This window comes from Urocampus carinirostris, chromosome 20 (genome assembly GCF_059441175.1).
Source record: "Urocampus carinirostris isolate Australia breed hairy pipefish chromosome 20, RoL_Ucar_1.0, whole genome shotgun sequence".
Taxonomy (NCBI): Eukaryota; Metazoa; Chordata; class Actinopteri; order Syngnathiformes; family Syngnathidae; genus Urocampus; species Urocampus carinirostris.
Window position 1 is genome coordinate 22,772,946 of NC_142368.1, and position 144,179 is coordinate 22,917,124.

Genomic DNA, 144,179 nt, shown 5'->3' on the forward strand with positions numbered 1-144,179 from the left:
TCTGGCTCCCGTTTTGATGACGACCTGTTTCTGTATCCTGCCTGATTCCGTCCCCTGTTTCCTGTATAAATCCCCTGTCCCTGGCTTCCCAATCATCTCCGGTTACCTGGCTTACTTCTAATCCCCGACCACGCTTCGTTCTCCTGTCCGGGCTTCCCGACCACGCTTTGTTCTCCTGTCCCAGCCACCCGACTTGCCACCTGTCACTGACCGCGAGGGCTTCCTGTTCTTACTGCCCAGCGAGCACCGGATCGCTGTCTTTTTTCCTCTTGTCCTGACTTCCCCGATCCTTTAATAAAGCATTGTTTGAAATGTTACACATTTGGGTCCACTGCCTGTTCCGGTCGTTACAGGCACGTTACAAACAAATGTTGACATTTAGTCTGCATTCGATGCGGGAGGTTTAGACCTTTAAAAAGGATTTTTGCTGGGGCATAAATGTCTCTGATGGCATTAATTTTAACGTGTATTTAGGTGAGAGAGGTTCTTTCACCACCATACATGAAAACATTATTTTTTTTCCCTCTCCCTCACAATTGGGAGATTATGATTGCTAAGGGAATCTGAAAATGATTCAACCTTAACCGAAGTTGATACAGATACTGCAGTTAAGCTCCAAACCACTGGTGAAAGCAGTGAGTAAAACGTGACAGCCTCAGCAATATCAACTTTAACCTAAATTAAAGGGTACCTAACTCACTAGCATACAATATTAACTCGCTTAATCTTATATTGTTTAAACCTATTTACTTGTACTACAAAAGTAATAATTAACAAACGAGAGCTACGTAATTCATCAAAATCAGTGCTTCTCAATTATTGTCAGTCACGCCCCCACCTCGGAAGAAGAAATCCTTTCGCGCCACCCTATCTTTTTTATTTTAACTGATTGCATAAGATTGGTGGGGACAAAAAGCAAATCCTCGATATTGATAGTAACACGTCACCTCCGTACATACCAAATTTCCACCTTTCGGCACATTTGCACTGAGAAATAACCCGAGTGTCTTATCAGCATTTTTCAGTTGTAATGCAATCGCAAAGTGATAGCTTAATTTATTTGCCGTTGTGCTGTCTGCTGCCAACATATTTAACACAGCAAGAAGATCGGTCTTCTATTGTCTTCCCCCGTGGTCCAGTGAAGTGCTACACATGCTTCATCAAACGTCTTTGTGTTATCTTTCAGAAGGAGACTTTTGTTTGGCTCTTTACCCTGTCTCTCTTCACCTGTCTCCGCATCCGTGTTAAATATTTTTTTCATTGGGTCACTTGAGAATCTGCTAAACTTAGTGTCTAAAGTTCATACTCAATGCTTACTGTATACTCTGTGCCTAAAGCACTGCGTGGAGGCTAAATGTAAAAACAAAACACACCAATGAGAACACCACTGCACTCTAGTGTAGTGGAGTTACAATTGCACTTTATTTTGGGAAAGTTAAAAAAAAGTTTCCCAATGTCAAACGCGCCCATTCCCCCACATGAGGGCCCATTCCACTATTTGATTGAAAACAATTAACAGCATAGTCACACATCACACTTACAAATTTTATTCATTGTATTACCGGTACAAACATAACGCTATAAACAACATCTATAAATGACTCTACCATTGTTATAACTAACACTCAAAACACTTCCATTTTCCTTAACTTAACGAACATTAATTATTGACATTATGAAAGTAACATAATTTCCAATGTAAGTGACTTAGCACAATGTAGAAATTAAGTTAAAATAGCTCGCAAATTATTATAAACCCACTTAATAAAATTTGAACATAACTAATCTTTATTTTGGACTGCTGTCTAACTCAGGCCTGACGAGAAAAAAAGTATTGCACAATATAGTTAATACTGTCACGAACCAGGACAGGAAACATGTATGAGAACCCAATCGCGTTTACAGTTCACAGTTTATTGGGGAGAGGAGGAATGAGCGCACACTCGATCCGGAGATCGATGGCCGCGGAAGTAGATTGAAATCAGAACTTAGGAGTGGTCAAAATCAAACAGATCGGGCCGAAAATAAAACAGGATCAAAACAGGCAAAAACGGAGATTCACAGGACTTGGCATATCACAAAAGAGTCTAGCAGGAGTTTCGCAGACGCTCTGACACCAGGTGACTCACAAGGCAGCGTTTAAGTAGTCCGGCAGATATCTGTCAACGCTTTTCAGCTGGTGTCAATGGGCGGGGCCAATTGGGCGCCGTGGCAACCGTGACAGAATCTGGCGCCACTCGGCGGGGACCAATTGGGCGCCATGGCAACCATGACAAATACAACATTCTAACAAACATGATATACATCCATAACCATATGTTCCCATTGTAATTTGATTTGAGGGCCTTTGAGACACAACAGTTATTACATTTTATAACCCTGAAACAGGTCACTGAAGACCCTAACATATTATAAGGGTTAAATGTTTAAGTATTAAAACAGCTTTAAAGCTTTAACTCAAAGGTAAAACTCCAAGTTATAATAAAATATATCTAATCTAGATCTTTAACTCTCAGCTGTCAATGTTTATTTCCGAGTAACAGCTTTTAACCTGTTTTAATTCAGTATCCACAGCATCTATAAGAATGTAACTCTTGAGTCAAATATAAAGTTAAAGCTTTACAGGTACTTGAGTCAAAATGGCTTAATATGCTATGAGTTGGATTAAAGCTCCTAAACTAGGGGTCTCCAACGTGGTGCCCATGAGCATCAGGGTGCCCCCTGAGGACAGCTAATGTGCCTGCAGATAATTGGATTTTGAAAATAGCGTACCAGTTCTGGGTTTAAAAGAATTTAGGTAAAGTGTTTGTATATGCTTGAGATTGTTGCTGTGTTTCTTAAATTAGGTGTTGGGCTAGGGTTAGGAGCTAGGGTTTGGGCTTCAAATAAGGGTATTAAAATTGTGTTTGGTTACAAAATAGGATTGGGCTAGGGTTAGAAACTAAGGTTTAGGCTCGTAATTAATAATAATAATAATTTCCTTTGTATTGTCATTCTTTGTAACAATGTACACAGAACGAAATGTCGATACACCTGACCCGTTGTAGCGAGCCGATGCAGCCGCAGCCAACAGAGGGCGCCGCCATTTTACCAATGTTATAAGTCTTAGGTATGACTCGGCCGAGGCGCGAACCAGCGACCTCCCAGTCTCAAAGCGGGCGCCCTACCATCTAATTAGGGCACATTTAGGGTTATGAACTAAGGTTTAAGCTCCAAATTCTAAACTAAATGTATGGTTCTAAAATAGGTTTAAAGCTAGGTTTAGATTTGAAATAGGGTCAGCATAACAGCTTCAGTTAGGTATAGGTCTAGGGTTAGTAGCCAGGGTTTGAGCCGCAAGTTAGGGTTTGATACTGATTTTAGGTTTCCGAAATAAGGTTGGAGCTAGACATAGGGATTGAAACCAATGTTTAAGCTTTAGGATTTTATTTTGTGGTTTACAGAGTCTATTTAATCCTACTTCCAATATTAACCCGGTGATAATATTGTAAAAACATAGAGATAAGTATTTATTTTGTAGAAATACATATCAAACTGGGTAATAAATAACTCCCAAAAAGTAGGCCCTGTTTTAAACATTCTATAATGCATGACTTGCAGCAGTTTTAAAGCTTTAACTTTGAGTCCTAGCTTTAAAACTGCTTGAATCCAAGATCCATAGCATATTTAACGCGTTAACTCTTGATATAAAGCTTTAAAAGTGCTTGAGTTTTGGAAGCTTTAACTATGAGTTTAATTAAAGGTTCTAAATGTGCTCTAATACAATTGAAGCCATTTTAAAGCTATACTTTACAGTGAAAGCTTGGATGTTTATCTTTCACAGCACAAGTTCTTGCTTTTACAAATAACTAACTGAATACAATTAACTAAGAAGAAGAAGAGGAATCCCTGGGGAAAAAAAATTGAGGGACCTTGTATAGTTTACTGATTAACAGTACTCACTGATACACCCAACATAGAAATATACATACTGTACTGTTTTTCATTGGTTTAGTGCGTCGTGAAAATGCCCCCAGGTCAGAAAAAGACATTCTCCTCCCAGGATACACATGCAAAGTCGATTAGCCCCCTCCTTTTCTTTCCTTTTCGAAGTGACTGCAAATCAAGAAATCCTTCACTCCCACCGGCCTCCTCCATCCCACAATCTTGCAATCGCTTATCCGACGGCAAACGGCAGCTTGCTCTCAAGTCGCCAGCTTAATTGTGAAAACGTGAGGCCGCATCACTTTTCCCCCAAAACAGGGGAAACGCTTCTGGTTCGCCTCCTTTGGAGTTTGCCTCGACTGGGATTTTGAACCATAAAAACAAGAAAGGAGAAAGAAAGGGGTGGGTAAGTTTTTCCGTATAGTTTTTCATTATTATAGACTTCAACTGTAGATTTTTTAGCATCCAGAGGTAGAGAAGATCCCCAGCAGAGCTCCAGTATATTTTACCGAGTGTTGGGCAGGTTATTCTAAAAAAGTAATTAGTTATAGTTACTCACTACTTCTTCCAAAAATTAACTGAGTTAGTAAATTAATTACTCTACCGTAAAAGTAACTTCTTATCAGGGAAAGTAACTATTTCCGTTACTTTGTAAAGAAGTTGTATGTCAAATAATTTGAAACTTTCTCAGCAGTATTCGAGTCAGTTGAATAGAGATGAAGAGGTAGTTGTATTATATGCCTTGTATTCTTTTGTGCATCTCAACAGAAACAGATTTATCCTACACTTGAGGTGCAACCAAAATAAATCACAAACAATATCATTAATAATAATCAGCAGTAAACAATATATAGTGAGTTTAATATATTTAATCAAACTCTCACAACCTCTGATATTTGGTCAAGTAGACATATGCTACTGTCCTTCAAGTATTTTGTTAACAAAAAAAGTCAAATGTAAAACAATAAAAAGTGAGTTCCACTCTATAGAATAAATCACAAATTCTAGTCAGAAAACATCAAATAAACATAAGCTACCGTACTTGAAGTATTTTCACGCAACAAAAGTAAACAGTTCAACAATATGAAGTGTGTTTAAGACTGCAGTTTGAAATAATAAATCAAACTCTCACATCCTGAAACACTGGTCAAGTATAAATAGGCAACTGCACTTCGAACATTTTGTTCACAACAAATGTCAACAGTAAAACAATATAGTGACAATCATTCTACAATACTGCCGAGAATGATGCATTTGCCTGGTATTGCTTGACCGATGCTAAGTCCTTAGCTTGGCCTTTCCTTAGCTTGGCCTTTTGGCCTTTGATTTTTGCATTCCGGAGATGGAATAAGAGCTTGCTCTGTCCACTTCACGCATCGGCCCGGTATTGCAGTACCTCCGGGAACGGTGCATTTGCAATGATCGCAGCAAGGCTATAGGGCTAGGACCTTAGCTTAGCCTTTTGGCTGAGAGTAAGTGTCCCGGCTCCTAGGCTTTGTAGCGTATTAAGAACTGACCGATAACGGATAATGGATAATGAATAACGAAGATAGATCAATAACCCTTAAAAACCCCAAAAACCCCCGACAATCATTCTCTCTATGTGATGCGATATATGTACTTAATAACATAAAAAGTCCATTACCCATAATGCAACATTGTTATTGAGCATTTGGGGTGTGTCCACCAATGTTTATGGTTTGTATGTTATGGTTTACTTGCAAGTGACTCGAAACTAATTACCCGTCCCCCACCGACACGCCTCGTCTCAATCTATTCAAAGTAACGCACAACTTTTAACCGTCAGTAATAGTAACGGCGTTAAAACGGCAGGAAAAATAATTTGTTAGAATACCCTACTACTGATAAAAAATAACACTGTTACTTAACAGCGTAATAAACAACGGCGTTAATCCCGTACACTGATTTTGAGAAGAATTATTATGAACTAAAATGATTGTGTTCCATTACAACATCGACCCGAAACCAGTTTCGGTTGGCATTTCTCTTTTTAGTTGGGTCATTCAACTGTAGAATGCGAGTCCTGGCCAAGCTTGTTCTGGCCTCAGAGAGTGGACTGTCTTTCTGGAAAGCGGCTGAGTAAGAAAAACCAAAAATGCAGAGTCAGCGTATTTTATTTCACTAGTATGACGTTAGATGATTAGATAACATTTATGGGGGCATATTTTTACATAAAGCTCAACCCTTCTAACTGTCTGCAAGACATAATAAACCTATCATTGGGTCTTACAGGGTTAAGAGTAGTAGTAGTAGTTTGTGTTTTAGTATAAATATTACCCATTTTAATCATGCTAATGAAATGTATTCAGTATCTTTCAGGGCAACACCCTGGTGTTCCTGTTCAAAAACAATGACTGAGACAGTTGAAGTCTGTTTTAAATAACATTGGCATACAGTATAGTGGAAAAAAAGATCTCCAGCACCATTGACTCGGCTCAGGGGCCCGTTTCCTGTCTTTGCACTCTTCCAGATGTCCAACGTGAACACACAGAGGCAGCGCTGGCGACCCACGATTGGTTATCTTGTCAAGAAAATAAAAACCCTGCCGTAGAGCTTTACGAGTCTTGCACGAAGGCGCCCGGCAGCTGCTCGGTGCCGACCCAAACCGCCGGCTTTAATGGTTCTGTCAGAACACAGTGGCAAAAAAAGACATAAAAAACAGGCGCTTTGTCCATTAAAAGGCTTAGGGGACAGTTTGTGTCCCTCGGTCCATCCCATCAGGGTTTTAAAACTCTAAGTCAGTGGTCTGTTCCTTTTGAGCTGTCACTCACTTTAATTACTGTATTTTACAGACTATTAGGTGCACCCAAAAACTCCAAATTGGCCAGAAATTTAAACATGCGCCTAATAATCTGTTGCACCTTATATGCGGACAAAATTGGAAATGCGTTACATCATTAACTCTATAACTAACCATGATTGCAGAACAATGGTGGCTATGGGGATCTAACCGGATAGCAATGGTAAGAGTACAGTAACCTAACAACCACCAGGTCGCGAGGGATATGGATTGCATAGAATTAGATGCAATGGGAATTAAAACCGGATTGCACCATCCTATCCACTATACCACTAGGAATACAGACGACACATGACAAGGAATTAGGTGTTATTTTATTATCACATTATATTTAGTCACAGTAGCAGATATGTTACAGAATTTTGTTTCACTTTTCTCAGCTAAAATTAAGTATTGTAAGTGACATTTTTTTGTTTGTCTGATCATTTTTGGGGTCGATTTTTTTGTCTTTTTGGTAGTGTTTTGGTCCAGATTTTGGTTGTAGTGTTAGCCTTTTATTGGACGTTTACCTTAGAGGAGAATTTTCGAAAGTCTTTTGATCATCTTTTATTTTTTTCGGTCATTTTTTATTGTAATTCGTTTTTTTTTGTTGTTGTTTTTTTTGCTTATCTTGGTCGTTTTTTGAGGTGTTAATTTAAGGTCTTTTTGATCATCTTTTGAATTTTTTTTAGTTTGTCTTTTGAATATATTTTTTTATGAGACGTTTTTGGTCATTTTTCAGGGTCGAGATTTTAGTCGTGTTTTTTTTTTTTTTGTCTTTTATTGGTCGTTTTTTGTGGAGTCTCTTTATCATCTTTTGATGATCTTTTCGGCCATTTTTGTTTGAACCTTTGGTCACTCTTAGCCTTTTATTGATTGTTTTTCTGAGCAATTTTTGAGGGGTCCGTCTTCTGCACTTTATCTACATTGTCTTTTGAGCGTTTTTTTTTTTTTCTTAATATTTTTGTTTGCTTCACAATCCAAGTTATTTACCTTCTCGTAAAACATCATCATAATTACAGGGTATCATGCCGCCTTGGTGGGCATCCTTTCTGGTGGCCTTGATTTCTACGGCAACCTGCCAAAGTGGGGAAGGCGAATCCAGCTTACGGTTTGACATGGATACCTCAAAAATAGCTACCAAACCACCCTTGCACCCTCTCGACGACGAACCATCCAAAGCAAGAAACCACCCTATCAATGCTCAGCCCTCGTCCTCCTCGGATGATACGTGTTCAATCCGTTTCAGCACCCGGGCGGTTTCGGACCGGGTTCTTAAGGCTCAAAAAGAGGAAGTGGTCTATCTCCAGACTATCCAGCATGCCAACAGGGTGGTGATGGAAAATTTGGTGCAGTATGTTGGGGCCGAGCTAGGGGAGGAGAGCTACGAGGACGTGATCCAGGCTAATCTTGCCGGCATCCTGGAGGAGCACAAGGGATGCTTGGAGATGGTGGAGAAGTCTGAAGAAAACCTGGAAAACCAGCTTCAAGGGGGGGTCCTGGACACACTCGCAGGGATGCAGAGGTAAGGATGGGAAATACGTTAGTTTTAATTATTTTTTTTAAATTTATTTATTAAAAAAAAAAAACATTAGAAAATTTAAATGTTAAAAAAAGGTAAAAACTCCAAAATATAAAAGTTCCAAAATGTAAAAATGTAAACACTCCAAAATTTAAAAAAGTTAATTTAAAAAATGTAAAAATGTAAAAATGTAAAAATGTAAAAATGTAAAAATGTAAAAATGTAAAAATGTAAAAATGTAAAAATGTAAAAATGTAAAAATGTAAAAATGTAAAAATGTAAAAATGTAAAATATATACATGTTATTGTCAGGACCAGAACGGACACAGCACCTAATTGCGTTTCTCACAAGTTTTATTAAAGTAAAGCTATACGCGGGAAGCAAGTCGCTCTTGTATTCGGATTGTGACACGGAAGTGGATCTTCCGTAGCGAGCGATGGAAAGACAGGTTGATAGCCTGGGCAGGAGAGCAAAAACTTGGTCAGGGTCAGAACGGGTCGTAAGCCGGGACAGGATAGCGGACGTGGTCGGGATCAAAAACAGGTCGTAAGCCGGGACAGGATAGCGGACATGGTCGGGATCAAAAACGGGTCGTAACCGGAGACATATGGGAGCAAATACGGGACAGGTGGGAGTCAGGGTCAAAAAAGGCTTGCCTAGTATCCACTGAGGTTCGCAGACGGACTGACGAAAGGGGACAGATAGGAGTGGGTTTAAATAGCGACAGGGAGCCAATCAGAGTCTGAAGCGGTTGGCGCCAAAGGAGCGGGCACAGGTGCTTCACATCGGTAATCATGACAGTTGTTACAACAAGGTACTCTAAATTAGTGATTCCAGTCTGATGCTCAGGTCCATATAACAATTGTACATGCAGATTCCTAGAAAATAAAATCCCTCCTTTTCACATATTTAACTTGACCTGCACACACTTATGGCCAATGACGTGGGACTCTACAATGCAAAATTAAAGTCTTACCCTGTTCATAAAGAATGTGACTTGTTTTCATGATCATTTTTCTTACTTTGAGATTTATCTAATTTTTTCAGATAAAATAAGGAAAACCCTGTGTCAAATGAGCAAAATTATCGTTGTTTAGCACACGATAAATGTTTTTGCTCTTTTTCCGTAACACATTTGAAGAAAATCAGCAGAACGATCCTCCTTGTACCAGATAAGACAGGTTTTTTTATTTTGACTCCAATTTTTCCTATTGTACTAGAAAAAGGAAAATACATACAGTACATACATATTAAAAATTGAGAAAATAGACTCAAAATGAACAAAATGTACTGCCAATGAGGTATTTTTTGGTATTTTTTTGCAGTGTAACGTGGCCTTGCCGACATATGTTCAATAGATTTTTAGGTAAAGATAGCGCTAACTGGCTAACTTCTTGCAGTAGTTGTGCTGGATATTGACACGGTTGTATCATTCGGAAGAGCTTCCGATAGCCCACATTGTGCAACCTTGACTCAAATTTAAGTCTTTAAATGCAATTTCTTTTGTTATTGGTTGTGGACCAGACCTTTCCTAATATCTTCTCTCCATTTGTCTTCTGAATAGAATTAGAGATGAATCCGAGTCTTTCAAGAACCTTCTACAAACAGCATCAGACATTGCAGACCGGCTGGAGAGCTCGTCGAAAACCCTTTATGCCGCTTTTAGCCGGCAACTGAGAGACACAAACCGAGAGTTTAAGACCTGATAGTCTTCTGGACCTGACAACAGATCCCAACTCAAGATCTGGCTTTCTTTATGCGAAGGATGCGTCTCGAGTCTGAACAAGTGGGAACTACGCCGGCAGGCCTGTGCAATATTCTCCATCCATACACTATTCCAGCAATTAGGAGAAGACACATATGGGAGAGTGGGAGTGGTTCAGGTCTTTAGGAGTCTTCCTTCATACGTAATGATGCGCTTTGTTTCTTCCTCTAGAGGAAGGTGAAGATTGGCCATCTGCTTGAGGCGTGCAATGGACACATTTTGTCTCATTAAAGAGTCCATTAGGAACCAAACTACCTCTCACTCAGCTGAAGTTTTATTTTCTGTGACAAATCATTGTGGTTAGACAATCATGAACCTTTTGCACACCTTTTAAAGTGAATACAGAAATCCATGCCCAAATAGTTTTCCTTCACTGAATTGTGGTTCAAATGCATCGCAGATTTTTTTCTACGAATTTGTTTCTGCAAATGTCTGCGTGTATCACAAGATTTCAGCTTTACTTTAAGAATGCTTCTACACTCAAATCAATGGAAAACTGACTTTTGATTCCTGGGCACTGATTCAAAAAAGCCAAATGAGCCTTTTTTATGTGTAGTGGAAAAAAAACAATCCCATATACATGCCATTTGCGAGAAATCAAGCACGAAAAACATGCATCCATCCATTTTCTGCTGCGCTTATCCTCAATAGGGTCACGTGGGGGCCAGAACCCATCCCAGCTGTCTTCTGGCAGTGAGCAGGGGACTCCCTGACCTGGTTGCCAACCAGTCGCAGGGCACACAGAGACAGACAACTCACATGCGTATTCACACCTAGGGACACCTAGGCACGGGGAGAAAATGCAAACTCCACACAGGGAGGCTACGGTAGCTGGACTTGAACTCTGAAACTCTGCACCCTGGAGCTGCGCGCTAACCACCCTTCCGCCGTGTCGCCCAGTAGAGTCATCATTATGCAAATAGAAGTCGTTTCCGCATTTAACTTTTGATTGATTGAATGATTGATTGATTGATTGATTGATTGATTGATTGATTGATTGACATTTCACTTTTTTCCCACTGGTCATCATATACAAGGTTACAATAAATTGAAAATCAACATATTTGATGGACAATTGTTGCCAACTACAGAGACCACCGTGCCATCAAAAGAAAACTCATTTGGTCTATAAGATGATTAGATTACCGGAGCAGACTGACAACGTTTTCCATTGTAATAAAAATCCATGTCTGTGCTCTAATGTTATGATAAGCCAATGTTAGGTGATCCCTGATCATAAAATGTTTAGTTTGAGAAATTGACCGCCAAAGCGTACCCAGCATAAAGTTTAGGAATGGCAACCGAATTGTGTTTTTTTTTCTGTTATTTGCATCAGATTTCTGCGTGCATTCATCAAGCGGGGCCGCAAGGGAGAGGCACATGGGCAAGATCGGCTTTCCCCACCCCTCTCCACCCAAGTGGGTGGATTCAAGTCAAGCCAAGCCAAGTCATGTGTATTTTTATAGCCCTTAATCACAAAGAGTCTCAAAGGGCTGCACAGATCAAAGACTATTGCAAACTATTATTACAGACTATTATGACACCATCCCCTCATCTAAAACCTACATGAGGGCAAATAATACACATAGTATGCACATAAAATATAGATTATTTATATGCTATAGAGTAGAAGTGTGTTTTAAGCTTTGATTTGAACATTTCCACTGAGGTGGCAGATCGAATCTCAGGGGGAAGAGCATTCCAGTGCACCAGGGCCCGGATGGAGAATGCTCTCGAATCTGCGGATCTCTTCCTGTCGCTTGGGATCACTAGTACACCAGCGTTTTCAGGGCGAAGTCACGCGTTAAAGGTAGATACACCTACACCTCACTCTCAATATTAAAGGGGGAAAAAAGCATCTTGAAGGGAACCTGGTCTTGATTAGTGTGTAGCCGGTTCCTGCCGTTTACCTTCAAGAGTTGACTGATAGAGCCAGTTGCCGTCACTCACCTCAAAGACCTAGCTCATTGAACCAGTCTCTTTTCGAAGGACACATATGGCTTAAGTGTAAAATGCATCGCCCGTCACTATCAAAAGATCATCCGATTTTCTGCTGGTGGGGTCACTTTGGAGTGCACCGTTGTAAGCTGCGAGTGCGTTACAGAGAAAAAGACAGGAGAGCGCCAATAGAGGGAATGAATTAAAACCTCCTATCCGACAGTCTTTTGAGAGGATGAGAGCGCAGAATCTGTGATGAGAAATAGTCAGAGTGAGAGTATGTTTGAGTGAGTGTGAGAGAGAGAAAGAGAGAGAGAAAGAAAGAGAAAGAGAAAGAGAGAGAGAGAGAGAGAGAGAGAGAGAGAGAGAGAGAGAGAGAGAGAGAGAGAGAGAGAGAGAGAGAGAGAGGGAGAGAGAGAAAGAGAGAGAGAGTTAGACAGAGAGAAAGGAGGCGTGTCCATGAGCGCAGCAGGCTTTCAAACTGAGTTGAAAGCCTCATCTGATCCTCCAAAAGTGCACCAGTCCTTCCAACTCCTGCAGAGTCCAATTGATTTTCCAGGAGGTTTGAAAAACATTGGCAGCAGATTAAGCAAGTGAGAACGGCGACGTGTTGTGTTTAAGGCAGCTACTGAAAGTGGGGACAGGTTTTATTGTGCGCGTCAAAGTTGCGCAAAAATGTCTTGCAGCAGTAAAGATGACGCACGGTGCGATCCTAGATAACATTTTATCAGCATCATCGCATGTCTCAGTTTCCACATGGAGAGAATTAAGCTTCTGTGCGCAGCGCGAACCGCCAATTGGATTTGGTCGTTGCTCATTTGCCAGGCAGGTAAGTGAACGCACCGTCAATAGATACATACAGTGTAAAATATTTTCAGATTATTTTATTTTTATTAAGATTTCCACCTCAATTTTTCAATCAAAATGTGATTTTATTTAGAGAGGAACTAAAGGTTGTGTGTGTACTAGTGTAAGTTAAATGGTAATTGACACTACTTTACAATGTACACGTTTTATACGAAATACGAATGCAGTAATCCCTCACTATTACGCGTTTTACTTTTCACAGTTTTTATTGGATTTTTTTATGGGTTTGCTTTGTATTTTATTACAGTAGTTCTTTGTAAAAAAATGAAAATATATTTATACAGTACTTTTATTTCTTAAATAAATGCTTGAGCTGTAAAAAATACTTTACTCTTTGGTGTCAGTAAACAGCAGGGTTGGGCAGGGTTACTTTAACTAGATTACTTTTAATTAATTTTGGATTACTCCAAAACCAAATATGCTAATAAAAGACAAAACAAACTAAATATGAATAAAATTTCTAAATTTTGTGCAGGCTTGGGGAGTAACGGAATACATGGAACGGCAAAAATGATGTTGGCAAGCTGTTTGGATTTATTTTCATTTTGTTTCTGTCGCATTTTATGTTAGTTTTGCCGGAGATCAAAGAGATCAAAGCCAGTAGAGAAAGCTTACCACGTGTTGTGAGTCCTAATTGTATTCATATTTAGTTTCTTTTGACTTTTATTAGCATATTTGGAATTGGAGTAATCCAAAAGTAATTGAAAGTAATCAAGTTAAAGTAACCCTACCCAACCCTGGTGAACATTAATCCCTCCTTTTTCGTGGGGATTGCGTTCCAAAAAGAGAACATTTGTCCACCAGTTTCTGAATAAGGCTAAACCATTTTGAGTTTGTGTATTATCTAGTGCCTCCTAATGGCTAAAAATACATGAACTATCATACAAAAATGTTTATTCAAGTACACATAAGTGGAGAAACCTTCCTCGGGCATTAAGTAATTTATATACAGTAATCCCTCGTTTTTAATGGGGGGTTGTGTTCCAAAAACCTTTTGCTATAGTCAAAACCCATGAAGTAGAAACCTTTGTTGATTTAGTTAGTTAACTATTTATATATTACTCAAGAACCCCCCTGGCTTACAGGCTTAACTATTTGTTTGACAAACAAAAGTACTGTATTTCAGATTAATTACTGTCAAATTATTCATCTTAAAAATAATCTTGCCGTTTTTTTGCACAACTGTGTGGATTAAAAGCATGCTCCAGTTTACATTACATGATACTTTACTGCCATTTTGTGGACGTTATAGAAAACTGTATTTAGTTTTTGGTTCTCACCTACAGAAACCATATATTTTTCCATTCTAAAACATTTTTGAAAAGCATCAAGTAGTCACTAGGCAGTGCCAAAGACCAGCATGTGGCTCCAGAGCAAGTTTAGCAGGTCAAGAAGTTCAACTTTGTAGGCGATAGAAAGCATTTTCCTCTGTTTCACCAAAGAGAAAGGAGAACACAATGCGCAAAGTAGGGAAACCGCAATAAGTAAACTGCGATACAGCAAAGGATTACATACTGTATTTGAGAGTATTTAATTGTATTATAATAATAATAATAGTTATAATAATACATTGTATTTCGAAGCGCCTTTCAGGACTCAATAAACGAAGAGTAAAACAAGTAATAAATAGCCAATAAAACACATTGGAGTTAAAAGGGGCAGTATGTGAGGCAGACGGTCAAGGAAAGGCAAGTCTGATGAGGTGAGTTATGTGTCCGGATTTGAAGGTGGACAGGGTCACAGAATTTCGGAGGTCAGGCGGCAATGAGTTCCAGAGCTGGGGGGCTGAGCAGCTGAAAGCGCTGCTCCCCATGGAGCTGAGCTATTAGTCAATAATAAATAAAGGTTTCTACTTCACAAATTTCTCCAATCACATTTTCTTTTTTTGATATAACCCCCACGATAAACGTGGAATAACAGGATAGCAATTTACCACTACTGATTTAACTTTGTGCAAATGTTTTATCGGTTTTCAAGTTGCAATTTTCCAAAATTCAACTTTGTGAAATAACGTAATGCCTAACTTGACCTGGTGGATAGCGGTGTAGCCTCACTTTTCAACAGATATTTTGAGCCTAAGTCATGATTAGGTGTCAACTTGTCGAGTTGATTATGAGTGAAAGACATATTTGTGCATCAAAAAAAAAACTATACCAATACAAAATAATGCAATACAGAAGTTTAATTAGTAGCTGTGTCACCATGCAAAGAGAAAACCCACTGATGTTTAATTTTAGCCATGCCAAAACGAGAAGTACTCATGTCATTTTTTAGTTTTCTACCTGTTTTTTCAGTCATTATTTATATTTTGAGCACAGAACACATTCAATTTCTTTTGCCATTGCTCAAAAACGTTTTGTTTTTTATAATCAGTCCCTGTTACCATGCAAAGACTTATGTTTATCTTGAGCCATGCAAAATAAGAATCACCCGTTATTCCTTAGTTTTATACCTGTAAAAAACTGTTACAAATAGCGTCTTTGTTGCTTTTTTCTAATTAAATTTCTGTTTCTGAGTTGAATTTCTTTTTTACTGATTTTTTTGGGGGCGTTTATGAATATTTTGAGCTTAGTGAACATGTTTAAAAAATCTGCCATTGCAAGTTAACACTGTTGTGGACAGTGAAAATATATGGTAACTTGTTGTCTGAGCCTCCTTACATTCAGGTTTAACCCAACATTGTTTTTCTAGCAATTTCAAAGTGTTTATTGTCATATGCACAGTAAAGAACCACAATTCCCTGCACAATGAAATTCTTTGCTGTCCATACAGTTGCCAGCGTGATAAAACTAAGAAACTATATACATTCATCCATCCATTATCTGCACGGCTTATCCTCAGTAGGGTTGCGGGGGTACTGGAGCCCATCCCACCTATCTTCGGGCGGTGGGCAGGGGAACACCCTGAACTGGTTTCCAGCCAGTCGCAGGGCACAGGGACAGACAATTCGCTCGCTCATTCACACCTAGGGACAATTCGGACCGGCCAATTAACCTGACATGCATGTTTTTGGAATGTGGGAGGAAACCGGAGTGCCAGGAGGAAACCCACGCAAGCACGGGGAGAATATGCAAACTCCACACAGGAAGGTTCGATCTCATGACCTCAGAACTGTGCCGCACATGCGCTAATCACTGTGCCGCCATGCTGCCCAACTATATAAATGTATAATTGAAATAATATAAATATACCAGCTCAGTAGCCCAGATGGTAGTGTGCCCGCTTTGAGACTGGGAGGTCGCTGGTTCGTGCCTCGGCCGAGTCATACCTAATTGGTAAAATTGCGGCGCCCTCTGTTGGCTGCGGCTGCATCGACTTGCTACAACGGGTCAGGTGTATCGACATTTCGTTCTGTGTACACTGTTACAAAGAATGACAATACAAAGGAAATTATTATTATTATTACTATTAAAGACTGGTCCGCAGATTGACTTATAGGTCTGAAATTGTTGGTGTACCAGTGACTTTTGAACCAGGATGGCCGAGTGGTTAAGGCGTTGGACTTAAGATCCAATGGACAATTGTCCTCGTGGGTTCAAACCCCACTCCTGGTAGTCTAACGCTCAGTGTTTACCTTAGCCAAGTCACACAATGCGCACTGACATAAACAGAGCATAATCTGCCAGTTTTATATTCCCAAATTTAACTGTGAATTAATAGTGACTCATTTGACCCTATGATTGGCAATTTTGTCACTAAATTTTGCAGTGCAGACTTCGAAAATAAGTAAAGATTAGGTTTCATTTTATCAAATCAACTATGAGTAAAAGACACGTTTACGCTTTGCACACTGCAAAAAAATAAATATATCCATCTCTACGGTAATTTAATCAGTAACTTTGTCCCCACACAAAAACAAACCCACTAATATTAACTCGAGCCATGCAAAAACGAGCAGCACTCATGTCATTCCTTCGTTTTATACTTGTAACAAATGCTATAAATGGTGACTTTTTTGCTTTTTTCTATTGTACATCTTTTAATCGAACTTCTTTTTCTGAGTTTATTTTTTTTTAGTCTTTATCTATATTTTAGGCTTAGTACTGAACACAAAAAGTGTGCCATTTTTCAAATAAAGATCTTTAAAATATTGTCGAGAACAGAGAAAATTCTTGGTATCATGTTGTTTGAGCATCCTCATATTCAGGTTTAACCCAGCACAGCATCGTTTTGCTGTAGGCCCTCTGGTTGACAGATATGCTTAAAATTGTACCTGGATGGGTGACTGGTTAAGGCGTTGGACGTAAAATTTAATGAAAAGGAGTCCTTTTGGATTCGAATCCTACTCCTAGTAAGTTCTTCTACTGTCATGGTTGCCATGGCGCCCAATTGGCCACGCCCGTGCGTGTCACGGTTGCGGTGGTGCCCCATGGCCCCTTCCGCGTGTGTGTGTGTGTGTGTGTGTCACGGTTGCCATGGTGCCCAATTGGTCCCGCCCGTGTGGTGCCAGCTGCGGCTCGTTGAGGGATTGACTTTCTGTTTATATAAAGCTCAGCGCTCTCTTGCTTCAGTGTCATCAAACGAACTTCTGCCCCACAAGACGTTGGTTCTGACTCCGTCCTGTTTTCCTGTGATATCTCCGGTCCGGTATTGTTCCTGTTTATTGTTGTCCTGTTTAATTTCGGGTTCCAGTTTGGTTTCCATCTGTTTTTGTCCTGTTTATTATTTTCTCCAGTTTTCGTACCCCTCTTGTTTCTCCTGTTAATTTTCGATATCCTGATCCGTCATCTATGCTGTCTGTCACTTCCTGTCCGGTATCGACCCCATCCGTCCGATATCAACTCGAGCAATTGGAATCGGTCTCATCGGTCTCTGCCTTCCTGTCCTTCCACGCCGGACCTGTTTTTCCGTCCCTGACGCCGCCATCACCTGCTACACCCTTCCTCTTTCTTCCAATAAAACTTGGTAAACGTTACGCAATTGGGTCCTGATTCAGTTCTGGTCGTGACAGAATAGAATAGAATAGAATAGAATAGAAACCAGTTCAGGGTGTCTCTTGCCCACTGCCCAAAGATAGCTGGGATGGACTCCAGCACCCTCGCGACCCTACTGAGGATAAGCAGTGGAAATAATGGATGGATGGAAATATAATAGAATAGAATAGAATAGAATAGAATAGGGGCAGCACGGCGGCGCAGTCGTTAGCGCGTGTGCGGCACAGTTCTAAGGTCTCGGGAACCTCCTGCGTGGGTTCAAATCCAGCTACAGGACTTCCTGTGCGGAGTTTCTATGTTCTCCCCATGCTTGCATGGGTTTCCTCCGGGCACTCCGGTTTCCTCCCACATTCCAAAGACATGCATTTCAGGTGGATTGGCCGGTCCAAGTTTTCCCTAGGTGTGATTGAGCGAGCGAGTTGTCTGTTCCTGTGTGCCCTGCGATTGGCTGGCAACCAGTTCAGGGTGTCCCCTGCCCACTGCACGATGATTGCTGGGATGGGCTCCAGCACCCCCGCGACCCTACTGAGGATAAGCGGTGCAGTTAATGAGATGAGATGAGATGAGAATAGAATAGAACAGAATCTTTATTGTCATTGATATCAACATTGTGCTCTCTTTTTTTGGGATTTATATTCTTGTTTTCTAATTTCCATTTATCAAATATTTTACATTTTTTTTTACTTTTTTTTTCCTTCAGTTATATTTTAATGGTAGTTTTGTAATATTTTGAATTTTTTTTATTATATCTGTAGTATTCCTGTAGTTGTATTTTTGTAGTTAGTTGTGATTGCTTCAGCAAGGCACAACTACATTGCCAAGTGCTGTAAGTATTAAAATTATTATATCTATCTTCTTCCGCCGAATTTTGACGGGCCTCTCCTCCCAGATCATTTGGAGTAGCCCAACGATTCATATACCAAAATTCCGGCCGAATCAGGACTCTCCTGCGACAATACAGATTCTCGATTCGAGTCTCCGGGGCCGCAAGGGGCCCCGGAGACCAAAAAGAGACCATCCGGAATAATGGGTTTGGAAAATCTCCCATCCGGAATACATGGGCCCATTCGTTTCTATTGGTAGTCATGGTAATAAAGGCTTTTCCAGAGGGTAGTCATAGTAAGCAGGGACTGTCCAGGGTGGCTTGAGGGGGCCCGACCCACATTACCTTTAACCATGGGTAAATGGTGAATTCCAAATAGTGGATGTTAGCGCGAGGATGCTAACAGCTATGTGCGCAGCTAGCAAGGTGTTGGGCTGGCTGTGCCAGCCCAAGTATTAGCGCAAGCTAGCTGTGAACACTGTCCGCAATGGGTTGGGCTGGCGCAGCCATCCCAAGTATAAGCGCAAGCTAGCTGTGAACACTGTCCGCAATGGGTTGGGCTGGCTGTGCCAGCCCAAGTATTAGCGCAAGCTAGCTATAAACACTGTGGGCAATGCTAACTTCTTCATGCCAAAAAAATTTGGGAATGGCTATATTGTAACAACTTCATATTTACAAATTATGCTAATGGATTCATGTTAATGAGTTATACTAATGGGTACATACTAAAAAGTGACGCTAACGGCTAAATACTAACTTCTTTATGCTAAAAAATTTTGGTAATGGAAATATTTTAACGACTTCATATTTACAAATTATGCTAATGGACTCGTGTTGATGAGTTATGCTAACGGATACATGCTAAAAAGTTATGCTATCAGCTAAATGCTAACTGCTTCATGTTAAAAAAAATTCGTAATGGCTTTATTTTAACGACTTCATATTTACAAATTATGCTAATGGCTTCATGTTGATGAGTTATGCTAATGGATACATGCTAAAAAGTGATGCTAACCGCAAAATGCTAACTCCTTCATGTTAAAAAAAATTGGTAATGGCAATATTTTAAAGACTTCATATTTACAAATTATGCTAATGGACTCATGTTGAGGAGTTATGCTAATGGGTACAAGCTAAAAAGTAATGCTAACGGCTAGATGCTTACTTCTTCATGCTAAAATTTTTTGGTAAAGGCAATATTGTAAAGACTTCATGACTACAAATTATGCTAATGGCCTCATGTTGAGGAGTTATGCTAACAGATACATGCTAAAAGGTTATGCTAACGGCTAAATGCTAACTTCTTCATGCTGAAAAATTATTCTAATGTTAACATGCTAACGACTCAGCAAATTGAATGGGCTCAATGCATTCCTGATGGGCCAATTCAGACAGAATGGCTCATTCCTTTCGAACATGTACATTTTAATTTTTTTAATGTGTAACAGTGTTATTACTATGTTATTACCATGAATGTGATTTTTAGACCTCTACCAGGCATATCCTTGTTGTTAACGGTTATGGGCCCATCTCAAGTGAACTTTCCAGTACCGGGGGGGGTGTGGGGGGGCGGAGTCCCCCCACAGAACCAGGTAAAAAAATTACAAATACATCTCTCTGAGTTAAAAACTTTATGCTAACTCCAAATTTAACAACTCAGCGCTACCGGTTCTTTACCAACATCTGCCAGATCAATCACAACTCTTACAATTGCCGCGGGAATTGTCTAGTATTTTTGTTATATTTCTGTGGTCATAATGTTGTAGTGTTGCTGTAGTATTACTGTAGTTTTGTATTTTTAGTATTTTTTTGTGGTATTTGTGCAGTTTCATTTTTAAATTATTTCCTTATTTTAGTTTTTGTAGTTTGTCTGTAGTATTTTTGTAGTATAACTGTAGTTGTATTTTATAGTATTTCTTTCATAATATTTCTGTAAAAGATTTTTTTTTAGTATTTCTGTCGTGATAGAGTATTTATGTAACAGCATTTTTTTTTATTCCACTGTTACTGTCGTGGTAATTTTGTAGTATTTCTGTAGAAGTATGTTTTAGTATTTCTATATAATATTTTTGAATATTCTTGTAGCATTACTGTTAAAAAAATTCTGAAATAACATTTTTGTTTCATAGCATTACTGTAGTAGTATTTTTGTAGTATTTCCATAGTATTTCTTTCTCATCAGAATGAAGACGAAATGATACTTTAGACCTTTTTTTAAGCACTACATTTTATATTTAGTTTTGTAGTAATTTTGTAGGTTTCCTGTAGTATTTTTTAGTATTTTTCTTTGGTAGGCCGTAGTTTGCTCACCCCTGATCTGGGGGCTCAGCAACCCTAAAGATCTGAACCTAAAATGGTCCCTGGATTTATATGATGTTGACTCTGACTTAGCGCAATCCAATATTCAAGAAGCGAAGGTTCTGGCTCGAGAAGATGCTGAGTTGGCCTCGCAAACTGCTCGATTATTGTGCACAATTGGCTGGGAGCCAGGTGCTTAATACTGAAATAATGATAAATTAAAAGAAAAAAAAACACTTGATGAGGTTTTAATCAATAAGGAAAACATGTCCTCATACAAATAAAATGAGGGGTAACCATTGAGGTATACCGGTTTTTCTTAACATTTTCTGAGCCAAAGCCCACTTTTTATTGAAAAATATTAAGGCAAGATGTCCGTCGAAAATGTTTAAAAAGTAATTCACGACGCCAGTTTATCATTTTTTTTTAGATAATATTATAATGTTGCCTTAATTGACAGTGCTGTATAAAGTTACTCTCAGCTCCATGGGTAGCAGAGCTTTCAGACGCTCTGCCCCCAAGCTCTGGAACTCAATACTACTTGACCTCCGGATTTCCGCCACCGTGTCCACCTTAAAATCAAGACTCAAAACCCACTTCTTCAGACATGCCTATTCAAAGTTATCTGCTTCACATACAGACCCTTTTTTAACTTTGTTTTTTTTTGGTATGTATTACTTGCATGTTTTATTTTTGCGTTATTGTTGTTTGATATTTTGTGTACAGCGACCTTTGGTGTCCTGAAAGGTTCTTTGAAGTAAAATGTACTGTAATTATTTCTCACATCATTTGTGACCACCACGACTAAGGAGCCTGGTAATAGAGGTTATTCATTTTGTTTGATGCTTTTGCTGGCATTTTTTATGTTACTACATTTTTAACCTATCACTATATTTTGACCTCATTTTAATGATCATTAAAATCAGCAAAACAAATCTGCTTTTTTGCTACGATCTTACAGTTTTCATGCTTAAACAAAATAATAAAACAATTCAAATGAGCAAATTGATGTGCAAAATTATTAACTTATTAAATTATACTGATTTAAATAATAAGAAAAACACATGAACTATCATATAAATGTGTATTTTCTTTCATATACTTAGGTCAATAAAATGCTATTTATTTTATATAACATGATATTAGGGTTAGGGTTAGGGTTAAAAAACATTACAAGACAAATGGTCAGTCTTGTTCACTTTGAGTCTCGGTATTTTGTAAAATTTTCTTGTGCTTTTTAGCATTCATTTCCGGTCACACGACACAATATAGTGCTCAAATATTACACAGTGTCCCCTTTAATAATTGGTATATAAAAAAATACATTTATAATCTGGTCCCACCTACTGGTAAGGATCATACAGTTATTTGGATCACAGGAGAATGGTATGGTTTTTTTGCAATGATAAAATTGGACAAGGAAGGGTCTCATGACACACTTGTTGACAAATACTGCAGTAACAGTCATAGTCCTGCAAGACAACACTGAGATAAGCACAAGAGAAAAATGAGCTGCAGTTTTATATATGTCTACTTGATGTCACCCAAGCCAGGCACCGCTCACAGAGCTACTGTAGTAATTCTCTCGCTCACTATCACACTCTCTCTCTCTCTTTCTTTCTCCCAATTTATTTCTCTCTTATTCTTGCTCTCTTTTGTCTCTCTTTTCGCTCTCTCTCTAACTCCCTTTCTTTCACTCTTTTTTCTCTTTGTTTTTCACCCTCTCTCTCTTTCTTTCTCTGTGTTTTTGTATATTCTCCTTTTCTTGATATTTCTCTCTCTTTCTCACTTTATTTCTCTCTTTATTCCTTTCTCTTACTTTTTCCATGTCTTTCATTCCCACCTTTTTCTCTCTTCCTTTCTTTATCTCTCTTTGCCTTTATTCCTTTCTCTTTCTTTTTTCATTTCTTTTTTCTTTCTCTTTTTCTCTAACACCTGCTAATCTGGCCCCCGTGAGATTTTTTTCTTGCATGCGGCCTCCAGCTAAAATGAGTTTGACACCCCTTAGCTTGGCACTAATAGCCACTTCCACTTGAGTTGTACCAAAATGCCCACAATTATTTTTTGGCTCGCTAATGACATGTTTTTCCTTTTTTGTGATCTGATCGCAACCATTGAAGTTTGCCTCATCAGGTCAATGAAATCAAGTGTGAGAGAAAGTGAGCGCATACCATTTGTAAATTCCCGTCATCCTCCCTTGTTTGGTAGTGCACCTGCGCGCCAACACCACCAAAAGCCCTCCAGCCAGGCGATTAGCATGGGCGATAAATCACTCATTGACATGCAAGTGGCAGCTCGACTCGGAAATCTCCGATTGGCCTGCAGCCTCACCCTTTCCCATCTGGTCACTCTTGCATAGCCAGGTGACAACATAGCTTTGAAGGCTTAACTCTTTTGTTGGCGGTTCCCATGGGTTTTAACCCAGTCCTGCATTAGCATTCAAGTGAGCGCCGCTAGTGGGTTAGCATGAATTTTCCTCATGTCATTTGTGTTTATCAAAAGAAGGTAACATTTCCTACCAGGAGTGGGGTTCGAACCCACGAGGACAATTGTCCATTGGATCTTAAGTCCAACGCCTTAACCACTCGGCCATCCTGGTAGCTGCCTTTGTGCTCGGCTAGGATCTTCCCTTCGGCAAACGTTCTTTGTGATAGCTTATCAACTCAGCTGATGGAAGATTGGATTGGGCTGGTCGGTGGTTAGGAGCTGCAGTACCCAATTTGGCTGCAGAGGGGTATTAGAGACCCCACAAAATCAGACCACACAAAGACAGATGATTTAGTTGGTATTTATTGGGGGTTGACTGACACAAAACCAAGTTAAAAGCGCCAAAAGTACAACTGTAAAAATCAGTTCAGTCGTTTCTGAGCCTTTAGGTCACATACAAATGCACACACAAACACACACAAACACAAAAGCTGGGGGTAAGATCTATGCCCGAGCACAACCAGAGTCAGCCCAAAAGTGTTAATAATTACCTTCATGTCCAGGCCTGGCTGCGCTTCTCCTTCGATGACCCTTTTAAAAAAAATTATCCACCCATCAATGTTCTTTGTTTCTTTTTCTTTGTGTCTCACAGTGGAGAACAGATTAAGCCCCCTGTGCGCAACGCAGCCGGCGTTCCTGCGCTCAGAAAGGCGCTCAGCGGCATGCTCGGCGCTACGCAAGAGGGGTACTGAATCGATCGCACGGATCCTCCACCGTGCGACACACAAAAAAGAAACAAAGAATAATGAAGGGTAGATCATTTTAAAAAATGTCAGCAGGAAAAAAACCCAGCCTGGCCCTCGCAAATGCTGGGTAGGGCTTTAATACCCACGGGCCTGGTTTGGGCTGCATTTTTTAGGCTTAATCTTACCTCTAACACAAACACACACGAATAGAAATTTACAGAGTAGTTTGGATTAGATATATTTATATTTGGATATTATATTTCTTATTTTCCTCAGAAAAACAGCCATACAACGGGTCAGGTGCAATCGACATTTCGTTCTGTGTACATTGTTACACAGAATGACAATACAAGGAAATTATTATTATTATTATTATTATTATTATTATATTGATTTTCAAAAAAAACGGATTTCATTGCCTTTCTTGACTATTTAAACATTAAAACCTAATGGAAGTCCTTGTATATAATATCATTTTTCTTATTTTACCCTCAAAATCAGTCAAAAAAGGAGTTTAGAAACATATTATTCTTGCAGGTAACTATGTTTTCCAATCCTAACCATTGATTACATTAAAAAATTGACATACACTCAAAAGAAAACGAAACTAGGGCGTTTAATTAAAAAACAAAGGCACATATTTTTTCATTGAAAAACATTTTGTTTTCAGAAAATTCCTCATATGTCATGATTACAGATGTGATACACCTGTGCCCCCTCCTTTGGCGCCAACTGCCTCGGACTCTGATTGGCTCCCTGTCCCTATTTAAACCCACTCCTATCTGTCCCCTTTTGTCAGTCCGTCTGCGAACCTCAGTTAACACGAGGCAAGCCTTTTTCGACCCTGACTCCCAGCTGTTTTTGCTTTGTTCCCCGGCTTCGACCCGTTTTTGTTCCCGACCACGTCTGCTCTCCTTTCCTGGCTTACGACTCGCTTACGACCCCGACCACATTTTTGCTCTCCTGTCAAAATGTTTTCGTCCCTGACACCGCCATCGTTCGCCACGGAAGATCTGCTTCCGCGTTCAGAGCGACCTGCTTCCCGCGCCTAGCGAACACCGCATCGTGGGCACAGCCCTTCCTCTTTCCTTTAATAAAACTTGTGATAAAGGTAATGCAATTGGGTCCTGTTTCCGTTCTGGTCCTGACACTCATATTGTCACGAACCAGAACAGGAAACAGGAATGGAGAACCAAATCGCGTAACGTACTCACAGTTTATTAGGGAGATGAGGAATGCGCGCACACTCGATCCGGGGATCGATGGTCGCGGAAGTGGATTGAAATCCGAACAAAAGAGTGGTCAAAATCAAACAGATCCGGCCGAAAATAAAGAAGAATCAAACACAGGCAAATTCACAGAAATAGGCATTTCACACAGAGTTTAACAGGAGTCTTGCAGACGCTCTGACAACTAACGGCTCAAAGGACAGCGTTTAAGTACTCCCAGGGAGCAATCTGTCAACGCTTTTCAGCCGGTGTCCATGGGCGGGCCCAATTGGGCGCTGTGGCAACCGTGACAGAACCTGGTGCCACACGGCTGGGGCCAGTTGGGCGCAATGGCAACTGTAACACATATACATACATGTTTTTCTTATTTTACTCTAAATACAGTTTTAAAAGATGATTTGAAAACAGATTCTACTAGGAGATACTTTTGTTATTTATTCTACAAAAACAATTTGGATTAAAAATGAACTGAATTGAAAAGTAACACCCCGAAATTATTTAACAGTAGTGCTGCCTCAGTTATTCAGCTTTTAGAAATATATATGCATTTTATAAAACACAGGGATGTTCACATGTACAGTGGCTTGCGAAACTATTCGGGCCCCTTGAACTTTGTGACCAGACTTCAAACAACAAGATATAAAACTGTAATTTCTTGTGAAGCATCAACAATAAGTGGGACAAAATCAATAAGTGGAACACACTTTATTGGATATTTTAAACTTTTTTTAACAAATAAAAAACAAAAAAGTGTGTGTGCAAAATGATTCAGCTCCTTTACTTTCAGTGCAGCAAACTCTGTCCATAAGTTCAGTGAGCATCTCTGAATGATTCAATGTTGATCTAAATGAGTAACAATGATAAATGGAATCCACCTGTGTATCATCAAGTCTCTGTATAAATGCACCTGCACTGTGATAGTCTTAGAGGTCTGTTTAAAGCGCAGAGAGCATCATTAAGAACGAGGAACACACCAGGCAGGTCTGAGATACTGTTGTGGAGATGTTTAAAGCTGGATTTGGATACAAAAAGATTTCCCAAGCTTTAAACATCCCAAGGAGCACTGTGTAAGCTATAATATTGAAATGGAAGGAGTATCAGACCACTACAAATCTACCAAGATGGGCCCGTCCCCCTAAACTTTCAGCTCATACAAGGAGAAAACTAATCAGAGATGCAGCCAAGAGGCCCATGATCACTCTGGATGAACTGCAGAGGTCTACAGCTGAGGTGGGAGAAGCTGTCCATAGGACAACAATTGGTCGTATACTGCACAAATCTGGCCTTTATGGAAGAGTGGCAAGAAGGAAGCCATTTCTTAAAGATATCCATAAAAAGTGTCAATTGCCAAAAGCCACCTACGAGACACACCAAATATGTTGAAGACAGTGCTCTGTTCAGATGAGACCAAAATTGAACTTTTTGGCAACAATGCAAGACGTTCTGTTTGGCGTAAAAGCAGCACAGCTCACCCTCAACACACCATCCCCACATTCAAACATGGTGGTGGCAGCATCATGGTTTGGGCTTTCTTTTCTTCAGCCGGGATAGGGAAGATGGTTAAAATTGATGGGAAGATGGATGGAGCCAAATACAGGAGAATTCTGGAAGAAAACCTGATGGAGTCTGCAAAAGACCTGAGACTAGGAAGGACAATAGTCTTCCAACAAGACAGAGATCCAAAACATAAAGCTAAAGCTACAATGGAATGGTTCACCAAAAAACATCAAGGTGTGGCAAAGTCCAGAACTCAATTCAATTGAGAATCTGTGGAAAGAACTGAAAACTGCTGTTCACAAATGCTTTCCATCCGACCTCACTGAGCTCAAGCTGTTTTGCAAGGAGGAATGGGCAAAAATGTCAGTTTCTCGATGTGTAAAACTGATAGAGACATACCCCAAGTGACTTGCAGCTGTAATCGCAGCAAAAGGTGGCGCTACAAAGTATTAACTCAATGGGGCTAAATAATTTTGCACTTTTTCGTTTTTTATATGCTAATACATTTTAAAATATCCAATAAAGTGTGTTCCACTTCATGATTGTGTCCCACTTTTTGTTGATTCATCACAAGAAATTACAGTTTTATATATTTATGTCTGAAGTCTGAAATGTGGCAAAAGGTCACAAAGTTCAAGGGGGCCGAATAGTTTCGCAAGCCACTGTATATGCGAGCTCTACGCATTCGATTTGAAATAGATAGACAATATGTCCAAACTATAGGATCTATTACCATATTTTTACAACTATATATTATATACTTGGACTACATGGCCTGTCTTGAATAAATCAATGAAACTGGAGCAGAAGATCAACTTTTTTAAATTATTTTTTAATAAAAAAGTGTACCATGGCCCAAAAAAAGGTGAGAAACACTGTCGTAAATGGTGAAAATGCACTAGCGTTTTGAGCCTCCTTCACAGTCATATTAAGGCTAGTCAATCGGGAAAAACTAATAATCGTCCGATTCATCGATTATGAAAGCAATCGTTTGTTGGAGCCCTAGACAATAGTCCTCGTGGGCTCAAACTCCACTCTTGGTATTTAATTAACTTAAATTTACGAATGGTTTCTAAAAGTACTGTCACAGACCAGAACAGACACAAGACTCAATTGCATGCGTTTCTCAGATTTTATTGAAAGAGAGTGAGATTTTAGACTTGCTTGATTGCGTCATCCGAGGACTGGCGGAGAGCGGAATCGAGCAAGGCGAGGGTGACACTTCCGTGTCGGAAGAAGGCAGGCGGGAATGGCACGTCGTTTGACCAGGGCTGGAGATCAGAGACGATGTCGAGTTCGTAATAGTGGTCGTAGGCAGGAGGCAGGCAGAACAGGGGTAGTCAGGTTCAGAAATGGGTCGAAAACGGGGATCAGGCAGAAAACAGGTTTAACAGGGATGGAGTCGGACGGAAACGCTCAGAGTGAAAACACAACAGCTCGCAAACGGTCTGACAAAGTTTGAACAGAAGACAGGTGTTTAAGAAGGGTGTGGCCAACCAATCAGCTTGTCCGGGCTGTTGGCGCCAATCAAGCTGCCACAGGTGTTCCAAATAGGGCAATCACGACAAGTACAGTACTTGATAATAGACCAAGTTAGCCCATTGTGTGTCAGGAATTGTCATAATATAAGGCTACTGTTTCTGTAGCTTATGCCACCTTCCATCAGCTACTTCTTGACATGGGAGAAATGCTATTTTGAATCGAAAGGTAAAAAGGGAAATGCTTTGAAACTCATATTTTGGTATAGGAATCACATACTGTAAGCCCATGTCTAATTATTATCATTTGATGTTGGTCCGTTTTCAGAATGATTCAATTGTAGATCATTTGAGTAGCTATGACACTGACCAAAAAAATACAGCTAAATCCAGTGCATGAAATTCTTAATCCAAAAATGAAGGATAATATTCAAGAAAGCCATACACGGAGCCTTGTCAAGGTTAAAACCTGAGATTGTAGTAGGAAGAAGGTAAGAACACACACAGACAATGTTCCCTCTAATTTTCCGCGGGTCTGAGCGTTCACACAAAGTTGGTGAGCAACGCTTGAAACAACCGTAAGCCACCATAATCCCAAGTGTGGCAAGATAATTAACGCTACAGTGGGAATTTGCACGTCACATTGGGTATTTGTATATTGTATTCTGTTTGCTTTATTATTGTATTGTTCTCAGCTCAGGGATGCTGCTGGAAATGTGAATTTCCCTTCGGGGATGAATAAAGTATCTATCCATCTATCTATCTATCTATCTATCTATCTATCTATCTATCTATCTATCTATCTATCTATCTATCTATCTATCTATCTATCTATCTATCTATCTATCTATCTATCTATCTATCTATCTATCTATCTATCTATCTATCTATCTATCTATCTATCTATCTATCTATCTATCTATCTATAATTAATTATCAAACATGTCCAAAACTTGACATCAAGTTACATTTTGCTGAGTTTCCGGCAATGCAAAATTATTTTTCTCTTTTGAATGAATTGACTCATGTACTATTGCAAAGGTTGTACGGCCTACAAACGTTGTTTGTTCTTACAATTCTTTCACAAGATATCCATTTCTTTTTATTTCCTGATATGTTTTGTCGCATAATATTAACATTTTTGGGGGCTTATTTAGTCGGTTGTAAGATATAGAACTGTACTTAATCACATTTTTAGTGGAAATACAATGTTGTCAACATTCACTTGATATACAGTAATGGGAAACTATTTGAATGCAACACAAACTTTTTATTCTTTTTTTTGTGTTTTTTTTTTCCTTTTTTTTTTTAAATTCCTTAAAAAAAATCTCATTGTGTTTATTTATCCCGAGCTGTTACTTTTTCTTTTTGTTCTCTTTTTACTTTTTTCCTACATTTCTTTCTTTTCTTTTTTTCTGGCTTATTTCTAAATTTTTCCTTCTTTTTTTTCTCTTCCTTTTGTTTCTTTTTTTCTCAGCTTTTCACTACTTTTTAATTTTGGTATTTTTTTCTTTTTTGTTCTACTCCCCCCTTCCTTTAAGTCAATTTGTGCATAATTTTACTTAATATTTGGTCATGTTGGGATTAAAGAAGCAAAAACAACCTGAAGAGCCGTTTAGGACCCGAAAGAGCCGGTTCCTTTTTAGTGAGCCGAGCCGAAGAAGCCGGTTCTCAACACACTCTACTAACTTTACTCAACTTCGTTCGACTTCATCATACAGCATTTAGGACACAACGTCAGAGGAACCCGTGTATTTTTACCTTCATGCACTGTAACTTTGACTTAAGTTGCTTCTTAATAAGTAATTTTTAGCCCTCATTTTTGTGCGCTGGCTAGATTTTCTTGTGCGCTGAGAATGTGTAAGCAGTGCGCAATTGCGCGCAGCGCGCAGCTTAGAGGGAACACTGCACACAGAGTTGGAAATTTTTTATAACCCCTTCCATCGGAGGTACGTACTTCCAGAATCGGCTCAAGGAAGAACATGCTCCTCCTTTTTCAGGATGCTTATCTATTGTAAAACACAATAAGGAAAGCACACATATGATTGGTTTATATGAACACAGGAAATGAATCTGATTGGTTTAGACAGGAATCACATATTTAAATGAAGTGTCTAATGTTGGTCGCTAGATGGCGTGCGAGTATAATAAATGAGCAATAGGGATAGTGAAACTTTGTAAACACAATGCGTCTCTGTGAGAAGAAATGCCAGCTTTCAAAATATGGGAGTCAAAGCCATCTCTGATTAACCAGCTAACAGGCCACATAGTGGCCTTCAAGTTGTAGCTTTTCAATTAGAGATCTTATTCTCCTGACCTTGAAGTTGTTTGCGAAATCGCAAAGCCGCACACTTGTTGAGCACTGTTTAGAGATATAAGAGTATAAAAGTATATATATTGGACATAAGAGTATAGAATATAGTATAAAAGGCACATTTAGACCATAATTTTTGTTACAGACTACCTTTAATTACGGAAATATGAAAATTCATACTCATTATTGCTGGTTATCTTGCTGCAAAGGGTACCCCAAAGCCTTAAAAAGGTTGAGCAGAAATATGAGCCATCAAATGGTGCGTATTGGTCACTTTTGGTATTAGTGATTGTCTTTGTTTGTATTCTTCCTTGTGCTTTTAGATTAAGGACAATATTTGCACTGAAAACAGGAATAGTGTGGCCTGCTAAACTAGTGAATCTAAAGTATAGCTCTCCAGCTTGCAAAAAACACAAAAAAGTGAATATTATTTATTACCAGGAGTGGGGTTTGAATCCACGTAGACTATTGTCCATTAGATCTTTAGTCCAACACCTTAACCACTCGGCCATCCTGATACAATCTCCTCATATATCTGTCCCAATCAAAATATACTGGAAACCATTGATGGTAGAGCAATGCAAGCTTGGATGTAGGGAGACTAAAACACAATGTGGTACAAAAATTGGCTGTTACCTAGGTCTTTTGTTTGTGTGGTTCCAAAAACGGTGAGAGCTAGCTTTTTAGCAAGTAAAGCTTATTTAGTCTTCAAGTAGCTATTAAATTGCTACAGCATCAAAAAAGCAATCGGTCTCAACTTAGCCTCAGTAATCTCATCATTAATAGAGAGTGTTCTGGTTCTGGGATCCCTTCACCGCCGGGGTCCCATCCCTTTCCAGGTTGTATTTTCGGGTAAGAGTTTAATACTGAACCAGATGCTGCTTCACCACATGGCAGTCGTCTGACTCTGAGTCTTTTCTTTTCTCGGCCCCCTAGTGGCATGTCACGACAGGACACACTCGCACGCCGAGGACGAACTCTTCAAAAGGTTGTTTGCAGGCTACAACAAGTGGTCCCGACCCGTTCCCAACATCTCTGATGTGGTCATTGTGAAATTTGGGCTATCCATCGCTCAGCTCATAGACGTGGTGAGTCGTCGCATTTCCTTCGAATCCAAGATTTTAATCACCATTGTCTGTGGAATAATCAAATAATCACGGGTCATAGACTCCTTGACCACCTGGGTCGTAGGAGCATCACTTCTTGTAGTGTGTCGTGGGCAAGAAGAGCCTGATGGTGCCCATCAGTAGCAGGAGAAGTCTCTTGAATTGACTCAGATACAGCACCTCCATCATCTGGTCGCCATTTTTCTTTCAGTGTAAAGCGTCATCTCGCTCTTCTGATAGGAGCTGGACTTTGGCATTGATGGACAGCAGCATGTGACAATAATGATACTAGATCCTAAATCTTTGTGAAAAAACTTCTGTTACATAATTTAGAGTAGGTAGAAGTGTTTAGTTCACATTCACATCGGAAAATACGCTATTATATTATAAATTCCGGACTATAGAGCGCACCCACCACATTTCGGGAGGAAAACCGATTTTGTACATACACAAGCCGCACCTGTATATTAGCCGCATGCGTCCACATTGAAAAAACGCAATACAAGCACGAAATTAACCCATACCCGATACAGTCCAAAAATCACAGCCGGCAAAATGAACGGAAATTGATACCGGTACTTAAAATTGAATGCAGACCTGCAGAGTCCGGGTGCCTGTTGAAAGTAATCCAAGGAAAAAAGTGTATATTTCCAAAGGTAAGGGTGGGAAAAATATATATCCACTATTGTCGGCCACGTCCACAAACACGTCTCACCTTTACTCCACTTCCTGTTAGCCCGCGTTTGCCCCGCCCCTCCTTTGTCATTTGCTGGTACAAAACATATCAGAATAAGTTTCTAAAATAAATACATTACAAAAATATACAGTTGCAAATACATATTATACATGGTTACACATATTCACAAAGAAAGACGGTACACCGAGAAAGTTTTCAAAGCTTTAATAATAATATAACTTTCATCCCAAACCGTGCCTGTGAAGGGTAGCAAAATGCTACTAGCAACACGCTCGTCATCAAAGTTGTCTTCGTTCAGTATGGGAAAGAAACTTTGTCGTATAAACGTTGTCCCACGGTCCCTTATTCAAAACACGCTAGCATCACGCTCACTAAGTAAAGTTTACATGCGGTAGCTCTTTTTCTTTCTATATCGGACTGCTCGATTGCGTTTAGCTTGAAAGTTGCATCATGTGCCTTTGTTTTTGCAATTTACATGTTGAGGATATGTCTACGCTAAATTAATCTGTGCACAAACTAAGAAGTTGCAGTCTAAATCTTATCTTTTGTACTCGAGCGCCGCTGGCCGCCGTTACAAAAATTACATAAATTGGCCGCATCACTGAATAAGCTGCAGCGTTGAAAGTTGAAAAGTAGCGGCTTATAGTCCGAAATTTACGGTACTTTGAGGCGATGATGTAAAGTTGCTTGCTTTTTTGACATATTAAAGGTTTAAAAGCTCTTTGTCTAACAGAGAACTTTGCATTTGATATATTTTGTATCCATATTTAAATATTATTTGTATTTAAATGAATAAAGAAATAGACGTATGAAAAATTAAATGGTTCCTTAAAGCAACCAAATACTAGGAATATTTTGTAATTTAATTTACAGCAAGTTACAAAATATGCATTTTCCATGAAAACTATTAAAATGAAAACAAAAAATCAAGCGAATGTCACGGTTGCCCATTGCCCTGCGGCACATTGCCTGATTGGCTTCCCTCCTATTTAAACTCAGTGCTCTAATTCACTCCGGATCAGTCCGTATTGTCAGAATCCACTCAGACAGAGGACCCAGACGCGTAATGTTTCCAAACAAGCTTTATTTTACGGGAATGGGGCTGTCATGTGCGTGAAGACAAACGCCAGGGATGCGGCGATCGCTGGGAGGAAGAAGTGAGACAGAGAAGTCAGAGGCAGACAATATCAGGGCCGGACAGAACAGATGGGATTGATACAAGACACACGGGTAGATACTGGACCGTACAAAAGGGATTGATACCGGATACCGGGGCAAGATACCGGGCAGAATGAGACAAACGGCGTCGATACCGGATACCGAAGACTGGAACAAGGTACCGGACAGGACGAGACCGACGGGATCAATACCGGAGACTGGAGCAAGGTACCGGACAGGACGAGACAGGCGGGATTGATGTCGGATACTGGAGACCTGAGCAAGATACCGGACAGGAGGAGACAGACAGGATTGATACCAGATACTGGAGGCTGGAGCAAGATACCGGACAGAATGAGACAGGCCGGATCGATATCGGATACTGGAGACTGGAGCAAGATACCGGGCAGGAGGAGACAGACGAGATCGATACGGACACTGGAGCAAGATACTGGACAGGACGAGACAGCCGGGATCAATACCGGATAGTGGATACACGAGCAGGTTACCGGACAGAGTCAAAACACAAGTGCAAAGGTTTGTTTAAATAGGAGGGAAGCCAATCAGGCAACAGGCCGCAGCTGGCGCTAAATGGGCGGGGCCAAGTGAGGACAATGGGCAACAGTGACAGCTATGTACAATATTTTGTAGTATTTCGCAATACTGTAATTTCCTTGTTCGACCTAATCACTGCTTTCCGCTTTTCCTTCCTTTTAAGCTAACTTTCATAGGACTCATAAATTTGGGCAGAAAAATTAAATAAAACCAACAAAATCACAATAAAATGAGATGTGGTCCTTTTCAAACGCGCTGATTGATTGAGCAGGTAGAAATGAACGAGCAGGGCATTATCGCCATCTACTGTTAAGGATTGTAATCGATCCTTCATTTTTCCTTTCCATTATTTTGCCAAGGAAAAGACCCATGACCTACTGAAAACATGGCTGAGACACACTTTTGGGTTCTGACCCACCTGTTGAGGAACACTATTCAACAGGAATCAATCAATATCACAAGTGCTCTATGAAATTTCAGTTGTTCATCAGTATTTACATTTTAATCACTAAATCAATTGATTGTTACAAATATTAAACACTATATTTATGCCAAATTTGTGCAATAAACTTATTCATGTTTGCTCCTTTTTGTTTTGCAATTTCTTTAAGTGACAAAATTAAATGACAACCACTTTCAACCTACATATGGTGCCTTTAAATGCTCTTGAATTTCATTCAGAAATTTTCAATATTTGGCAGCTCTGAAATCAAAAGCGCAATGACTAGGGCAGCGGTCGAGAATCTATGGCTCTTTTCAGGAGTTTGTGTGGCTCGATGGTAAAATGCTATCTATGCTAATTTATTTTTTACTGTTCTACACTTGATGAATTTAATGTCGGGTTTGGTGCATCAATAGCCGAAGCTACTCCATTATAAAAAGGGCACAGTCTTACCTACAGTTTACAGTAAGATGTTTCACTAACAGACTCTGTTTTGGCAAACATCGCTAACGAATCTTTTTTATGGAAGCTCATTAAATAATGTATGTTCACTGTTGTGAAACTTTATGATGATAAACCCACAGAAAAAAAAATTACCCAAAAAACGCTAATCAAGCACCCAGCCCAATTTTGTTGGGTAAGCAGTGGGGATGGGCAGAGCTGTTAACAAACAGCACGCCCTACCCCTCTTATGGAAATACATCCATAATATTTTTGTTTGCAGTTTTCTGTGACATATTTACAAAAGAACTCTGCTTGCACCTTGTTTTGAAACCATTATTTCCGAGGAAAAAAAAAGTTAGTCAAAATGAGCCTCTTATTAACTGTGGGAGGGAGACAAGTTGAAATTAATCTATTTGTTGAGATAGGATGCAGGCTCTGGCATTATGAGTATTGCATAAATGTTATAATCTGACGTCACACGGAGAAATAAAATGCGCTGAAATATTAGCTTTATATAAAAAGCAAGTTTGGCAGTCTTGCTGAATTCTGTCAAAACCCCCTAATTCCAACCCCTAATGCTGGACGCCAAACAGGGGGGGGAACGGATACCAATGTTTAAGTCTGAGGTGTATATATATATATAGGGCAGCACGGCGGCACAGTGGTTAGCGCTTGTGCGGCACAGTTCATGTCATGGGAACCTGTCGTGGGTTCAAATCCAGCTCCAGACTTCCTGTGCGGAGTTTGTATGTTCTCCCCGTGCTTGCGTGGGTTTCCTCCGGGCACTCCGGTTTCCTCCCACGTTCCAAAAACATGCATTTCAGGTGAATTGGCCGGTCCAAATTGTCCCTAGGTGTGAATGAGCGAATGAGTTGTCTGTCCCTGTGTGCCCTGCGATTGGCTGGCAACCAATTCAGGGTGTCCCCTGCCCACTGCCCGGAGATGGCTGGGATGGGCTCCAGCCACCCCGCGACTCTAATGAGGATAAGCGGTACGGCTAATGAGATGAGATGAGATGAGATATATATATATATATATATATAAATATATATATATATATATATATATATAAAGCCCTAACCCTAGCCCTAGCCCTAGGGGACCTTGGGAAAGAAAGATTGCTTCCTAGCCCTAGCCCTAGCCCTAACCTTAACCCTAACCCTAACCCTACATTCCATCTTATCTACAGTGCATCCAGAAAGTATTCACAGCGCTTCACTTTTTCCACATTTTGTTATGTTACAGCCTTATTCCAAATTGTATTAATTTAATCTCTTATCTCAAAATTCTACACAAAATACTCCATTATGACACTGTGAAAAAGGTTTTTTTTTTTATACTTTTTTTGAATTTATATATATATATATATATATATATATATATATATATATATATATATATATATATATTTCTTTTTTGCTATTATGGTTCTTTGGGTCACAAAGGTTCCTGACCCCTGGACTAAGGAATGCCTGAAGATGGCACCATAGCAATTATTACCTGCGCACTATTAAAAAAAAAAAAAAAAAAGATATAGATGAGGTCGTCGAATGCAAATCTCTGTCTTTTATAAGGGATAAAAATGTCAAGATTTCTATAAGTTTGCATCCTGAACTAAATTATGTAATTTCCTGTCTCTTAGGACGAGAAGAACCAAATGATGACAACTAATGTGTGGCTCAAACAGGTGGGAGGAAAACATTTCAGTTCTTAACATTAACAAACAATATAATAATATAATAATATATATAATATATATAATAATAATATATAATATTCTTTTACTGTTGTTTTCGTGTTTAGGAATGGAACGATTACAAACTCCGCTGGCGGCCCTCCGACTATGACAATGTGACGTCTATTAGAGTCCCGTCACAACTCATTTGGGTCCCCGATATTGTCCTTTATAATAAGTGAGTACACACAATTCTAAGTCAAAGAAACATTACAGGAAAGAAAATCTATTATTGTGAGAATTGTTTCAACCAGGATCTCTCGAACCCATAGTCTGCGGGCCAAATGTGGCCCCTGGGGTGATAGTTTTTATGATCTGAATGGGTAGCACCACCTTAATAACTTTGCTGTTACGTATGAGCCAATACTGTGTCCAACAGGTATTTGGGGTATTGAAATAGATGTTTAAATTGTTGGTCTGTGCAGCTCTTTGAGACTTTTTGTGGTTCGGGGCTATAGAACTGAACATAAATTGACTTAGCGGAAAAAAGCTGAGTCTGGAACGGTAGAAGTGTCAATAAATGAATAGTAGGTCAATAAATTTACCAAAATGACTTAAAATCTGATTTTTTTTCCCTTTTTTTGTCAGACAAACCTAAATAGCTTCAAAAATAGGAGAAAAAAAAACATTATTTTGTAAATTAAGTGCAAGTATTAGTGAGATGTTCAAATGGAGTTAGAACAAGTACAAGAGTTTATCAGTCCTAAACCTAATTTGTATGCAATTTGAACGTAACATTTGTTAATGTCAAGAGCTTGGAATAGTCAAGTCAAGTCAAGTCATGTTTATTTGTATAGCCCTTAATCACAAGGGGTCTCAAAGGGCTGCACAGACCACAGATTATTGCAAACCACATAATATTATTACACCATCCCCTGATCTAAAACATAGTGACATTAAACTGAATGCCTTTTTGCATGTCATCTGTATCACAAGTGGTCTAGTAATTGGGTATCAGCGCTCTCCTTGTCATGACTTAGGTTTGATTCCCGTTGCATACAATGTTTTGAAATTTTAGTCAGCACTGCACCGGTATACACGAATAAATACAGGAGTTCTTACTTTAATTAAATTCCATGCGCTTTATAGTCAATGTGCTTAGATATAAAATATGTACGGTAAAATTATGTGCGTGTTTTATTTATTTATTTATTTTCAATTAAAATTGTACATTTACAAAAAAATAAAGGTTACAAGTAATCTTAAATTAGTTACCGTATATTCCGGACTCTAGAGCGCACCTGATTATAAGTCAAGTCAAGTCAAGTCATTTTTATTTGTAGAGCCCTTAATCACAAATAGTCTCAAAGGGCTTCATTATAAGCCACACCCACCACATTTTAAGAGGAAAACCAATTTTGTACTTACACAAGCCGCACCTGTATATAAGCCGCATGTGCCCACATTAAAAAAATGTGACACAAACACAACCCAGACCAGACTTTAAGTCCCGCGATTGTAACTGAATATCCTTCATTAAAGTACACAGTCCACAAATCACAGCCGGCAAAATGAACGGAAAATGATACCGGTTTGATGCAGACCGGCAGAGTCCGGGTCCCGTTGAAAGTAATCCAAAGAAAAAGGTGTATATTTCAAAAGGTAAGGGTGGGAAAAATATATATCCACTATTTTCCGTGTCCACAAACACTCACCTTTACCGGTCCCCACTTTCCGTCAGCCCGCGTTTGTTACGCCCCTTGCCCTAGCCCTAACCCTAACCCTAACCCTAACCCTAACCCTAACCCTAACCCTAGCCCTAGCCCTAGCCCTAGCCCTTGCCCTTGCCCTAGCCCTAGCCCTAACTCTAACCCTAACCCTAACATATCAGAATAAGTGTCCAAAATAAATACAAATAAATACATTACAAAAATATACAGTTGCAAATACATATTATACATGGTTACACATATTTACAAAGAAAGACGGTACACCGAGGGAATTTTCAAAGCTTTAATAATAATAATATAATATTTCACCCGGGCAGTTAATGGTAGCAACACGCTAGAAACACGCTCGCAACACAGTAAACGGGTCTGTTAAAAAAACATACCGTAATTGTAAAAATCACAGTAAACCGTCCTCATCTTCCTCCTTAGAACTGAAGCCATCAAAGTCGTCTTCCTCAGTGTCGGAAAGAAAATTTGTCATATAAACGTCGTCCCACGCTCCCGCAGCCGGACTTGCGCCGTTACTGTCGCTTGAACTTTCATCCACTCCTGATTCTGTGCCCTCCTCTCCGTCATGCAGCAGACCGGCTTTTCGTAACCCGTTGGTGATGGTGGATTTTTTGATGCTGCCCCACGCTGTCAGGATCCACTGGCAGACTTGCGAAAAAGTTGCCTTTCGCATGCGGCCAGTTTTAGTGAAAGATTTCTCGCCGCTAGTCAAGCCAACAAGTTGCAGTCTTCCTCGGCGCATATATTCCACCTGTCTAAATCTTACCTTTTGTACTCGAGCGCCGCTGGCGGCCGTAAGAAAAATTACGTAGATTGGCCGCATCACTGCATAAGCCGCAGGGTTGAAAGTTTGGAGAAAAAGTAGCGGCTTATAGTCCGGATTTTACGGTAAGTGTTTTTTTGGACACATTATAACACATTTTATTTAAGAAAAAAATATTATTTTTGGAGTATCATCGTTATAGTGCGTGGGTCTCTAAACCTCTTAGCCCGAGAGCAACACCAAGGGCATGGAGTAATACAAAGGGCACTGCGGTAACGCACTTTGAAAACAAGAATTATTAACTAACTATCTATCTATCTATCTATCTATCTATCTATCTATCTATCTATCTATCTATCTATCTATCTATCTATCTATCTATCTATCTATCTATCTATCTATCTATCTATCTATCTATCTATCTATCTATCTATCTATCTATCTATCTATCTATCTATCTATCTATCTATCTATCTATCTATCTATCTATCTATCTATCTATCTATCTACCATGGTCATATCCCTCATGAGGGGTGACCGACAGCAAGACAAATACACACAATAACAAAGAAAATAAAAAAGGGAAAAATTAGCAAAAAATAATAACCAATAACAAATAGATTTTTGGACCATGGCCAACCCAAATGCCCAAACACCCAACCTCGGCACTTAAGTTGGTCATGCTTTTGTCCCTCCAGATGAAACGGGACACAAAAAAGCGGCTGTGTCACTCGGGTCAAAGTTAAACGACACACTCTTCTCTTCAAAAGCAGGGCCTGACAGCTTTCACTGGTTTACCCTTGCCGCATCATACAGGTGCCCTCCTCATCCCTTAGAACGCGTCCAAAAATCCCACTATCCTATTACAACACGTCTCCACTCACTCCTATCACTAACAAGAGCTCTAGCTTCCACTAGATTTAGACCTCTAGACAGCAAGAATTTTAAAGAATTAATCAAATCTTCTATTTTACTGACATTTTACGTGAGAACTGATTTTTCAATGAAGTATACGGAATGATTCAACAAGGTGAGAAGCAGATAAACTTCAACATAGAATAATTTATTTCTCCTTCACCTTTCCAAATGACAACTTTTACAACCTTTTGCAGGAAATGGCGTTCATTTTTTCAAGACGTTATCAGTTTCAGTTTCATGAACTCTGCATCATGTTCGTACAAATAAATGATGTAAAAGTTTTACATAAATAAATACATTTTTAAATAAATCTTATCACATTTCTACTAATGACTACTTTTGTAAAGGTACAATTACCAGTTTTACCTGACCAACATCCAAGTTGAAAGTTGCAGTTAGTTGCTCAGAAATACATGTTGCATCCAGTTGCATAAAAGGATTAGAAATGAATGACTCAAACTGATTAAAGTCACAAATCATTTCTCAAACTCTTGTCCAAGTCTATTTATGACCAGACAGTACTTGTCTGCAGTTTTATGAAAAGTCTAAGATGCTGAAGAATTCACTTCTGGCCCTGACACTTTTTTAAATGCATGGAAAAATGTCCATACATCCATTATGATCCATCTTCTGCACCGCTTATCCTCAGTAGGGTCGCGGGGGTGCTGGAGCCCATCCCAGCTATCTTCGTGCAATGGGCAGGGGACACCCTGAACTGGTTGCTGGCCAGTCGCAGGGCACACAGAGACAGACAACTCACTTGCTCATTTACACCAAGGGACAATTTGGACCCGCCAATTAACCTGACATTCATATTTTTAGAATGTGGAACGAAACCGGAGTGTCTGGAGGAAACCCACGCAAGCATGGGGAGAACATGCAAATTCCGCACAGGAACATTCGATCCCACGACCTTACATATGTGCCGTGGTCGCGCTAAAGACTCAGCCGCCGTGCCGCCCGAAAAATGTTCAGCATAGTTTTAAATGCATTGACAGAACATAACCAAGAGCAAACGTTTTACCTTTGCCCTGCAGTTTACAACTCAAAAGGTTTAGTTTCACAGTGATGTCAGTTAAAAATACAAGGTCCAGTATACACTCTCAGTCAGGGTTGGGTAGGGTTACTTCAACTTGATTACAATTACTTTTGGATTACTCCAATACTAAATATGCTAATAAAAGACAAAAGAAACTAAATATGAACAAAATTATGACTCACAAGACGTGGTAAGCTTTCTCTCCTGGATTTGATCTCTTTGATCTCCGGCAAAACTAACATAAAATGCGAAACAAACAAAATGAAAATAAATCCAAACAGCTTGCCAACATCATTTCTGCCGTTCCATGTATTCCGTTACTCCCCAAGCCTGCACAAAATTTAGTCATTTTATTCATATTTAGTTTCTTTTGTCTTTTATTAGCTTATTTGGTATTGGAGTACTCCAAAAGTAATTGAAAGTAATCAAGTTAAAGTAACCCTACCCAACCCTGCTCCCAGTCTGAAAAGGCAGTCTTATTTAACAAAAAATGCATGGCTCTAAAAGAGGCTTCGGTTGCTTTTGAGTAAATACACTGCTGTTTACCCAAACTTCACTTTAACTCGTGGGCCTTTGCTGTTCGTAGTGCACTGCTGGGCAGGTAATTACGGTAAATATGGAACAAGTGCTGAGACAGTGCTGTGACAAGTGCTGAAGTGGCGTTCCAAGCTGTGCCGCTTTAAGACACAGTTTTCTTTCACATTAATAAAAATAGTTTTTCCTCCCATTCACTACGAAAATCATGCGGTTTCTTCTTTTTACCCCTATCTTTATTTGCGTAAAAAACGATATTGACTCCTTCACGACGCTCAAAATCAAGGTTGCAATTGTAATGAGCAGTCGCCTCTGCCCTGTGATGTAAACACATTAGATTGATTTTTTTGATTTTATTAGGTTTTGATATATTTGTTATACTTTTTGTTTTTAACTTAAATCACTGTAAATGCAATTTTAAAAAGTACAATTTAATCACATTTTGGACATTGATAGTGTGTGATTAGGTCCATTTTTAGAACGGGCCCGCGGGCACGTGATATAGTCGCTGCGGGCGACCCCTGTTATAGTGGCTGTGAATGGCCCCTGCCCATGGTTTGGACACCACTGTATGTATTGATTCATTCATGTATTTTTTACTCTTTGATTTTTGTATGTATTTAAAATCAAATATGAGAAGCTCTCACAATAAAGTGAACATAACTGTGTTTTCATTTATAAACTCTATTTTTGTATTCTTTTGTCCTTTTCTTTTTTAATTGATTTTGATGGGCCGTGTACTGTATACAATATAGAGAACTGACATGAAAGCGGCGCCCTCTTGTGGCTTTGTAGGTTGCAGCGCCACAGAGCTTAACCAGTGGACAGCTCACTAGGTACACATTTATTTAGAAGTGCATTCAAAACGATAAGCATCATTTAGCATTGCATGTTCTTTATCAAATTAATGAAATATTGTTTTTTGTTTTTTTTACTTACCTAAATATTGAAGAAAAGTCCCTCAATCCATAAAAAGTTTTAGGTAAATTTTAAAGCTGAATTTTGATTAAAACGACAGTGATTACCTAATCGAGTAAAACTAAGAATGTAATATAATTTACTAAATTTATACCAAAAAAAAAAAAATTCTGCCAATTTGGTTCTTAGAATTGTAAACGGATTAGTGTTCTAGTTTCAATCCAGGTATCACTGCCATACTATCAATACAAGCTTTTCTTCTGTAAAAAAATAGGAAATAAATACCAGGAGTGGGGTTTGAACCCACGAGGACTAATGTCCATTGGATCTTAAGTCCAACGCCTTAACCACTCGGCCATCCTGGTACATGTAATGTCCCACAAGACCAGTAAACTATTGTACAAACACATCAAGGCCATTGGCCAAATGTGACAATGATGTCAACCGTGCATAATAGTCAGAGTGATTAACAGTGCGAATGAAATGTGAAGATTCATAGTTTAAGAGCCTTACAGCCTGTAGATACAGACTATTGGCCAATCTAGATGTTTTGGACTGTATGGACTGGTATCTTCTCCCTGTGGGCAGCAGGCTGAAAGGGCTGTGAGCAGGATGGTGCTGGTCCTGCAGGATGTTGTCTCCTTAGACAGCGAGTGGCATAGCTGGTGCTGATATCAGAGAGAATCGTTTTTATATTCTCTTGGCAGATTTCACAACCTACTGGAGTGCCTGATGGTCCTCGTTGGTGTCAATTGATGTTTTATTTGTACAGCGCTAATCAAAAAATTCTTAAAGCAGCTGGAAAACCACACTGAGCATCCATATGTCAGTAGAATGCTGAAAGCATAGTTGTCAAAATCAGTTGTTTAAACTTAATAAAGGTTGGTATCGATTCTTCACCATATCTGATTTCACTTTTCAAATATCTCTGCAGTGCGGACGGCGAGTTTGCAGTGACGCACATGACCAAGGCGCACCTGTTCTACACAGGGGCAGTGCGCTGGGTGCCCCCGGCCATCTACAAGAGCTCGTGCAGCATCGACGTCACCTTCTTTCCCTTCGACCAGCAGAACTGCAAAATGAAATTCGGCTCGTGGACCTACGACAAAGCCAAAATCGACCTGGAGCGGCTGGAGACCTCGGTAGACCTCAACAACTACTGGGAGAGCGGCGAGTGGGCCATCGTCAATGCAGTGGGCACCTACAACACCAAAAAATACGACTGCTGCCATGAGATCTACCCGGACATCACCTACTTCTTCATCATCCGCCGCCTGCCGCTCTTCTACACTATCAACCTCATCATCCCTTGCCTGCTCATCTCCTGCCTCACCGTTCTGGTCTTCTACCTGCCGTCCGACTGCGGCGAGAAGATCACGCTGTGTATTTCGGTTCTGCTTTCCCTCACCGTTTTCCTGCTCCTCATCACCGAAATCATCCCGTCCACATCGCTGGTTATCCCGCTCATTGGCGAGTATCTACTCTTCACTATGATCTTCGTCACGCTTTCCATTGTCATCACGGTTTTCGTGCTCAACGTGCACCACCGCTCGCCCGGCACTCATAAGATGCCACGATGGGTGCGAACTGTTTTCCTGGATTTTGTGCCCAGGTGGTTGTTCATGAGAAGGCCAGCGCCCAATGCCAGGCGCAGACGGCTTTTGATGGAAAGGCGCAGGGGCCGAATGGCCTCCAGGACAAGTATCAGCACGTCAGCCACTTGGGGGAAAGACCCTAGGTCCTGCTCAATGGAGGATTTAGAAATGGGGACCCTGACTTCATATTTCTCCTTCCGGCCGCCATCGCCGCAGCAAGAATTAGCGCCACCGCCGCAGAGGTTGATAAATCGGGGTGTCAAACAAGTCAAACAGGAAATCCCCACCCCAAAGTTCTCACTCACACCGAGTGTCATTCACGCCTTAGAAGGGGTCCACTACATTGCAGACCACCTGAGGGCCGAGGATGCTGATTTCAGCGTGAGTAATGCGGGAATGTACCCATTCCTTGATCAAAAGTGATCCTTTTTTTTTTTTTCCAAAATACAGTAATCCTGCATTTTTTGTGGGGATTCCGTTCCAAAACTGACCTGCAATAGTCAAATCCTGCTGTATTTTTTTATTTATCAAATACTCTGTTATACATTGAAACTAAAGAACAAACCTGATTTACAGGGGGATTACCTGATGTGCGGTCCCTTCCCAAGGTTTCTTCATTTTCCTCATGCTGAGAATTTTGAGTTTTTTGCCCTCATGTAGGTTTTAGATGAGCGGATGGTGTAATAATAGTCGTTAGTTTGCAATAGACCGTGCAGCCCTTTAAAACTCCTTGTGATTAAGGGCTATACAAATATGGCTCATTCAACATTTGGGTTTGCCAACCGATGCCAAAGGAAAGTAGATGTTATGGGGAAGCAAAAATGTGGCATAAAAATGCTTTTACCTTCCTTTAGCATGTCAAGAATTACAAATTTGTCAGTGATATAAAGCTTTTTCCTCTTCCTTTTGGTGCTTTTGTCCATCCAGAGCGTTTGGTGGCATGACAGTTATTAATGCTGAGGCAGACCAAGGCAGAAAAGGGGTAGGGTGACTGTTAAGCCAATCAGGATGCAGAACATAATGCATGATGAAGATCACAGAAGTGGCATAGAGTGAATAGTTATCAAATATCATAACTGTAAGATAAAATATGATACTCTATTTTGCAAAATGTTTGATATAATAATTTACTCACGGTACTTGAAGAATGAAGGGAAAATTTCTTTAAGTTTGACATGAAATGATAACTTAAGAATTTAGCATAATGTACTCAAACGGTATATCTGTATATTTCACCATTAAGTAGTTGTACCCTTTCACAGCATTTTTCTTTTGTGTAATCTGGTATTGGTGCTGATACCAGCATCTTAGATGTGAAAATGTTAGTATTCTAATCACATTACCAGAAGTGGGATTTGAACCCACGCGGACTAGAGTCCATTGGATCTTAAGTCCAACGCCTTAACCACTCGGCCATTCTGGTACAAAGTTTTACATTAAAACAAACAAAAAAAATCACACTACTACACGTGCAGTGGCCCATATCAGCGATCCTATACTAAGATAGGTTAAGCCTGAAAATACAGAGACTTAAACACAAGATGGTAGAACACCTTAAGCACTTGGACGCTTCTTGGCCCTTTTGTTTGTGTAGTTCCACAGAAAATGAAACCAGAACCTCTCATCATGCTACGAGTTAGCTTGTGCAGTATTATTCAGTAATGAATAGTAAAGATGTGGGTATCGTATTTATCAATTTTGAAAAATTGTTTGTGTGCAGGTCAAAGAGGACTGGAAGTACGTTGCCATGGTGATTGACCGCATCTTCCTCTGGATGTTTATCATCGTGTGCCTGCTGGGCACCATTGGCCTCTTTCTGCCTCCTTGGCTGGCTGGCATGATATGAACTCCCGCTTCTTCGCTCACCATTGTTGTAGCTCAAATATGCTAGCATTGCTAGCATTAGTATGTGGTTGAATGAACAGGAATCATGTACGATGAAGAATGTTAGCATGTTTGCAGGGTTTGTTTGCATTCGGTTCAGGATACCAAAAGTAAAACTGTCTTATTTATGATCGAACAAGTCATTTTTGAGTATATTTATTATTTTGGGTCACTGTAACTGAAGTGCAGGACAGTTTGGCATCTAATACCGAATTATTTTTTTTATGGGGTCCTTACCAAAAACACACACACAGGGATGTACAGCATATATGACATATGTACAGTGGAACAGATAATTTATCAGCATTGTAGTCAAGGCGCGACAGGTTTGGCTAGGTTGGCGCGTACGCGGGCCTGATCGACGGCATCCAGCATGTTTTTGCTGTCCACGGCTAGACTGTGCGCTGCTGCTAGCATTTGCTTGCGGCATTCTTCCCTCAATGAGGTGATGGCGTTCTGCTGTGCTAGCCGCATTTTGCTGATCAGCTCCGCCATGTCGTTGTTAAGCAGCTTTTGGGTGCCTTCAATCTGCCAAAGAGAAAAAAAGGCGCATTAGGTAATTGTTTTTTTTATTGAGTATTTCCTCAACATTTGACACAAAAACTTTATGGTCTGTATGGTAAAGCAGGCAACCCATGGGTCATGAACAGCCCTTTAGGCTCTTGAACCCTGCCGAATGAACGAAAATAGTAAAAATTTAATGTTAGAAAAGTATGGCTGATATGGTTTCCCTTTTGTTGCACTGCTCTCATCTCATCTCATCTCATTAGCTGCACCGCTTATCCTCAGTAGGGTCGCGGGGGTGTTGGAGCTCATCCCAGCAATCATCGGGCAGTGGGCAGGGGACACCCTGAACTGGTTGCCAGCCAATCACAGGGCACACAATGACAGAGAGACAACTCGCTCGCTCATTCACACCTAAGGACAATTTGGACCGGCCATCCACCTGAAATGCACCTGAAATGCATGTCTTTGGAATGTGGGAGGAAACCCACGTAAGCACGGGGAGAACATACTAACTCCGCACAGGAAGTCTGGTCGTTGGATTAGAACCCACACCGGAGGTTCCCAAGACCTTAGAATTGTGCCGCACACACGCTAACCACTGCGCCGCCGTGATGCCCTGCAGTGGTCTCATTTCCCTGAAATATGGCACACTAAAACAACGTTGAAGTTTGTTGGAAATGCATGATCCATTCCCAGCGGCACAATTATTGACCAGAATTGCAGTAAGGTTTCTTAGCATGTATTTTGCAGTACCATCAAAGCATCTCTTTCTCATTTCGTTTTCGATAATTTTAAGTTGGCATTCAAGCCCTTCATTAAAATAAAAATGGAAAGGACATTGACAAGATTAGAGATGTGAAATAACGATCATGACGGTAATTAGGAGCAACAATGGTTGTACGATGTATGATGCTAGCTTCAAAGTCAAAACAAGTCAAACTTATTTGTATAGGCCTGAATCACAAAAATTCTCGAAGGATTTCAGAGGCAGCAATAACAACATTCTCTGATCTAAAACCTGCATGTAAGCATTGAAAAACTCAAATACGTTTTAAATGGGCGCTAATTATTTGATGATTGGTGCAATTTAATTTATTTAACTCATAAATAAGTTGTTCTTATTTCTTGATGAAAGAAAATAGATCTGGAGAGAAGCAGTTCAGTTGTGGACATTTATTACAAAGTTAAAAATAAAATTAGTAAAACAGAGGGACCAATGGATTGGAGAAGTGTTCGTCCACCAAAGGCAAGAGTGCGTTACCCCAAAAACCCATCGACAAATAGTTGACCACAGTTTTTTTAGAAAAAGGGGTGTGGATTGGCAAAATGGAACATGGAGCTCTAACAGACTCTTCTGAGAACTTACATTACAAGGCAAACAAAGAAGTCCATGTACATTCGATTAGTAATGCATACAGCTGAATCTTTAAGGCTGTCTAATAAGGCTAAAGCTGAAGCATCGGATGATATTTTCTGGGAAAATACTGATATGTAAGAACACATTTATAGGAATACAGCAAGTGAATACTTCACTAAAATGTGTGGATAAATATGATGTGCTGCTGACTAAATAATAAAACAAATATAGCAGAAAACTCATGTGATAGTGACAACATACTCAGTGGCACATTTGAATAATACAACAGAATTTTTGCATTTTTAGCAAGCACGAGTATATTAACAACCTCAATTTCACTGTGTTCCAAGGTCCTCTTGATAAAAGATTAAAAAAAAAGGGATATGATTTATCGATCCATTATCTGCACAGCTTATCCTCAGTAGGGTCGCGGGGGTGCTGGAGCCCATCCCAGCAGTCTTTGGGCAGTGGGCAGGGGACACCCTGAACGTACTCGCTCATTCACACCTAGGGACGATTTGAACTGGTCAATTAACCTGACATGCATGTTTTTTGGAACGTGGGAGGAAAGTGGAGTGCCCGGAGGAAACCCACGTAAGTACAGGGAGAACATGCAAACCCCACACAGGAAGACTGGTAGCTAGATTTGAGCCTATAACCTCAAAACTGTGTTGCGGACGCAGTAACCACTCAACCGGCATGCTGCAATATAGATCAATTTGCTTTAATAATTACTCTTTTAATACATATTTAATGACAAGTATCGGATCCAGAAACTGTATCAGTAGACACTTAAGATAAATCAATGAATCAATCAATCTTATTTGTTCACCTGGTTTTACAGAAGAAAATATAGAATTTAATTGTGCAATGAGTTAATTAAGGCATTTTCCTCACGCATGTCTAATTTATTCACTTTAATATTTTGAGGTGTTTTACCAAACCAACAAGTGTTACTTTGATAGCTGCTAGCATGATAGCTTTTAGTGCGCTGACCCCACTGTTGCCATCCAAGGCAAATGAACTCATTGTTTGTTTACCCTACATGAAATTGTCCCATTTTAATGATTTTCATGACTTTCTAAAATCTACTCGAAAAGGGACAACATGAAATCAGCGTAGCGAGTACCTCAGTGAGCACGGACTCGTGCAGAGTGGGCAGGATGTCGTCCACGCTGCTGATGAGCTCTCTTAAGGCCATTCCCACTGACTGGCAACGACACAGAGGTACACATATACAGTATAACAAGATTGTTTAATTTATCCAAGTTTTGCTTGTGCTAACCGATGACAGCTCAGAAGAACGAAGATGATTAGCTTTGACAACTGACTCTGACAGCCCGGGGCAGATTACAATGTTTCTTCATCTATGACGCATCACATATGAAAAAGCAGTACATTTTCATCGCATTATAACACTATTTTAGTCACGGTACCAGAGAAGAATGTTAAGTCAACCATTGCCAGACGTTTTTCTCAAATTGGAAGAGCAAGTGCGAACCATTTTTGGCCATTTGGACTCATTTTTGAAGGCCTACAGAACATTTTTAGAAGAAAGCTTAAACCCTCATCTTTAATTAGAAAAAAAGTTTGTTTCTAGCTTTTATCATTGCTCAGTAAACAACAGTTGTACATTGAGAAGCCTTTTGAAAATTCTAATTTCCAAGAAAACTTCTGAGAAAATTTTATTTTGCCAAAGGTTACATTTCAAGCAGAACTTTCACTTTGGTGCTTTTTTTGCATATGAGATACTTCCGATATCTAAACAACCCTTTCCATAACCAAAAGGGCATCTTGCTTTCAAAATAACATTTTTTTTGCAAGAACAATGTAAATATGCATGATCGATGCCTGAACTTAGCTAGCCCTTTTCAATGCCTGATGTTTCCGGTTATGTGACCACACAATTTCGGTCACAATGGAGATCGTTTTACTGCGGAAGTGCATGAAACGTCATCCTTCTCTGCCCCGACAAAGTGACTTTGTCATCAATTTAGAAAAAAAAAAGCTTGAGCAGTTCACTGTTTCTACTAATCGACATTTTAGCTACTTTGACCACATTGCTTTACTACGCCTATACTTTCCATACACACTAGGAAGTGGGGACTTCCTCGATGTGTGGAAAAAGGTGTAACAAAGGCAATCCTGCCATCTGATGGTGATTTATTATACTAAATTTAGTTTATTATACTAAAATCATTTCCAGAGGCTTGAAACCTGCTGCACCAAACACTTCTTTAAATGAAACAAAAAGAAATAATGTACTGAATGAGTTTTTTCTATTTCATTCTTCTATTCTGAGCTTAAGTGACGCATTTATTGTCATTGTAACAAGTAAAACACACGACAAAATTAACATTTGTCTCTGGTACCGTGACCAAAAATAGTGTGATAAAAAGATCAAATATACTGTAATCTCATATGTTTCATTTTGGTGCTCTCACAGCCGGAACCTGGGTTTTATTCCCATTGCATTTACATGCAGGATTTTAGCTACGGAAAAGTTAAATGTTGATGTTGAAATCTCACTGGACAAAAAAAAGCAGAAATAAATGAAGTGAAATAGGCTTTCTTTGTTGGCGTCACCTGCACGACTGTAATGTACTGCTCGGGTTGCATGTCCACGATGTCGTTCTTGAGCTGCACCACCACCTTGACAACGTTCATCACTCCCTTGTAAACCTTATCGTCGGAACGATCCAGCTCAGCCGTGGGTGCCGGCTAATACGAATAGAAATAAATAAAAAAGAGTAGAAAAATAAAAATTAAGCTAGCAAGAGTCAGAATCACACAAGATTTGTCATAACCTGTGCTGTGAGCCGAGGAGGCTTCACTGGTGGGCCTGGAAGAGACAAGACACTTTATTAGGTACATCAGCTCATTTGGTTTGATCATGCTAGCTTGTATTTAGTGTTTTTGTCATTACAATGTAATAAAATTGGGTCTTTACTATTGTAACTTTAAATTACAGGTCAGTCACATTTTTGTTAGCAACTGTGCATCCATTTTCTATTTGTTTATATCTTAATTTTCATACGGTTTTGTGGATTTCTGGGTTGTTTTCAGTGAATTACATTTTTAGTTCATCTACTTCATTCATCTAAATTATTCTTGATTTTTTTATATCTTAGTTCATATCAGTCATAAAAACTTCAATATTCACATGCATCAGAATATAATGTAAATGTTTCTATTTTAATTAAATATACTGTTTTTTTAAAGAAATTAATATTTATTAGCAGATTGGCATTCACCAATAATTCTTTATTTGTTTGGATTTTGATTAAATATTTTTTGTGTATTTTGTTTATTGAATTTCAATTATTGGAGTTTGTTTAGCAAATTTGCACCCATCTAATTCTCCTTTCTTCATGTTTTAATTTGATTCAAACACTGTAGCTAGCAATTTAACACCCACCGATAATAATGTTATCTGTTGATATTTTAATTCAATCTATTTTGTGAAAATTAAACGATAAAAATAAGTATTATTTAAAAATCTATTATTATTATTTTTTTTCAAATATTTGATACAATTCCTGACTTCATGGCCAGGTGTGTTTAATTAATTATTATTTTTAAATAAATAAGAGTCAATATTATCAAGGTTATCTTTTCATAACTTTCATATCTTCATATCTGCATTTTACACAGTATCAAAAAATGTGTTATGTTCATGGTTAATAGATATAATACAACTACTGAGCAACAGATTGAGACCCATCAAAATCCTCAAGATTACATTTTGTTCATCTTCTGCAAAGAGCAACTAATACTAGTATTGTACTGAAACTAGTTTCTACACTTTGTAAATGTTTTATTTACTTACCGTTTTCAGCATCTGCCTCTTCAGACTACAAAAAACAAACACAAAAATAGACCTCATGAAAACAAGATGGGTTTGGATGAAGACAGGACTTAAATCTTCAGAAAGTTGCTACATTAAAGGGACACTGTGTCATATTTGACCACGAGATGTAGCTACAAAGCACAAGGAAGAATAAAACCAGGGTGACTCAAGGTGACCATACCGAATCATTGGTCTTTTCATTTTCTACCCAGCCTTTTGCAAGGTTTTTGTTTTGGGGGGTTCCCGTAGCAGCAAGATGGCGGACAATTATGTCAACTCCCTCTAATTAAGCCCTATGTTAAATTTTTAGACTTACGAGTGTTATAAAAAATGCCATTTTACATGATAGTTTAAGTATTTTTTTGCTTATTATTCAAATCAATATTGTTATTCTAACGATATAAAAGTCTTTTTTGACCACCAAGAGGCATTACAAAATAATACACGCTGTCCCTTTAAAAGACAAAACCTACCTTTGACTGTGGAGGTTCTTCTGGTCCCATTGGGTCCTGCAAAAGAACAGGCAGGTTCAATTTATAGCAAACAGACATGGAGCCTCTCTTGGGAACACTTGAGAGGGGCACATCGATTTTCAGACTAGCGGGCCGTCCCCGCCTTTGGGGCCCGCTCTCAGGCGCCCCCCGCTGACGACAGTTGGACGCAACGAGCGGGTTGACAAACGTGAGCGAGCTTGCGTTCCGCACCAGAAGTCTCTCTTCTTTCTCCAGCCACATTTTGTCGGCCTCCATCTGCGCTTTCTGGTGCTGTAAGGTGTCGCGCATTTGCTGGCGCTCCATCTGCCAAAGGCGCTGGGCGTCCTCGCGGCTGTTGGGCTCCGATCGGGGGAACTCGTTTTCCTGGGGCCAACACAAGCGTTTGGTACTTAAGTTCGATTTTAAGCTCTCAAAAAGGTGCTTCCTAGTGGTGCAGTACTACAAAAAATGTTTTTCTAACTACTGTAAATTCTAGACTACAAGCCACTACTATTTCTACATTCTAAACGATACGGGGTACTTTTTTTATTGCAAGATGGATGGTGTCGGCCACCCTCTAGCAGCTGACTGAGTACTGGTGCGGACCAACGGAATCCAACTGTAAAATTAAAACAAGGCATCGCAACCCAGTGGAGGGTGATGACCTTCGTGATCTCTGCCCAGTACTCTGAATGTCAAAGTGAAGAAATTCAGTGAAGCCTGGGTAAACGGCGTGAGTAACATCTCGGTAGCCAAATGCCTCATTATTTAATTAGTGATGCCCATTAATAGATGAATGAGATTCCCACACTCCCTGGAGTAAGACAGAAATCTTGGCAGAGTGCGACAAATCATTCCTAAAATAAAACTCAATGGACTGTACTTACTAAAATTCAGATGGTCGTACAATCATAACATCCAGTACACTTGCTGTGCCATGCAACTGATCTTAAACTCTCCCATCCATTGCCCACATAGATAAATAGATGCATAGAGATAACAAGTATGGCTATTGTCATGACTACTGATTCGGGGCACCTGCGCCTGCCCCGTTGGCGCCAACAGCCCTGGTCGCTGATTGGCTTGCAGGACAACGTGTTATTTTAATGTACTAGACTTTTCCCCGCTGATTTTTTAAAAATGTAGGGAATAGACATGAATGAGTTCATTTAAGGCCGTTTAAAATTTAGTGTGGTTTATAGAACACACAAGTTGAGTTTCTTTCTTAAATATTTCAAGTGTTTTCTGTAATCTGGAATTTACCTTACCTTTATTACGTTTACAATTTTTATCAACTGAGGATTTTAAGAGAAAATGCTGTGATTTTTCATTAGCATGTTATGGTTTAGTTTTAGTGTTAATTACTACGACTGATGAGCTTATTAAAGCTTGGTTTAGCCCGATTCTGTTTTGATGCTGTAGCAGTTCAGGAGCTGCCTGAAGAAGTTAGAAAGATATCAACAATGGCATGTCAAAATGTCCTAGGTTCGAATAATTTGAACCGCACAAACAAAAGCAAAGCAAAAAAAAACCCACAACTGCTTAGGGCGACCTACTATAGATTTATGCATAACCTAGCATAGCATAGCCACTGATCTGCCGATAAATGCAATCTGCAACATGGACATGCAATAAGTAACCAGGATGGCCGAGTGGTTAAGGCGTTGGACTTAAGATCCAATGGACAATAGTCTTCGTGGGTTCAAACCCCACTCCTGGTAGTTTATTTATACTTAATCTAGCTGACTATAGCTTACTAAAAATTAAATTGTATAAATATAAGATATAGAGGGCAAGCATCTAGAGAAAACCTGGGCACTCTGATTCTGCAGGGCTTCATGTCCTGAATTAAGTTGGTGGTTTCTCTTTTTCATCAATAAAAGTCAACATGTTAACGTATTACCAGTTTAGTTTTCAAAATTTCTTTTCAATATTTTTACCCCCATGCTGCGACGTCGAGGCGACCTGAGGGGCAGTGGCAGAGTGTTCATGGAGTCCACAGGTGACTGATATTCACACGGATTGGCCAAGTCCGGCGAGCTGGCGCACAGAGCCTCGTTCAGCTGCGTAAACACAAAAATATGTAATGCTTTCATTTATTCTCTAAAGCAGGGGTCACCAGAGCTAAATTTGTAAGTTTTGTTAATGAGTATTGCAAAGGGCTACCAGTTTAAAAAACTTATAAGGTATTACTTTGTTGTTACTACATTATTACTTTGTTAATACCACTTTGTAATTGTGAGAAATAGGAATTTAATAGTCACAACCACTCAAAATCATGCTGGATCAGAACAAGTCAGCAAGCTACTCGGGTGTTCTTAGGGGGCTACCTGGTGCTCGTCATGATCACGTTGGTGATCCCTGCTCCATACCGAGTTAAAATACTCACTACTTAGTACCTGAATGTGCAAACCAATGCTGAGTGTGTTCCCAAAGCGTCCCGGTTTCTTTCTTGAAGGCTGTGATGATCAAAAGAATCATAGGTGGTGCTGCTGATCGCTTAGCATGTCATATGTAGCTTCTACCTTGGGAGGCGGCTCGGAGAAGCTGAATTTGGTGTCGAAGTATTTTGTTGAGCGTGCTCGGTCCCGCTTACGTTCCGCTTCTTGCTCCTTCTCCATCTTGTGAACATCACTAGCAAAGGCATTTTGGATTTAAGTGACCGGTAACAGAAAAATCCACTATATATTTTTTAGTCTAATGGGGAATATTAGCTGTAAAGTAACACTTAATGGAAAATGCGATAGGCCTGACGTGCAGTCAGGGGAGGAGGCAACTTAAATGTGCTAAAAAAATCATAAATAAGAAAACTATATTTTATATATATATATATATATATATATATATATATATATATATATATATATATATATATATATATATATATATATATATATATATATATATATATATATACACAGTCACGGTTGCCATGGCGCCCAATTGGCCCCGCCGTGTGGCAGTTTGTTGACAGATTGGCTTCCCTCCTATTTAAGCTCAGTGCTCTCACTCACCCTTGGTCAGTCGGTCAACGAACCTCTGCACCCACAAGACGTGGGTTTTTGACTCTCACCGATTTCCTGTTGGTGTTTCCTGACAGGACAAAATAGACGGGAACAACACCGGACAGGACTGACCAAGAGTGAGTCCTGCACTGAGCTTAAATAGAAGGGAAGCCAATCTGTCAACGAGCCGCAGATGCCGCCACACGGGCGGGGACAATTGGGCACCATGGCAACCGTGACATATACCTGTAATAAAAAAATATATGGATAAAATAATGTCTCTCACTTTGTTCTTTACATTACATTGTAAACATTCCATAATCGCAAAAAAAAAAAACAGACACAAAAAATTGAGATGTATGTTTTTCACATGACTGCATCATTATACCTTTGTCTTGTGACTAACCTGTCATCATGAAAATATAAAATTACAACATATTAAATTATTTTATTTATTCAGTGTTAAAGTTCTTTCTCATTCAACTTTATTTTTTGGGGCATTTTCCCTCTGAAAATCACTGAATAATCACATAGTATTATTAACACGTAGTATGAAATGGTTTACTGTACAGAGTATCTGCAGATCCAGTGAGGCACACCATGGTCATGCCTCAAGGCAGAGGGCGATCGCGAGACCAAGGGTTCTGATTTGGTGCACACCTTGTCTTCAAACAATAGTAATACAGTGGGACCTCGCTACTTCGCGGTTCCACGTTTGCGGGTTCAGAGCTTCGCGGCTCTAAAAAATAATAATAAGAAAATAAAATAATTTAAAAAAGAAAAAAATCTTTTTTTTTTTTTAAGCATTTTTGAAGGGGCGTCGCTACTTCGCGGTTCCACGTTCGCAGGTTCAGAGCTTCGCAGGTCTAAAAAAAAATAATAATAAAATAAAATAATTACAAAAAAAAAAAGATTTTTTTTAAAGCATTTTTGAAGGGGCGTCGCTACTTCGCGGATTTTCACTTTTTGCGGGTGGTTTTGGTCCCCATTAACCGCGATAACCGAGGGATTACTGTAGTGATATTATTAGAAAGCTAGCAGTAGGTCAAGCCCTCCAATAAATATTTTTTCGTTGCATGGACTTTTTTTTCATATTGGAGGATTACTTATCTATTGATGCCTTGTTTCAAAAGGAGAAGTGCATTAGCTTAATTCACAAGTTAAGACAATAAATTGTTTGTTTTTCTATGCTTCGGTTCATATATTGCTTTCTTGCTTCGCCAATCAAATTATAATTACAATGTTGGTTCATTTGTTTGTAAATTTGACTGTGCCTCCCCAGACTGGAACTTCACTGCATGTTACTGAGTTAGAGCCGTATAACCTTCGAACTATCCGATACATAAAGCCAAAAAACACACGTTTCACCTGATTTTGACCACCAGTTCAGTAAAGTTGGGCCTCTCTCTGGGGTCATAAGACCAGCAGCGCGTCATGAGGGAATAGAGCGCTGGCGGGCAGTTGTCAGGTTTGGGCAGCCTAATGCCTTGCTCTAGCTGGTTGATTACGTCACGGTTCTCCAGCCAGAAGAACGGTTGCTGGCCTCGGCTCAAGATTTCCCACATGCATACGGCTGAGGAGGGGCATAATCAAATTCATATTCATCAATTGCACTTTTTAGACTATTTGGGGGGTTAATTTAAAAAAATAACATGAAAAATCAGCAGATAAAATGATAAAATACAGACCAAACATCCAGACGTCGCTGGCCGAGGTGAATCGTCGGAAGTTGATGGATTCTGGCGCCATCCACTTGATGGGCAATCGTGTGACAGATGCTGCGATTTCAAATTAACAATTGAATTATTTTTACGTATTAATCTGAAGCAAGGACCCATCATTAGTTTTGCTCCGGGGCCTAATCCAAACTTTCTGTTCTGAGGCGGGCCGGATAGGTAAAAGAATGTCAACTCAGATTTTTAACTTTGCAATTTTGGTATTAAGCTTTATCATTCAGCCCACATTACCCTACATTTTATAATCAAAGATGACCATGGAACACATTTATTTACTAACAATGGGGAAAAAAAAGATTTTTATTCCTGGTATTGAGTGTGATAACAGTTGAGTGAATGCAGTTTTACATCTGAACTAACTCACCACGCTATACAAAATCAACACTGCCCTCCAGCAGACGTATAAAGCATTTGTCATGATTACTGATGTGAATCACCTGTGCCCGCTTATTTGGCGGCAATCGCTGCGGGCTCTGATTGGCTCCCTGTCCCTATTTAAAACCAGTCCTGTCAATCCCTTGTTGTCAGTCCGTCTGCGAACATCTGTGTATACAAGGCAAGCCTTTTTCGACCCTGACTCCCGCCCGTCCTGTTTTTGCTCCCGTTTGTCTCCGGCTACAACCTGTTTTGATCCCGACCACGTCTGCTCTCCCGTCCCGGCTTGCGACCCATTTTTGATTCTGCCTACGTCTACTCTTACGTCCTGGCTTACGACTCGTTTACGAACCCGACCACGCTTTGCTCTCACAGTTTTTAACGTCCCTGACACCGCCATCGCTCGCTACGGAAGATCCACTTCCGTGTTCGGATCACAGTCCGAGAGCGAGTCGCTCGACTTGCTTCCCGTGTCCAGCGAACACTGGATTGTGGGCACAGCCCTTCCTCTTTCTTTCAATGAAACTTGTGGTAAACGTTATACAATTGGTTCCTGTTTCCGTTCTGGTCCTGACATTTATTTACAAACAATGAGGAAAAAAGATTTTCATTTCTGGCATTGAGTGTGATAACTGGTTTATTTTAACACTTGAGTAAATACAAAATTTACACCTGAACTAACTCACCACGCTATACAAAATCAACACTGCCCTCTAGCGGAAGGAGAAAACATTTGGGTGGTATTTATTTAAAAAAAATCATAACTTTTGATAGAAATGACCTACAGACTCACTTATTTTTTAGAACCCATTTATTAATTACCGGTAAACAATCCAACAGGCTGGATCGGGCCCACTGGCCGTATGTTTGGCATGAGCTAAAGCATTATTTAGGGTAATATCATTTGAGGCGTTGAAACAAATTGATTAATCAGTTATGATATGAAAACAGTATTTTTATAATTGATAAAATTGTGAAATGAATCAGGTATTAAAAGAATCAACTACTTTTATAATTGATTAAATGCCCTTTGAATATGAATGTATCTAAAGCTTCAGAAAAATAGCTTATTTTCCTATATATTCCATCATTTTTTTTCAAGTTGTTTTTCATAACAGAATTGTCACGACCAGAACGGAATTAGAAGCCAGATGCGTAACGTTAACCACAAGTTTATTGAGATAAAGAGGAGAGGCTCGCTGGTCGCGGGAAGCAAGCCACTCACAGAATCGGAACGTGTTCCAAATTCCGAAGTGGATCTTCCGGAGTGGGAGATCGTAGGGTCGTAGACGGAAAATTAGGTCGATAGCCGGGACAGGAGAGCAAAATGTGGTCGGGGTCAAATAACAGGTTGTAGCCAGAGACAAACGGGGAAATCAGGAACGGACGGGTAGAAAACAGGTGAACAAAATGGGTGAACAAAAGGGGGACTGACGGGAGTCAGAGTCAAAACGCTTGCCTTGTAGGAACAGAAGTTCGCTGATGGACTGACAACAGGCAAGTGAAAGGACTGAGCTTAAGTAGGAGGGGGAACCAATCAGAAAGCCAGCAGCAGGTGAAATTAATCAGTCATCATGACAAGAATATCAAATAAATTCGAGTAAAACTAAAATAAACCATTTGATGATGTAAGTACCAAAATGTACAGGTCATAAATAGGTAATTTAATTTAACATTTAATGGGTTTTGTTGGAAAAGTCCTTAATTTCGGTCTGCCCACACATTTGAGTGTGATTTTTTTGTGAATTATTGACTTTTTTGGCTATATGTGAAATACATTATTTTAAAGGAATCTGAGTTTGGTGAGACCAAGAATTTGCTTTTTAGTTGGAAAATAATTGTGAACATTTTTCTTCTATTTTAAGAGTCTGTTTAACTCAAACCAGTAACTAGTTTTGCTAAGAATGTAGATTTGTATAATGGCCTGTTGCACAAAAATATTTTAGTTTAGACAACTAGTCAAATATTTAATTAATTAATTTTAACGATTTATTTACGGAAAGTAAATCAAAAGTCACACCAGGAAGTCACTGGTTTTATTTTTGCACTTTTTAAAAATCTGATTTATGTTTTTTTTATTTTTGGCATATTTGTTGTATTTTTGTTTCTTTGGAAATGATGCGGGGTGGATAAGTGGTTAGGCACAGTTATGAGGTAATGGGATTGAATCCAACAGTGCGGAGTTTGCTTGTTCTCCCCATGCTTATGTGGGTTTCCCCCGGGCACTCCGGTTTCCTCCCATATTCCAAAAACATACACATCAGGTTGATTGGCCGATCCAAATTGTTCCTAAGTATGAATGAGCGAGAGAGTTGTCTGTCTCTGTGTGCCCTGCGACTCGCTGGCAACCAGTTCAGGGTGTCCCCTGCCCACTGCCCGAAGACAGCTGGGATGGGCTCCAGCATCCCCGCGACCCTATTGAGGATAAGCGGTGCAGATAATGGATGGAAATGATGTAGTAATGTCCCCTTTTTTAAACAGGCTCACTTATAGGATCAGTGTGTATTATTTGAAGACTAGATGTTGCTGTATTGTGTGGTGCAACCGAAAATAAGTGCCTAAAGCACAAGGAACAATACAAACTACGGAGCCTCAAAGTAACCAAACTACACCATTTTTCTACTTATTTTTTGCCCAGCCTTTCATAAGGTTTTTGTTTTTTTGGGGTATTCATAACAGCAAGATGACGGACAAAAATGTCACCTCCCTGAAGGTAAGCCTCATGTTATGTAAAATAAATAATGATTTCCTGACCTTTCCGTGTTTAAAGAAAGAAAAATGCACGTTTATATGCTGTTTTTTGCTTCTTATACAAATCTACAGTATATTGTTTTTTAAAAATAATATTTTAATTAAAACTTTAATTTGCCACAAGGAGGTGCTATATGATATACAATGTCCCTTTATATAATCTAAGATACTAATTTTTACTCTTTGACGCACAAAAAAAGCATTCTTTCCATCTTATGATTAATTAAATCAAGACCGCAAACCTTTGTAGTACTCCTCGTCTTCGATGTACCGCGACAGTCCAAAGTCTCCTAGTTTAACGCAATCGGGACTGGCGACCAGAACGTTCCGAACGGCGATGTCCCTGCATTGAAACCCCACAAGAAGAAGTCAAATAAATTTTAAAAAAGACATATCGTATACACTTGCCAAATTTAGAGCTATAAAATACTAGACTTAAAACAAGTGGTTCGGCTTATTTGTGCATAAAACAAAATAAACACAAGGGCATAACTAAACATGCCACTCAATTTCCCACAGGCGTGTGGTGTCTTCATGCTCCACCCACGCACCATCTCTTCTTCCTGTTTAGGCAATCACCGCTGTCCTGACTATGGTTGAGAGGGACAACATCTAAACTTATTGTAAATTAATGTGTTTTATTGGCTTTTTCGCAACTAATAAAGGGTTCCAAATAGGTTAGTGAAAGGGGGATTGAAAAGGGGAAAACAGTGACAACAACGATTGATATGAAGAAGAAAATGACTACGAAATACAAAAATGGTGTTCGAGTGTCTGCCTTTGAAATGCTGCTTAAAGTTATAGTATATGGTTTAAAATAGTTGTTGTTTGAACCTTTATTACTAGTTTATTGTTCTTTATTTTTGTACACATTTAAATCATTATCAAGGCTATTTTAAAGCAATTACATGGGGTCAACTTTTATGCAAGTATAAACGGTACACATGCAGTAAAAGAATACAATATTGTAGCTGACCTGTGCACCATGTTAACTCCTTCTAAATAGACAAGAGCTTTGCAGATTTGCAGGCTGAAGAGAACCAGGGTCATGTTGGTCAATTTGTTCTGGTTCTGGATTAGGTAGTTGCCGAGCTAGGAGCACACACGACACATACGCAGATGAGGTTAATTCATTGAATCGTCAAATAATTATTTCCACTTTTTTGTTGCACCAACCTCTCCGTACTCATAAAGCTCCATAACGATCCACACAGGGTTCTCCTCGATAATGCCAATGAGTTTGACGATGTGAGGGTGATCCAGGTTCTTCATGATGACTGGCAGGAAATGCAGAAGAAGTCATTTTAGACGTGCTTGTTTTTTTTTAGTCACGAGTTGAGGAACATACCAGCTTCACTCATGAACTTCTCCATGACGTCGGACGAGCAGTCTTTGCACGTCTTGACAGCCACTTTCACCTTGTCTCCCTTCTGATCCAGTTACAAGAACATGTTAGCTTGCAAAATCATGAAATAGTCTCTGGCACCACCTAGTGGTTGGGAGGTATCCTCATGTAGTTTTTTTTCTATTTTTATGTTTTTTAGCAAATACATTTTTGCACCTAATTCTATTGTATTTCAATTCAATTATGTTAAAAAAAATAATTGAAGAAGATGTGATTATTGTTTTATTTGGGGTGAATTTAGCCCACACATTCTATAATCAAAACTATAGGCTACTGAAGATGCCTGATTAATTGTGGCTAGCGTAATCAGACCATCAGAAAATTGAAAAAGTATACACACAATACACCACCAAAATAATCCTTACCGTCTTATTTTAAGCAGTGAGCACATAGTTAGCTGTAGCAGTAAGCTGTTAATTTTAGGGTCTGTATTGTCATCACTAGCTGCGACTAGCAAAACACAAGGAACTAGCATTAGCAGCTTCTTTCATTTAATGTTCATGTAATGGGTATTTTCATCTTAAAATAATGTGTCTTTTTGTGCTGGGTGAAAGATAAAAGATTATTGAAAGATCCATTGGAGAATATTACTTTAATTGCAATATATTTCTCAGTTTTTCAATACGTTCTATTAGCTTCATTAGTTTATATGCATAAATTGAAAAATGTTCAGCTTTCCATCAGTCTGAACCTCGGTTTGCAGTCAGATTTTTGTTTGGCCCTCCGTCCATTTAACTTTGACACCCCTGTCTTAGACCATTTAAAGAAGCGACCTCTGACTCATTCCCGGTCTATGTTGGATCAAAAAGTTCGATTCTTAACAGGCACTAATGCCAGAAACTGGCATTTTTATATTTTTCAAATCTAATAAATACTTTTAAACAGTTTAAATCTCTTCTACACTTTGCAATCACCTCCCACAGGGTGCCATTTTGAAAAAAGTTTCAAATATCTGGGTGAAATTATAACTCCAAGCTATTTATTTTAACTCCTTCCTCTTTAAAGTGTATAAGACCTAAAAAAAGTAATATGAACGTTTCTATTTCCCAAATTGCAGTTGTTATTGTTTGACTTACCACTGAGACGTAAACTCCGTCGTAGACTTCGCCGAAAAAGCCCTCCCCGAGGATTCGCCCGAGTGTGATGTCGCCGCGGTCGATACCGTACTTTACAACTTAATGCATAAATAGGGAAATTGTTCACTTTACTGACATCGTTCATTTAATAAGATATAGCCAAGATACATTTTATCCTATTATCAATAACTTTAAATTACATTTTTAATTTAATACCTTTTTTTGTACTAATGTAAACAACAAACCTGAGCGGGGCCTTTCGTCCATAATCTCACAATATATGTCCGACCCTGAAAATACAAAATAACTGATTTTATGAGCTTTTGCACTTGTTAATTCCCTAATAATTCAAAACTTCACTTTGGCAGCACATAGTTCACAAGAAAGCTTACCCATGCTATGTCGCAAAGAGCTGGTGTCGCTTTTGCTGTGAGAAAAACATTAGAATTAAGGCAAAAACCTTGTATCCCCGAGCCGCGTCAGTGGTAACATAATAGACTTACCCCGTTGGAATGTCAGGCAGAGAGCTCCGTAAGCTGAGATCTAATAAAATGTGACACAAAATGCTTGTTACTTTGTTCCTTGACAAATCTGTAATTTAGGAGTCACTAACTTTTTTGAAGCTGAGAGCTACTAATTTTGTTAGTGATAAATGTGAAAGGCTGACAGTATTGCATGCAATTCTAAAAACAACAACATGATATTACTATGTTGTTTCTATGTTATTACCAGGTTGTAATGTTTAGAAATACGCTAAAACCAGGCTCAGTGTTCTATTAAAACATCATGCCAGTTACAAATCACTTTTCCAAGAAAATCACCATCACCCATCACTGGGATATTTTCAGATCCAGTCCATGGCTACTCAGGTGTTGTTAAGGGGCCACGCCTTTAACAGCGCTCTTGTCTATTCAGTGTACCGAACCCAGTGCCTGACCTCCCATTCAACATTATGTCCTTTTGATTGTCAACTTCGCTGCTTAAACTCACTGGATCACCGGACCTTTCGCCTGTCTATTGGGTAACATTTGGTTGCCTCTAGTGTTCTGGATACTGTTGCCTCGCCGCTTGGCTTTCAGTGCCACGAACCTCGCCCTCAAAAAGGACAACTGTTTTATTGTAAAACTGCTTCTTCATTGTTCTTTCGCACCATCCCATTGCAGAGCCCCTGACAGAAATAACATAATAACTACATAGTAACAACATCATTGGTTGTTATAGAATTTTATAAAAGACTGGCAGCCCCTATGCACCAATCAGTAATTAAAACATAATAGATATCAGTTCCAAAAAGGTGGCTGACCCCCTTCTATATACTAATCATAAAAGTAAATAGCATTTAGTGAGTTGATACTATGTTTGAACTCCTACTGTGATTTTTCCGGTAGATGATGGACTCGTCCGAGTCGTTCTCCAAGCGCCAATAACCGTCAATAAGATCCATCATGTTTTCTGCCATGGGCACTGAAGCCACATTGATGGAAAGATGCTATTCAGGAGAAGAAAATATTATGGCGTGTACCTGTATAGCACCATGCTTTTAAGAAAATTGTGTACTTGTCTGGCGCCTTCCACATCCAGATTGATGAGAGCCTTGCCGTCACTTTGGGATAAACATTGCACTTTTTTGATTTGCTTGAAATCAGCCAGAAAGACAGGCTGAGGAAGAAATTGGATTAAACATTGACTATACACCTCATAATTCGAATCCGTGCCTAGCTTACTGCCGAATTCTTCTGCGTGCGTTGTCGGATTCCTCTCCCGCCGATGACCAGCTCCACAGCCAAACTCCAACCTTGCTGTTAAAACACGTTGGCTTGAAACAACAACAACAAAAAGAATCGTCGCTAGCACCGAAGTGACATTGCTCACCACTAGCTCGCACGGGAAGACTTCCTCGTCGTAACTGACAAACTCTTTGAGCGTCTCAAAGAACTTCCCCATGCAGTCGTCCTCCTTGAGCGTGGAAAACTGCTGGAATGTCTGCTGGATTAGCTTGCGCAGTTGCTTTGACTGGAAAAACACACACAAAAAAAACATTAATACAGGTTTAAGGATAACAAAATCATAGCAAATACAAAGTTAAATAAGATGACTACCTTCATGCTGTTAATCAGTTCTGATGGGAAGAAAAGATCCAAGCCTACTTCTTTCCTGCACATAGACAAAACAATGAGATTTAAAGCAACTAGCACCTATTAAAGGAAATAATAAACAGTTCATAAACTTACTCCAGTAGTTCAAAGTTAGACTTCTTCTCAAGTCCTTTTGCATTCATGTCCTTATAAAACCTCCTAAAAGCAAACATGAATCGTTTATTGAAGTGTGCACCCAATATTTAGAGGCGCCTATAAATGGAGAGGAATTCATTTCATTAGCTCATTTCATCTCATTAGCTGCACCGCTTATCCTCAGCAGGGTCGCGGGGGTGCTGGAGCCCAGCTCAGCAATCATCGGGCAGTGGGCAGGGGACAGGGGACATCCTGAACTGGTTGCCAGCCAATCGCAGGGCACACAGGGACAGACAACTCGAATGTGGGAGGAAACCGGAGTGCCCGGAGGAAACCCACGCAAGCACGAGGAGAACATACAAACTCCGCACAGGAAGTCCGGTAGCTGGATTTGAACCCACACAGGAGGTTCCCAAGACCTTGTAACTGTGCCTGCACACGCGCTAACCACTGCACCGCCGTGCTGCCTGGAGAGGAATTCATTAACTTTCATTTTTCAATCCAATCCTGAATTAAAATAATGTGTCTCGTTAATTTTAGATACTTGTCACCTATCTGTCACGGTTGCCCATGGCGCCCAATGGGCCCCGCCTGTTTGGCACCAGCTGCGGCTCGTTGACTGACTGGCTTCCCCCCTATTTAAGCTCAGTGCTCTCACTCACCCTTTGTCAGTCCGTCAACGAACCTCTGCACCCGCAAGACGTGGGTTTTGACTCTGTCCGGTTTCCTGCCTGTGTTCCCTGTCCGGCATCGTTCCCATCTATTTTTGTCCTGTTTAATATTGATCTGCAGTTTCGTTATTTTTTGTGCTGTCTGGTATCGATCTCCAGTGTCTGGTAGCGTTTCCCTCTAGTTTGTCCTGTATAATTTTGATCTCCAGTGTCTGGTATCGTTTCCGTCTATCTCGTTCTGCTTGTTATCGGACTCCTGTCTCCAGTGCTTAATATCAATCCTGTCTGTTCCGGTATCGAACCGATCTGTCCGATATCTGCTCGTGCAATTGGTATCAATCTCGTCGGCCTTTGGCCTCCTGTCATTCCACGCCAGACTGCTGCCTTATGTCTTCCGCGATCACCAAATCACTGGTGTTTTGGGTTAACGTGCATGACAGCCCCATTTCCCGTAAAATAAAGCTTGTGTGAGAAACGTCACGCATCTGGGTTCTCCTCCTTTTGCGGTTCTTGCCACTATCAGCTTAATTAACTTGTTAACGCTTTAAGCAATTCAAAAATAATATTTCATTTTGTTTCGCAGTATATTTTTCTTTAAATATATAAAAGATTGCATAGGAGGCTAGTTTTTTTTTACTATTATACCTCACATATGTGTGTTGTTTTGACTAGTATGCACTGTTTATTTCATGGTCACTGGCCGGCAATCGTGTGTTGTTGTTTTTTTAATTTCCACACCCTGCTTTTGTAACCTAGGAAATTAAATAAGAAATGGCTCAGAGGAGGGCTTTTAGAACAAGTGGGAATTTTGTATCTGAGGGTTTAGTCCTCTCATGCTGTCCCTAAAAATTCAAAATGGGTTGATGTCTTCTTTTCTTAGTTTGAGTGTCTACTAAACTTTACACTTACAATAACTCAAAGTCAAGCTACAAGTTACGATTGTATCACCTTATCTCCAAGCAACCAAGCTGTAACGCCATTTCTTCCCTGACCTTGCTGGCATGATACTGCATGTAATCACTTCGCACCTGACAAAACACAACAAAAAGAATAAGAGCTTCCCAGGAAAAACCAATATGATATAAGTCAAAATCAATTACCTGCTGGTAAAAGTACACCAGTGTCGATCGGTCATCTTTGAACTTTTCCAGGAAGTTGACAGGGATGTATCTGATGCGGAGGTCATACCTGGTAATAAAAAGGCTAGATGGTGAAGCAAGTTGCCACCCCCTGAGAATTTTGTTGTCTTCACCTCCACTCAGCCTCCACATGGTGGCTCTCATAGCGCTGCTCCACCTCCCCCACTGTCAACTGGGGATGCAGCCAGTGGAGCTCCTCCGATTTGAGGTGCTTGAGCAGGAGGCCGAAACATCCCCCGTGCTTCACGTTAGGGCCCAGTCGCCCGCTGATCAGGATGGATTGTATAATTGCCTGAGGGTGAAGAAGAACATATACAATTCTATTCAGTTCCGTCTTTGTGATTTTCTGTTCAGAGCTAAGTTGTCTGGCGCGGTGCCAGGGCGCCCAGCTGGTTCCAGCCGGGGGACGGCGGATTCTGGCGCGGTTGCCGCGATGCCCAGTTGGCCCCGCCCATTGACTCATGGCTTTCCTTTGAAGGGTGCGTTGCTGGAGCGTTTGTTTCTACTTGTTAAACCTGGTTAAACTCTGTGAGACTTCTGTTAAATCCTGTTAAATGCTTAGTTCTGTGAATCTGCCCGTATTTGATCCTGTTTTGTTTTTGGTCTGATCCGTTTGTTTTTGGACATTCTTTTCTTTTGAGTGGATTTCTAACCCACGCCGCGACCATCGATCCCCGGATCGATTGGGCACCCTCCTCCTCTTCCCCCAATTAATTGTGAGTACGTTTACCCAAATGGGTCCTCCTTTCCTGTTTCCCGCTCCGCTCCGTGACATATGTACCATATGTAGAAATAAAAAAATACTTGTAATAAAAGCAATTCATTGATTTATGTTTTAATTTTGTCATTTATTTTGTCACAACAAAACTCAAAATGAGGTGGCGGCCTGATTGCCTGAGCTTTTTACCTATTGTTTGATCAGACGTGAACAAATCGGCTAATAATGTCTTGCTTCACTAATCCTGGTAGCAATGCATTGCAGTTGATCAGCAATGTTGATGCACTTGTCAACCAATAACTGAAAAGCTGAGCCAGTTAGACTCGCCCCCTCATTTGAATAATATTTTAGACAAACACAATTATACACAAAAAAATATCTATCTACCCTGGTCATATCCCTCAAGAGGGGTGACTGACAGCAAGACAAAAATACAAAAACAAAGAAAATTTAAAAAAGGGGGAAAGTAGCAAAAAACACACACAAACGTTTTTGGATCATGGCCAACCCTAAACACCCAAACAAGTTAAGCACCTTGGCACCCAAGTTGGTCATGCTTTCGTCCCTCCAGATGAAACGGGACATGAGAAAGCAGCCATGTCACTCGGGTCAGGGTGACACAACACACTCTTCTGTTCAACAGCAGGGCCCGACAGCTTTCACTGGTTTACCCCTGCCGCCTCATACAGGTGCCCTGCCCATCCCTTAGAACGCGTCCAAACATCCCTTTAACAACACCTCTCCACTCAATCCTATCACCAACAAGAGGTCTAGCTTCCACTATATTTAGACCTCTTTCCAGCAGAGCACTCATAACACCATCCATCCACATCAATCGCGGCCTTCCTCTTGGTCTCCTTCCATTTACTTCTGCTCTGTAGATTCTCTTCAACATTCGCTCCTCATCCATCCTCTCCATGTGTCCAAACCAGTACTCTCTTACCCACTCCAGTTCTGTCTCTCACAATTTCATTTCTCAATCTATCCAATCTTGTCACTTCTGACATACTCCTCAAACACTTGATCTCAAAAATATTTAAAAAAAACATTTACATTTACATTTAAAATATTTTAACAACTAAACATTTAAAACAATTTCATTTAAAAAAACATTTACACGACAAAATACATAATCATGAACACAACAAAATACATGACAGAATACACGACAAAATACCTGACAGAATACATGACAAAATACATGAACAAAATAACCGGAAACATACATGAACAAATACAGGACAGAGTACAATACAAAATAAAAGACAAAATGCATGACAAAATATACGACACAAGACACTACACAATAATAATAACTAGACATGGCAAACTACATGAACAAATACACAACAAAATACATGAACAAACACTAAGATACATGACAAAATACACAACATACTTGAACAAATACACAACAGAATACACAACAAATTACATGACAAAGTACATGACAAAATACAGAACAAAATATATGAACAAACAAAAGAATACACGACAAAATTATTGACAAAATACCCGACATAATACATTAACAAATAGCCAACTAAATACACGACAAAATAAATGACAAAAAAGGGACAAATAACACAACACAGTACTAGGACCTAAACAAAATACATGACCAACACGCGAAAAAAATAAATGACCAAAAGGCCTAAATATGGCAAAAGGCCTAAATATATGACATAAATTGCATTTACGTCATATATTTGGGTGTGACATGATTTTTTTATGTCGTTTTCTGTTGCACTACACAACAAAGCAGCCTTTAGTGGGTAAATATTACAGACTGTCCCTTTAAGGTTGGGCATTTCATTCAAGGGTTTGCATTTATTTATGCATTTGGTCTGTTGGTTGGTTGGTTGCTTGGGTGGTTGGTTGGTTAGATCTCTTAACAAATTGGGTCGTAGGGGCACAATTTCCTTTGGGGTGTCTTGGGCAAGTACAGCCTGGTGGCGCCCATCCCTCTCCAGGCCAACATATGTTTCCACGTTCAATTGCGCTTTTTATATTGTCAGGTGGTTAAATGCCTTGCATTTCTGCTTGTCTTTTTTAGCAACAGTGCTAAGTCATGCTAACATGTTTTTTTTTTTTGTTGAGGTTCAGTTTAAAATATGCGCGGAATTTTTGAGTTTTGTCGTTTAAAAAAAAAGAAAAGAAATATATCTTAGTCCAAATCAGAAAGGCCTGGGACTGGAATCAAATTAATAATCGACACGATCCAAAAAGAAAAGTTGCACTACTCTTACTACTCACCCTGATTTGCCAGGAGCTGTCACACTTAACCAACTTGAAGTTCCTGCCTAGGGTGTTGTTGGTGCAGAAGCAAACTTTGAGGATCTTGACGGGCCCCCCTTCCCCCGCGACGGGCACGGACTTGACGCTTGGTTCGGTGGGACTGTGTCTGGGGCTGGGGACCCTCCAGGAAAGGGTCTCGCCGGACATCACCTCGTACATTTTCACGGTCGGGTGAGTTTCATATCATCCTGAATACACAAAATTGGAATTTAGGTAAGATTTAAACATGGACGTAACTAGCCTAAATGAGCACCCCCAAATTCAACCTAAACACCCCCAAAATTCAAGCATTTTTAAAAATCTTTCCCTTAAAAAAAGAACAGGATATGCTTGATTATGATGAAAAATACTGATTAAAAAAAAAAAAAGTAATACAAAACAAAGATGTGAAAAATCGCTTAAATTTGAGATACAAGTGAAGGGTACAAGGTAATAAAGCAAGGTGACAACAATTGTCAGTTCGAGCGCAGGGATCACCAAACCTTTTTTTAGCCGAGAGTAACTTTTTTGTAACTGATTAGCATTTAGAGTTACCAATTTGATATGCATCTTTAAAACAACGAGTTGTTTTAAAGATGCTTCACAGGTTATGTAGTTTTTATGTTACGACTATGCTATAACCAGGTTGTAATTATTAGAGGTTCAAATATGCTTAGTCAACCAATACAACACTATCCCAGTTAGGTCCTGGAAATAGCTCAACAGTAATTGGTCATTGTAAATTTCCAGAAAATTACATTTCGAACTATTGGGAGAAACCATTGGTCACGGGCAATACGTTAGTTGGTTGCAATAGATGTTTTTTCAAGAAAATGGTTCAAAGCTGGCCATTCCCACAAGTAGCTGAAGGTTCACTGTCAAATATAATGGGATGTTATTTAAATAGAGCAAACAAATAGGCGCTCCTAAAAGAATGCTAAAACACAAGCTAATAATTAGCGTCTATGTTTTGGTGTCGTTACCTTTACTTCAGACGACCAGAAAACTAGAGCATAGGCCTTGCAAAATCATTCCTGGACACCTATTAAAACAGTTTTGAGCATTAAGTTGTTAAAGGGACGGTTTGTATTATTTGACCACGAGATGTCGTTGTATGGTGCAGTGCAACTGAAAACGAGTGCTACAGAGGAAGACAAATGACAAAGACTAAACGTGGGCCATCTGCTCCATTTTTCTTTGCCCAAGCTTTCACTATATTTTTCGCTCTTGGGGTTACCCGTAGCAGTAAGATGGCAAACAATCAAGTCAATTGGGTTTTTACAATAGCGACGTACGAAATCATACACAATGTTTCTTTTTTGTAGGAATGAAACTTTATTTCAAAAATAAGAAAAACAAAACAAAAAAAAAACAACAAGTAAAAATACCAGAACAATGTTAACATGTTTGAAAAGGAATAGGAAGAATACTATGCTTGTTTAATCCTACCCCATCATCTTCCTCAATCATCGTTTTCCACAACTAGATCTCTTGTGTTTGTGTTGAAACCATGCTTATTTGGTCCCTAAGGGTTGTGTCGATACTTTTTTCAATACTAGTTACTACATTCGTTAAGTTTTTCTCTTTCAAGTATTCAAAAAAGAAGGCAAACACATGTCAGCCTCCCATGACGGAATAATTGACCTGTATTAATTAGCCATTGATAGACTTATCACAATAGAAAAACAATGTTTATGTAGAAATTTTTTTTTCAAGTAGCAATGAAATTAGGATAGTTTTTCATGGAAAAAAAGGATGGAAGAGACTATACAGTTCCTACATAGTACCTTCCATCATTTTTCGAAATTAGTGCCGTAGCAATGAGTTGCCACTTTTTGTCTTATATAGCAAAAGTATGACAGAAACAGTTTACCGGTGTCAAGACCAGAACAGGAGAAGGACCCAGATGCGTAACGTTACTCACAAGTTTTTTGAAATATAGAGAAAAAATCAGCGCCAGCGATCCGGTGTTCGCTGGATGAGGGAAGCAAGCCGCTCACGGGATCGGAGCTTGTTCGGAATGCGGAAGTGGATCTTCCGGAGAGGGGGATCGCAGCGTAGTCAAACGGGAAAAACAGGTCGTTAGCCGGGACGGGAGATCAGAGCGTGGTCGGGGTAAGAAAACGGGTCGTTAGCCAGGGCAGGAGATCAGAACGTGGTCGGGGTCAAAAAACGGATCGTAGCCGGAGACAAACGGGTAAATCAGGAACAGACGAGTGGTATACTGGAGACAAAACGGGACCGACGGGAGTTAGAGTCATAATGCTTGCCTTGTGTAAACAGAAGTTCCCTGACGGACTGACAAAGTGCGAGTGAAAGCACCAAGTTTAAATAGGAGGGGGAACCAATCAGGTAACCAGCAGCAGCTGGTGTCAAACGAGCGGGCACAAGTGAGTGCAATGAGTAATCATGACAACCGGTTATTATTTGATATAAAGAGACACTGTGTCACAGTTGATAACTAGATGTCGCTGTATTGTGTAGTATAGGGGTGTCCGAGATTTGGTAAACAGAAAATGTGTTCGAGCCGTCTATTCAGCATGGCATTTTTTTGAACAGGATTTAATAAATTCGCCCTATGTGAAAGGTTTGCAATGCTTGGTGATCAGCGTTGTGACCTCAATGCTCGCCTTTGTAGCATTTTCGGGTTATTGTGAAAAAGTGCTGCTGTGCAGTTTAAACAGTTTCCAGTCGCTACACCTTTACACAGAATTTCCAGTTTGTAATCAATACGTTTCGTCTATCAGGGCTTCTTGATATTGTATTTTTTTAAAACAGCCACAGTCTCGAAAATTAGGCAGACACAGTTGTTTCAGATTTCTGTGAAAAAAAATACTCCAAGTTCCACTTGTCCAGTAAGCGGCAGCCCTCACAGTCACAGTCACAGTCTTTTCTTTTCTCATTTACAGTCGCCATGTCGAAAATGGGATGGGCTTAAATTCTCAGGTCAAAGGGCTACTGCCATCATCTGGTGGAATGGAGATTTTTTTTTTTTTTTTTACAAATTTGTTTTATATCGCAGTTAACATTACTGGGGCGGCAGTAGCTCAGGAGGTAGAGCGATCATTTTAGGATTAAGGGATCCCAGTTCGAATCCCGGCTTGTCCGTGTTACATGCCGAAGGGTCCTTGGGTAAGACACTGAACCCCCAATACCCCCAATAAGCAGGTTAGCGCCTTACATGGCTGCACAGATCACAGCCGCTATTGGGAAATGTGAAGCACAATGTAAAGCGCTTTGGGAAGTCATTGACTTGAAATGCGCTATATAAATGCAGATCATTTCATTTCATTTACTGGCTACCAAGTATCAGTAATTTTATGACAGAGGCCGCGGGCCAGTAAAAATTGAATCACGGGCTATATTTGTATGGTATGGCTGGTGTAGTACAACCAAAAATGAGAGCTACTAATGACCTAACTGCACCATTTTACTTCTAATTTACTTGCCCAGCGTTGTCCGACTTTTCCAGCAGGCAGGCATACGGTTTTTGGTTCTATAAATATTACCTAATAATAATAATAATAATACCTGTAGCAGAAGATGGCGGACAAATATGTCAGCTTCCTCTAAGTGAGGCTCATGTTATGTAAAATAAATGCAAATTCCTCAAAATACAAGTATTTAAAAAAGGCATGTCTCTATCATAGTTCATGTATTTATTGCTTATTAGTTGATTCAATATTGTTTTCTTAATGAATTAAGGGTTTTAACAGTAGAAGACACTAAAACATACACAATGGTCTTCACTGCTGTCAAAAGCTAAACATGCTAATCTAGAATCGACAATGGTAATATGTACACAATGAAGTCTACCAGCTCTGTAAATTCCAGGCAAGTTTAACTCCAACACCGCGAGAACAGGCCCTTTTACCCTAAAAACAAACAGTCGCACTCTACTTCAAATATTAAACAGCCTCGTTACACAAATTGACTTACCTCACAACATGGTGCATCCATAAAATGTTTTATGGTTTTAATCATTGAGAGGAGGCCGGCGTGGCGCGATAGCGTTGCTCTCAGGCAGGCGTGTGTTTTGTTAGCCTGGGGCCATGCATTCCCTAGCACGGACATGGGCGTGTGTCTGTGTGCGTTTGTGTGGGTTTTTGCATGAGAGGGTGCAGCGTGTTGCACCAACACCTGAGAGTAGGAGGAGGCCTAGGGGTGGATTGACCACTGTTGCAATAAAGACAAACGGATATTTGCGTAATAAATTCCAAATTTAATCTGCAGCTACCCTCAAATCTCACGTGAATTGTTCTGGTAACAAGTGATCCAAGAAGATCTGTCTATATCCCAAAAGGAGAATTGATATTAATAAGAAATAAAACGGTGTCTAAAACCTTCGAGCACATGGGGATTTTTAAGACATTCTTTTAACAAGAGTCAGACTGTGATGAATGGCAAGGACATTCCACAGCTGCCATTGGAGCAAAAACAGAGTTGAGAAAGCTTTTCTTACGATATCTTCAAGTTGTTATTCATATGTAAATGTCAAGAATTACACATTTAAGGAAGTAGACATTATCTAGCCATTCCCTGGCTTATTTTAGCTTCAGGGAGGCTTCTCCTTTAACTGGTAACCATGGAAGCCAGCATTATTTGTTTCATGTGGGGGACTAAAGCCTTACACCAAAAAAACTGGAGAGTGATGGGTGCCACTAGGCTGTACTTGCCCAAGACACACTACACAAAGCGGTGCCCCTCCAACCTGAGCGGGGTGTTAAGGTTTTCGTGAGCCGTGAATTATGAACTGTCTTTTACGCCTTTATAACATGTTTATTATGGAGGGCCATGTCTAATTGGTAGCAAGCCCTTTGACTAAGACAAGAAAGTTTTACCATATCACTTCAATATTAGCTAACTTGCACAAGCTCCCAGTCTGCCTAATGTGACGTTTAGGTTTCTTACTAACATGGACTTGCGTTCTCTTAGCTCTCTGATTTGATTTCCGCCTATTTTCTTGCATGGAGCCTCCGCTCGGAAAATGCTGGTCTACTTGTGACTCCCAGAGCCAAGAAGAAATCTCTTGGCTCAAAAGCGTTCTCCATCCTGGCCCCTGTGCTGTGGAATGCCCTGCCTCTAGAGATAAGATCTGCAACCTAAGTGAAAGTTTTTAGGTCTAGACTTAGACACACTTCTCTTCTATAGCTTATAATTGATGATGACCTCACACTTTTCTCACCCTGTTTTTTCCGGCTGCCTGGTTGGACCAGCACCTTGACCTAAAACATGCCCCTATCTACATCGACCAGCCTGTTGAAATGGGAAGCTTGCTGTAATGGAATTTTCGTACAATTTTACATATTACCTATGATTTTTTAATTGTTGTTGACGATGTTTTATGTAGATTCCCAATGCAAAATCTATTGTAGGCTGATCTTCTTGGAGGTTGGATAACCACTTGTGTAGCCCATTAATCAAGGTTTCTTATTTTCCTTTATGTTGAGGTTTTGAGTTTTTTCTTGCTGCATGTTGGTTTCAGATCAGGGTAAGACATTTTGGTTTATTTTAACAGTTGAGAGAATGCAAATTTACCGAGAACAACCTCGCCACAATGTACAAACTTCAAGTGGCTGGAGAGATCTCGTTATTTGCATTTTCAGACGCTGCCCTACTTATGAACGAGAAGCTTGTTCGTAAGTTGCTCTAGTGCTATATTTTGTATGTTTAAAGTTTACATAAGTATGTTAAATGCTTTTATACGTAACCTTTATTGTTTTGTACTAAAAAAATAAACATTTAATAAAATAATATGCTCTATAAAGATAAATAGCTCGGTGGCCTTGTGGGTATGGCGCCCGCCCCGAGACTGGGAGGTTGGGGTTCAAGCCTCGGCCGAGTCATACCTAAGACTTGAACATTGGTACCCATTGCCTCCCTGCATGGCGTTCAGCATTAGGGTTGGAATTGGGGGGGTTTGGTCACCTAATGACTCCCAACACCTCAGTTGGGTTGAGCGAAGGGGCTGGGAATCCCCTCCTCTGTCACGGTCGCCTTGGTGACCAGTCTGCCCCGCCCTCTGGGCAACAGCTGAAAGCAGTTCCACTAATTGTGGATCTGCTACTTAAGGCTGCATTGTGGGTTCTGCGGTTGCTGGTTCATTACTCATTATTCACAATCCCGGTCCGTTATGCCTTGTCCTGTTTTAGTCTGTTATGCCATGTCCTGTTGAGTTCGTGCCGGAGGAACTCTGTATTGTTCTGTTTTGCCCCGGAGTATTGGGCGACTTTTATTTTATTAAATGAAACTTATGGATCGTCAACGCATTTGAGTTCTCCCTTCATGCCTCCTGCCTCCGTTCTGGTCCGGTCACCTTCCACGCCACCACGCCAATCCGTGACAGAATGAACCAGCCAACAAATAGAACTCAGCGAACGATCCCAGCGCGACTTGGGGAGAGCTGGAGAGCGCAGTTCGGCAGGCGCCTACTGAGTTGGCCTTCCCTGCCCGTTCGAACCACGGCCCCGCCCGTCGTGGCCCTTGCTGTGCCTCGAATGGGGTCCCGGGAAGAATTGACGCCTGCCTGTTCGACTCTCATGCCTGCCTGCCCGACTCCCGTGCCGATTGCCTGCTATTCCGTCTCCCCTGCGTGCCAGCCCGACTCCGACTCTGCTGCCCGTCGGGCCGACTCCGACTCCGCTGCCCGTCGGGCCGACTCCGACTCCGCTGCCTGCCAGTCCGACTCCGCTCCTCCTGTTTTGCCGGTTCTGATTTTGACTCTCTCATGTCTTGTCTGTTCTGATTTTGACTCTCTCATGTCTTGCCTGTTCTGATTCCGCCTGTCCTGTCTGAATTGCCACTCTGAACCCGAACCCCCTGAGTCTGACTCTTCTGAACCTGAACCCCCAGAGTCTGACTCTTCTGAACCTGAACCCCCTGAGTGCGACTCTTCTGCATCGGCCTGACCTGAGTGCGACTCTTCTGCATCGGCCTGACCTGAGTGCGACTCTTCTGCATCGGCCTGACCTGAGTGCGACTCTTCTGCATCGGCCTGACCTGAGTGCGACTCTTCTGCATCGGCCTGTCCTGAGTGCGACTCTTCTGTAGAGGCCTGTCCTGAGTGCGACTCTTCTGTAGAGGCCTGTCCTGAGTGCGACTCTTCTGTAGAGGCCTGTCCTGTTTACCTGTTCTGATTTTGCCTGTCCTGTTTACCTGTTCTGATTTTGCCTGTCCTGTTTACCTGTTCTGATTTTGCCTGTCCTGTTCTCGTCGGTTCTGCCTGTCTGTTATCCCCTGTCCAGTTGCCCACCAGAACCCCTCCCTGCCGAGCGCCGATTCCGATCCGCCCGACGCAGATGGCGCCTGCCTCTCCCCGTTCCTGCGTGTTCGGAGGAGGGAGCGGGGTTGCCCCAATCGCGAGCGTCAACATTCCGGGGCGTGAGGTTGTAATTTTTTCTTTTTGGGACCTCGGGAGCTGTCCCTTAAGAGGGGGGCTCTGTCACGGTCGCCTTGGTGACCAGTCTGCCCCGCCCTCTGGGCAACAGCTGAAAGCAGTTCCACTAATTGTGGATCTGCTACTTAAGGCTGCATTGTGGGTTCTGCGGTTGCTGGTTCATTACTCATTATTCACAATCCCGGTCCGTTATGCCTTGTCCTGTTTTAGTCTGTTATGCCATGTCCTGTTGAGTTCGTGCCGGAGGAACTCTGTATTGTTCTGTTTTGCCCCGGAGTATTGGGCGACTTTTATTTTATTAAATGAAACTTATGGATCGTCAACGCATTTGAGTTCTCCCTTCATGCCTCCTGCCTCCGTTCTGGTCCGGTCACCTTCCACGCCACCACGCCAATCCGTGACATCCTCTGAATCAATCTCCCAAAAAGAGTCAGAAATGACTCTAGCCACCTCCCACTAGGGGGATATGGCTGTGGTATATACAGATATATGCTATATATATGTAAATAAAGTTCAGTTTAACACACTTTTGGAAGATGAGCCTCAAGAGTTAGGCGACTTCCTCCTCTGTGGTATAAAAGTGGCCAAAAAAAAGCGATCCAGCCGTTTTTTCAACCGCATCAAGCTTTCTTAGTCCACATTCATTTCAAACACAAAACATATTCAGGAACTTATGTCGGACCAGATTAAATCATCCAGGTTGCTGGATCAGGGCTGCGGGCAATAGGTTTGACATACCTGTTTTAGAGCATGCCGAAAACTACTTTTTAAATATATTTTTATAACTGATTGGCGAAAAGAGCTTGATATGCACTTCTAAAATAAAACAACAAACATATAAAATAGATTCAGTCAACAACTAAAACATCTGCCTTTTAAGATGTGGCGAGTTATTTAAATACATACTTTATAGACTAAGTTTAAAAATAACTTTGTAAGAATTTATCATGTATTCAAGGAAAGTGATCATGCAAATGATTTCTTATTTCAGTTGGAAATCTAATTCACTAGAAAATACCCAATAACCCAGCACTGGTGAGCAATGTTCGTTATAAATACCGCCTTTATGTAACGCTATTTTCATTTGTGCGGTTTTATGCTCTATTTCAAGTTCGGGATCATGTCATATAGTAAGACAGCAATCATGAATATAGTATCTATTAATGCGGAGAAAGATAAGCAAATCGGTGGATGCGACAACCGACTCATGTCGTTCGCAAACAAAACGGCTCTATGAGTCTTCTCGTGGAAGTGGGAGCCGGCTACCCACCAATCGAGCCAGTTCCCTATTTTTCCCTTGTGTTTGTTCATAATGCATGCTTTTTCAGGGATTTTTTGCTGTTGACTTTGAAATTGTTGAGTAAAAAAAAGTTAAAAATTGTTTTGTATTTTAGCGTTTCCTTTGTGGATGTGAACATATTTTAATTTATGTTTCCTGTGTTTTTCAGTGTATATGTTTAAGTGTTAATTTTGCTTTGTTTTCCCCCTTTTTAATTTATTCATAATACCACATAATCAATGATAAAAGATAAATTAAACAACAAAAACAACCTGAAGAGCCATTTGGGAGCCAAAAGAAACGTCTCTTATTAGTGAGACAAAAAGCCGAAAAAGCTAGTTCTCTAGTAAGAGTCGGAATTCCCATCTTTACAACAAACCATTCGAGTTAGAATTATTTTTTCAAGTCACTTTATATTGTTACTGCTGATTGTTATTTCGTTATATTATTTGCTGTTTCTTTTTGTTGCACTTCAGTGCGGATAAACCTGTTGTTGGTGAGGTAAAATAAATATAACAAGGGTATATAAAACTATATAAAACAACTACCTATCTGTTTTCTATTTAACTGACTAGTATACTGCTCAGAAATTCTTTGACATACAACTTATTTTTAAAGAAACGGAAATAATTACTTTAACTCATTTATTTTTGGGAAGAAGTAGTGTGTAACTATATAACTAATTACTTGTTTTAAGAAACGGGGCCATCACTGCTGGTGAACTCTTCAGAACCAATCGGCGGGTTACTCAGGTGTTTTTAGAGGGCCCGCGTGCACCATTTTGGTGACAACCTTTTAAGAGGTTTGCCTTTTTCAAGCGTCAAGCTACATTTTGTTACTAATAAGCACTGGGAACACACAGTTTGATATACATTTTTTAAAAAAGCAACTAGCTAGACTGCTTGCTATATAGGAAAAAAAGGCAGCTTGATAATTACCTAGAAAGGCAAACAGGTTTAAAAAAAATAAAGGGAGATAGATAGATAGATAGCTAATAGAGGAAAAACACAGCTAAGTAGCCAGATAGAAAGTTAAAGAAAGCTCTATAGCAAGAGAGCGAGAAAGGAGTACAATATTTAGCTTGATAACTAGCAAAAAAGGTCAAATGTTACTGAGATAGCATGCAAAAAAATGTGAAAAGCTAGCTATAGAGCTTTCTAAATAGCTAAAAAGGTGGGAAGATAGCTAGCTATAAAACTAAAAAGGTAGCCAGACTGATATCTAAAAAACTGTACATTATTTGCTAATTCACTTTATAAAACCCATGAATTGGAATTTATTTTGTTGAACAGTATTCCAAGTAAAATAAAACAATCAAAAGGCGAATAAATATGTGTTTAATATATGAATAAATTCAAATTCAATTCCCCTGATTAATTGCTTAAAAATATTTATCAATACTTGAATAGATTTTTTTTTGTCTATGAAGCCCATGAATTGGAATTTAATTATTTGAATGTCTACAATAACAATTTATCATGTTACTACTATGTTACTAATATGTTATTACTAGGTTTTTACCAGGTTAAGTATTAAAAAGAGTAGAACAGACTTAGTCAACTAATTAAAAAAATACATTTTACCAGAATATCACAATGACCCAGCACTGATGAGCTATATTCAGAACAGGTCCATGGGTACCTCAACTGTTTTTAAGGGGCACTCAGTTGCAAACAGGCAACACGTTAGAGACCCCTTCGATAAACAACAGTTTATAGTTTTTTGTGCTAAACGCTTGGAGCTTTTATTTTTCATTTTGAGGTAAATGGGAGTCAGCATCCAAATACGGTAATTTGAAACGATGTGGGTTAAATCTATATGGAGTTCAGATGTCCTGATTTAAATAAAGCGTCTGATCGGACCAAATATCGGTATCACATAGTGAAATAATCAGAAAAATAAAGTTTATTTGTTTATTTTTGGTTTGATTCTAATTTATTGTGCTGATAAATGTTGCAAAAGAGAAAAAGTGGCAATGTGAGCAGTCATGCAGTGACGCAGCGCTGGAATGTGGCAGCTTGTGTGCTCACCTGCACAGACTTGCAAAACTCCTGAGCAAAGTTCTCTATCCAAGAAAATGGAGGCCGAAACCGACTTTTTTACGTTTGAAATTAGTTGAATACATTAAAAACAAACATGACGTCAAGCGATATAATCACGAGTTCCTACGAACGTGATTTGGACAGAAACCCTAGCCCCGTTTTATTTTCTTGACTGCACTTTCAACCCCAGGTTTATAAAACAAAGGCGTGTTATTGTATCTATCCTGCATGAATTCAGTACTTATATGTAAAGAGGGAACTGTTCCATCTTACCTGTGAGTGTGAGGTAAATCCGTCAGTTATAACAAAAAGTATTCCCTTGCAGGAAATATGTTTTATGCAGGTGGCCTCTCTGACTCTTGTCTGTCTCGTATAAAGTAAGGAAGGTGGGAGCACTTCCTTATTACTCTGAAGATACACACATCAAACAGCACACAAAGGAGCAAGCCCTTTTACAGATACTTTATGTTTTTGTGAATTTGACTTGAACCATAAATTGACAAAAATGCTCTTTCTTTGTATTTTCCCCCCAAATGTTTAGTTTTGTTTTAAGCATGTTTTTACTTCAAGTTTTCCCCTGTTTTTTCCCCTTCTTGTTTAATTTTTCTTTTGCTTTTGTGTTTAAAACGATGTGTAAGACCTGTTTTTTTAAACACCACTCCCCATTTGTTTTTAACTTTTTCCTTTTTCTACTTTTACCCCATTTTTACATTGTAAACCAGGAAAATGTTGTCAATTTTTTTGCGTTATTTAGAGGGGGAATAGTCTTAAACATGTATGTTTTTGCTTTATTTTTTGTTACTCTGGTCACCAGCAAATAATAATAATAATAATAATAATAATAATAATAATAATAATAATAATAATAATAATAATAATAATAATAATAATAATAATAATAATAATAATAATAATAGTAATAATAATCCATCCAACTTCTCTATGTTTTAACCTATTTTTTTAAGAATGTATTTTTTCAAACGCTTTATAAACTTTACCATGCATTATTTTTTCTTTCTGTTTTAAGAAAACATTCCACCTGTTGCTAACATTTAATTCATAAATATTACAGTATATATTATTGTATTGCAAAAAATTGTCTTCATTTACTGTCAAAATAAATCACGGAAGGGTCAGGGATTTTTTTTTAATTTTTACAATAAAAGTGTATTTGCATTTTGTGAAATATGTGACCAGTTGCAATATTCTTGGTGTAGTTTTTATCCCTAACACTAGAGAGCACTACAATTCAGGAAATACTTCTTCGAGTGCCTCACAAATTCCCTTAATGTTCTTCGTCATTACAAAAATGATTATTTTATGCTATTTCGTGGCTGGATCGAATATTTGCAGATGGTAAGATGTTTAAATGCATTCAGAAAGTAGAATTCATGAAAAAAACATTAAAAAAAAACACATAATAAATTATATCAAAAAGAAGCACACTAAAAAAACGGGTTTTAAATAATAATTTTCTTTTTTTTCTTATCCTAGCAAAAATCATTAGTAAAACACGTTAAAGATATATATCTTCTGTATATTTAGCCAAATATAAGGATATTTTTTTTAGTTTTCCAGAACATTAAGTAAGGTTCTAATATAGAGGACACATCACAATAAAAATTGTTATTTTACTTGAAAAATATGGGAAAGATATATTAAAATGACATTTAACATTTGAACATTATTTTGTGTCACTATCGTAAACCCCAAAATGCTTTGTGCTGGTTAACTTTTAGAGATCATTTTTAAGCATTGATGTAAAAAGTTTATTAATCCCCGAGGAAGACGGATGGAGGGACGGACAGACAGCAGACGGACGGACAATAGTCTCTTTCACCTCGCCTCACTCGTCTCCGGAAAGCACACCCAATTGCACGCACTTAAATCATAACTGCACAAGCTAGAGGATAACCTGCACTCTAAAAACAGCTGGGTGAAAGTGGGCCTAACCCACTGCTTGAGTTAAGTTTTTAGACCAGGGGTGGGCACATTTTTTGAGTGGCTGGTCAAAAAGTTTGGCAAATGGTCAGGGATGTAAAAAATATTCAATTTTATGTCTTTCCATCTATTGATACAGGCTCAAATCTAATACCTTGGCAATACATAAGGGGGAAATTATAATATTTTTCATATCTTTTCACAGCTATTTTAAAAATCACCAAAATTGCCCAGAAATGTAGATTGTGATAAGGGAGAGGCATGATAGGATGGAAATTAAGACAAATGACAGCAGTCATATAGGTAAATTTAGGTAAATATGGTAAGGTCGGTAGAAATGGAGACAAAGCCGGATGGACGAACGAACAGACGTAAGATAGATAGATAGATAGATAGATAGATAGATAGATAGATAGATAGATAGATAGATAGATAGATAGATAGATAGATAGATAGATAGATAGATAGATAGCTGGATAGATAGATGGGTAGGTAGGTAGGTAGGTAGGCAGGCAGGAAGGTAGGTAGGTAGGTAGGCAGGCAGGAAGGTAGGTAGGTAGTCTCTAAATATTTTTTTCCATACTTCCACTCTTACTAGACCTTGTGTACTTCATGCACAAGGCAGACAGCTGTATGGGGGGTTCATGTCTGGGGCGCGACTACCATAAGAGCCAAGCTGACCCGTTTAGCAGCCGGCACAGGCCCGCGTCCAGGCAACACCCCATCCCCCCAAGTGCAAGAATCTGCAACAGGTGGCTGGGACTTGCCCGCATTTCAATGCCAGCAGCAAGGGAAGGGCACTTGCTTGCCCTAGTTAGATTTTCATTTGAATTCACAGGGGTCAAGTTGTTTATAGTCATTAATCATTGACATGATCACAATTAAAACATATATATGTACAGCATATTGATTTGAGAGACTGTATTGTATCATATTTCCTTTTTTGGGGGGGTTGCTTTCCATTTGACATGGGAAACTTTACTTGCAGTTCACTCTCTTTCCACAGGGAGAGCCCTTCACTCAATAACTCCAATAACGAAGGCTCCTTTGTTATTGTCACTTGAGGAGCTTTCTTCAACCAGCATGACTCCCTTTTTTTTCTTCTTTCTCCTCCCTTCGGAACAAGTGATGCTTTTGCTGACTGTGTAACTATTGTGAGGAGACATTTTGGGTTGGGCATATCCAGACTATTTTAGGGAGGACTGCCGCAGGGGAATGAAGTGTTATAAAAACCACACTCGCCTACCTTAATGACCGCTGACCCCTCCCTTGTGCTCCCAATGCAAATAGCTGACCCGGAATACTTTCATTTTATGCATTCCCATCCTTACTCGTGTCCTCAAATACATGAGTGAACCTCGGTTCATTGCGGGTAACGACAATTTCTGCGGAGGGGGAGAAGAAAATATAGGTCTGGTACCTTGTTAACTCAAAGAACTATAAAAGCAAAATATTAAAAAAGAAATGGGAGAGAGAGCCATACCATACATTTTAAAATGTATTAAAAAAATCCTGAAGCTTATTCTTCAGTGCATTTATTTCACTGTGTGATGTTTGATTATTTGATAAGATCTAATAATAATGGCAGAGCCTGTGTTCCATGTAGATATACCACTTCAAATTTGTCTCCATCCATTTATGACATTTTATGACATTCAAATGTCGTACTAAGTGGATGACTGGAAAAGAACAAGCACTTACAGGATGCTAATGCTATGCTAGCAACACCCTAGACTTGATTAATCACACTTTTGTTATTGTCAAACTTTGCACCGTTGTGCTCACAATCATGAGTAACTTAATAAATGCTTCCCATTGGTTGTTTTTCCCCCGTACACTCTGGTTATGGGTAGTGCAACTGTAACACATTGAAATAGTTGCCCCAACAACCAATGATAACAATCTTGCATTCAACGTTTCCTTGTATAGTCACAATTACGTGTAATGTTGCTAGGTTATAATCATAGAAACTGATCGGAATGAAAAATATGTTTTGACGCTGACAGCAAGACAAGAAAATCCCTTACATTTGACACTTACTTGTACGTATTACTTCCTCTAATCAGTATAATTTATCTTGTATTGTGGGGCGGCAGTAACTCAGGAGGTAGAGCGCGCGTCTTGGGATCAAGGGATCCCAGTTCGAATCTTGGCTTGTCCGTGTTACATGTCTAAGTGTCCTTGGGTAAGACATAGCTGCATGCAAGGCCGCTATTGGGAAATGTGAAGCACACTGTAAAGCGCTTTGGGAAGTCATTGACTTGAAAAGCGCTATATAAATGAAGATCATTTCACATTTCATTTATCTAACAGGAGATTGTTAGCTCACTGCTAACATTTAAAGCAGGAGTGGGCAAACATTCGGACTCGCATTGGGTTCTAAAATTTGGCAAAAGGATTTGTTAAAAGGAAGTTAGCAGGGGGACACTGGGGACAAGACACCAAGGTCATTCATGCTTGCAAAAAATGCAATATTCATGATTTGGATGTGTGAGTTCATTCAAGAACAAATAGACACAACTGATTTATTACCTTGTTAAAAGTCAATAACGTTGTCCTTGCATGGAATTAAATGATAAGCAATTGTTTCACATTTATTTGTTGGCTGGTGTGTCATGAATACTGATGTGACTCAGCTGTTCCCACTCATTTGGCGCCAACCGCCATGGGTTCTGATTGGCTCTCTGTCACTATTTGAACTCAGTCCTGTCAATCCCGTGTTGTCAGTCCGTCTGCGAATCTCCATGCATACTAGGCAAGCATTTTTTCGACCCTGACTCCAACCTGTCCCGTTTTTGTTCCCGTCTGTCTCCGGCTACGACCTGTTCTGGCTTACAACCCGTTTTTCCGATTCCAACCGCGATTTTGCTCTCTTGTCTCGGCTATCGATCCGTTTTTTTCCGTCCCTGACACCACCATCGCTCGCTACGGAAGATCCATTTCCGCGTTCGGAGCACAATCCAAGTACGAGAGCTACTTGTTTCCTGCCTCCAGCGAACACCAGATCATGGGCGCAGCCCTTCCTCTTTCCTTCAATAAAACTTGTGGTAAACGTCACGGACGTGTGTCCTGTTTCCGTTCTGGTCCTCACATGGTGCATTACAGCCGCTAATTACCGTCATGATAGTTCTGTCACTTCTCCAATTTTGTCGGTGTGTTGTCCATTCTTTATTTTCTTTGGTGTGCTCATTTTTCACGATGGAGGCGCTAAATAATAGGCACTTTCCCTTTAAAAAATGTAGTTTATTCACCACATTCTCTCATTATATTGTTTTGAAACTGCATTTGATTAAACAAATACTGTATACATTTGGTGTTTTAAAATACTTATTGGCTATCCGGATTTCTAAAATTATACCCGACCGCAGCCAATTTAAGGTAAGCCACAAGCTAATTAATTTATCTGTGATTAAAAATCAAACAACTCCAAAGTGTCCTTTTTTATTTTAGTTGGTGAAAATTATAAAAATATTTACAAAAATCTAAATAAATATTTGAAACCAAACAAATGATGTGAATTCTGGCTCTTTTTAGAAAATCGGCGCTTTCGGCTCCACTTGCTAAAATTAGCCGCCTCGTTCGGCCCCCAAACTGTCACGGTCGCCATGGCTACCAGTCTGCCGCGCCCCCGAACTCAGCTGCAGCAGATCAGCTGATTGCTGGTCTGCTATTTAAGGCTGGATTTTGGGTTCGGCGGGCGCTGGCTCATTACACAATCCCAGGTCTGTTATGCCTTGTCCTGTTTTAGGTTTAAACATTTTCCGTCTGTTATGCCTTGTCCTGTTGAGTTCGTGCCGGAGGAACTCTGTATTGTTCTGTTTTGGTCCCGGAGTATTGGGCGACTTTTATTTTGTTAAATAAAACTTATGATCGTCAACGCATATGAGTTCTCCCTTCCTGCTTCCTGCCTCCTGCCTCCGTTCTGGTCCGGCCACCAGGTCTCGTGACACAAACAGCTCTAAACATTCCCCTCTTCCAGGCTAGCAAGATTCAACTGCAGACAGAAAGGTTGACCAATATGTAAAAATATGCAGTCAGGTAGGTTACCCTAGATGGGAAAACTGGAAAAAATAAGATGACTCTGCCTTTTTTTTATTTGGCTGACTCATCAGCTTTCCCAGAAAGACATTTTCTTAAGTTTAGTGATATTCTAATGCTCGAATGAACTTCCATTTTACTTTCTTATCAACAGTGTTGGGCACGTTACGTTAAAAAAGTAATTAGTTATTGTTACTCACTACTTCTTCCAAAAAGTAACTAAGTTTGTAACTGAATTACTCCATCGTAAAAGAAATTAGTTACCGGGGAAAGTAACTATTTCCGTTGCTTTAAAAATGTGTGTTTGTGATTGAAAGAATTTGAAATTTTATGAGCAAATCAAAAAACACAGTGTTTATTTGTAGAAATGAGAATTCCGACTATTTTTAGAGAACCGTCTTTTTTGGCTTGGCTTACTAAAAAGAGCCAGCTCCTTCAGGTCCTAAACGGCTCTATCTATACAAATAAAAATGACTTGACTTGACTCTTCAGGTTTTTTGTTGCTTTTTCCCTACATTGGTTTGTTAGTTGGTTGGATCCCTTAACCACTAGTTTGGTATCACTTAAAAAGGAGGGAAAAAGACAAATATGGATAGAAAGGAACTAAAGGAAAAATACTTTAACAAAATGAAAAAACGAGCTACAAGAAGACAAAAGAATAAATATTTTTCTATCAATACATTAACACTGAAAAACACAGGAAATGAAATTAAACAATATTCATACATCTACATACATACATATTTTAACATTTTATGCTCAACAAATTTATAGTCAACAACGCTGAATCCCCCCAAAATGCATATTGACAAGAGAAAAAAAAGGAATTTTTTTTGTTCAGTAAAAAAACAAACAAAAAAAACATTGCTTTGAATACTACGAAAAGGTACCTGCACAATTGTATCAATGGTAATTTTTATATTAAAAAAACCATAGGTAAAAAAATGTGTATTTTTTAACACAGTGAAATCCCTATGTAGAGGTCACCTCCATGTTTGTCTAGCAACTTGCTGCTACGTTGCGGCACTGGTTAACATTCGCATTAGACAATACAGTGCCATCTAGTGGTCAGAAATTAAACACCATGGCTTTAAAGTGATTTAGGATCATTCAACACTGTGCAGGAGTGTCAACCCCATTTGTGAACATCACATTACACTTTGTGGTTAGCAGAAACACTATTACCGGTACTACGATTAAATTCTGCCAAATATCTGTTGATGATGACAAAGTCATGTTGTTTGGTGGTAAAATAGTTATTTAACATAACCACTGTATAACATACTCTCACCGTATTACACCGCAGTCCCCACATACTCTGCCACTATGCCGTAAGCAATGTTGGGTAAGCTACTTTAAAAATGTAATCCGTTACGGTTACAAGTTACCTTGTATAAAATGCAACTGCAGTGTAACTTTTTCAATGATTTTAAAAGTAATGTAACTCCTGTGGTAGAACTGCCTGCCAGGTCATCTTCCCCAGTATCAGATGGACTAAATGTGCTCTTATGAAGAACACTTGGATGCCTTCTCTGAAAAGAGAAACAGATAGAATACATTTACTTTGATGAATTATTATGCTGAGCTTCATATCCACTTTATTACAAAATAGTGTGTAAAGTAACACTAATGTAAAAATGTAAATGAAGAGCTCTTTTCCAAAACGCTTTGAATCCATTAAGATTGTTTTGAAAAAAATGACAATTATTTATTCAAACTAAACAGATTTTCTATTTAATTGATATAGTTCAAAATCATTTTTGGTTTAGTCTGATCACTATCAGCAATAATTGACAAATCTAACTACAACTGTGTGTCACGGTTGCCAATACGCCCAATTAGCCCCACCCATGTGGCACCAGCTGCGGCTCATTGACAGATTGGGTTTCTGTCTATTTAAGCTCAGTGCTCTCATTTTTCCTTCGTCAGTCCGTCAACGAACTTCTGCCCAGCAAGACGTGGGTTGCGACTCGGTCCTGTTCCTCTTGGTATTTCCTGTCCGGTATTGTTCCCGTTTATTTTGTACCGTTTAATCTTGGTTTCCAGTTTTGTTTCCGTCTATTGTTGTCCCGTTTATTATTTTCTCCAGTTTTCGTTCCCATCTAATTTGTCCTGTTTATTTTCGATATCCTGTTTCATCATCTATCCTGTCTGTCCCGTCCTGTCCTGTAACTGTAATCTGAATACTTAGTTTTTGCCTGTACTTTAACGAATTACAGTTACTTTAGTTTTGTATCCTTTTCAAACACACGATAGATTCTTTCTTAATTCATAAAATTCATACAGTATATGTAAATTATTTGGTGCCCTTATATGAGGCCGCTGTTTTAGTGGTTGATTGGGCCTATTTAACCCTAATTATAAAAATTACAACCTGTTAATAACATCATAGTAATAACATGAAATACAAAAAAACGTACTAAACCAGTAACCCTCCTCACTAATAAGTAACCAAAAACGTACATCCAGCTTCAAAAGGTATGTGACCCCTGGTATAAACAGTCTATGCAAGTTTTGAGTTTTTCCTTGCCCTCATGCATGTTTTAGTTTAGGGCATGGTGTAATAATAGTCTGTGGTTTGCAATAATCTGTGGTCTGTGCAGCCCTTTGTGATTAAGGGCTATACAAATAAACATGAATTTACTTGACTTTTACCGTAAAGCCGTTACATGTAATCGGTCACTCCCCTACCCTGGCCGCAATTGACACTAGCTGAGTGAAAGAGGAGTGGGGACGGGGCGAGAGCTGTGGTAGGAATCAAATGGACCGAATGTTTTTCCAGGCAGTGGAGTATTTTCGATGTTGCGTTCTTCATACTTTTTGTTTTGTTTAACTTTTTAAAAATGTACCTAGGGTTTTTCATCATGTTTAACACTACCCTGCCCTTTTTAAAGGGATAGAGTTTTAAAAATCCTATAATTTTGGGGGTACTTGGGTTGAATTTGTCTGGTTACGCCCATGCTTTTGGGGCATTAGTAAATACTATATTTGTAATTGCTATGTAACGATATGGCAGTCACTATTTTGAATGGTGATAAGAACCGAAAAGATGTGATGTAAATAACTCGGGGGAAAGCAGAAAACCAGGCCATTAGAAACAGCATAAAATTAGCGGTGGCACGCTGCCATTGGTGTTCTGCAACCAGAGTAATGCACCACTTATGACCGTCAGTAACAGTAACGGCGTTGTAACGGAAGAAAAAATGATCAGTTAAATTACCCCGTTACTGTCATGGTTGCCACGGCGCCCAATTGACTGCACCCATGTGTGTCACGGTTGCCACGGTGCCCAATTGGCCCCGCCCGTGTGGCGCCAGCTGCGGCTCGTTGAGAGATTGGCTTTCTGTCTACATTAAGCTCAGCTCTCTCTTGCTTCCTTTGTCAGCCCGTCAAACGAACTTCTTCTCCACAAGACGTGGGTTCTGATTTCCAGTCCGGTATTGTTCCCGTTTCGTTTTGTCTTGTTTAATTTCGGGTTTGAGTTTTGTTTCCGTCTGTTTTTGTCCTGTTTGTTATTTTCTCCAGTTTTTGTTCCCGTCTAGTTTCTCCTGTTTATTTTCGATATCCTGATTCGTTATCTATCTTGTCTGTCCCGTTCTGTCCGGTATAGACTCCATCTGTCCGGTATCAACTCGAGCAATTTGAATCAATCTCGTCGGTCTCTGACTTCCTGTCTTTCCACGCCAGACCGGCTGCCTAATGTGCACGACTCCCCATTTCCCATAAATAAAAGGCTTGTGTGAGATACGTCACACGTTTGGGTCCTGATCCTGTTCCGGTTCTTGACAGTTATTGAAAAAGTAGCGTCCATCACTGCTTATCAATCCTTGTTTTAAAAAAAACAGGATATTTGCAGACAGCGGGATGTTTTTTTTGGAGCTTTTTCTTTCGTAAAACCCGATGCAGTACAACCTAAACCTGATCCTAACTCTGGAGTCTGAGACACCTGGTCTAGATGAGAGCTGGCCCCTGACTGTTGAGGAGCCGGCTCCCATCCCTCACTTCAACAAGTGAACGACACATCCCTACAACAACCCCCACGTGTTGCCTTTGTTGAGTCAACAGCGTTTATTCTTACTCTTGAAAACAAGGTCACGCACCTGTTTTTCTCCCTCTTCAAACATTTGTCCAAGTCTCGAGTGACATCACCGATGCGGAGTGGCGAGGGGTCGAAGTTCATGTCGTCAACTTGAACCGGTGGGCAAGGCGTTCCCCCGAGGGGGTTGTTTGGACACATATTAAAGGGCCTTGATGACATGGCCGCCACGCTTGGCCGCTTTTTAACGAGCGTCAGCTGCTTGGTGATGGAATGTGAAGTCAGAGTGCGTAATTAAAACATAAAACATACCTCAAACTCTAAATACTATTTTTTTTTAATCACTGTGTTCTTCAATGACAGGCAAATGAGCAGTGATGGGTGCGTTCCTTTAAAAAAGTATTGTTATAATTACTCATTACTTCTTCCAAAAAGTAATCCAAGTCAGTAACTTAATTACTCGATAGTAAAAGTAACTAGTCACCAGGTAATGTAATTATTTCAGTTACTTTAAAAAAAGAAGTTGTAATATGTCAAAGAATTGGAAATTTTCCTAGCAGTATTTGAGTCAGTTGAATAGAGAATAATATACGGATAGTTGTGTCATAGAATCTTGTAATATTTATTGCACCTCACCAGTAACAGATTTATCCTACACTTGAAGTGCAACAAAAATAAACTGTAAACAATATAATAAAATAACATTCCGCAGTAAAAAAAAAATAAAGTGAGTTTAATATATTAAATCTAACTCTCACAACCTGTGACATTTGGTCAAGTAGACATATGCTACTGTACTTCAAGTAATTTGTTCACAAAAGAAATAAACTGTAAAACAATATTAAGTGACTTTGGCTTTATAGGATAAATCACAATCTTTCGTCAAGTAGACAAATGCTACTGTACTTCACTAGACAGTTCAACAATATAAACTCTCACAACCTAAAACACTGGTCAAATAGAAACAGGCATATGCACTTCAAGATATTTTGTTCACAATAAAAGTCAACAGTAAAATAATTTAAAGTGATCCCTCTCGATGTGATGTTATTTGTTTAATAACATAAGAACTACATTAACCATATTGCCACATTATTACTGAGCATGCGTGATGTGTCCCCGAATGTTGTATGTTATGGTTTACTTGCGAGCGACATGAAAGTAAAGACACGTCCACACACCAACAAGTTTGTCCTTTGACCGTCAGTAACGGTAACGGCGGCAAAAATAATGAGGTAGATAACCCTGTTACTGAAAAAAAGAAAAAAAAACGGTCTTATTCTCAACACTGCAGGTGAGGCACTATAAAAATAAATTCATTAACGTCCATTTCTTCCATTTAAAAAAAAAACAGTAGGGAAATGTCCAATACAGAAAAGTAACACACTGTTCCACGCTTAACTGTGTCTGAAGTTGTCCATCTTAATCAACTAGCGCAAAAGTAATTATTGAACAAATTGGCGTTAACAAATGCAGATTGAAGCACCCATTTTTTTGCCTCATGGTAGAGGGCAATAGTGAGGCAAGGTATTCAGATCTGGCACACATCTCAGCCCCATACATTTGAATTACGAATAGTACTAGCAAGCTAAAACAGAAACTTAAGCCATCCAGCATTTTATTTCTATTTGCATGACTTTTTTTTTCCCAATGGAGGATGACCTATGTATTGATTCTTTTATACAAAAGGGGCAGCACAAAAACTACATTTCTAAGTTAAGACAATGAAAATATGTTTTCCCATGCTACAGTTTGTATATTACTTTATTGCTCTGCTGATCAAATGATCAATAAGATATTTGTTTTTTGTAAATGTGTCACACCAGACAAAAACCTCACTGCCCGTCATTGATTTACTTGTATATGAATACGTTTTCTGAATGCCTGCAGAAATGGTCCACTGTTTTTGCTGAATGCTAATGCTACACCAGGGCTCTTTGAGATGTGTTGATTTGATATAGTGTCCTCCCATTTTCGACAATTTACACGCCCTTTTATGGTTTGACTCGACATCAGGTTTGTGGTGACAAATAGACGCCGTGCCAACGATTTACGCCACTAAATACCGTCTTCTCATTGGCTCTGCTTCTTAGGAGTGCTAGCCAAATATGGGGATTGCCATTTGTGTGGGTTGGAGCTTTAGTAGAATAGTTGCGATGGTAATCTTTACAGGTGAATACGGAGATTCCATTGTACCGTTGAACAACTCCCTTATATGGTAACAATTATGAGAGTGTCATTGTAATCCGAGCACCTGTTAAGGTGCAGTTAGCATTCCAAGCAAGCTAACCTTAACTGCTAGATTGTTAACATGGTTTATTTGAAATATCAACATTACAGTTAGTTAGCTCTTTAATGACCAAGTATCATACAAGGCCGACTTGAATTTTTCCGTTATTTTGTCTATGAAAATGTCATAAATCCAGTTGTAGGTGAATACTTTTGGCCCTCTTTTTTTTCAGAACAACCCAAACATTCAATATCTGGCAATATCTACCATATATACGTGTTAAGACAATGTAATAATAGTCTTAAGATGAAAAACAAAACAAAAAATGGCTGAGTCTTGCTTTTTTAGTTGTCCATATATTGTTAACTATTTTTCACCACAACCAGGCTTTTCATGGGCCTGTGTGGTAGATGGTGAAGCTATTCCTATCCATCTTTTTACTCACTTATTTCATCTCTAGTAGCTCGAACTGTAAAAAAGTCATTTCAAACGGCTAATGGCTAACACTCAGAGGAAGTGACCTGCTCCACCTCCGTCTATGTGTTTTTTTTGCCTGTGATTGGACCGTTGCCACACGTGGATGCCAGTGAGATATATTGCCTGTGCGATAATCCATTATAGGTAGTTGCTGCCACCCTAGGGGTATTTTGGAAAAATAATTTGATTGAATTTGGTTGAAATTAATGGGTAGCCCTTACATCGTCTTTTGTTCCTCCTAGGAACCCTTGTAATGTTCTCTTTAGCCCAACAGTCGCGGAAGTTACGGCAATTCAAATAGCGATTGTAAAACAGGGGAATGTATGCGCCACAGGAAAAGCTTGATCCCCTCTGCCATTAGTTTTCTAAACAATCGGCCCTGCTGACCCAATGAATACATCCCATATAGTCCCACTGTCATGTACGTTTGTCATTCTGCTGTTTTTTTGTGTGTATAAAGTAATGTCTTTTGTTTTTCCCGACAGTGGAAGTGAATTTCCCGAAGGCCCGCGGGACAACAGTCATAGAAGCACAAGAGAAAAATAAGCTGAAGTTTGAAATATGAGCACTAGATGTTGACAAAGCCAGGCGCCAGGCCCCACACGCAAAGTAACTGGGGCAATATTACTTTCTCTCTCTTTTTCACTCAGTTTTTTTCTCGCTCTCTCCTTCTTCTTCTCTTTCTTTTTCACGTTCTTTTTTGTTATCTTTATCTATTTCTTTCTTTGTCTTGTCGTCTATCTTTCTTTTTCTCTTTCTCGCTCCATTTTCTCCCTTTATTTTGTCTCTCTTTCTTTATATATATATATATATATATATATCTATATATATAGATATATAGATATATATAGATAGATATATATGCAGATTAAAGCACCCACTTCTCTTGCCTCTTTTTTTCTCTCTTTCTATATTTCACTCTTTGTCTCTTTGTCTCTTTCTGTCTCTCTCTCTCTCTCTCTCTCTATCTATATCTCTCTCTTTTCTCTCTCTTGTTTTCTCTCTCTCTTGTTTGTTTCCACTGACTCTTAATCTCACTTGTTCTCTTTCTTGTTCTCTCTCATTCTCTCTCGTTCTCTGTCTGTCTTGTTTTCTTTTTCTCTAGTTCTCTCTCTTGTTCACTCTACTGTTCTATTTATCTCTCTATTTGGTTCTTTCTTGTTCCCCCCTCTCTATCTCTCTCTCTCTCTCTCTCTTTCTCTCACTTTCTCTCTTTCTTTTTCTTTCTCTTTCTCTCCTTTCTTTTTTCCCTATTTTCCCTCCCCGTAGCTTTATTTCTCTCTCCCCCTCTCTCTCTTATTGTCTCTTTATTCTATCTCTCTCTCTCTCTCTCTCTCTCTCTCTCTCTCTCTCTTCCTTTTGTTGTCTCTTTTTTCTATAATTTTCTCTGTTAAAGACACCAGTCCCGCCCCATGAGATTTTTTGTCTACCATGTGGCCCCAAGCTCACATAAGTTTGACACTCCTGTCCTAAGAGAAGCAATATTCTAAATCTAATTCAGGGTTGGTAGGTATGACAATGTCATAAACAAGCGACTGTTATTTAACAACCGGCGGAGCTTGTGTGTACAGTAGAGGCAAGTAAAAAAATGAGTGAAGACAAACTGGCCCCTGCCGCTCTTCCTGGAAAGCACTCTCTCACCCGAGCTAACCGGTGCACAAACAAGCGGCCAACCAAAATTAGTAGGGGAGGGCTTTGCAGAAAGGATGATGTCATCCCTGTAGTCAGCTAAGCCAAGGCTTGAGATAATGGTGACATTTCAGGGAAGGTGATGTCATCCCTGTCCGCTGGCTCCGCCCACTTTCTTTCTCTCAGTTTTTCAATCCCTCCCTCAAACAGCACACGCCACCCTGTAACAGCAACGCGCCAGACTCTTGAACATGTGCGTGGGTGTTTTGCGGGTGTCATGTGCGCCATTGTGGGTGTTTCATCCTGTGAAAAACTGCGTTTTAGCGCAGGTGACACTGAGGGTCACAGGTCAGGGTATGCATGATGTTCCATAATGCCAAGCGTTTCGGTGTGTGTGAAAGCCCTCCCGCCTCCCGCCCCAGTTTCCCACCGAGACTAATCAAGGCTACCGAGCTCCTTTTTTGCAGCAAGTCCCTTGATGAGTTGCTCACCCTGAGGACCTCATCATGGAAGGTTACTGGAGGTACCGTGCAGCCTCCACGCCTCCTCTTTTGTAATGTGCAACCAACTCCAGTGGCATCGCATAATTGCTTGCCTTTTACTTTGTATTTGTAATGCCTTACGAGTTACCATCATTTCCAGATTATAAGGTGCACCTAAACCCCCGAACTGGCCAGAAAATTGAAAGTACACCATAATACTCGGTGTGCCTTACATAACGCCAAATACTGTGGATGAGATTGGAAATGGTCACAGTTTTTATATGTGTACGTTACAACACAAGGTTTTACAATATTCTACAGTGCAATGAATGACTAGTAAATGATCTGCATGTACATAGCAATTTCCTAAAGCACTTTACAATGTGCTTCACACTCACCCATTCACACACACACACACACTCACCGATAGCGTCGGTAACAATGCAAGGCGCCTACCTGCTTATCCGGGGCATTGTTGACCAATCAAAAATATCGCTAACATTAATCGCAAATCATCGACCACAACTAGTCCATCAGTTATACAATTACGTATGAAAAGGCATTTGATTTGTATTCTTATCGTCTTACTATTTTTCCTTGTGGTGCCAGAGTCGGATGATAGAAAAAAGACAAAACGGGAATTTTAGTCCAGAAAGATATATCATGTGTTACTCTGTCGCCATCTCCTGGCCTTAAGTTTCGAAATGCTGCAACTTTTCTTTAGTGTTTCACTTTGTGATATATCTACAATCTGCTCATCGTCTTCTCTTTTGTATAAAAGTGATCGTAAAGTCTTCGTATTTGTGATATTATACAGCAATTCTCTATACAGCAATTCTCTATAGCTCATTTATGACCAGAATATTCTGTAAACAAAACATTCGAAGATTACTTACATTTTATTTTTAAAATCTACCTCTTTGCTACCCAGAATAAAATAAACACACAAGGAAGAAAAGAGCTTTATAGTTCAGGTGGATGGCAGAAAATCTTGCTCACTTGGGTGGTACATTCTTAAGTAAATCCTTATCTCAGTAAAATTATTATTATTATTATTATTATTATTATCATTATTATTTGAAATGTTTTTACATCTACATTTATTTAATAAAATAATTTCTTAAAATAAGGACAAACTAAAATGGGATTAAACTAGATAATGTTGTTTATTTGAAGGCGCATTTTTCCTATTTTAGTTTAGTTAAATATGCATACAATATTTCTGAAAGGGGTGAAAATTAATTTTGGGATGTGCACACTGCAAAAGTTCTCTCTTATGGAATACGCTGAATTATGGTAAACCCTATCATTCTTTTGCATAAATGAATTTCTACAGACATTGTTCTGTAGCTCATTTGTGCCCAGAATATTCTGTAAATGAAAGCTTTGAATGGCCTGCTCGTCCTTTGTCAGACTTTATTGAGAAAACCTACATCAGCGCTACCAGAATGATACACAGAAGAAGAAAAAGATAACTTGAAACACTTTTGAATGAATAAATAATCTTGGTGCTTGGGTGTTTCAAGGTAACTTCCTGAAAGTGAACTTAAAAAGCTTGTAAAGGTGTGGGCCTTTTGGGAGAAATTTGCATATTATGTAGATTTGCTCTAACCTACTTTTAAGGACCGCGGGCTTATAGCGGCGGACGGCGGTGCTGAAAGCCTGCAAGGCTCGTTGAAGCCGCTCACCGGCAGTATTTTTATCCCGAGCATTGATGCACTTTGGCCCCGCCGAGTTTCGCCGCCTCTGTCTCTCTTTTGGTGTCGAGAGGGCTTCTTGCAACGTTTGCTAGCTGTAAACAAGTTGACGCCTCCCCTCTACAAACCCACCCTTCGCACAACACTCACATACACCCACATGCGTGCAAGCGTGTACTCGCACACTGTATCCGGGCAAAAAGACCTTTCGGTAACCATAAACATCTGTCTTATCATGTGATTACATTTTCAAGGTGCACACAAAAAAGATGGAAAAGGGCAATAATGAGGCGGCATGGCTGGCAAATGTCACACCACTGTTGTTTGGAATCATACAATGCTTAAAGGGTCTGAAATCATAACGTTTGTAATACTTAACAATTTGGGCTTCTAACTTCAGCTAGGACCACATCCAATAAATATAACACAATTAAGGACTATAGGATCAAATGAGTATGACTAATGGAAACCACAGCAAGTGCATAGCAACTGACAACATCATCATGAATCCCTTAATGCAGCCACAACACAAGTTGTGTTTCAGGACAAAAATTTTCGAAATAAATAAATAAAAATATATACAACAGAAAGATTTTATCGAAGGTTTTTATTTTGTATCTGGTTTCTAACAGGCAATAATATACATGATCATTTTTTGGATGATACAGTAACCTGAAAGGGACACTGTGTACTATTTAGCGCCTTCTACTGGTAAAAGAAACCTCATTCATTAACTCATTTGATTCCTGACGTTGTTTTTAAAATTGAGACAGCTGGTGCAAACCAATTTTTTTATATTTTGGCTCATTTTGGAAGGCCTACAAAAAAATTTGTATACTGTATACTGTCAGGACGAGAACAGATACAGGACCCAATCGAGTAACGTTCCCACACAAGCCTTTTATTTTATGGGAAATGGGGAGTCATGCACGTTAGGAAGCCGGTCTGCATCTTTGATGATACCAGCCCATACCAGTACCCCACCTCCACCTTGCTGGCGTCTGAGGCGGACTGGAGCTCTCTGCCCTTTACCAATCCAGCCACGGGCCCATCCATCTGGCCCATCAAGACTCACTCTCATTTCATCAGTCCATAAAACCTTAGAAAAATCCGTCTTGAGATTTTTCTTGGCCCAGTCTTGACGTTTCAGCTTGTGTGTCTTGTTCAGTGGTAGTCGTTTTTCAGCCTTTCTTACCTTGGCCATGTCTCTGAGTATTGCACACCTTGTGCTTTTGGGCACTCCAGTGATGTTGCAGCTCTGAAATATGGCAAAACTGGTGGCAAGTGGCATCTTGGCAGCTGTACGCTTGACTTTTCTCAGTTCACGGGCAGTTATTTTGCGCCTTGGTTTTTCTACACGCTTCTTGCGACCCTGTTGACTATTTTGAATGTAACGCTTGATTGTTCGATGATCACGCTTCAGAAGCTTGGCAATTTTAAGAGTGCTGCATCCCTCTGCAAGATATCTCACTATTTTTGACTTTTCAGAGCCTGTCAAGTCCCTCTTCTGACCTATTTTGCCAAAGGAAAGGAAGTTGCCTAATAATTATGCACACCTGATATAGGGTGTTGATGTCATTAGACCACACCCCTTCTCATTACAGAGATGCACATCACCTGATATGCTTAATTGGTAGTAGGCTTTCGAGCCTATACAGCTTGGAGTAAGACAACATGCATAAAGAGGATCATGTGGTCAAAATACTCATTTGCCTAATAATTCTGCACTCCCTATATATATATATATATATATATATATATATATATAAATATATATATATATATATATATAAATATATATATATATATATATATATATATATATATATATATATATATATATATATATATATATATATATATATATATCCCAAACTCACTTCTCCCGGCTATCTATTTATTTCTGGTCACGTATACTGTACATGGGATTGGCTGCAGCAGCAAAGATGTCGGGTTAGGAGGCGCAACTTGGGAACAAAGCGCTCACGTTTGACAGAGCCGTGTCAGGGATTTAAGGAGAGCGTGAGGCGTCAAAAGAGCTTAGGATTGCAAACGCTGTTCAAAGAACCACTGAATCGAACACATTTTTTTTCTCTTGCATATACAAGCGTAAGTTTGTGTCTTCTCACTTGACCTGAATTTTACACCGCAAGAAGCATTTGCACCTGCACTTGCCTAAACAAGTCAATTAAATGTGGCATGAGGGGGGGGGGGCACACTCTTCAATGTGTGTAAATGCATTCAACAAAGGAAACATTAAAGATAATTGCCCAAAGGAAACAATTTAAAATATTTAAATTTCATCTTATTTTGACTAATATACAAGCATTGTTAAGTACAAACTGTCACAAGCCAGAAACGGAGACAGAAGAAGAAGAAGAAGAAGAAGAAGAAGAAGAAGGACCAAGTAGCGTTTGTTTACTCAGTTTTATTGATAAAGAGGGAGATCAGGGCTTGCTTCCACGATCCGATGATCGACGGACACGGATAGCAGGTGGCTGGAACGCAGAAGTGGCACTTCTGTGTTGAGCGAGGATAATCTTAGACTGCAGGGACACTGGTCACTAGCCGGGACGGGAGAGCAAGGGCGGTATCGAGTTCAGAAAAGAGGTCGGCAACAGGTATCAGGCAGGAAACAGGGCAAAACAGGTCGATGGTCGGGATGGCAGATCAGGGCAGAAACGGGTCCAGAAACAGGTCGGCAACAGGTATCAGGCTGGAGAAAACAGGGCAGGAAAATGTCAGAAGTTATGAGCTTGCCGAGCTTGGAGCATAGGTTCGCAAACGGTCTGACGGCTTCCTCTTGGAAACCGGGGGTTTAAAACGAGTCTCTGAACCAATCAGCGCTCAGGGCTGTTTGCGCCAATTGGGCAGTCACAGGTGCCCTGAATCAGCAATTATGACATAAACAGTATACGCAAGCTAGCTATTTTTCTATCTAACCTCTTGGCTACATAGCCACCAGGATATTAGTTACCTACTTCATTTCCTCATGATGAGGTTTTTGAGTTTTTTCCTTGCCCTCATGTAGGAATTAGATCAGGGGATGGGGGAATAATAGTCTGTACAGCCCTTTCATGCTGCTTGTGATTAAGGGCTATACAAATAAAAGTGACTTGACTTGACTGGACCTACTGCTAGTACACTATTATATCGTTGATCAGATTAAAAAGTCTGGGAGTTTTATATTGATTTTGATCTTTTAAATGAAGGTTGTCTTTTTCCCCCAGGAGGCACTAAATAATAGGCCCTTTGACTTATGTATTGTTTTGGCAAGCCTTTGCACAAAACTGAATGTCCGTTTACAAAAATGTTATGCCAGTAATGATGAAGGTTGTATTGTGGAACAGATTGGAAAGGCATGCAGTAACTATATGTGAGGGTTACTTCACAAGATTTTGTTGCTTGCCTAAATCGCAAGACATTGTATGCAACAGGATTCGAACCCGGATCGCAGCAGTGTGGCCGCCGACACTTTAGCATACAGTGGTACACATGACATATGAAAAGGCCTTAGAGTTTGTGACATTATCACACCATTTTTGCCCGCGGTGCCAGAAACACTGATTTGCATAATGCATCCTGATAGGTTAAAGTCTCTCCACTTTTTCACCTGTGCATCAAAAACATTGTGATAGAATAAAATCTATAAAGAAATCTGAAAGTCTTTCAACAAAATACTATACAAGCTCTTTCATATTAAACTGAAAGGTTATTGATGCACAGGTGAAAAAGTGGTGAGACTCTTAAATCAGTAAGCACTATGCAAATCAATGTTTCAGACTGGAAAATAGTGCTATAATGAGATATGTGCTAATGCCTTTTTATTTTTCACCTGTACCACTGGCTGACAAGTGTTAAGTGTTGGTGCCCACCCTGCAGCAATCTGGGTTCAAACCCCGCTGTCAACGATTTTAATCATATATCCTTATCGACTGATTAATCAATGCACTATTACATGCGGCATGTGTGTGAAAAGCCCAATAAATAGAGTAGTTCTTACTGTACTCTCATCTTTCATAGCCTGGTATGTATTTTAAGAAGAATGTCAAAAGACTATTTTTGGGGGTGTGCCTTATAGTCCGAGGTGCCTTATACCGAAAGGGAAAATCCGTTCCACTGTAATGCACATTGTTCAGTTGATCTAAAAACAAATTCTCAATATGATAACTTTTTAAAATTCCACAATAACCTTGCTAAGGGCATCCTGGTGGCCTGGTTGCATGTCAAACGTCTGCAGCGATTCGTGCGTGATGGATCGGGAGTACCTGGAAAGACCACACGTGAGCCACCTCAATAATTGATGGCGCTTCCCGGCCGCCAAGCGGGGCGATTTCTGCCGTCAGTCGTGGCGAGCAAAGTGAAAATGATGTCTATCGACTGAAGCGTGGCCTCCAGGAGAATCCGGTGCTCTCCCAGGGGCTCCCGGCTCACATGAGAAGCGTGCCGTGCAATTGCACGGCACGCCGAGGGCCACTTCAGAGCATGTCAACACCGAGCGAAAGCACTCGGCTATTCTGTCAACAGCATCAAGGCTCTAACTGATGTTCAGTTTGAAGAAGGGCTGCGGCGTATTCATAATTCAAAGGCGCCATATTGCCTAGAAGTAGAGGAGTCCTTCTATTAAATGAAATGACGGGATGTCAACAATGTACTTGGAGTGAAAACTGCAGCCCTTGGTCATTTGCAGCCACTTGTTGTTGGGCAGAAAACTGCTATTGACCGTTTCTTTTTGTGTGAATTAGGGTTGCGATGATTAGCCGAGTCGACAATAAAAATCATTGTTGACTCTTGTCGCCGGACACGTTTTTCCAACACAGTGATGTCATGATTACTGATGTGATCCACGTTTGCCCGCTTATTTGGCGCCAACCACAGCGGGTTCTGATTGGCTCCCTCTCACTATTTGAACCCAGTCCTGTCAGTCCCCTGTTGTCAGTACGTCTGCAAACCTCAGTGTATACTGTACAAGCTTTTTTTGACCCTAACTCCCACCTTTCTCGCTTTTGCTCCTGTCTGTCACCGGCTACGACCTGTTTTGATCCTGACCACGTCTGCTCTCCCGTCCCGGCTTACGACCTCTTTTTGTCCCCGACTTCGTCTACTCTCCCGTTCTGGCTTAGGACTCGTTTCAGAACCCGACCACGCCTTGCTCTTCCAGTCCCGGCTACAAACCAGTTTCTCCGTTCCTGATACCGTCATCGCTCGCTACGGAAGATCCACCTCCGTGTTCGGATAACAATCCGAGTACGAGAACGACTTGCTTCCCGCGTCCAGCGAACACCGGATCGTAGGCGCAGCCCTTCCTCTTTCCTTCAATAAAACTTGTGGTAAACGCTGACAAGTGAGCCATTTCTACATGAATATAATCTCTGTTGAGAGTCGCTCATGCCCAATAGCCAATAGCGTCTCTTTCTCGAGCGGTAACATTAACATACAGGAATGGTGGCGAGTATCTCCAAGTACCTCCACCAACATTTTGAAAATTTAAGAGGATTTTAGCCTGGACATGCTGAATAAAAGGACTACTTGCAAAATTGTGAAGGTTGACCATGTGGCGGTGGATAGGGGACGCACAAACATTTCATGAGTACGTTGACAGGTGAACGAAACGGTCTGTCTCACCTTATTATGTTATTACTATGTTATTACCAGGTTATAATTAGAAATGATTAAAAAAGGCCCAGTGAACCACTTAAACATCATGTCAGTTAGGAATTACATTTTCAAGAAAATCAAATTGACCCATTATACATCATGAAAACCAGTCACGTTGGAGACCACTGGGGTAGTGCAATGAAAAACAAGTGCTGGAGTGTCAGGACCATAATGGAAACAGGACCCACTAGTGTGACGTTTACCACAAGTTTCATTAAAAGAGAGAGGAAGGACTGCGCCCACAATCCGGTGTTTGCTGGTCGCGGGAAGCAAGTCGTTCTTGTACTTGGATTGTGATCCGAACACGGAAGTGGATATTCTGTAGCGAGCGATGGCGGTGTCAGGGGCGGAAAACTGGTCGGTAGCTGGGTCTGGGAGAGCCATAGAAGGGGAGAGTAGACATAGTCGGGAACAGAAAGGGGTCGTAAGTCAGGACGGAAGAGCAGACGTGGTCAGGATCGAAACGGGCCGGAGACAAACGGGAGAAAAAAACGGCACAGGTGGGAGTCAGGGTCGAAAAAGGCTTGCCTAGTATTCACTGAGGTTCCCAGACGGACTGAAAAACGGGGGATTGACAGGACTGCGTTCAAATAGTGACAGGATGCCAATCAGAACGCGCGGAGGTTGGCGCCACATGAGCAGGCACAGCTGAGTCACATCAGTAATCATGACATGGAGAGCACAAGGGAAATATATGCATTCATCCATACAGCCATTTTCTGCACCGCTTATCCTCAGTAGGGTCGCGGGGGTGCTGGAGCCCATCCCAGCTATCTTCAGGCAGTGGGCAGAGGACACCCTGAACTGGTTGCCAGCCAGTCCCAGGGCACACAGGGACAGACAATTGGCTTGCTCATTCACACCTAGGAACAATTTGGGCTGGCCATTGAACCTGACATGCATGAAATGTGGGAGAAAACCGGTGTGCCCGGAGGAAGCCAACGCAAGCACGGGGAGAACATGCAAACTCCACACAGGAGGTTCGACCTCATGAGCTTAGAACTGTGCCGTACACGCGCTAATCACTGCGCCGCCGTGCTGCCCTAGGGAAATATAAACTGCAGAAAATCAAAGTGGTTAGTTTGTTAATTAGCCAGTTAAATACAGTAAGTTGTTATTTTGTTAGTTATTGTAATCGTAAAATAATACCGTCTTAACTGCTTGACAGGTTAAGAGCATTTTGTTGTGTCTATACCATGCTACTTCACCATTTTTTCACAATTGCCAAAAATGCACTGATCAGAATTAGAGAACACTTTCAGGTGCCTCCCACTTAATGGTGCTAATCTAGCACATGGTGCTAATTTCTTTGATTATCTGTCAACCCCTAATAGGTTGGCATTGCAACTGCCAGTTTCACTGACTTATCAAGATGGTGGGCCATTCTAAAAATACTTAAAACCGGGAGTTATTCAGATGAAAATGAAAGGGATTACATTTTCAGCCATAAGAGGTCTGTCTAGTTTATCATTTCAAATTTGTGATTTCAACAATATTGACTATTTACAAGACTAAAAACTAATTTAAGTCGCCCAAAAAGATTGGTTGTCCAAGGAAGAAAAATGCAAGAGAGGACAGGTCACTGCGAGGCCTAAAACAATCAAAAAGCTACACTGAGATTTGTTGAAGAGCATGTTGTCTGGACAGAGGAGACCTGATCCAAAGTTCACTTCAGTGATGAATTGTAAATTTAATTTATTTGGGTCTGGTGGGAAGCATTATGTTTGGCGACACATTAAAGAAAGACTAAACCCGAAGTCGGTGAAAGGTGGAGGAGGAAATGTCATGGTTTGGGGTATGTTTTCTGCAGCAGGAGTCTGGCCTCTTGTACAGCTTCATGGTCGAGTGAATGCAAATGTGTATCAGAACCTACTTTAACAGCACATGGTTCCTTACTTGCTTTTATCATCAGCCTTATGAGTTTTCATGCAGGACAATTCTCCATCTCACACAGTAAAATGGGTGAAGAATCTCCTTGAAGGTGAAAATATTGAATTAACGGTATGGCCTGGCAAGAACTCAACCAACTAAAGGACCGCTGGAAAATTCTCGGTGACAAAGTTATGGTCAAGTAAACCCACTACAATCACCGAATTCTGGGGGAGGTTGGAAGAAGAATGCACCAAAATCACACCAGAGCAGTGTGAGAGACTAGTGCTATCCTGTGGCTGCAGATGTACTGAAATAATTCACAGCAGAGACCTGTACAATTCCTACTAATTACTGACTGCCCCCCGCCTCATGCCGAAATCACTGTTGTTCTCTAATTTTGATCAGTGTGTTTTGTGAAATACTTTTAGTCATTTTGTGAAAAAAGGGTTGGAGTGCCATGATGTAGACACAATAAAATGCCATTTAACTGTGGAACAATGAAGACAGTATTATTTCAAAATGATTTAAATTTGTTTAAATTGTTCTATAATTTTGATCTCCAGTGTATATATTAAAAAACAGATTTACCTATTCAGTTAAAACTAAGTTAAACTGTTAAAGTTTTACTTTTTGACCGCTGTAACGCACAATTTAAAGTTTGATTTTTGTTTCTAGAAATCTATTATTACCTCCCCCAGGTCTCTAAAATAACAAATAAATTAATTTTAAAAGTTAAGTTAAAGTGGGCAGTAAACAAACAATTTGAAGCTGTTTTAACTCTCAAGTTAAAAGGATATATATTTAATTCAAGAGTTAGTTAGTTAAAGGTATATATTTAACCCATCAATTGAAATTTTAAAGCTTAACTTTTTGATTGAACTTGTGAGTTCAAGCTAGATTTATGCTTAAAAAAAGCCAGTATTACTAGCCCATTGTTTTAAAAAAACAAATGCATTACCTCAAGAGTTAAGTTACAGTCAGCAGTAACCGAAAGCTTAAAAGTTTGTTTGACACTCAAGTCAAAACAATACCTCATTAGTTAAAGCTGTGATAGGAATGTTGGTGATAAGAATGAGTGGAGAGGTGTTGTACAAGGATAGTGGGATGTTTAGACGCGTTCTGAGGGATGGGCAGGGCACCTGTATGAGGCGGCAGGGGTAAACCAGTGAAAGCTGCCGGGCCCTGCTGTTGAAAAGAAGAGTGTGTTGTGTCACCCTGACCCGAGTGACATGGCCGCTTTCTTGTGTACCGTTTCATCTGGAGGGATGAAAGCATGACTGACTTGTGTGCCAAGGTGCTTAACTTGTTTGGGCATTTGGGTTGGCCATGGTCCACAACATTTTAGGTGTGTTTTTTGTTACTTTTTCCCTTTTTAATTCCTTTTTTGTGTGTGTTTGTCTTGCTGTCGGTCACCCCTCTCGAGGGATATGACCAAGACAGGGGAGGAAGGGGTGAGAGTGATTTAATACTCGTGCTTGTGGTTTTCTGTTAGTGTGGCATGAAAATGGTGAAAGTAAGAAAAGGCCCGCTTCTTGTGGAGCTCAAACCCCAACCCAAACCCCCAAAGATGAAAAATGAAGAGTTTATTTGATTGCGTCGGAAATGAAAAATTCTGGACTGCGCCTTTGAAATTTCAAATATTGACAGCGCTACAACATATTATTTATTATGTCAAGTTTTTTGTCATAAGGATGTTAAAACGTATTCACAAGCTTGGTGCGAAGGATTCTTCCCAAATGTTTCCTTTTATTTGAAGACATTAAGCCACCCCCAGACAATTAACATGTAAGTTAGATGCAAATTGGGAAAAAAGTAATAATAAAAATAAACGTTAAGTACTCTTATCATTAAACAGTTTATTTCAAATAATAAAATGTTTACGGTTCACGGATCCCTTAAACACCTGGGTCATAGCGGCACGACTTTCTGTGGTGTGTCCTGGGCAAGTACAGCCTGGCATTCCTCTCAAAGACTTTTTCTTGGGTAGGGGTTTGCTCCCCCACATACAACAGATAGTAATGGTTTCCATGGTGACAAGTAACAGGAGAAGCCTCGTAATCAAAATCAGATACAGCACCTTCGTCATCTGGTCGCGTTATCCTGCAGCATTGATAGGGAGCAGCGCTTGATAATACTGATACTGGATCCTAAAACACTGGGGGAAACTATTTTGTTCTGAAATTTTGAGTATCACATCAATACAATATGCAATATCCATTCCTTTCCAGGGCCATCACCACCCGAAACAAGCACACAAAACTTTGAAAAAATAATAAATAATAATATAATAATAATAATAAAAATTACACCCCAAAAATACAATAAAACAAGGAAAAAAATGCTTGGACTAAATAGTGTTTGTTCTTATCTACCCAGCCTCGTGAGAGCTGCTACATTGTCCAACAGGTATTTGGTGTTATTTTTTTGTTACCGTGCTGTAGGTTTTAGTTTAGGGGTTGGTTTAATGGCAGTCTGTGCAGACTTTTGACATCATTTGTGATAAAGGGCTGTAGAAATAAACATGACTTGACTATTGCACTTTTTTAATTGCACTATTTCTATGATGCACTATTGTTTTTCACAAACGAACATTGCTGTCAGAACAGGACCCAGATGTGTAACGTTTTTCACACAAGCTTTATTTCACAGTAATGGGCAGTCATGCACGTTAACACAAACGCCAGTGATTCGGCGAAAGCTGGGTGGAAGAAGTAAGGCAGAAGTCTGGCGTGGAACAACAGGAAGGCCGACAAGATCGATACCAGTTACAAGAGCAGATACCGGGCAGGACAGGACAGACAGGATTGATATCAAATACAGAAGACTGGAGACAGATATCAGAGCCTTCAGTCGCACTGCTCCCAAGCTTTGGAGCAATCTACCTCCGGACCTCCAAAACTGCACACCTCTCTCCACTTTTAAGTCCATTCAATTCAATTCATTGCATCATTTGTGGCTTTAATATTTTGTTTAAAACAAACTTTGGGGTGATGAGATTACCTCCTTTGCTTTTGTGACATATTAAAGGCTCAAATGCTCTTTTTCCAATAAAATACCTTATATTTCATTTTTAATTCAAATTATTTATGTAGTTAGAATATACTTAGAAACAAATTTCTAAAGTTACTTTGCACACAGACTGACTTTGGTAAAATTTACAGTTTTTATGTCTGTAGGTCTTAATAACAGCAGCGGTTAACTTCTTGTTTGAGCACTAATAAACGTTGCATCAAACAGATCGTTTAAAATGCACAGTCAATAAATGTTTGATGTTGCCGATTAATTAATTAGATCTACATTATTTCCTAAGGGAGCGATTGCTTTAGGGTTTCAACGCTCGTCATTACCGCATGGCAGCATGGCGTTATAATCATTTTAAAAGCAGCTTTTTTTTTCACGACATGCCATTAGCGCAGGCGCAGGTGAGCGGCATGCTAATTTTTATGTTTAATTGCAATTCGTTGTATAAAAGGCACCCGGAGCGTATTAAAGTGATCATTTGGCTGTCCCGTGCGTCTGCTGAACTGGGACACCGTTAGCTAATTAGCTAAAGTAGCAAAGTCGTAATGACATCATATGTTTAGGATCGCTCACACGGGGATGACATCATTTCCTGTGTAGCTGCTTCAGTCAACTCAAATAACAATGTCTGCTGTCTACATGGCTTGTTCAAATATGACAATCATTAGAACGCTATGGAAAACCAATCTTGCCATATGCAGAAATAAATATATAAATTAATAGATACCAATAAATTGTCAATGCAGTGCAGTATTAAATACCTTTTGACATATTGCCATGGTTCAGGCTTCAAACTCATAGATAAACAACTATTTTCTGTCAGAACCAGAACAGGCAGTAGACCCAAACGCGTAACCTTTCACAAAAAGCTTTATTGGAGAATAGAGGAAGTCAAGCGCAGGGAAACAAACAACAGCAATCTGGTGCTTGCTGGGCAGGAGGAACAGGAAGCCCTCGTGAACGAAGCGTGGTCTGAGATGGGAAGTCGAGCAGCTGAGACGGGAGAACGAACGTGGTCGGAGGAGGGAAGAAAGTCGGGCGTGGTCGGGGATCGGGACAAGTCGGATAACGGGAGATGATTAAGGAAGCCGGGAACGGACGAGCAGAAAACAGGACAGGACGGGACGGACGGCCGCCAGAGTCAAAAAGTGGTTGCCTTGCATGTGCGGAGGTTCGCTGATGGACTGAACAGGAGTGAATGGGAATGATATCTTTAAATAGGGGAGAACTAGTTACTGAAAAAGCGGCAGCAGGGGCTAAACGAGTAAGCGCAGGTGAGAGCAATGGGCAAATCATGACAATAATCTAAGAATCAACTCCACGTGAGACACAATCATGAAAAGAAACCAAATATATTCAAGTTACTAAAGGTTCAACTGGGATTGTTTGTGCACATCGTTTTTCAGGTCTTTCAGCTAATACTCTTTAGGATTGAGATCTTTGGCAACACCTTTATATTTTTTTCCAACCATTGCATTGTAGATGTTGCTTATTGTTCAGGATTGTTGGCCTGGTGAAAGGGGAACCTCTGCCCCGTCTCTTGCAGACTCTAAATGCTATTCTGTTAGAATCGTCCTGTATTTGCCTCCTTCCATCTTCACATCAACTCTAACAATCTCCCGAGTGCCTGTTGAAGAAAAGCAACCCCAAAGCATGATGCTGCCAACACCATGTTAAACAGTGGGGATGATGTTTTAAGGTGATGTGCAGTGTTACGTGTTAGGGTTAGGGTTAGGGTTAGTGTTAGGGTCACATGCTTGAGACGTCATGTAAACAAGCTGTAAAAAAGTAACACTTTGCATTCAGCCGAAAAAGTTCAATTTTGGACGTTATCTGACCTGAACAGAACAGAAAAACATTGTTCCACATATTATTTGTGTCTCCCTTGTGGCTTTTTGAAAATGCCAAACGGGCTTTTATGGTATTCTTTCAGGAAGGGCTTTCTTCATGCTCTTCTTTCATAAAAGGCATTTATCCGGAGTATGATTAATCCTTGTCTAATGAACCGATTTTCCCACCTCAGCTGTGGACGCCTGCAGGGCATCCAATGTGATCATGAGTCTCTTGGTTGCTTCTCTGATTAGTATTGTCCTTGTTTGGGGCGAAGGTTTAGAGGGCCTACCAGGTACTGGTAGGTTTGCAACAGTTTTATGCTCTCTCCATTTTGACATTATCACCTGCACAGTGCTCCAGGAGATGTGTAAATCTTGCAAAATCTTCTTGTATTCTATTCCGGCTTTGAACTTTTCCAAAACTTTAGCCACAACATGCCTAGTGTTTTCTTTGGTCTTCATTATGCTTTCAGTTCATGTGCTTTCAAACTGAGACTTATTGACTCACGGATGCACTTGGTCAGTTTTGGCCAGGTTCACACTGCAGGAAAATCTGATTTTTTTTTGCACAATTGTGATCTCTATCGGATCTGTTAAAGTCCACCTAAATGGCACATTTTTTCACACCAGACCCAGGCCACTTTCATATGTATTCCTAAATCCAATACATATCTGATCTTTTGGATTGCTACTACTACGTGAATGTTCCAGACGCATCCATGCAACCTGCACGTCATCAATAGGCAACAGACGTCACTTTGCACACACACGCTTTTCTGGAGAGACATTACTGCCACTCTCCCTACAGAATCTTTTTATTCTTAATATTCTTTTTATAATGATAAAGTTGTAGATATGCTGCCTCTAATAGCACAATGACTTCAAAATTGCTCGAATTTCGATGAGTACTTCTGCAATTAATGAGTGTATTGCATGTGACGTCACGTGTTCTTTTCTGCGCATGCGGGACACTTGTGCCGTTCACACAGGAGATAGATACAGATAGAATAGATAGAATATCCCTTTATTGTCATTGTTACAAAATGGGTTAACCTATTGTGACAACGAAATTGGGCATGACACTCCAGTATCACACTTTTCACAGTGAGGTAAAAAAGCCAAGAAGATAAAGGAACAGAGAAGATAAGGTCATAAAACAAGGAGGATAATGTTATAGTTATAATTTACACAAGAAATGTCGGCATGTAGGATGTTACATACAGTTGGTATCGTAATACAGTTTGGTATCGTAAGGGTTAGTGCAATTATACATTTGGTGCAAAATTAGTCATCATAGTGCAAAAAAATAGTCAACATATGCATTTGGTGCAAAAAATAGTCATCATAGTGCAAAAAAAATAGTCGAACATTGTGCAAGGTAAGCAGTAAACATAGTGCACTCAACATGTGCAAGAAACATAGACATGTTCGAATGAGGTAGTGTTTTTGCAAGAGTTTTTCAGTTTTTTGTGCGGTGTCTGTTTAGGGTGGTAATGGCTCTGGGGAAGAAACTGTCTCTGAGTTTGTTTGTTTTTGTTTTGTGTGACCTGTAGCGCTTGCCGGAAGGCAGCAGGTCGAAGAGGTGGTGGCCGGGGTGAGAAAAGTCCTTGATGATTTCTGCTCTGCTGAGGTAGCGAGAGCAGGCAATGTCCTCCAGACTGGGCAGAGAGCAACTAATGATTTTCTAGGCTTTTCCTGTCTGCTGCTGTGCACCCAGCATACCACACCGTAATGCAGTACGTTAGAATGCCCTCCACTGTGGCTTTGTAAAAGGACACCTGCAGCTGCTGTTTTAGATGATTTTTCCAGAGCACTCTCAGGAAGTGCAGTCGCTGGGCCTTCGTTACTACCGCTCTGGTGTTTGCAGACCAGGAGAGGTCGTCGGAGATGTGCACACCCAGAAATTTGAAGGGGTGGACTCTTTCTACACAGTCTCCTTTTATGATGAGTGCTGCTGGATTCCTGCCATTCCTTCTGAAGTCCATTATCAGTTCTTTTGTTTCTGTGGTGTTCAGTATGAGGCGGTTTTCCGAACACCATGTTGACAGTGACTCCACCTCATCCCTGTACGCCGCCTCGTCCCCTTCAGAGATGAGGCCGATCAAGGTGGTGTCGTCGGCAAACTTATTGATTGTGTTTGTGGGGTGGGTCGGTGAGCAGTCGGAGGTGTAGAGGGTAAAAAGCAGGGGGCTCAGTGCACAACCTTGGGAGGAGCCAGTGTTCAGTGTTAGGGTGGGAGAGACATGGTTACCGAGTTTCACGGACTGTGGGCGGTTTGAGAGGAAGTCCATTATCCAGTGGCAGATGGAGGGAGAGAGTTCTAGGTGTGTGAGTTTCTCCACCAGGATCTGCGGGATAATGGTGTTGAAGGCTAAGCTGAAGTCCAGAAAGAGCACTCTGAAGTAGCTCCCCCGGTGGACCAGGTGTTTCAGCACAGTGGGAAGTGCTGTGTTTATGGTGTCGTCAGTGCAGTTGTTTGCCTTGTAGGCAAACTGGTGGGGGTCCAGTGTGAGTGGCAGGGAGTTTTTGATGTACTGGGACACTAACCTCTCGAAGCACTTTGTGACCACAGGCGTAAGAGCGACAGGCCTGTAGTCGTTGAAGCTTTCCACTGCTGACTTTTTGGGGATGGGAATGATGGTGGAGGTTTTGAGGATAGGTCAAGTCAAGTCAAGTCATTTTTATTTGTATAGCCCTAAATCACAAAGAGTCTCAAAGGGCTTCACAGATTATTACACTATATTACACAGACAATTTTTCTGAATATTACTATACATTCCCCTGCTCTGGAGCCGACGAGAAGAGTAGGTTATTCGTATGCTATAGAGTAGAAGTGAGTTTCAAGCTTAGATTTAAACATTTTCACTGAGGTTGCAGATCGGATCTCAGGGGGAAGAGCATTCCACAGCACCGGTGCCCGGATGGAGAACGCTCTCGAACCAGCAGAACACTTCTTTGCTCTTGGGATCAGCAGAAGACCGGCACTCTCAGAACGTAGGCTGGGACGGTCGCCTGTGACAGGGACCGGTTGAAGATGGTGGTGAAGACCCCAGCCAGCGGATCGGAACAGTCCCTGAGTACCCTCCCTGGTACTCCATCCGGGCCAGCTGCCTTCCTGGGGATTATAGTTTTCAGCACACGCCTAAATTCATGCTCCTGAAATGTGAGTGTGTTGCTGCTGGTTGTTGGTGGGTGTGATGTGGCTGTTTGTGGCCTTTCAGCATCAAAGCAAAGAACTGATCGGGGCGGCAGTGGCTCAGGAGGTAGAGCACTCGTCTTGGGATCAAGAGATCGCTGTTCGAATCCCCGCTCCTCCGTGTTACATGTCGAAGTGTTCTTGGGTCAGACACTGAACCCCTAATACCCCCAATATGCAGGTTAGCGCCTTACATGGCTGCACGGTCGCTATTGGGAAATGTGAAGCACACTTGATGTGTGGAAGACCCTGCCACATCCTCCAAGGGTCATCTCCAGCGAAGAGGTGCTCGATACTCCTCGTGTAGGCTGCCTTTGCTTTCTTAATGCCTCTCTTCAGGTCAGCTCTGGCCACACTGTAAAGAGCCTTGTCTCCAGACCTGAAGGCGGTGTTGCGGTGCTTGAGGAGGGTGCGCACCTCGCTGGACATCCAGGGTTTTTGGTTTTGGTAGACCTTGATTTTTTTATTTATTGTGACTTCATCCGTGCAGTATCGAATGTAGGATAAAACAGTGTCAGTGAATTTCTGGAGGTCGTGGTGTTCAAATACTTCCAAGCAAGTTTGATGAAAACAGTCCAGCAGCTGAGAGAGGGCTCCCTCAGGCCACGTTTGTGTTGTCCTTGTTACATATACAAGTGAGACCTGGTTAAAATCAAATGAGTTTGTAGTGCGAAATTTTCCTCCGGATGGGGGTGTATGAGGGGGTGAGGGACAGACTTAGGTGATCGGAATTGACTAGGTGGGGGAGGGGGGAAGCTTTATATGATTTTTAATGTTGCTGTATACGCGGTCCAAAGTTTTTACCCCCCTTGTTGCACAGTTCACATGTTAAAAGAATTTTGGAAGTACAGTCCTTAAACATGCCTTATTAAAGTCGCCAGCGATAATGAAAGCTCCATCGGGGTGTGCAAGCTGTTGTTTGTTGATGGCAGCGAGCAGGAGGTTTAGCGCTGTGCTAGCGTTAGCATCCGGAGGGATGTAAACAGCCATCACAATGAGCACAGTTAGCTCTCTCGGTAGATAGAATGGTCTACACGATACTGCTAAAAACTCAATATCGGGAGAGCAGTGTGTATCAATGATTCTGCTGTTATTGCACCACGCGTTATGCACGTAGACGCATAGTCCCCCACCTCTTTTTTTACCGGAGTCTTTGTTGCGGTCGTTTCGGTGTAGCGTGCGTCCTGCTAGCTGGACTGCAGCGTCGGGGATCTGTGGGTCAAGCCAAGACTCCGTGATCAAAAAAATACTGCAATTCCGTACGAAGCTGTTCGCAGCTATTCGCAGCTCAAGTTCACTGACTTTGTGAACGATGGATCTGGCATTGGTCAGGAAAATACTCTGAAGCGCTTGTCGGTGTGGTCGCCTTCTTAGCTTCTCCGCTAGGCCTCCTCGAGAGCCTCGTTTTTGCTTACGTTCCCTCCGCCGTCTCCGTCGCTTGTCGGGCGGGCAGATCACCCAGGGAGATCCCGGTGGTCTTCGTATGTCCTTTGGGATGTTGTTGTTGGTGTTGTAGTCGTGAAATGAGTCGAAGTCTAATCTTAGACCCAGGTTAATAAGTTCCTGGCGATTCAAGGTGATTGTTGCCGAGCAAGTATTTATCAAACAAAAGATGAGAGATAAAAGAACACTAAAAGTAAAAAGATTTCTGGAGAGACATGTGAAGCCGCTGCACTCGCGGGCGCCGCCATCTTGAAAGACCTGATTCAACTCATTTGTCACATACAAGTTGCATATAGTTGGAATTGTGAACAATTTCACAAAAATATCGGAATTCACCCCAAAAATTATCGCAATTGAGCATTAAGCTCTGCAGTGTGAACCTAGCCTTAGTCATTTAAGTCGACAATGGATCACTCAGAAGTCATCAGCGGACTTCTGGAGTCAGTCAAGTAAAGTCAAGTCGTGCTGTGCAGACAATACACATACATCATCATCAACATGAAATAAAGGTAACAAGAGAATGTCTGGTTGACAGCTTCCTGAGGTCGACATCATTCATAAACCATTAAATATAAGTGTGTTTTAAGCCTTCTTTTAAGTTTTTTTTCGTTGTAAATATGATATAAAATGTTGAAATATTTTGGTTTAACTTCACGATTGTGTCTCACATATTGTAATTTTCTTAGAAAATATTGTCAGTGTTTTAGCTTAAAAAATATATATCTGCAGGTATTCAATTATTCATACATTTATTTCTCCAAATCGGTCCTCAATAAGAGCGCATTGTACACAACAATGTCGGTCGCTTTGCTTGCAAAACCCCCTTTAACCTTCACGGTCCGTTTTACATATCAAGCCAATGGATGATTTTCTCGCCCCTCCCTTCCAATCATGCTCATTGTTTGTGCAGGCTGGCTCCGCCCCTTGGACTCAAACGCAAGACGTCATGTAAACAAGCCGTGAAAAAGGGTTATGTTACGCATGACACCACAACTTCATTAAAAACACAGCCGATGCTAAGTAGAGACGTTGCTAATAAAAAAAACGAAAAAAGGGGGAGTGCTGTCGCCTGTGCACAAATACACTTAGTGACACGGAGTTGCTTTATTCATGAGCGCTTTTGATCTGTCCGTTCCATGTGATGATTGCATCAATAAAACATCACAATGGATGACATCATCCCGAAAGCGCTCGTATGCTCTCAATGCTGGGGAGGGATTAAGTAGAAGGAGGTCACATGCTTGAGACCACCTTTGGCCTTGTTTGTGTGACCCTCCTGCAGTTTCATACAATGGGACATTTTTTTTTTCTTTTTACTACCTGCTATTAGTTTAAACAAAGACGCGGTTGCCATATTTGGCGCCCTATGTCATTGCTTGTGTTATTTCACACATTGCACCAGAGTTTGCCTACCGGGAGAAGCAAAATTAGCCAAGAGCCTCATGACGATACTTGTGTACTAAGGAGTTATATTTGTTACATAACATTGTTTTTGCACGCAGTTATCTCAAATAGGTTCAATGTAGTATTTTAGGGAATTTCCATTATGATATGATATGGAGGGCAGCAGGAAATGAGCCTGCCACGCTCCAAAAAACATTAATCAAAAAATTCACAAAGTTCACAATCCTGTTCTCTATCTATCCATCTATCTATCTATCTATCTATCTATCTATCTATCTATCTATCTATCTATCTATCTATCTATCTATCTATCTATCTATCTATCTATCTATCTATCTATCTATCTATCTATCTATCTATCTATCTATCTATCTATCTATCTATCTATCTATCTATCTATCTATCTATCTATCTATCTATCTATCTATCTATCTATCTATCTATCTATCTATCTATCTAGCTATCTAGCTATCTAGCTATCTAGCTATCTAGCTATCTAGCTATCTATCGTCCATCCAGCTCCATCTTCATCTCTACAGACCTCACCTTATTTACCAAAATTTACTTAAACGACTGCAGTCATTTGATTTAATTTCCCTCCTATCACACCTCTCCCTTATCACGATTTACATTTCTAGCCAATTTTGGTGATTTTTAAAAAAGCTGTGACGATATGAAAAAAATAATATCTTTTCCCCCTTGTGTATTGCCAAGGTAATGAAATGAAATGATGAAATGAAATGATTTGCATTTATATAACGCTTTTTAAGTCAAGACTTCCCAGAGCGCTTTACAGTGTACAGTAAATTTCCCAATAGCTGCCGTACAGCCATGTAAGGCGCTAAACTGCTTATTAGATAGATAGATAGATAGATAGATAGATAGATAGATAGATAGATAGATACTTTGTTCATCCCCGAAGGGAAATTCACATTTCCAGCAGCATCCCCGAGCTGAGAACAATCGAGAACAATCGAAAATAACACGGGAGCTGCTGGAGTGGCTGCCATTCGTGACGGCGCCGGAAGAAAAGATTCAATTTGAATCATGTACAAACAAACAAACAATTGAATCATGTACAAACAAACAAACAAACAAAATATTCATGTTTCAATAAGTGGAGTGTTAATAAAATGGGGGGAAAATAATTTCTGATACTGATATAACCAGGTAAAACTAATTTTAAGTTACTGGGGGCATTGGGGTTTCAGTGTCTTACCCAAGGACACTTCGACATGTAACACAGAGCAGCCGGGATTCGAACTGCGATCTCTTGATCCCAAGACGAGCGCTGTACCTCCTGAGCCACTGCCGCCCCAGGCATCGGATTCAAGCCTTTTTCTGTAGATGCAAAAAAATAGAATCAATATTTTCTTACTTCCCCGCCCTTTTGATAAACTTTTCAAACCAATGCGACCCGCCACTCAAAAAGATTGCGCATCCCCGGTCTAAAAACTTAACCCAAGCAGTGGATTAGTCCCTCTTTGACCCAACTGTTTTTAGAGTGCAGGTTACCTTCTAGCTAGTGCCGTTATGATTTAAGTGCGTGTGAATGGGTATGTGTTCCGGGGACGAGTGAGGTGAGGTGAAAGGGACTATTGATGACCATCAAAGAGTGAAAACAACATACTTTTACCCCAACTACCTACGCCCCCCTCAAGAATGAAAAGTCGAATCTATTTTTAGAGGCCAGACTGAAGGTTAACCCACTACCGCCCATCCGCCCGAGGGGTTTTTCTCTTTTTTTCCCGAAGAGGTCTGCAGGTGGCCAGAAGGGGATTTTGGGATGGATGCTTTGAAGCAGCCCCAAAAACCCCAGCCGACCTACTTGGATGCAATCAAAGAGCGACAGGGTCAATATTTGTCCAGGAGACAGACCAGAGGAATGCAGACGGGACAGAAATAGCAACAAAAGTCCCGCTTTTAAGTGGAGGATGTGCGCCCTGACCCCCCCCCCCGTACACACACTCGCACTTTCACTCACATACATAGTTGCTTACTCACACCTTTTCATACAAAAGACACAAACACTTAACTATTTTATGCATTAAAGAGTGAGAGGTGACAGAGCGCGCCTCAACATCAGTGATGTCATCTGAGACCTCGCGCAACCCCTTTGGCCACCTGCACATCCAACAGAGAGCAACTAAGACGAAGGACCGTCAAGGGTCTGTGTTTGGACCTTTATTGTTTTATTGTAAATAAAATGCTTGTATAATGTATCATTAAAATTTGTTGACACTACAATATAAGGCTTGGGTACAATTTTACAGAAATCAACGCAGAAATTATACTAGAACTTAAAGTCAAGGAATGGTTTGATTAAGTCAAGTCATGTTTATTTGTCTAGTCTTTAATCACAATGAGTCTCAACGGGCTGTAAAGACCACCATTACCATATACTCTGATCTGATACCTACACTAGGGCAAGGAAAAACTCAAAAATCTCAGGATGAAAGAAATGAAGAAACCCTGAGAAGGCTGCACTAGATGTTGCAAGGGCATCAGCAGACAATATACACAGACACCTTCAACATGAAATAAAGGTAATAGCAGAATTTTCCCTTGGCATCTCCCTGTCCTAAAATCTTGTGCGATGCAGCAGGTTCTTGATCAGGGGTCAGGAACCTTTTTGACCCAAAGAGCCATAAAAGCAAAACATGTTTTAAAAGTAAATTAAGAGAGCCACAATCATATATTTTTAGACAAAGTTGAAAAAAACTGCCAAACACACTCTCTAGACAAAAGCTAATTCTTCAGCACATTTTATTTCACTGTGTGTCATTTGATGATTTAATCAAATGTATGAAATGATAATAATGCCAAATCCTGTGTCCCAAATTAATGTAAATACAATACAATTTGTCTTCCACCTTCAGTTAAGAGTGTTGAGGCATTTTTCTTCCATTAAATTTGTCCTTCGTAACGGTTTCAAAACAATTTGCATGTCAAGTCAAGTCATTTTTATTTGTATAGCCCTTAATCATAAAGAGTCTCAAAGGGCTGCATGCAAAGTTCTTTTGTAAAAATGTCTCAAATTACTGGAAAGAAGCATATCGTCATATTCACTTTTGGTGTAGACTGCACTGAGTGAGAGAGAGAGAAGGAAGTGCCTTGCGCTGCGTGCAAGGATACGCCCACCTATACTGCTCACCCAATCAAAGTCGTTTGCCAGCTTTTTATTTATCAGTTTAAATTGTTTCTTATCGAACTTCTGCATTAAGTTGCTTCGGCTTTATATGGACCAAAATCGGGATGAAATCACTTGACTTTGGAACGCCACAGAGAGATGTGTAATAGTTACGTTTTATTTTGGAGCCATATATACCCATGAAAAGAGCCATATATGGCTTCCGAGCCATAGGTTCCCTACCCCTGTTCTCGAAGATGGCATACATGAGGTCCAAGTGCCGGTACGATGGCTTAAAATGCTTGCACCGTAATGCTTCTTCCTTAAGGACAAGGATACCATTTTAAGTTAATAAGTATTCATGGACTAACTATAATTACTATCACATCATTCAGATATTTTTAAGGCTGGTAGAGAAGGCCTTGCAGGCCCTTATAGTTCACCACTGATAAAAAGCCACAAAAAAACAAACATTGTCTGCTCGTATTTCGTGTGCCTGATGTCAAAAAGCAAATATGGGAAAATCCAAAGCAATGTAAACCTGTCGGTTGGCTTTGTCTGGAAACAGCAGTTCGTCAACATGTCACGCGCCATGACGACGCAGTAACGCCACGGTGACGAGGAAGTAAACGATTATGTTAAGAGTCTCGCTGACTCATCCAAGGTTTATGACTCGACCTCGTGACGGGCAATTTACAAGCTGCTTCTCTGCAATTATTGCCAGTTATTAAGGTTGATGGTGATGGTTATTGTTAGGTTACAGGTGCTCGCCTCCAAATCCCATTAAGAGATAAAATGGGTGGAAATGCCATCAATCTGTTCCAAGCTCCACAAAATAGCAAGGAATTGGCTCAGGAAAACAGGACTTTACATTCGGTGATGTTCAAAGGGGTCTGTGTCTCGTGAGGCACAGTCAGATTTACAAATTGTGTGTGTTTAGTTGTGTTAATTCTAAGTCAGCCTGTTCTACCTTCATCAAGTAACAAGGCCATAAACGTGCCGTTATATTCAAAAAATAAATACTTCCTTAACTTACTGAAGCAACGAGCTAACCGGTAACTAAACATTCACAGCATAAGAAATTATAAACTTGGTTAAAAAAAGAGTCCCTTTAACTAAAACACTGAATACATTTAACCGTATAATCTGTTTGAATTAGGGCTGGGGATCGATTAAAATAAACTGATTGATCTCTGTTTTGAAATAAATCAATTGCGAATAATCACAATTAATGTATTAAATCCAGATTTTACAAATGGCAGTATGTATGAAAAAAATATGCATAGAAAAATAAGATTACATTTATTATGCCAACAGCATACAGACTAATGCCAGAAATACTTTCATGCCAAAGATATTCTAGTAATTTATGTCAACAGTGTTGAAATGTAAATTTGCTGTGAAGCTGTCGTATATACATGAACAAAAATGAATACTAAGAAGAGGAAACGTGCATAAAGCTTGTTGTGTCAAAGACAAATCGACCATAAACAAAATAGTTAAGTTCCTTAGATAGATAGATAGATAGATAGATAGATAGATACTTTGTTCATCCCCGAAGGGAAATTCAAATTTCCAGCAGCATCCCTGAGCTGAGAACAATCGAGAACAATCGAAAATAACACGGGAGCTGCTGGAGTGGCTGCCATTCGTGACGGCGCCGGAAGAAAAGATTCAATTTGAAGCATGTATGTAAACATTGTAGAACACCCATCTCTTTGTACTGAACTGATCCAAAGTTGTTTGACGAGGTCCGCTGTCTGACTGTACCACCGCACCGGGGTGCTTAGCTGGAAGACGTACTCCGATGGTGATTAAGTTCAGCTTTTCTAAGCATACATATCACTTTTGCCGTGTCAATATTCCATCAGGCAATGTTTTAAAGTGAAACTGTCCGGCTAAAAGTGTTTCCTTTCTCTTTTCCATCGCTGGCATGCTACGCCGCATTGGCCCAAGGAAACGGAAATGACTCTTCTTCGTTTGTTGGAGCAGCGTGACTTGACAGCCGGGGGCGTGCCCAGGGCCGAATTTTAATTGTCACGTTAATATAATTTCACACGTCAAATTGAAAATTATAATGCTGGTCTACTAGTGATCCCAAGAGCCAAGAAGAGATCCGCAGGTTCGAGAGCGTTCTCCATCCGGGGAATGCTCTTTCCCCTGAGATTCAATCTGCAACCTCAGTGGAAATGTTTAAATCTAAGCTTAAAACACACTTCTATTCCATGAATAACCTATATTTTATGTTGACAATATCTGTCTATTATTTGCCCTCATGTAGGTTTTAGATCAGGTTATAGTCTGTGGTTTGCAGTAATCTATGGTCTGTGCAGCCCTTTGAGACTCTTTGTGATTAAGGGCTATACAAATAAACATGACTTGACTTGACTTAATGCAAATCGTTAACGCAACATTTTTCCCCCACATATATTTTTTCCATTGTGATAGGTGAGGCACAGTCTTATCTGCCTCCCCTTTTACTGATCTATTCCAAGCTCCCAAACATTGCAAGGAATGATCTGAGGAAAATATCACTTTATATTTTAATATCTAATAAAATGTGTTTCCAACATTAAATACGACATAAGAAAACCAGTAATTGGACACAATTCAATTAGTTGATGCTTGGAATGGCTATTGATTTTGTTATTTGCCCTGTACAATATTGGGATATATATATGTCATGATTACTGACGCGAAGCACCAAGTGCTGCGGGTTCTGATTGGCTCCCGATCAGTATTCATACCCAGTCCTGTCTGTCCCCTTTTGTCAGTCCGTCTGCCAACCTCAGTGTATACTGGGCAAGCCTTTTTTGACCCTGACTCCCACCTGTCCCGTTTTTGGTCCCGTCTGTCTCCGACCCGTTTTGATCCTGACCACGTCTGCTCTCCCGTCCCGACTTACGACCCGTTTTTGATCCCGACCACGTCTGCTCTCCCATCCTGGCTTACGACCCGTTTCCGACCCCGACCACGTTTTTGCTCTCCTGTCCCGGCTACAGACCTGTTTTTCCATCCTTGACACCGCCATCGCTCGCTACGGCAGATCCACTTTCGTGTTCGGATAATAATCCGAGTACGAGAGCAACTTGCTTCCCGCGTCCAGCGAACACCGGATCGTGGGCGCAGCCCTTCCTCTTTCCTTCAATAATTTTTTGATATCAATCCTGTCCGGCCCGTTGTTTGATATCGGTTTCCAGTTTCGTTCCCGTCTAGTTTGTCCTGGTTAATTTTGATATCCTGTTTTGATATCAATCCTGTCTGTCCCGTCCTGTCTGGTATCGACCCCATCCGTCCGATATCTGCTCGGGCTTTTGGAATCGATCTCGTCTGCCTCTGCCTTCCTATCATTCATAGCCAGACTGCTGCCTTATGTGCATGACTTCCCATTTCCTGTAAAATAAAAGGCATGTGTGAGAAATGTCACGCATCTGGGTCCTGATCCTGTTCCGGTTCTTGACAGTGCCTCCTAATGGTACAAAACATTGATTTGAATACTAGGCAACAGTACATGACCTATCATACCAAGAATAATTAAAAAAAATCATCAAATATCCTTTCCATAGGGCAGCACGGCGGCGCAGTGGTTAGCGCTTGTGCGGCACAGTTCATGTCATGGGAACCTCCTGCGTGGGTTCAAATCCAGCTCCAGACTTCCTGTGCGGAGTTTGTATGTTCTCCCCGTGCTTGCGTGGGTTTCCTCCGGGCACTCCGGTTTCCTCCCACATTCCAAAAACATGCATTTCAGGTGAATTGGCCGGTCCAAATTGTCCCTAGGTGTGAATGAGCGAATGAGTTGTCTGTCCCTGTGTGCCCTGCGATTGGCTGGCAACCAGTTTAGGGTGTCCCCTGCCCACTGCCCAGAGATGGCTGGGATAGGCTCCAGCCCCCCCCGCGACCCTAATGAGGATAAGCGGTACGGCTAATGAGATGAGAGATGAGATCTTTTCCATAAGTGGAAGCCCTACTTAAGTCCGTCTGCTGTTCTTTTGCTTGCTGTGAAACTGGTTTTTGTTCGCATTACACAAACAGTGCCATCTAGTGGTCAAATATTACACAATGGGTCTTTAAATTTGTTTAGCATAAAAAAGTTCTAATTGTTTTGTGTTTTGTCCATTTTTGTATATTTAGAACCATTTCAATTACATTCCCTGTGTTTTTCAGTGGTAATATGTAATATGAAATTATAAAGTTTATTCTTTTTGTTCTTTTGTATCTCTTTTCCTGTTGTTATTTTACTTTCCCTTTTTGTTTCTTGTTTTTGTTCAGTGTTGGTGGTTTTACTTGATTATAGTGAAAACAAAATTGCTGCCGTCAGGTCAACTTATGGTGGGATGTCTCGAGAGGGTAGGACGTTTTGGCAGAACACTAGCATTATTATTCTGTTGGTTGAAATGGTAAGACAGTTTAGACCCCAGGACAATAGTATTGATCTGATTCAAGTACTTGCTCATAGATAATATCGATATTTAGATCAATCCGCTCACCTTGAGTAAAAGATACCTATATGACTGAAAGTGACTACTTTTTAATTTTCTTTGCTAATAGTACGCAGCCATTTCACAAACAGCCTAGGGCAGGTCCTCATGAGGCGTGTATAACGAGGCCATCATCGTGACAGCTACCGTTTCTCGAGGGAAACTCGATGGAGGAACGTGGCCATGTGGCGAACGGACGCCCCTTGATGGGCCATCTGTCATCACGTCTTAAAGCGTGTTGGCCAAAACACGCTTTGAACGCTTCACGTGCGGGCGCACCTGTTTGTTGTCACGGGCCATTCATGTCACTTTCCACCAAAGGTGGGAAGGGACCGGTGTCCTTTCTTCTGGCGACCTCATTTATGAGTTCGAAAACAAGTACCCTGATTTAAAAGTTATTCGAGATACAAGAGCTCTTTTGTCTTGCACATGCGAGGATACATTTGAGATACGTGCCAATTGATTGATTAAACAGAACCGAAAACGGAAATGCGGGGATCAGAGTTGAGAGGGTTACTTTAAAACGTAATCCGATACAGTTAATAATTACCTTTTGAAAAATGTAATCAGTAACGTAATCCGAATAGTATCGTATTGAAGTAATGTAACATGTATGTACCAAGTATGCTAATAAAAGACAAAATAAACTAAGTAGGGCAGCACGGCGGCGCAGTGGTTAGCGCATGTGCGGCACAGTTCTGAGGTCATGAGATCGAACCTCCTGTGTGGAGTTTGCATGTTCTCCACGTGCTTGCGTGGGTTTCCCCCAGGCACTCAGGTTTCCTCCCACATTACCAAAACATGCATGTCAGGTTAATTGGCCGGTCTAAATTGTCCCAAGGTGTGACTGAGCGAATGAGTTTTCTGTCCCTGTGTGCCCTGTGACTGGCTGGCAACCAGTTTAGGGTGTCCCCTGCCCACTGCCCGAAGGTGGCTGGGATTGGCTCCAGCACCCCCGCGACCCTACAGAGGCTAAGCGGTGCAGATAATGGATGAATGGATAAACTAAGTATAAATCAAATTGCTAAATTTTGTTTTAGATAAATAAAGGATGTAACCTTGAAAAATAAATGGAGGAAACCAGGTAGTTGCTTGACGTGCCAACAAAAGAGCTCACATTTTAACCACGTAGCATATTGTATTGAGCACATGGTGGATAAGATATGCTTTGTTTTAGTTCATATCAAGAACACATCAAGAACCCAATATTGATTTGAACACACAAAGTGTTCAGTTCCTAGATTTCCAACACACTCTGAGATTTCATGTCATCTCTCTGCCTCTCCTGTCAGTAATTGAAATTATGATAGACACAATTCCTCTCTGAGCGCCTTATGTATATGTAAATGAAGTGAATTAATGGATGCTTGGAAGGATGCTGTGGAAGAGGGAGAGAGAGAGAAAGAATTCTGATTTTGATTAAATATGCCTGTAATCAAATTACGTCTTTTTTTTATCTAACTAACGGAATACGATTACATTTCTTGGTATCCTGATTATGTAACGGTGTTACATGTATTCTGATACTTTTCTGTTACTTAGATTATGTCTGCTTACTCATTGCGAACAAAAAATGACAAACATGACTCACAAGCAGTGTTGGGACCAAGAATTTACAAAGAAATGCGTTCCTGGATTGTAATTACTTTTCTCTGTATCAAGTACAGTAGTGCGTTATTACATTTTGTATATAAACTGTCGTTACAACATGGTGCGTTACTCTAAAACTTATTAAAAGCAGTTCAAAACATATAGTGTCCTCTGATTGTTAAATGTTCATGCTTCATCACATACATTCTTCAGTCTGCCAACAACATTGAGGATGCTGCCGCATTAAAAGTAAAGGGTAAACCAGTGAAAGCTGTCGGGCCCTGCTGTTGAATAGAAGAGTTTTGCGTCAACATGACCCGAGTGACATTTCTCGTGTCCCGTTTCATCTGGAGGGACGAAAGCATGACCAACTTGGGTGCCGAGGTGCTTAACTTGTTTGGCCGTGCGAGCATTTGTGTATTTTGCTACATTTTCCCTTTTTTATTTTCTTTGTTTTTGTGTATTTTATTATATTGCTGTCGGTCACCCCTCTTGAGGGATATGACCAGGGTAGATAGATAGATAGATAGATAGATAGATAGATAGATAGATAGATAGATAGATAGATAGATAGATAGATAGATAGATAGATAGATAGATAGATAGATAGATAGATAGATAGATAGATAGATAGATAGATAGATAGATAGATAGATAGATAGATAGATAGATAGATAGATAGATAGATAGATAGATAGATAGATAGATAGATAGATAAACATTTTATTCATCCCTGTAGGGAAATTCACACTTCCAGCAGTCTCCCTTGTTGTTTATTAACAGATTAACAGGATGACCTTGGGGTGCTTGTTATAGTTTAGCCACAGCGGAGTGGATGACGTCACACGGTGGTCCAAAAGTTCGACTTCCCTGCGGCAGATAGAAAACTTTGTGCCCAGGGATACACCACCTTGTGTTAGCGAGTCCACCTCCTCTCTGCTTCCCGCAGGCTTTCTTGTCTCTGTCTAACAGCGCTGAAGCCGGTTAGCTCTAGAACGCTCCGGTACAGGTAGCTCCGGGTGGCTCCACGTTAGCGTCCAGGATGCTAAACGTGAGCCACGTTTCCGTAAAACAGAGCAAACTGCACTTCCTGCACGCTATGATGTTTTTCAACAGCACAGCCAGGTCGTCGGTCTTATTTGATAGAGAGTTCACATTTACCATGATTACGGACGGTACTGAAAACTTATAACGCCTCTAGCCGCTTAGCTATCTCCGGCTCTCCATCCACGATAGGCCCCTTCATCACGCCGGCACGAGAGTTCTTCAGGGCAAGGAGTTGATTCCTCGAATAAACGCATTTTTGTGTGTTAAAACCCATGTCCATAGAATAAGAAATAATCCAAAGTGTAGTTGTCAAACGGGACAAAAAACACCGAAGAAAGAAGCAGACAATAAAAACAATAAATCACAAAAAGTGCGAGATAACAGGGAGCTGTTGGAAAGGCTGCCGCTCGCGGTGGCGCCGCTTTGAACATGACTTGACTGCAAAGGCCACAATTACACAATTCCCTGATCTGAAACCGACATACAAGCAAGGAAAACTCAAAATCCTAAGCAAGAAGAAAATAATACAATTTGAAAAGAGGCCACACAAGTTTATATGTGCATTTTTGTTCGTGTGATACCAGTAGAAATTGGTAAACCTGGTTTTAATTAGGCTGCGAGGGCTTAGAATGTGTCTGAAAATAAAATGGTCAAGAGCGATTGGACCAAAATCTATAGTTCCCACAATACTTGTCAACCATCAAAGAGACAGCTCAGTGTCACTACACGGCAGTGTTTTTACATCAATGCTAATGAGCGGAATTGTGAAATACTGCAAATTCATTGTGTGTTATGAGTTACTTGACATGAAACAGTATATACATTTATTTGACATGCCATTCAATTACTTGTAGTTATAAAGTACACCAGGCCATTTGAGGACAGCTGTTATGCTAATGTGACCTTTTTCACAAGCCAGGAACGGAGACAGGACCCAATAGCGTTCGTTTTACTCAGTTTTTATTAAGAAAGGGAGCAGTGCTTGCATCCATGATCCGATGATCGTCGGTCACGGGTAGCAGATGGCAGGAACACGGAAGTGGCACCTCTGTGTCGAGCGAGGGTAGTCGTTGTCAGCGAGAAAACAGGTCGATGTCCAGGACGGGGGAGCAAAACAGAAACGGGTCCAGAAAAGAGGTCGGCAACAGGTATCAGGCAGGGAGCAGGGCAAAACAGGTCGATGCCTGGGACGGAGGAGCAAAAGCAGAAATGGGTCCAGAAAAGGGTCAGCAACAGGTATCAGGCAGGAGAACAAGGCAGGAAAATGTCAGAGAGTACAAAAGCTTGCCTAGCTGAGAGCATAGGTTCGCAGACGGTCTGACGGGTTCCTTTTGGAAGAAGGGAGTTTAAAAAGAGTCCAACAACCAATCTTGTCCCATGGCTGTTGGCGCCAACGGGGCAGCCGCAGGTGCCCCGAATCAGTAATCATGACAACCTTTGGCGAACATGAGTTTGACACCCCCATCTTAAAGCCATAAGGCTCCTATAATAGGGAGTCCTATAATTACTTTTTAAAAAAGATAAATCCATCTAAAAAATAAAGCCAATTAATTAAAAAAATTGTGTTTTGTATAAGGTATTTTTTTTATCCAGTGTATATTATGTCACTCAACCAGCTTAAGTCACATCACATCAAAGGAATTATTAAACAGGTAAAAATATTTTCACTTGTATTTTTGAGTGTATTTTCTTAATTTATTCTATATTTTCAATTTACACTAAACTGTCTGTCTTGACAATTAAATGTAAAAAAAGAGTATGTTATAAAAAAACTATGTATATAAATTAAAATAAGTGTACAAATATACGAAACAATGAGCCTTTAATACTGTCAAGGTTGCCATGGCGCCCTAATTGGCGCCAGCTGCGGCTCATTGACAGATTGGCTTCCCTTCTATTTAGGCTCAGTAATCTCACTCACCCTTTGTCAGTCCGTCAACAAACCTTTCCACCCCCAAGACGTGGGTTTTGACTCTCTCCGGTATTCCGTTTGTGTATCCTGTCTGTTTCGTCTTGTTTTGATTTCGGTCTCCGGTCTCCAGTGTCTGGTATCGTGCCCGTCATTCTCGTCCTGTCTGATATATGTCTCCAGTCTCCTATAGCTGTTATCAATCCTTTCAATCCCATTCTATCTGGTATCAACATAATCTGTCCGTTATCGGCTTGTGTAACTGGAATCGAACTCATTGGTCTCTTGCTTTCTGTTGTTCTACGCCAGACTTCTGTCTTTTTTCTTTCGCCCAGCGATCGGAGAATCACTGGCTTTTTTTGTTAACGCGCATGACTGCCCCATTTCCCGTAAAATAAAAGCTTGTGTGAGAAACGTCACGCATTTGGGTTCTCCTCTTGTTCCGGTTCTTGACAAATATAGTATGTCACAAAAGCCAAAGAGCATAATGTCATTCCCAACTAAAATATAAAACCCACTAGTCATGCAATGTACCATGGGATACTCAAAAGTTCAAAAATTTCCTCAGCGATTTGGGATCTGGTATCAGTATTGTCACACATGTGCCCATCAATATCGGTGTCCGGCTCATCTCTGAAAAGCGGGACGATGCATTACACTGAAAATCAACGGCGACCAGATGATGAAGGTTCTACATGTGAGTCAGATCATAAGGCTTCTCCTGCTACCGGTAACCATGGCAACCAGTACTATCTGTTTAATGTAGGGGATAAAACTCCCCCCCAAAAATTGGCCGGGAGCGGGATGGGCGCTGCCAGGCAGTACTTGCCCAAAACACACCACAGGAAGTGGTGCCCCTCTGAACCAGGTGGTTAAGGGAACCTTGATATCAACCTGAACTCGGAGGAAAATTTATTTTTCACTGCAGGGAACTGCTGCGTTTTCAGTCATTGTCATGGGATAAAAACAGGAAGACTTTCAGTTAATGCACGGCGCTGTTTTCAGTGTTCAGGGATGTGTTCAGGGATTTTTTAAATGTATAGTTTATACTTGTATTTTGTAGTTTATTTGTTGTTGCACTGAAATGTTTATAATAGACATTTTGTTGTGGCGTGCAGGGATTCCAGTTTAAAATTGCTTGGTATAAAATAGTTTAATTAAGTTTAATGTTTCCCCGCGGCACTAGTGAGGATAAGCGGTGCACAAAATGGATGGATAGAGTTAAAAGTTCACGGCAGGGTGAAAAATAAAAGGTAATATAAGTTAGTAAAATAATAGATTTTGAAAAACGTAATAATTTATTTCATGCAAAATATCACATCATCATTATTAATATACTGAACAAAGTGACCCACGAAATATGTCTTTTTTCCTTTTTTTCTTTTTTTTCCTTCTTTCTTTTTTTTCTTTCCCAGCTTTTTTTTTACGTTTTTTTTAATGCTATTCTCCATTTTCATTTTTTTGTTTTTCTTTATTTCTGCCGTTTTATACGTTTTGTTTGCCTTTTCCTCTTTTTCTTATTTTTTCCTGCTTCGATTCTTCTTTTTTCTCTCATCTTCCTCTTTTTTTCCTTTTTTTGTTTCAATTTTTCCTAGCTTTTTACTTATTTTTCCTTGCTTTATTATATTGTTTCCTATTTTTCTCTCCATTTTTCCCTTTATTTTTCTTTTTTTCTTTTTATTTGTTATTTTTTTTAAGCTTTTTCTGTTTTCTTCATTTTTTTTCTTTTTATCAATTTTTTTACGGCTTTTTTCCTTTCCCCCTTTTTTTCCTTTTTTTCTTTTTTCTTTTGTTTCTTTTTTTCCCAACTTTTATTCATTTTTTCTTGCTATCTCTTGTTTTCTCTCTTTTTTTAATTGTATTTTTGTTTGTCCTTTTTCATTTTTCAGAGTGCCCTCACCACTACATCCAGGTTTCTTTGGGTGGGCAGAGCTACTACATGGCTGGGCACTGCACCCCTTGGTTATGCCCCTGCCACTGGACCATTGAGCCCTTATAGAATGATGGTGGGGATTTACAACACTCCTTGGGTTGTTTGTAGAATCCAAGACTTAAGAGTACATAGTAGTCGTATTGATTTCGCCTTGAAAGAAAACACCAATAAAAGATCGTTTTCTGCCCAACAGCAAGGATTTGTGTCTCGGCTCGTTAAAGTTTCGGTGTTCTGGTGTCATCTTCAGTCACCTTTCTCCTCCCTCGGATTGCTCCCTATGTCATTCCGACAGTTGCTCGCCTTCAGAGTCGCTTTAATGGCTCGTCTCCGCCCGTTTCCCTCGGGAAAACGGCATGCTCGGCAGGGCGGGGTTGGATCAGAACACTCGACGATGGCCGCTTCCGGCAACCGAGTAGCAGCCAGTTAGTTGTAAGCTTTACTACACATCCGCCCTCTCGGTTTATATACTCGGCGTGCCAAAATGTGCTCCGGGCGGCAGACGATGTCATCAGCTATTTACGGCTCGTGAGGCGCCTTGCTAGCATATTGGATTTTTAACTAGGTGCAAGCAGACTTCTTACAATTAAAGAAAAAAAAGATTAAAAAAACAGCAGGGGAAACCTGTTCATAAATTTTTGATGATACGTCTTCAGGATAAAAGATAGCGCCGCTCGTGAAGTCATCGCTTATTAGACTTCAGACTTGCCCTGAATGAAGGCTTTGATTAATAAGTGTCGCAATGATTCATGGCTTGAGTTAGAGAGCGAACCACAACTCGAATCCGAAGCATCGCTGAGGTTGATGGAAAAAATAGCGATCAAGACCCTTCATAACCAGAGGTGGATTTGAATGTAGTAAAAGTACTTTCTTACGTTTTATCTAACAGCGTTTTATCTGAAAAAATCAGTGAAATAATACTTTTTACTTTATTACATTTGAGAGCACGCAGTCAGCAATCTCAGTTGTTTTTTACGGCTTCCAAGCCTTTAAACGTGGACATTTTAAAAGGTATAACTGAGTCGTATGAATTTTATGTTTTACTTTTAAAAACGTCTGAAACTAAGCAGTTAGGTACTGTAATTTTACTTATTAGATTTTTTTTTTTATTAAAACTTTCATTTTTCAAATGAACTTCTTTGTGGACAACAGATGGACAACATTTTTGGCTAGGTGACCAGCCTGCTCTGCGACCTCAGTGGAACTGTTCAAATCTAGGCCTAAAACAGACTTATATTCTATAGCTTATGGACCTATATTTCATGTTGCAAATATCTGTGTATTAGATAGATAGATAGATAGATAGATAGATAGATAGATAGATAGATAGATAGATAGATAGATAGATAGATAGATCTGGATGACGTCACACGCTGGTCCAAAAGTTTGACGTCCCTGCGGCAGATGGAAATCTTTGTGCCCAGGGATACACCACCTAGTGTTAGCGAGTCCACCTCCTCTCTGCTTCCCGCAGGCTTTCATGTCTCTGTCTAACAGCGCTGAAGCCAGGTAGCTCCAGATAGCTCCGGTCCAGGTAGCTCCAGGTGGCTCCACGTTAGTGTCCGGGATGCTAGACGTGAGCCACGTTTCCGTAAAACACAGAAAACTGTGCTTTGATGTTTTTCACTCACACAGCCAGTTCGTCGGTCTTATTTGGTAGAGAGTTCACATTTACCATGATTACGGACGGTACCAAAGACTTATAAAGCCGCTAACCGCTTAGCTAGCTCCGGCTCTCCATCCACGATAGGGCCCCCTCGTCACGCCGGCACAAGAATTCTTCAGGGCAAGGAGTTGATTCCTTGAATAAACGCATTTTTATGTGTTAAAACCCATAACGATAGAATAGAAAGTAATCCAAAGTGTAGTTGTCAAACGGGACGAAAAACACCGAAGATAGAAGCAGACAATAAAAACATTGAATCACAAAAAGTGGAAAGGCTGCCGCTTGCGGCTGCACCACTTTGATCTAAATTATTTGTTATTATTAGCCTAGTCATCCTGGAAGGGGGATTACCTCATGTGCGGTCCTTTCTCAAGGTTTATTCATTTTTGAATAAACCCATCCGTCCGATATCTGCTTGGGCAACTGGTATCGATCTCGTCGGCCTCAGGCTTCCTGTCATTCTACGGCAGACTGCTGCCTAACGTCCATGACTCCTCATTTATAAAAAGCTTATGTGAGAAATGTCACGCATTTGGGTCCTGATCCTGTTCCGGTTCTTGACACATGTAGGTTTTAGATCAGGGGATGGTGTAATAATAGTATGTAGTTTGCAATAACCTGTTGTCTGTGCGGCCCTTTGAGACTCCTTGTGATTAGGGACTATTCACGCATCTGCAACACAACGGCTAGCCATTTGCCACAAAAATTACCAAAACTTGCCTTAAAACACTCACAACCTTTTCGACTAGTTAACATGTAAACCAATAGGGTGTTTGCTAGGGTACTAGTGTTCTTGACATGAAGTAAGAGCTCAGAAAGTCAAAAACGAGACAGACTGTCAGAGACCAGAAACGGAGACAGGACCCACTTGCGTTCGTTTTACTCAGCTTTATTTAGAAGGAGGAAAGGGCTTGCCCCCACAATCGGTGATTGTCGGTCACAGGAAGCAGATCGCTTGGAACGCGGAAGTAGCACTTCCGTGGTGAGCGAAGGCAGTGTCGAGAGCGGGGGAAGAACAGGTCGATGGCCGAGACGGAGGAGTAGAAACGTAATCAAGTTCTGAAAAGAGGTCGGCGCCGGGAATCAAACGGGAATCAGGACAGGATTGAGTCAGGGGTCAAAAAGTGCTTGCATAGCGTGGGGCTAAGGTTCACAGACGGACTGACCATGGGTGACAGGAGACGGGGGTTTGAAAAGAGACAAGCAGCCAATCAGCGTCCGAGGCCGTTGGCGCCAACGGATCAGACTCAGGTGCCCCGCATCAGTAATCATGACACAGACTGTCTTCAAAATGCATTACCTCGGAAAATAATTGTAATATATCAATGACATGTATATGTAAGTATTATGCCAAAAAACATGTACTATTTTTTTTACTTTTTTGTATGTTTTGGAATTTGGGAATCCCTTTAAGTATTCTTTGATACGGATACCAGGTACCACTACTGTATAAAACGCCATTCCCTCAGCAACAAAATGTCCGCTACTGTAAAAAGGCTGGTATCTGCTCAAACACAATACTCACCCATCGCTTCTAGCAATGTAAAAAATTGACATAATTATCGTCCGTCATTTCTAGATACTAATCTTAAATGTTGCGCCGACAGTCAGAGCATTGAGTGACATCAATGCTGTTAGTCAAGCCATTAGCCACTTGGCAGAGCAGCAGGAATGTGCTGTCAGCCAAAAAAACAGGTGGTCCCTCCCTAGCCACAAGTGTGTTTGCTAAGCCGTCTGCCTAAAACAAAGTCACATCTGTCCGATATGCGGTTAGAGAAAGTCTCAAATCCCAGTGGTTGAAAGTAGAGTGGCACAAATATGACGCTATTGGATTTGAGGAATAGATACTTGTTAAGTCTATATCCGGTGTCAAAAGTGGCTTGGTACTATTTAAAACTTCTGGTGCTTAAATTATCGGTCTATTCAGACAACACATACCAGGCATTTGCTGTTATCATTAGCTAATTTAGCTACATTAGCAAATAAAATGGAGCATGTTTAACCCAATGTGGCCCACAACTTGGCCACCCATATCCTAGCCTAACTTACAAGGCCTGCTCTAGTACCACTTCTGTCCCCAGAGTCCTTTAGTTAATCCATTATTTTTTCCTCCTAATCTGGCCCCATTGCCCATTTTTTTTAACCCAATATGGCACATTATTCCAAGTAATGCTTTGGTGCCACTCATGTCCCCAGTGCCCCTTTAAATCAACCAATTGTTGTTCTCCTAATCTAGCTCCACTGTCAATTTTTTTAACCCAATGTGGCACATAAATCAAAAATCTTGCCCACCCATGTCCTAATCCAACCTAAAAGTAGTGTCAGAACCAGAACAGATACAGGACCCAATCACGTGACAAAACAAGCCTTTTATCTTACGGGAAATGGGGAGTCATGCACGTTAGGAAGCTGGTCTGGCGTGAAGGGACAGGAAGCCAGAGACCGACGAGACCGATTCCAATTGCCCGAGAGATATCGGACAGATGGGGTCGATACCGGGAAAAAAAAGGACGGACAGGATTGACAGCAAATCAGGATATCAATAACTAACAGGAGAAACTAGACGGGAACGAAAACTGGAAAAAAAACATCCACCCATCCATCCATTATCTGCACCGCTTATCCTCAGCATGGTCGCAGGGTTGCTGGGGCCAATCCCAGCTATCTTCAGGCAGTGGGCAGGGGACACCCTGAACTGGTTGCCAACCAATCGCAGGGCACACAGGGACAGACAACTCATTCGCTCATTCACTCCCAGGGACAATTTGGACCTTCCAATTAACCAGACAACCATGTTTTTGGAATGTGGGTGCCCGGAGGAAACCCATGCAAGTACGGGGAGAACATACAAACTCCACACAGGGGGTTTGACTCATGACTTCAGAACTGTGCCGCACACGCGCTAACCACTGCGCCGCCGTCCTGCCCGGAAAAATAACAAACAGGACCAAAATAGACGGAAACAAAACTGGAACCCCAAAATTAAACAGGACAAAAATAAACAGGAACAATACCGGACTGAAGATATCAACAGGAAAACAGGACAAGTCAGAACCTAAGTCTTGTGAGGCAGAAGTTCGTTTAACAGGCTGACAAACTAGCAAGAGAGCGCTGAGCTTAATATAGAAAGAAAGCCAATCCCTCAACGAGCTGCAGCTGGCCCCACATGGGCATCATGGAAACCGTAAAACACACGGGCGCGGCCAATTGGGCGCCATGGCAACTATTACAGTTCCTCTTAATCTAGCCCCACTGTCGATTTTTTTTTTAACCCAATGTGGCACATAAATCAAAAATCTTGCCCACCCATGTCCTAATCCAACCTAAAAGTAGTGCTTTGGTGCCACTTTTGTCCCCAGTGTCCCTTTAAGTCAATAAATTATTTTTACCCCTAATCTGGCCCCATTACCTATCTTATTAACCTTATGTGATACATAACTCAAAAAGCTTACCCACCCCTGCCCTAGCCTAACGTAAAAGTAGTGCTTTGGTGCCAATTTTGTCCCTAGTGTCCCTTTAAATCAATCAATTATTAGTCCCTCCTAATCTGGCCCCATCGGCCATTTTTTAAAACCCAATGTGGCACGTAACTTAAACAGCTTGCCCACTCCTGCCTTAGCCTAATCAAATAGTAGTGCTTTGGTGCCACTTTTGTCCCCAGTGTCCCTTTATGTCAATCCATCAATATTTGTTTTTCCCGGGCCCGCACCCAGACAAAGTTTTTAACCCAATGTAGCCTGCTTTTCAAAAAGTTTGCCTACATTGTTACAATTGATATCTATCTAGTTTGCTGTCAGGGCGAGCCTTTGAGTCCTGCCCTGGATCTTATCAGTTCACTAGTAAAATCCAGCAAGATCAAGTCTGAACAGGACGGGGTTTTTGGAATTTTCCGCTCACTCAAGGTCTTGTTCTTTTTAAGTCACTCCCATTGTTTGTGTAAACAACAGGGAGCCATTTTGTCTGATTGACACACACAGCTCTGTATTTACCATTCCAGACCATATTCTTTTTTTGATTGTTTTATTATAGTAACCTCAACAAAACTACTTACCTGTCAACCTCAGCCAATTACTCTCTACATAAATCATTGCAATCCTCTTTACTAAGTGATAATGAACCTTACAAAGACAACATGGCACCTATTTACTCACAGCAAGACAGCCCATGCAGAATACCGCGACAGTATGAGCAATCTACAATGACGTTGTTGTTTTCTACCAATGACCGAGACGATACGGTTAGAAGCCAAAATGTTTTATGGCAGGGGTGTCAAACATGCGGCCCGGGGGCCAGGTCAGGCCCGCTAAGGGATTGAATCCGGCCTGCGAGACAACGCTCAGTGAAGCACAAGGGAAAACGAGCTGCAGGTTGAAATAAGTCCACTTGATGTTGCCAAAGCCAGGTGCCTCTCACAAAGACAGTGTACTTGTATTCCTTTCTTTCTCTCTCTCTCTCTCTCTCTCTCTCTCTCTCTCTCTCTCTCTCTCTCTCTCTCTCTCTCTCTCTCTCTCTCTCTCTCTCTCTCTCTCTCTCTCCTCCCTTTTTCTCTCACCCTCTGTGTCTCTCTATCACTTTCTGTGTCTCTTTCTCTTTCTTTGTTTCTCTTTGTCTCTTTTTCTCTCTGTGTCTTTTTACCTTCTTTTGCCCCCTCTTCAATTTTTCCTTTTCTCTCTTTCGCTCTCTCCTGCTTTCCCCTTCTCTCCTTCTCCCATTCTCTCTTTCTCTCCTTCTCTTTTCTTTCCTTCCCTCTTTCTCTCTTTCTATTTCTCTTTGGATATCATTCTTTCTCTCTCTTTCTTTCCCCCTCTCTCACTATTTGTCTTCATATTTTTTTTGTTTCTCACATTCTCTCTCTCTCTCTCTTTCTCCCTTTCTCTCTTTCATTGTCCCACCCTCTCTCTTTTTCTCTCCTTCACTTTGTCTTATTTCTTTCTCTCTTTTCCTTTTCCTCTAATATACTAGTCCGGCCCCCGGGAGAATGTTTGTTCTATCGTGTGGCCCTCCGAGGTAAAATGAGTTTGACACCCCTGTTTTATGGTCTTATATAACTCCTACTACCAGAGGACCCCTGCCGGGGTTTGAACTGCCGAATTATTCTGAACCCTTTATAAGAACATTTTGAACATCACACGTGGTTGGGTCATTCTGTTAAGGTTTTTGGAGATAGATGGACCCATGAGGGGGAGGCAGGAACTTGAGACAGAGGTGCTCATAACAAGGATGGTATATATTAACAAAAGAAGGTACCAAGTAGCAAAAACCAAGATGGACTCAAAAACAAGGAAAACCTCTACAGAATGACCCATCCTCATGTAATGTGCAAAATCTGCTTATTGCCACAGACCAGAAACGGACACAGGACCCAATAGCGCTCGTTTTCTCAGTTTTTATTAATAAAGAGGGAGAGCATGGCTTGCTTCCACGATCCGATGGTTGACGAGCAGGAGCAGGAGATGCGGAAGTGGCACTCCCGTGTCTAGCGAGGAGGGTCGAAGACAGGCGGGAATTACAAGTCGCTAGCCGGGACTGGAGAGCAAGGGCGATGTCAAGTTCGCAAACGAGGTCAGCAACAGGAAGCAGGCAGGTAACGGGGCAAAACAGATCAGGTAACAGGCAGGCAGAACGGAGCGAAATCAGGTCCGGAAACAGGTTGGTAACGAAGATCAGGCAGAAAAAAGCAGGGCAGGAACAGAGTCGGACGTAAAGGTTTACTGAGCGGGTGGCAACAGTTCGCATAACAATCTGACGGCTTCCTCTTGGAAGCCGGGGGTTTAAAAAGAGTGCATCAACCAAACAGCTGTCCAGGCTTTTCGCGCCAATTAAGCAGTCGCAGGTGCTCTGAATCGGTAATCATGACACTTACTGTATAAAGGGTTCAGGTTAGTTGGGCACAAGTTGTGGTGATCGGACGCAACTGTGTCCATCTCAAACCCCTGTGGTTGTAGATGGTTTATCGAACCCAAACAATTGTTTTTTTTTCGAAATATATATATATATATATATATATATATTATCTCATCTCATCTCATCTATATACATATACATATACATATACATATACATATACATATACATATACATATACATATACATATACATATACATATACATATACATATACATATACATATATGTATTTTTTTCGTACAAAAAATTATAAACTGTGTACACAATTAGAAATGATCAAAAAACTTGTAAAATATTGCTAAGTTTGCTTCACCAATTGTTTCTCCCATCTAGTCTCGCAACCCAGATATTGATTTGAACATGTGAAGGACAGTAAAAGCTTATTCTTCTTCGATAACATGTCTAACGATTCAAAAGGAGAGTTGGGTTGAATCATTTTAAGTAATGAACTTTACTCAAGTTGAATTTAAATACATTTGGCACTTCTAACGATATACAAGTAACAACTCCGGTAGCATGGTTGCTAATGAGAAACGGCTAACATCTGTTGCCCATGTGGCAGCGTCACGAACGATTCAGTCACCCAAAAAATAAAAGCCCCCTCGGGAGTTGGGAAGGAAGCCAACACAAAGACCGTAAATTCAATTTGCGGCTCTGTCAAGCGCCTTACTGTCAAATTAGCCACAAAATAGAATTTCACGAGCGCTAAAGGGATCACAGAAATTGACAAATTCGCTGCCTCAAGGGTAAAAAAATGACATTTGAATTTCCCAAAGATTTTGGGTGGGTGTGAAAAATGGCAGTGTTACAGAGCTTGGAATGGCCGCCTAATTACGACATCATCCTGACACTTTCTCTTCCCGGGAATATTCCTGCCTTTGTTTACCCGAGGAAGAGCCACGCTGGTGCTCGCTGGGGTTTCGCTTTCATGGCTGAGAGGGCTCCCGACTCAAACTGGCCCCGTCTGATCTTCTGAGGCGGCCCTAGATCTGAGTCTGCCTGTCCAAAGAGAAGAAGTGTCGTCAGAAATCTTTCACGGAATTCATCGATGTGTCCGCAAGGCTGACGCTAGGAAGGTTCAAAGAAAAGCAGGCATGTGCTTGTTTTGCTTCAGATGTCTTTTGATTTTTTTCCCCCAACTATGATTAAACACAATAGTTGAAGTATGTAATTGTAGATGGGTAATAGTAGTTGTCTGATATTACTTTAATGCAGTGGTTGTCACCCGGTAGGTCAAGATCTAAAAGTGGGTCACAGACCCAATTTCAGTGGGTCATGGTCCCATCCCTGGCAAAATAATGCTAAGATGAAAAAAAAGCAGAACAATTACACTCCTTAACACTAGATGGCGATAAAGCCCTGCTTGGGGTCTTCTTCCTGTTTAGTCAACCGTCTCAATGTGTTTGAGAGGGACCACATCTCCTTTTGTTTTTATTTGGTAGCTGTTTTCCTTTTCCTGCCCAAAAAGTTAGTGATAAGAGGAAGACAAAGTGGAAAAAAGTGACAAACGATCGAGTCAAAGAAGGAAATGTTTCCAAAATTCGGAAATGGTGAGTGAGTGCCATTGAAGCGTTGCTGCAAGATACAGTAAATGGTTTATGATTCTTTATTATCTCCATTAACTAATAATCATCATTGATTAGGTTCACAATGTATTAATGTTTTGCATTTCTTTCAGTATGTGGCTTTATTAAATGAGTGTTAGGGGCTTCCTTATATGCGATTTAGGCCTATATATGAGTATAAACGGTACCTGAAGTTGTTTTGGTTTTGCTGGTCTTTTTTTTTTTTAAACATAGATGGATAGATAGATACTCTATTCATCCCCGTAGGGAATTTCACACAAACATTGTGAAAATATTCTATTATCTGCTTTAAAATCCGCAATTCTTTCTGAGTAATGTAGAGAAGGGGAATTTTTTCCCTGATTTATTTTGGAGTTTGTCATTAGGGTGGAGAGGTGGGTCCTCGGGTCAGACCAGTTGAGAACCACTGCTAATAGCATGCTAAATGTGTCAGACAGGGCGAAAGGAAGACTGAGATCACTTGCGCTCGTTTCTTGGTTTTATTGAAAGGAAGGAAATGACAAGGTGGGATTCTTCGATACGTTGGTTGGAGGATTGACGGAACTTGACAGGCAGGTGAAGGCTTGGCGGGAATGGTCGCGGACAGGAGTAATCGTAGTGTTGTTGGCCGGGGCTGGAGAAGAAGGGCGTCGCAGTATTCGGAAAAGAGTTCAGGAGTCAGACGGGCAGGGCAGGTCGTAGGCAATTACAGAAACGGGTCGGCAACGGAGATCAATCAGAAGAAAACAGGGAGCAGGCAAAGAGTCAGAGGTACGGGCTTACTGAGCTGAAGGCAACAGGTAGCGTGAGTACAATCAGACAACTTGATTCCGGAAGCTGAGGAGTTAAATGGACAGGGTGCGCCAATCAGCTGTCCTGGCTGTTGGCGCCAAAACCTGAGCACAGGTGTTCCCAATCCAGGTGATTGTGACAAAATGTATATATTTTTAACGTTATCCTTGATTTATTAGTGAGGTACTTCTGGTTTTAGTTGTAATATAGCTAGCTAGTTTGCTAGCAGTAACTTGTGTTGAGGTTTGTTTATGTTGATGCCACATTTACATATAAATTAACCTACATATTATTTATCATATGTTGGACAGGTCATGAGATTGAACCTTTCTGTGTGGAGTTTGCATGTTCTCCCCATGCTCGGGTGGGTTTCTCCGGGCACTCCGGTTTCCTCCCACATTCCCAAAAACATCCATGTCAGGTTAATTGGCCGGTTCAAATTGTCTCTAGGTGTGAATGAGCGAGTGAGTTGTCTGTCTCTGTGTGCCCTCGACTGGCTGGCAGCCATTCAGGGTGTCCCCTGCCCACTGCCCGAAGATAGCTGGGATGGGCTCCAGCACCCACGCGACCCTACTGAGGATAAGCGGTGCAGATAATGGATGGATGAAGGTTGGACGAACCACAAAAGCAATTTCTTAACTTTAGCATTGTATTAACATTATAGTGTCTTACTTAAACTTATAAACATAGTTTTTGCGCCCCTCCTTAGGAATTATAACATCAATAGATAATATTAGCAATACTCCATTTATGAAAAATGTCCATGAAACGAGAAAATATTTTGGATGCCTTAACTTACTGTTGGTTTGATAATCTATTTTTGGAAGCTTTGGTGTGCGCCAAAAAAGAATCATTGGTTTCAGTGTCGCCCTCTGCCATTAGCCAAGAGAATTGCGTGCCTCAGCACAGTTTCACATACTAATTGTATTAATAACGTTCTTAACATAACATAAGAATTCTATGATTTTGAAAAAGGAAATGAAAAAGATGTGAAGTTGAATTAGTAAGAACGTTCAAATTGGGGTGCGTCATTTAAGGTGTCCTTAAAAAGTAAAAGTGGAATATTTTCCATTTTCAAAGAGCCATTGTAGAAAAAAATTCCCACTCACCACTTTGCTTTTATCCAACTTTTAGCAAAGCTGCTCCGGCCACCGAATGGGAGAGTTGGAGAGTGACTGTATGCTTGTCACTGCAGTGTTTTGTTAGTGCAGCATGAAAATGGTGAAAGTAACATGAGGCCTGTTTCAAGCATAGTCCAAACGCCAACCCAAACCCCGAAAAAGATGAAAAAAAAGAAGAGTTTTTTTTGTGCGCATGTAAGAAATGCACATACTTGCACATGCAACATAGGGAGCTTGACACAGGCAACAATGATGACATGAGCCATAAAATAGTGTAAAATAGTGTCAGCAAGTAAGAAAGTTCCAGATTCCAAACAAAACTTTTAACATTAAAATAAATATAACAATTTAATGTATTTGATTCTCATATTTACACAATGACAGCTGAGGCAAAGCCTCAATTGCCTCTGACTTCATGTTGCTGTTTGCTAAGTAGCTGCCTAGTTAGTTAACGACAAGGAAGTTAGCTAGCTAATTGGCTTGACTTACTGTAGGTAAGTATAGTTTAGGAAAAATAATTACATATATTACATTGTCCCTGTACACTTGAAATCGCCTGTTGTTAATTTATCATAATTTGTATTTAAAAATAAGTTTGTTAGCTTACTTTTTAGTCCCGGAGTTCGCTGTAAAAGAAGTTGAAGAGGTGTTAATGTAATGGGACTTTTTGGAAACAGAATTTAAGTTGACTTTTTCAGAGGTGTATTTAGTTCTTAATTGAATTGTGAGGTTTTTAGCAAGGCTAATTTTGTTAGATTATGAGTATGTTGTCACTATTGTATGAGTTTTTCAGCTATATTAATTTTGTTTTTTAATCATAACATCATTACTTTGATTATCAGAATATTTATTTAGTTGGTAAAAATGTACTTGTGTTATCCAGATATTTGAATGAAGTATTTACTTGCAGTATTCATATGATGTTTGAATGTATCATTTCAAATCAGTACTTTCTTAGCAATGGTTTTCCGATTAGTCAGCCCTGATATTATCATACAATCTTTAAAATCCAGCGGCATCAGTTCTTTTGTGATTATGTGAGTTCCTTTCTTTGCCTGTTTAACTTTCGGTTTCCATTTTGCCAATACAATTCCCTTACCTATAAAAACTGTGGTCAGCCATTTTTCAATGCCTTTTACTGAGGGAGACCTTCTCCTGGTCGGTCCAGAGCATACTCTGTTGTATTCTATTTTGTAACTTTGTGATAAAAGTCCTTGACAAAACTGCTCTCTTCAGCTTTTATTTTTCTTCGTCTAAATACTCAGTCCAAAATGCAGAAGTTTAATGTGCAGCGAGATACGGCATGACCACGCCAACAACTGGTGACACAGATGGCAATATTAGCCAGCAAATTGGCTAGCTTGTAAACCAAAATGGCAATAGTTAGCTAGAAGGTCAGACATACCTTGATATAAATAGTTGATTCTGTTGGTTAGTTTGGTATATACACTTTTATCGTTGCTGTCATGCACTTTCTAGACAAACTTTTACACCTTACCTATGTTTTTCTTATTGATGTTCACTATGTTTTATGTATTGTTACCCAATGCAAAATCTATTGCAGCCTGGTCCTCCTGGAATGGTGATTACCACTTGTAAGGCCCCTTCTCAAGGTTTCTTATTTTCCTTATGTTGAGGTTTTTTGAGTTTTTCCTTGTCCACATGTTGGTTTAAGATCAGGGGATGGTGTGATTGTAACTTGTTCCGTCCTTATTTTGTGATTGAGGGCTATACAAATAAATGTGACTTGACTTAACTTGTCAATTATTATTATATCCTCGTTAAAGAAATGAGTATATAAATTCATGAATCTTTTTTATCCAACCAGGGATCTTCTAATTAATTTTAAGTTTTAGGAATAGGATTTAGTCAGCATGATAGATGACATTGTCACGACCAGAACAGAAGTAGGACCCAGATGCGTAATGTTACTCACAAGTTTGATTGAAATATAGAGGAAAGGCAGCGCTAGCGATTCGGTGCTCACTGGAAGCAAGCCGCTCATGGGATTGGACCGTGTTCTAAATGCGGAAGTGGATCTTCTGGAGCGGGAGATCGTAGCGTAGTTAGACTGAAAAACAGGTCGTTAGCCAGGACGGGAGATCAGAACATGGTCGGGGTCAAAAAACAGGTCGTTAGCCGGGACGGGAGATCAAAACGTGGTCCGGGTCAAAAAACGTGTCGCAGCAGGAGACAAACAGGGAAATCAGGAACGGACGAGTGGAAAATGAGTGACAAAACGGGACGAACGGGAGTCAAAAATGCTTGCCTTGTGGAAACAGAAGTTCGCTGACAGACTGACAACAGGCGAGTGAAAGGACTTAGCTTAAGTAGGATGGGGAACCAATCAGGTAGCCAGCAGCAGCTGGCGCCAAACGAGCGGGCACAGGTGAATGTAATGAGTCCTCATGACAGACACTTAGATTAGAAAGTTTAGTCATCCAAATGTTACATCAACCTGACCCAACAGGATTGATATTATAATAAATGACGGACAAAAGAAAGTCACAAGATATAAACCGAATCACTGTGGAATGAATGGAAACAATGTACACCACAATCATGTTTGTCAACATTGTTTAGCTCTTTTACAAAAATAACGAAGCGAAACTCTTTCAGCTCTCCCAAAGCCAAATGTTATGAAACTTTGAATAACAAAAATACAGGAAGAGTTGTGTTATCATTTTTTCCTCTCTCTCCTTCTCCCATTTTTTTCCCGGGGACTTTTAGTGCATGTTAATCTTCCTTGGCGTTCTTTGCCAGTGCGTTCATTTGCATGATAATAAAACAGGCCGTGAAATCAGACTAGGAAGTGTGTGTGTGCGCTTGTGTCAGTGTTTAAATTAACAAGGAAAGAGAGGGAAAGAGAGGATTTTTGCTGGCTATTCATAAATCCTCCATTATTTATGCGCCGGCTGCCAGTCCTCGTGATATGCCCGAACATGCAGGATTCGTGCTGGTTTTTTTTTCTTTCTTTCCTGGAGACAAAGCCTTAATGTTTTATTTCCTGGTATCATCCCTCCGGCTATGAAACCGGGCTTGGCGCTCGACTGTATCCAATTAGCTCCACACTGGCTGCACAGGTGATCCAAACAAAAAAGTTGAGTGGGTCATTTCACAGAGAATTATACCCCCCTCAACACTCAAAAGGAGACCGCTCAATAGATGTGTGGGATGACATCACCAGGCAAAATGAGCAAAATCATCACATGGCAGCAGATGCAAGAGAAAAATAGTATGAAGTAGGAAAGACTTTTCTCCTGTGTGTTTGAATCAACATCCGGGTTACGAGACTCCAGATATTGGAGTGTAGCAGCTACATTGAGGTTTTCATTATCACAAAAACAAATAAAACAGAATATTCCGGACTCACGAGTACATAACAAGGTTCAAATGGTTTCACAAGTGGGCTTCGAAATGGCCATCAATCATTCATATACTGGAGGGGCGGAATATGGCAGGCTGTGACAAAAGGAAAAAATAGTCGGTGGTAAATTCCCTAAATCCCAACTTCACACCAGTCCTTTGTCCAGACTTAATTCCTGCATGTAGTTTTATAAGACTCAAGGCAAGACAACTCTAACTACAGGTAAGATTCGCCCCCCCAAAAAATGAGTCCGACCAATTAACTCGATTTGAGGGACAGGGCCTGATGCAAACTTTCACATTTTCTTTGTAACATAGAAGGGGGTGGGCGGGATTTTGGCGGACCCCCTAAACACCAGCACCGCCAAATTCGGGTCGGGCTCGGGTTGGACTCAGCCTTATGA

At 40.4% G+C, this 144,179-nt stretch overlaps 3 protein-coding genes, 1 long non-coding RNA gene, 6 other non-coding genes and 1 pseudogene across 12 annotated transcripts; 5 read left to right on the plus strand and 6 right to left on the minus strand.

The window, feature by feature from the left end:
• The first annotated feature begins 4,144 nt into the window (after positions 1–4,144).
• Positions 4,145–10,056, plus strand: LOC148346623 (uncharacterized). The gene is made up of 3 exons (XM_088325466.1): positions 4,145–4,326; positions 7,747–8,249; positions 9,812–10,056. Exons 2-3 carry the CDS (start codon positions 7,753–7,755, stop codon positions 9,951–9,953), a joined length of 639 nt encoding a protein of 212 aa, XP_088181592.1. The 5' UTR covers positions 4,145–4,326; positions 7,747–7,752; the 3' UTR covers positions 9,954–10,056.
• LOC148346624 (U2 spliceosomal RNA) lies at positions 5,227–5,342 on the plus strand (annotated as a pseudogene).
• A 2,409-nt stretch (positions 10,057–12,465) lies between the features above and the next one.
• Positions 12,466–50,888, plus strand: chrna2b (cholinergic receptor, nicotinic, alpha 2b (neuronal)). The gene is made up of 6 exons (XM_088325536.1): positions 12,466–12,779; positions 31,500–31,651; positions 36,608–36,652; positions 36,769–36,878; positions 43,486–44,527; positions 45,867–50,888. The coding sequence occupies exons 1-6, from the start codon at positions 12,707–12,709 to the stop codon at positions 45,990–45,992; spliced, it is 1,548 nt and encodes a 515-aa protein (XP_088181662.1). The 5' UTR covers positions 12,466–12,706; the 3' UTR covers positions 45,993–50,888.
• Positions 16,289–16,371, plus strand: trnal-uaa (transfer RNA leucine (anticodon UAA)). Its single transcript has one exon. It is a non-coding gene; the product is annotated as a tRNA-Leu (tRNA).
• trnal-uaa (transfer RNA leucine (anticodon UAA)) lies at positions 23,389–23,471 on the minus strand. The gene has a single exon. It is a non-coding gene; the product is annotated as a tRNA-Leu (tRNA).
• trnaf-aaa (transfer RNA phenylalanine (anticodon AAA)) lies at positions 30,999–31,081 on the minus strand. The gene has a single exon. It is a non-coding gene; the product is annotated as a tRNA-Phe (tRNA).
• trnal-uaa (transfer RNA leucine (anticodon UAA)) lies at positions 42,834–42,916 on the minus strand. Its single transcript has one exon. It is a non-coding gene; the product is annotated as a tRNA-Leu (tRNA).
• On the minus strand, positions 45,487–45,569 carry trnal-uaa (transfer RNA leucine (anticodon UAA)). Its single transcript has one exon. It is a non-coding gene; the product is annotated as a tRNA-Leu (tRNA).
• ptk2bb (protein tyrosine kinase 2 beta, b) lies at positions 45,574–80,718 on the minus strand. Of its 3 annotated transcripts, XM_088325535.1 has the most exons (31): positions 80,592–80,718; positions 69,581–69,810; positions 66,720–66,898; positions 66,568–66,655; positions 66,416–66,495; positions 64,797–64,859; positions 64,665–64,719; positions 64,438–64,578; positions 64,290–64,364; positions 64,123–64,224; positions 63,937–64,054; positions 63,069–63,108; positions 62,958–62,992; positions 62,811–62,855; positions 62,566–62,663; positions 61,433–61,514; positions 61,261–61,361; positions 61,061–61,176; positions 60,327–60,427; positions 56,911–57,000; positions 56,591–56,795; positions 54,743–54,851; positions 54,617–54,676; positions 54,158–54,280; positions 52,449–52,601; positions 52,218–52,253; positions 51,724–51,748; positions 50,702–50,736; positions 50,481–50,615; positions 49,024–49,104; positions 45,576–46,558 (listed from the first exon to the last, which is right to left on the minus strand). In XM_088325535.1, the coding sequence occupies exons 2-31, from the start codon at positions 69,779–69,781 to the stop codon at positions 46,343–46,345; spliced, it is 2,988 nt and encodes a 995-aa protein (XP_088181661.1). In that variant the 5' UTR covers positions 69,782–69,810; positions 80,592–80,718; the 3' UTR covers positions 45,576–46,342. The 3 variants fall into 3 exon arrangements, with proteins under 3 accessions (XP_088181659.1, XP_088181660.1, XP_088181661.1); XM_088325533.1 differs by having other exon boundaries at positions 45,574–46,558; positions 52,218–52,601; XM_088325534.1 differs by lacking the exon at positions 80,592–80,718 and adding an exon at positions 73,541–73,679 and having other exon boundaries at positions 45,574–46,558; positions 52,218–52,601.
• On the plus strand, positions 53,856–53,938 carry trnal-uaa (transfer RNA leucine (anticodon UAA)). The gene has a single exon. It is a non-coding gene; the product is annotated as a tRNA-Leu (tRNA).
• Positions 80,719–99,261: 18,543 nt separating the features above from the next.
• LOC148346633 (uncharacterized) lies at positions 99,262–118,927 on the minus strand. Its single transcript, XR_015848297.1, has 4 exons — positions 118,648–118,927; positions 116,494–116,615; positions 101,041–101,116; positions 99,262–99,564 (listed from the first exon to the last, which is right to left on the minus strand). It is a non-coding gene; the product is annotated as an uncharacterized LOC148346633 (long non-coding RNA).
• Positions 118,928–144,179: the final 25,252 nt, after the last annotated feature.

Coding starts and splice junctions, on each gene's coding strand:
- LOC148346623 (XM_088325466.1), top strand. CDS start 7,753: ATGCCGCCTTGGTGGGCATCCTTTCTGGTGGCCTTGATTTCTACGGCA. Junction 8,250..9,811: donor ACACTCGCAGGGATGCAGAG/GTAAGGATGGGA, acceptor TCTTCTGAATAG/AATTAGAGATGAATCCGAGT.
- chrna2b (XM_088325536.1), top strand. CDS start 12,707: ATGGAGAGAATTAAGCTTCTGTGCGCAGCGCGAACCGCCAATTGGATT. Junction 12,780..31,499: donor GTTGCTCATTTGCCAGGCAG/GTAAGTGAACGC, acceptor TCGGCCCCCTAG/TGGCATGTCACGACAGGACA. Junction 36,879..43,485: donor GATATTGTCCTTTATAATAA/GTGAGTACACAC, acceptor ATATCTCTGCAG/TGCGGACGGCGAGTTTGCAG.
- ptk2bb (XM_088325533.1), bottom strand. CDS start 69,781: ATGTACGAGGTGATGTCCGGCGAGACCCTTTCCTGGAGGGTCCCCAGC. Junction 64,579..64,664: donor AACTGATTAACAGCATGAAG/GTAGTCATCTTA, acceptor GTGTTTTTCCAG/TCAAAGCAACTGCGCAAGCT. Junction 64,365..64,437: donor TCTTCCCGTGCGAGCTAGTG/GTGAGCAATGTC, acceptor GTGTTTTAACAG/CAAGGTTGGAGTTTGGCTGT.